We start from the raw sequence: 126,048 nt of genomic DNA, 5'->3' as shown, positions 1-126,048 counted from the left end.
ATAATTTAATGCGTATAATAAATTATTGCAGTAATGTATGTAATTTAATTAAATGTATCTAATACACCTTATTTATTTTGCACCATACGTCGGAAAATAAATTATTCATGTCATTTTGCCTTCTCCATATTTGTACGATAAAATTGTTAGTGAGTAAATATGACAATTTGGTTGTATATTGCAGTACAAAAGATTCAAAGAGTGATGATGATTTTACCCCTCCCCATATTTGATAAAATATTATTTTAATTAAAAACAAAATGTGATCCAGCATTGCTCCAAGAACGTAATGACTAGGAATTACCCTGTACAACTGGATGTAACAAACTGTATTTTTTTAGAAATTATTCTTGCAAATATTAATAAACACAAAATATTATGTAAGAAAAGAATCCAATGGGATGTTATAATTCAAATTAACAAAAAAAGGCTTTTTAGTTTCAGGTAATCACACTGAAGCAAGAAGACTCTTGGTTTACATTATTTTTCATGCTAAATTTTAAGATCTATTTAAATTGTCTGCAGTTCATAAGTAATAAAAATTAAAAAATAAGCTATTTAATGCAGTAACAAATAAGATTCTAAATTTGCTTATTTCACTACCTAATTACAAAATAATATGTATTATTTTGTATCACAAAATAATCATTAATGTATTAAAAATATTTTTCATATGCATTTGATTTTTTTTCTTGTTTTCTTTCTAAACAGGACACAGGCCAACTTTCAAGGAAACAAAGAATTCGAAGAGCTTAATTTCACAGTAGAATCTGTTGTCTCCGAGTCTTCAGATAATATTGAATATCCGACAGAACCTGAATATGTGGAGCCATCTGTTATTCACGTTATGCCCTCATGTGAATCACCTTTATCACCTGCATCAAGCTCCAGACAAATCTTAGATAACACTAATTCAAATAATAATGATGAAAATACTCCTAGAGGGAAGAAAAGAAAAAAGAAAGAAACAGTTGAAAGTTCATTGCTTTCTGTTATTGATGAAACAAATAAATATTTAAAAAATCACCATCGATGTGAAAATGATGATGACGATGATGATAAACTATTTTTATTGAGTCTCCATAGTGATTTGAAAAAAATGACCGATGAAAAAAAATTGGAAACGAAAATACAATTTTTACAAATTATGGCAAGAAATAAATGAAATTATTTGTACATAACACTAATCAGTTGTTTTATTGTTTTATTTACATATTCCATAAATATTTTCAAAAAATAAATTTACACAAGAAATGCTTTCCTTTCTTGCCATGGTACTGCTTCTTCGGCAGAAAAATATTCACAAAAATTATCTCGAACTGCAGGTGCAGCACGGGATGAATTATTGACCCCTAGACGGCCAAGAGGTTGCCATGTAAATTCTTCTGTTCTCCACATACCTTCTTTAATGGTGGCATTTGAAAGAAGAGAATCAGCAAAGTTCACTGGACAGTATTTCTTAGCTGCCTTTCCCAACTTATTTTTCATTAAGTAATTATGAAGGCAACAGCATGCCAAAACTACTTTATTAGCATGCTCTGGGTTCAGGGCAATTTCAGTACGAAGTACTCTCCACCCAGACGCCAATATGCCGAAAGCATTTTCAACGCACCTCCTTGCTCAAGAAAGTCTGTAATTAAAAATTTTTCTTTCATTCGACAGAAATTTGCCAGGATAAGGGCGTAAAATATTTTTCCTGAGTGGAAAAGCCTCATCTCCAACAAATACAAAAGGCAAAACTCGATCACTGTTTAATAATGGTGTTGGATTTGGCAATGAAAACAAAGTTTCACTAACCAAAGCTTTACCTAGTGAACAGTTACTGAAAATTCCACCATCACTGATGCGTCCATAGTTGCCTGAATCAACACAAAGGAAAGTGTAACTAGCATCTGCCACTGCCATTAGGACTATGCTGTTATAGCCCTTATAATTATAATATGTTGATCCAGCTGACGGTGGAGCTTGTATTCTGATATGCTTATCTACAAGGAAAAAAAAGCAATAATTATTAATTGCCTAAAGAAAAATAATATACACTTTAATGATAAAAATTAATATAAATACTTTTTCCAATAATAAATTCAGTTCTTAAAAAAGTTCTTAAATTAGAAACTTGCAAAAAAATTCCTTTTTATATTAAAATTTGTTTTTCATTTCACACTTTCATTTATTTATTATGAAACAATTCCAGTCTTTTGATATTTTAAGACAGCTCATATATCAAGTTAGATGATTCTGCAATATTTTATATTTATCTTTGAAAAGAATCTTCATTTGCCTAATTTTAATATAATGCAGTTTTTGTATTTCAAAAGTACTCACTGACAAATAAATATGGAATGCAAGACATAATACATACCATCGATTGCACAAATTCCATTTATATTCAAAACCTTCTGCTATTACAGCCCATTCGTCTGATGATGCTGGTATAGCCATAACCAGTGGCTGTAAGACTTGCCATATGACATCACAGGTCTCTCGAATAATATGTGAAACTGAAGATTTAGAAACACGGAAAGTGTATGCCAGGTCTGTATAATTAGTTCCAGATGCTAGAAATCTACGAAAACATTCTGAATCAATAATTAAATTTTTGCAGTTTTAAAAACATGTTGTTTAAAAATGAACAAAGGGCAATCTGTAGCAGTATACCAGTTTTTAAAAAGGTTCTTTTTTTTGGGGGGGGGGTCAGTTTCAAAGAGATTGCAATTTTCTTTCTTATTATTAAACCATAGAAAATAAATGCTTTATTTATGTAACTTATTTTGATAAAATTATTTTGATAAACTTATTCATAATTTTTTAAATGCATTACAAATTTTAAAAAAAATATGAATTTTAAAAAGTTCAATTAGACAGAAGTATAAAATGTTCTGACAAGAATATTAATTTTCAATTATATATACTACACAAAACTGGAATTAGATGTATCCCCCATAGCACAAAACATCCTCAGGATGTCCTATTTAAGTCGCAATATCCCGGGACATACTTAGGATGTCCTAAGGATGTTGATTCTCAGATGTCCTGAGGAGATCGTAATTTAACATCCTGAGGATGTCTTATTTAAGTCGCTATGTCCCGGGATATGACAGGATGTCCTGAAGATGTTGATTCTCAGATGTCCTGAGGAGTTCACCAATTTCACATCCTGAGGACATTCATTCTGCATTGTCCGGAGGACTTTCCTTGTCAAACATTTTTAGGATATTTGTTCTCAAATTTACCAGTTTTAATTTTTTGACATTGCACATCTGAAACTTGCACATTATTTTATTTTTCATATGTATTTTACTAAGTTGTTTCTAAATGCTGTACATTAAAAATATTGATATGATTGATGATTTATTCTTGTTATTTTGTTATTAATTTTAACTGCTATTTTTTCTGACGTTTTTAAAAATTTATTTAGTCATGGAAAAGATTTTTTTCAATGGATTAGCATTTTCTAGAATATTTGCAAAATTCTAAATAACATATATTTTTTTTATAAAAAATGTGTAAATTACATGTATAATTACTTACAGATTACAAACCCTACTACAAATATAGGTAAAATTAGATATAGATATATTTAATTACGGAAACGAATTTTTTTTTTTTTTTTTTTAAATTTGGATATAGAGACATTAGGTATTTTTTTGGGAAGCAGGAAACATGAAAAATTAGCAACTGCCTTCGCCGGGAATCGAAGGACGGACCTCTGGAATACCGGCCCAGTGTGCAGAACCACTACACCACGAAGACACGCTAGGTGTGGTGGTGGTGTATTTAATAATGGCAAAGCACACTAGGGCTATCTGCCTGAGGGGAGGGATGTCTTCGTGGAGGACTTTCTAAGGGAAACTGGCTCGTATACACGTTACACGTGGGGAAAACCACGAAAACACCCATGCAGCCAGCCCGTTCGCGGGATTCGAACCTCGGATCGCACTACCAGGGTTCAGCGACTTTACCGCTCGGCCGCTGGTGGGCCGAAGACACGTTAGGAAAGCGGGAGAAATACCTTATATTACTTCTCTTTTTAAAGGCCGACTTTTTTTTAAGGGGATCCAATCACTAAATCCTGGGTGTGGATATACCTCATCCAACACCTTTTTAGTTCGGGCGCCACTGTAGAGACATTAGGATTTTTTTGGGAAGCCGTAGAGATGAAAAATTAGCAACCGCCTTCGCCGTGAATCGAACCACGGACCTCTAAAATACCGGCCCAGCGTGCAGAACTATTACACCACGAAGGCACGCTAGGAAAGCGGGAGAAATACCTCATAAGGAAAATTTTTTCCTCTAATTACAGGACAGAAAATGTTTTTCAATCGCGTGATCTGTTATTGATATTCGAGCATATTGTTTTAGAAACCAATGCGCCATTATTATATGCTGGCTTATTTTATAGTTATATGCAGTTTAATTTTATGTTCATGTTACTGTAGTATTGTCATTATAATAAAAGTATATTGATATTGAATTACAGTCGTGCGATAATTTCGCAGTAAAGATACATCTCTGATGACTATCCAAGATTCTAGAAACTTTGGTCTTATATAGAGATGGTCGTCTTATAGAAATAATGCTTAATATTAATATTTATTTATAATCTCAGAACTATTGGTCACTTTCAGAAGTGGTCGTTTGAGAGGCGATATTCTATATATTTATTTACTGATACTCTCAGATTCCAAAATTTGTTTATATTCTCAGAAATATTGGATGGAAGGTGGTCGTCCCATACATGCAAAATTTTACATTTCATTAAAAATGAACTCGGCATTATTTAACTATTTCCCTATTAATTAATTAATTAGATAAAGAAAAAATTAGAAATAGTACTGTTTATTACGGAATAATGTAGGAAGTTCTACAGAACTATATTCTTTCGCGTCATTGCACATTGTATCCGGCAAACTACTAGTTCCTCGTATTCTTCCGCAAATCCGTAAACATCTGTCTGATTTGAAACGAAATCCAAAATGGCTGCGCCATGAGGTTAACTTGTATGGATAATTTTTGTTGCATGAAAGGTAAGTTCAGTTGCAATACTTGTATGTTTACTTTTTTTGCTTTTCGAATTTATGTCATTTTGACAGTTAAGTATTTCACAGCTTTATGAATTGTTACCATTCTGTCGTGAATTACGTGTATCTCAATGGCTGGCTGTCTTTTCAAATATCTAATTTGCCCTGCTATCCAAATGTTTATGACTGAATTTTTTTTAGTCTAGTTTATGCATTCAGTTTCAAAATAATATGTCTGATCAGATTGCTTATTATTTTCCTGCAGCAATCAATTTATGTTAAATAGTTTGAACAATTGTATAAAAATAAGAGTTTGCATTGTTTTGTCCAAAATATGTATGGTTGAAACATTATCTTAATCTAGTTTGTAATTCAAGTTTTTTTTGGGGGTATTGTTCTGTTATTGGGGGAACCAGAATCGGAAATGTATGAACCTGTGTTCGTAAGTATGTGCATAGATGTGTATATGTAGACATACAAATATACAAGCATACATAAATACAATTCTGAACCCGGTCCTGATAACAGAACAGTACCTTTTTTAAATCTTTTTTGAATATTTTATAAAAGGATTAAGCATTTTTCAAACTGCATATCATTTTAAGATTCGACTTGCAGGAAGACAAAATATGGTCACTCAATCAAATGCTTATGATTGCTTTTAACATTTTCTCATAAATATTGTTTGCATTTTTATTGTATTTTAGATACTTTAGTTATGTAAAGTGAACATGAGAATATTAGAAAAGCTGAAGAATATGAATAGCTACCATAATACATGTATTTTTTCATCGAGTCCATTGTTTTAGAAACCAATGCACCATTATTATATGCTGGCTTATTTTATAGTTATATGCAGTTTAATTTCATGTTCATGTTACTGTAGTATTGTCATTATAATAAAAGTATTGATAATTTTTGTTGAATCTTGCAAGTTGCCTAACATTCAGAATTATTACTACCGAATTTTACTGATAGGTTTTTTCGAGTTGACATAATCTATCTGATAAATAAAATAAACTGGTGTTTAAATTATATGCATTTCTCTTAATGTTTCATTGAAAGTGAGATGGAAATATAAATGCTATCCAGAAAAGTGAATTCTTTTTGCCTGAAATAACAAACTGTACTAAATGATTAATGTTTATATCATTTTAGAAATGTCAATATTAAAGTTTCTCCCCCTTCTCTTCTTTGATTTTGAAATAATTTATAATAAAATAAATATGCATAAGTGTAATTAATGTAAAGTGTCATTCAGTAATATAATTTATTTTTACTGATATTTTTATATTTCTTATCTGGGTTTTCTTTTGGTGTTAGAAGGAGGAAAAGACTGTAATGTTTTAATTAAGGAAATAATTAAAACATTACAGTCTTTTAAATAACACAGTTACAGTAATGTTTATTGAAGCAATCAGTACTGTGTGATTGCCAGTGATTGAATAATGTTAAAATGCATTGTTCATAAGGTGTTGGTGTATTTAATTATGGCAAAGCACACTAGGGCTATCTGCCTAAGAGGAGGGATGCCTTTCGTGGAGGACTTTCTAAGGGAAACTGGCTTGTATACACGTTACACATGGGGAAAACCATGAAAACACCCATGCAGCCAGCCCGTTCGCGGGATTCGAACCTCGGACCGAACTACCAGTGTTCAGCGACTTTACCGCTCGGCCGCTGGTGGGCCATTTGTTCATAAGGAAATTTGCTTATCTTTGTGTTATAGATTTTATTTTGACATAAGCTGAAATTTGAATTATTGGAAGCACTTTGAAAACCCGAATTATTTCCTGAATCATTAATCAGGCCAATATATAACATACAAATTTTCATACAAAATTATTTCTTTGAGCATATTATAAAGAGCTCATTTAATTTTATTATTCGTACAAATTTTAGACAAAAGTAGCATGTAACAGTTAAAGATTTATTGAAGCCTACTTGTTACTTGTGGTAACAAAGAAGTGTGAAAGATATTGCCACATTAGCGAACATGACGATCATTGATGCTTAGTTTAGTAATTTAATAATATATTGAGAAATGCTGGGAACTTTCAGAAGTAGACATTTCGGAAATGATGAGCTTGATAAGAAATTTACATGGTTTTTTTATTTATTCTTTAGTTAAGAATGGATTTTAGATGTTCATGTGAAAGAATTGTTAAAGTTTGGCATTTAAAAAAATGATTAATAATATGCAATTATCTTTTTATTATACATATATTACTATATATTTCTAATGCGCTATGTAAATGTCAGTGCTAAACAATTGAGATACTATTGTCAGGGCAATCTTTTCTTATACATGAAAAATTCTGATACTTTCTTATCATCTGCCCTCACAGCTTCAACTTATGCTACAACAGCAAGAGTATGCACATGATAATAGCAAACTATGAATATGCATACCACACACATGTATTTACATGCTTTATATTTAATCTTAATTTCTGAATAGTATTCCATTGGATGAAAAATATGTGAATATTGACCCAATGTATATATTTTTGTGTGTGTGCATCCTAAAATTTCTTGTTTCTTATAAAGTGCTTATATGAATTACTACTTGTGAACAGAGCAGTAGATATGAACCATAAACTAACCATTTTGCCAATTTTCACAGCTTTGCTGATAGTCAGAAAGCACCAAAATTTGTAATAATGTTAAGTTTAAATGATGTTCTATACTTTTGTGTTAATTTTTCTATTCTATTAATTCTATTACTGATCAAACTTTCTGCAGGAATTTCAACTGGTTAAGATGTTATTACCATGTGGAGAAGAATTTGGTTTTCAAGATAGAAAAAATTGCAGCTGAAGGATTTTGTAGAAGGTCAGTCAAACTGGTTTTAGTTAATTATAATTTAATTTTGGGTTAAGAATTCTCAAATTTATTTATCATAAGTGTCTAAAGGTCTTCTAAATTAAATTCTGCTTGTTTTTGAAATTTTTTATGACATTCATTCTTTGATTATTATTATTATTATTTTTTTTTTTTTTATTTACTAACTTATATCCAGGCACATAATGTTGCATTTAATGCCATACCTTAAATATTGTAAAATGTTAAAATAATGCATTTCACTTAAAAATGTGGTTGTGACAGTAAATTTTCTGTTACATTTAATCATATCTATAAACATTGGTATACATCATTTTTCAATAATCTGTATATTATTTTGTGCATTTCTTTTACATCCAAGATCTGGCATATTACTTGCTTTTCAAACTGATAACATGGTGTAATAATGTAAGCTAATAGTTAAAGTTTACTATGGAACAGACCAAATTTAATAAATTATTCTTTGATAGAAATTTATTCATGTGTTCAGTGTGTCTCATCTCTTTAAATTGCTAAAGTAAATTTTATGTACTTGCATTTAGGAATTTTGACTGTATCAGAGTAATTTTGTTTCAGTTATTATAACATGCAAGGGAAAAAATTCATTCATACGTTTTGTTGTTTTTAATGTCGATAGAGTTTAATTCAAAAATATGCCAGATTAAGGGTTACTTTTTAACCTAATTTAAAATTTTCATTACTTTAACACGTCCAATAATTGTTATTTTAACTCTGATATTGTAATAATATCAAAATTCCTTACTTTTTGATAGGTAATCCAAATGTAAAACAAGAAAAGAAAAAATTAAAATCTAGAAGTATATTTATTTCATACCTCTAACAAATAAAAACAACACAAGCACTTTTTACTGTCTATCTGCATAGTGTGGCATGTCCCGTAAGACTGAGATTTGTATGGTCAAATCCATGTTTCAGTTAAAGGAAAATGCATGCACAGTCTTCTGATTTTCCCTTCGATTAAGGATTCTGTATATACTAGCGTAAGAAATATATTAGTTAATGCAGTGTTATACATCAATATTTATAGACAATTATTGTGGCTATGTTTATTATAATTTTGTTCACTGTAATGGCTGGAGTGCCTAAACCATCATGCTCTGTAAACAAAACTCAAATCTTCATCTCTGCATACTGCTCCACTAGTGTTTAAACCACTGAAATGGTGATTATGGTAGAACATCTTTGGTAAAAATTTACTCTACTGTAACCCTTGGCGAATCGTTTCTTTTTTTTTATATCAAGATCGTCACCTGAGAGGATCGGCACCAATTTCAAGGTGGCCGCTACACAAAACCAAAATAAGAAGTCAGACATACACAAACTCTGTGTCCATGTACACATCGACCTATTAAAACAGAGAACTGCACAAACTGGGCATTGTGCACTGCCTTAACTTTGTCCATGTACACATTGATCTATTTTCACTTTAAGAAAATCAGAAAGTTAAAAATATCATAGTTACCAGAAAAAATTTGCCACTGTCTTAACACACAGATAACCAAAAATACACAAACAGAGAGGAATAAGTTACCAAAAATACATATTTCGTAACATAAAAAAATTGAACAAATCTTCTAACAAAAATTAACACACAGAGACAAAAAAATAAATGAAACGTCATTTTTTTAACATACCTTTTTTTTCACATGCATATGTTTAGGCTTCTCACCACCATCCTCCAGGTAAGCAATTCAATTAAATTTTTCGTCTCTTAGTCACCTCAGACATACTCAAACGATGGTACCCACACCAAAATAATAAATAGCATGTTCAAAATACAAGACCATACCACTTCCGTGCAACCAAACACAGCAATTGAAAAGAATGGTAAGAACCAAAAACCTGGGACCGTACAAAAGGTTTACTATTAAAAAAAGTAGCCCAAAACTAAATTTATCACAGCACGTTGGCAATATTTGCAGAAATAACTCCTTTTTATTGACAAAAAAAATTTTTTTTTTTTTTTTTTTTTTTCCCCAAAGGCTACTTTTGCCAACATTATCAACATTAGGGTTACCGAAAAACTTATTTGACACAATGGGCTTCCACATTTCACAAACAACCAATACCACTTTGCGATTTTTTTTTTTTTTTTCAGGCAGAAACCAAGGTGTACCATACAGTAAAGATTAGCCACATCTTCATTTACTACTGTTACAAGTACTTCTTTGGTAAATTTCTGCAGTTAAATTCAAAAGTTTAAAATTGCATTAACATGATCAGATTCAGAGTCATAGCTAGGGTTTTCAGCGCTCAGGGACAACTGAAGATTTCACACCCCCTACTGCTTGCCAAGGATGGAAAACATTTAATTCTAAAATGTTCTAACATCAGTTTGGCGCCCCTTGGATTCTGCACCCGGGGCCAAATGCCCCCCTTTCCCCCCTCTAGCTACGCCCCTGATCAGATTTTATTTTCTGCACGTAGCTAACAATTACTTATGTGTTGTCAGATAAATGTTAGCAGATGCAGTTAATTATTTTTTACTTGCCAATCTCATGAGACAAGTTTTTTTTTTTGCTCCTGCAAGACTTTACTTTATGTTGCAAAATAAATTCATTCTCACTCTTTTTGGACTTGCCTACACATTAAATTTAAAATAGTTTTATGAATAGGTAAGATGTGATTATCATAATTTTGTTTCTCTCTTTATCTTGGCAACTTTATATGTTGATTCAGTATCCAGGTTACCTACCAGTGGCTGATTGATAAAACTGCTCATATGTTCAGCTGGTGGTTTGAGTTTATTTTCTGACATAAAAAATTTTAAAAGGCATCCCCCATGTTTATTTTACTATAATCGAAAAATCAAATAATTGCTATTCTGTTTATAGGTACTAAACGTTAAAATATTTTAAATGCTTCCTTTAATTTGCATTCTAATAGTAATTTGTTTAAATTTAATTATGAATTATATTCACATATAGTAATTGTGAGTGTTTTTTTATTTTAGGTGCTGTGAAAGGCAATGACAGAGATCCAATTTATCAAGAGTTCTTATATACATAAGAATACATGGATATAATATTGTTTTTCATGAATTCAAATAAGATGTGATAAATTGGATTAATAAAAACTATTTTGAATTTTGAAAAGTGTTTTTCCTCTGTTAATCATAATATAGTGCCATAAATTTCTGAATGTGTTTATTTTTCATCCAAATAAATAGCTTTACAAAAATTTGTCATATTAATAGATATTGCATAATTTAGCATTATTATAAATATTTATTATAGCAGATTTAGCTGAACTACTTTTTTAGTCTCTTTGCAGATGAAGTTACAAAGGTAAGTGGTTAGATATTTTTCTGTATTCCCCATTAAGTAATTTTATCTGGTAAATTACCATTACTTATATACTAAAGGTGAAAGAATAAGCTTTCCTTGAAGATACAAAAATTTGCAGATATTTCAAAAAATTGGTATACGTAAAAAAGTTCTTAAATTGCCACATATGCGAAACTGAAAATGTTATATATGAAATAGTTCAGAAATATAAATATTTTCATTATTTTTTAACTATAATTTACTGCATTTGTTATATATAATCACAGTTTAAGTTATTTGTTATATATAATCACAGTTTGTTATATATAATCACAGTGCTTTTCTCACTGTGATTTCTCATGTATTTTGATTCATAAATACACATACATAAATCAACGTATTTGGATTTCTCTTTTGAGACCGAATAAAAAATGAACTAAACATTCTCGTTGACATTGAAAGTTGAATAAAAGCTCACCTCAAAATAAAATGAATTAATAAATTTATGGAAAATTTTACATTGAATATATTGAGCAGAAAGAGTAAACTGAATATACTTTATGGATTAATAATTGGTAGAGTTGATAGCAGAATAAAATGCCTTAATTGCATGGTAAACAGTAGATCTTTTGAAGTTTTTCTATGTTGCATAAAATGCAGATTTAAATTTTTTATATTGATTGTCATATAAATGGCAATTACTGTTTTATTTTGCTCTGAAATGAATGGTTAGTAATAAAATTCTGGATGAGACAACCTTTAACATGCGCTAGAATTTACAAAGTTTAATTTGGTGCTGATTTCAACGGGTAAATTTCATTTTACTGAATTTTGCGTAAAATAATACCAATGAACCATTGCAAATTATTTTCAGAACTTTTTTTTTTTAATCTAAAAGGGCTATTAGTTTTGAAATGTGACTTCATATCGTCAGTCGTAAACTTGTTTCGCTTTTCATTCAAGTCTTGCCATTTGGCAAAATTTAACATATTTACCTTTAAAATCTAATATATTATTGACTAACAAGCCAAGCTATTTAAAAGCATTACACACAGTTCTTAACAATCCTTTTTTTAATTTTTAATCCAATTGATTTAAAATGCATTTAATTCATGATATATCTAATTGAAAACATTTTAATATTTCTACATAATTACATGATATATTTCTTCATTTTTCAAATATATAGAAGATATATAACTTTCTGGTGTCAGTATCTTATAAAATGTTTTGCTATTTCCACTGCCCCATCTGTATTGATAATCTATGCATTCATAAACTTTTAGCCACTTTGAGTGAATGCTAAAATCTGAGGGCTTTTTTTTAATTGTGTGAGCAGAAAGATAGAATTTTAGAAGAGCTTCTTGAGTTACCTTTTGAATGATATAAAGAATTGTTAACATAATGTCAAATTTTTACAACTAAATATTAAATATATAAAAAAGCTTGCGGCATTCTCATGTTATGAAAACATATTTATTTATTCTGAGGCTAGGAATTGATTTAGTTTTAAAAATACAATTTATTCCTTTTAACAATTTCCCAACAGTGTCATCAAAACACTATAAATTCCTTACATGTTTTAAAGAAAGATGATTCATTTATGTAAAGATTATTAAATGGGTAATTTTATTATTCAATTTTTAATACAAATTAACTGAAATTAGAAACTGATTTTGTAAAATAATTTAATTATGAATAATTCAATTTGGGGGCTATTGGATGTTTAAAAATGATTAAAAGATTTTTAATATCTTAAAAGCAAAATTTTCAGTTTTAATATTTTGTATTAATAATTCATTTTAATTTCTTTGCTCAGTTTTAATATATTCACAAATTCAGATTTAAAAACAAAATAAGTTGTATAAATATTTTCAACATTTCTGATTTTTCCATAGTAACCATAGGAGAACGATCTGAGACTATCTGTGTAAAAAAAAGTAGGTTTTAGATCATCGCACCTTCACATACTTTCACTGGAATTTTCCTCTGTATATATACTGGGATGTGACACTAAGCAGTTGAGAGTATGTATTTAAGAGGTTAAAGGGATATTGTAACTAGTGTTTCAAATCCTGATAACATCCCATACGCTGTCGGTGGGACGTAGATAGGATGTCCTAAGGGTATACTGGGATGTGACATTAAGCGCTCAGAAGGATGGAGTTTAGGAGGAAATTGGGATATTACGGGATGTAAGTAGGACTTTAAATCCTAATAACATCCCATATGCTGTCGATGGGACATAGATAGGATGTTTTTAGGATATAATGGGATGTGCTTAGGAGGTTTGTGGGATATCCCGGGATGTCCTGAGGATGTAGTAAGTAGGAGTTCATATCCTAATAACATCCCGCACGCTGTCGATGGGACTTAGTTAGGATGTCCTGAGGATATCCCGGGATGTGACATTAAGCACTCGGGAGGAGGTTTGCGGGATATTCCGGGATGTCCTGAGGATGTGCGCATATCCCGCGAGAAACATCCTTGGGATATCCCAAGGATGTTTTTGTGCTATGTGGGTATAAAGACTTTCAAATAGAGCTGGTGCCAGAGCATATGCAACCAGTGTGACCACACCAGATGACAAAATTATTAGAATTTAGGAAGGAATCAGGTGGCAGAATTTCAGATTTGTGGAGTTTGCACCAGGCGGTAAATTGTCTAGCGTCGACACTGCTTTCAAAACAAATGTATATATTTATATTTACCTTAAACAGATGGCAAGTCTCTCAGACGCTGAAATTGATTTCCTAAAACGTGTTTCTTGCTTCTGTAGTTTATCTTGCAGTAAATGAAGAAGATGATCATATTGTTCTCCCTACATGTAAATTCAATAATATTATACTTATGAGTAAATTGAACATCAGAACTATATTTAATTATCTAATTAATATAAAAACAAATACAAAATAGTTTATATTGTGCTAAAATAATTAGCTAAAGTAAGAGAAAATAATTTTGTTGTCTTGAAAAATTGCTTGAAGTATAATCTTACTATTTCTAACAATTAACACTTTTAGCGATTACTCGCATGTTATTAACAAAAATAACATAAACTCCATAATTAGAAATTATTTTAGCCTTCTGGGAAGGTGATGACTTTCAACATGATTATTTGATTATGCACCACACACTAGGGTTACCTGCTTAAAGGTAACCCTAATGTCATCAGGAAGATTTTTTAAGGTAAACTAATTTACATTTATATCTTGGACAGATATGCACAAAATGCCTATGTTCTAAACCCTTTCATCAGGTATTGAACAATTAATGTTCAGTGTTTTTATTTATTTAGCCACCGACGGGATATTATAGCAACCTTCAGAGAATATAGTTATCTGTGATTGTCATTACCAATGTTTGTTTATATTCTCAGGAATACTTTTGACTATTGAAGGGGCTCAACATGAGGGGCATCACTATATACTTATATTGCCGAAATATATACTGTGTTGCTGCAACTATGATCAGTGAAAAATATTCAGTTATTTATCTTACAAATTTGAAAAAATAAAATATGATAATTCTGATTAAAAGGAAAATTACTCTCCATTGCAATTTCACTCTCATACTCTAACAATTGCTTAATTTTTCAGGTAGTAGAATTTCATTAAATAATCTATTTTGATACAATTATTCTTACATTCTTTTAGAGGTTAAGTGTTTTTCATCATATTACTACAATATTCTCCAAAAATGATTTTTTAAAATATTTACATGATTTAATTTTATTGCTCATTTGTCAAATATAAAACACAGGTGGAACAGGAATGCAGAAAATCTTTTAAAAGCAAGTCTTTTTATGGATCTCCCAAATTCTCTAGAATATATTATTTAAAAGCCTAATTATTTTATATTTCCGGTTCTACAAAAGTATTTTCATGACAAAGTGAAGCAATACTAATAAAATTTATGACAGTAATAATTAAAAAATCTACGGATACAGAATGCTGGGTATTTTCTAACAGAGGAACATATCCTAATACACGATAGTGCATTAAAATGTTGACTGTCCAACATCTGGCACATCTAGTAATTTTACATTATACTCAATCTGATATTACGTTTCATTAAGGTAATCGAATTATAAACAACCTTCATTAATAATGCGCTTAATAAACCAATTAAACTAATTAGTTATAACTAATGCTAGTCCATAATTATATAAAAAATCATTTTGTCGGTAATCAAATCGCAATGTAATCATTAATCCTATTTCCTTAATATAAATTACTAAGGAAAAAATTACTAATTTACTGATATATAAAAAGAAATATTTGACAGTCTTTCCTTCAATTTTTACTTTCAGGTTTTGCTAAAAAATAAAAATAACTTACCGTCATTCGAGTATAATTGAAAAATAATTCTGGGTACTTCTGCCTCAGTGACGGAAACAATGCTGCATGAGCGGAATACGTATCTCGCTCTTGAAATATTGACCGAACCCATTCCCGCCTTGTAACGCAAACGCTTTTGTACAGCAAATACATACATATTAAATTACTTCTCAAATGCATAACGCGCTTTCTTTCTTCAGCTTTTTTAACTTTAGACATTCTACCGCAAACTTTCGATATTGTACCCCAAAATAGGAAATATTGCCCATGCGCAAATCAAAGCGACTTGATTGGTTGGGGGTAGTAATTCTTAGGCTTTGAGACTTACAAGTGTAAACGGGTGGGATTCTTGGGAGTAACAACTTAACGTTAGCGTACGTTTCTTGGGACCAAGTTCCGCTAGTGTAAACGGGCCTTCAGAGTCCCCAAGTCAGGCATACTAGATGCCACATCATGCAGTAATTAAGGAATCTAGCTCTACGAGTAAAATACGTGTGGTATTTAATGCTACTAGTAAGTCTTCATCAGGACTATCTCTTAACGACATATTGATTACAGGTCCCAGAATACAACAAGAGCTGTTTCCAGTTTTGGTCAAATTCAGATGTTACCCAGTAGTTGTCACAGCTGATATCATGAAAATGTTTAGACAAATTCTAGTTAATGAAGAGGATAGAAACTTTCAAAGGATATTTTGGCGGAACAGTCCAAGTGATCCTATTCAAGAATTTCGACTTAATACTGTCACATACGGCACTGCCTCGGCTCCATATTTGGCTACTCGTGCTTTATACCAACTTGCCTACGATGAGCAGAATAACTATCCTTTAGCTTCGAAGGCTGTACTTCAAAACTTTTTTGTAGATGATTGTTTGGTAGGTGCTCAAAACACTGAAGAGTGCAAAAATCTAGTAAATCAACTCTTGCAAATGTTAGAACGTGGAGGATTTCTTCTGCGTAAATGGTCATCCAATGACTTGTCAGTGTTAGAAAATATACCCCAGGAGTTGAGAAATGATTCTGAGGCTATGAAAATTCAAGACGATAGCTCAATCAAAGTGTTAGGAATTAATTGGAACCCCCGTGAAGACTACTTTAAATTTTCCGTATCCATTTCTGATGAAACGTTTAAATACTCTAAAAGAGATATCCTTTCTGATTTAGCGAAAATATTTGACCCATTGGGTTGGCTTGCTCCTTGTATTATTTATGTCAAAATCATGATACAAGACATGTGGAAACTCCATTTATCGTGGGATGAACCTGTTAGTGATGAGATTGCTAACAAATGGAAGATTTTTCGAAATGATTTACATCTTATTCAACAATTAAAAATACCGAGATTTGTTTTGATTCCTGACGTGAACTATATTGATATCTGTGCTTTTTGTGATGCCTCTGAGAAAGGCTACTGTGCAGCAATTTATTTGCGTTCAGTGTCACGTAATTTGGAAATCAAGGTAACACTATTAACATCAAAAACAAGAGTTGCCCCTCTGAAAGTGCAATCATTACCTCGATTAGAGTTATGCGCTGCAGTTTTGTTAGTGAATTTGCTTAAATCAGTGTTAGAACATTTAGAGTTTCCTATACGTAAGGTTTTGGCCTGGACAGATTCAACTGTTGTGCTGTCCTGGATTTCTGCAGAACCATACCGTTGGGTTCCCTTTGTTGCAAACCGCGTTGCTAAAATACAGAATACAATTCCTAATGTAAGGTGGAACCATATCAATGGAAAGCGGAACCCAGCTGATTCAGGTACAAGAGGAATGTTTCCAGCAGAATTTCTGAAGTGTGAGCGATGGTTCATTGGACCTACTTGGTTATATTCACAAGATTACGAACCATGTCCTGACAGTGAACGTCTTGCTGATGTAGATTATGAAGGAGTTCGTAGAGAAGAAAGAAAAACTTGCATTTCAGTATCTTGTGCAGTAAAGGAAAATGACATTTTTAAACGGTATTCATCTTGGACAAAATTACGTCGTATAGTTGCATTATGCCTAAGATTTATTTACAACTGTCGAAACTTCTCCGAAAATCGTTTGAGAGATTTTCTGACAACCGATGAGCTTCGATTAGGTACAAAAACAGTGATAAAAAATGTTCAAGAATCATATTTTCCTCAAGAGCTCTCTTATTTTAAAACATCGAGAGAATTAAAAGGTGTGAGCAGCCGAGTAATACAAGTAACTCCCTTCCTTGATGAAGAAGGCGTCATTCGAGTAGGTAGTCGCTTAAAAAATGCAAACATTCCTGAAAATAGCAAACATCCTATTTTGCTTCCAAAGGAAGGATATGTCCCTAATCTCATCGTAACTCATTATCATGTCAATTATTTGCATGCTAGTCAAGAGTTACTAATAAGCGCTTTACGAATGCAGTTTTGGATTCTTGCGGTGAGAAGCGTAGTGAGAAAGATTATTCACAGATGTATTCCTTGTATTAAAAATCGAGGCAAGACTGTGACCCAGATAAAGGGTGATTTACCCTCGCCCAGAGTTCAACCATCAAGACCTTTTGCAGTCACCGGTGTTGATTATGCTGGTCCATATTCTATTAAGTCCCAAGTTGGGAGAAGAACAAAAACTTTCAAGTGTTACGTATCCATTTTTGTGTGTTTCTCAACAAAAGCTGTACACCTGGAGTTAGTCATTGATCTATCAACTTCAACGCTTTTAGCAGCTCTAAAAAGATTTATCGCCCGACGAGGCAAACCATCTAAAATTTCGAGTGACTGTGCTACTAACTTCAAAGGTGCTAATAAGGAACTGAAGGAAATTTATAAAAATGCAGCTCGTATTGAGAAAAGCAGTGAATTATGTGACTACATTACCTCAGAAGGTATAACTTGGTTATTTAATCCTCCGACATCTCCTCACTGCGGTGGCTTGTGGAAATCTAATGCGAAATCCATGAAATTTCATCTTAAACGAGTATTAGGATCCAAACTTCTAACTTACGAGGAATTTTTAACAGTGCTTACACAAGTGGAAGCGTATATGAATTCCCGTCATCTTTGTGCGATATCTAGTGATCCAAACGACTTTAGTGCATTGACTCCAGGTCATTTTCTGATTGGAGCCCCTTTGCTTGCCATTCCGGAATCTGACTTGAGTGATGTGAAATCTTCACGACTTAAACGTTGGTCTCTAGTCACGACTTAAACGTTGGACTGTGCAACATTTTTGGAAACGATGGTGTGCAGAATATTTAACCCTTTAACTGCTTAAGACGTGTATAAACGTTTTCAGAATTTCCTTTAAAAATGCTTTAGACGTGTTTACACGAATTTCAAATCTCTCGCAAAAATGTTTAAGACGTGTATACACGAATCCCAAATTTCGCCAAAATTGCTTAAGACGTGTTTAGACGATGCGATCTGGTCTTCTTTCCTCTACCTTTCTGCAGGCGGCTGTCAGTTGACACAAAGCTCTTAATAGGGTGTGAAGTCTGTTTAAAAAGAACACTTTACGGAAGAGTTCTGAGAGTTAAGTATCACTGTCAGACAGCAGGTGTGTGTTATCTTTCTCACGACTGCAAGCTTGTAAATGAAGATAAATTATTTTACAACAGTTTGCCTTGTGGTTATTTACGCAAATGAAAGTCAAACAGAATCGCTCGTTGTTACAATACTTTACCGAAATTTAGAAGAAACAGGAAAAAATAATAATTGTAACGTAAGACGTACTGTTTAATAAATCATATATTATACAATTAAATATTCTATTTTAACATTAAAAGTTGATTACAATTTCTGATTCGTCAAGAATAGGAAAAAATATAAAATGCTGCAAACATCTATCTTGTTTGCCCTCGTATTTCAAGTGCCGGTGTTTTCAATGGTATATTCTTCTTTTTTACACTTTGAAATAGGAAAACTGTGCTTTCAGCATGCCTGATTTTTCTACTCGTATATATGGCTGTGTGTTCCTTATAAAAATTTCTTGGATGTCGAAAAGAAGATAATCTACTCGAAAACTTCAATTAAATCAAATAAATTCATATGCCGCAGGAATTTCTAGAAATATTTGTTTTTAAAAATTTTATTATTAAGATTTGAAATACAAATTAGTTTTAAAATCTAGGGGAAAAATATGTATTTCTTGGAACTTTTTTGGAAAGAAATCTACCGGTATAAAATCACTTAAAATTAATGGAGTGTAAGTTAAGTAAAACAGTTAATGTATGAAAGGGTTACATATACTGCGGACAAAAATAAGTCAGAGGAACAATTAGCTAACGAATTAAATTAATTACATTAAAAGAATTTCGTTAGAAAATAACCTCTCCAAATGTCAGTGCTGATAGCAGCACTACGAATGAAAGTTATTAAATTCCTAACTTAATTAATCCGTTGGTACTCAATAATTGTGGCCTACCAGCGGCCGATCAATAAACGTCGCTGAACACTGGTAATTCGGTCTGAGGTTCGAATCCGCGAACGGGCTGGCTGTAAGGGCGTTTTCGTGATTTTTCCCACGTGTAACGTGCATACGAGCCAGTATCCCTTAGAAAGTCCTCCACGAAGGCATCCCTCCTCTTAGCCAGATAGCCCTCGAGGTTTTGCCGTAATCACATAAAACCAAACCAAATTAAAAACCGATAACTATGTGTTCGCGATTACTTTGCAAAGATTTTTTAAAAAGATACAACAGCTCCCGCAGCGCTGTTGTATCTTTTAAAAGCCCGCAGCGACCTAGTAGAAACTGGCAGTTTGAATCGAGTTTAAATCCCGGCGAATGGGCTAGCTACATGGCAGTTTTCGTGGACTTTTACTTCCTATATTTAACGCGATAAGCCAATCTCATTTAAAAAGTCCTTCACGAAGACGTGCTTTGACTTCACGAAGACGTCCTCGCTTGGGATTACGTTCGGACTGTTAGATTAATGACAAAGCTCGCAAAAGGCGATCTGTTTAACGAGGGTATGCTTTCGTGAAAGACCTTCTAAGGGAAACTATCTCGTACCGGTGTTACATATAGGTAAATTCACGAAAACGCAGATGTGGTGAGCCAGTTCACAAGGGTTTCAATCCAGGTCAAACTACCAAATATTCCTCGTGTATTTTTTCATGAGCTAAATAAAATAAAATATAATATCGCTTTATGCTATTGAAATGGCAATAACTTCGTATTATACAGGCTATCATTTTGCCTTTGTTATGAGATTTTGATCTTTTCCGTTATCCAAGCTAGCCCACAATGGAATATTGGTAGTTCTATCCGGGGTTCGATTCCCGGCGAAACGGATGCTTTCGTGTCTTCTCGTGTGTAACGTGTACACAACTGGCTCCCCTTAGAAAGCCCTCCACGAAGGCATCCTTCCCCTTATGTAAATAACTCTCGAGTGCTTTGCCATAATTAAATAAACCAAACGATTACAGCATAACATGCTTAAAATATTTTGTATTTAAAAGTTTATGCGTCAAATTTGGTCCCCGTTAAATGAAATATGCTGTTCCTTTTTTTTTCTTTGCTTTTATAGCAATGTTCTTGTTTTCAGAATATGAAATGTCAATGAAACTTTTTTAATAATGTCTCATTCTGTTTCGTTTTTTGTTTAATGAAAAAATGAATTTAAGTAACAAATTTCTTATGTTTAGAAAAATTTTACCATCATCGAAAGGAGTTGCTATCGAAGTGCATTTTCTTACTAGCGCATATATTTGTAAAGAGAAAATTGTTTCGCGCGTGTTATCCTATAACTGAAAAGATCAAGAGAAATTTCTATAGGGAAATAAAGTTATTAATTTTAAATAAAAAATACAGTTATTTGTAAATTAAATGTGTTTTGAGTTAAGAGTAAAAATACGAGATATGCGATGAATTTAAAATAACGATGTATATAATAAGGATTTTGCCGGCAGACAGTCCCCGCGAAATTTGCTAAAATTTTCTATATGCAGAATTAATGTATATTCCGTTTAATATTTGAATTCAGTGATATAACCCCTCACTTTATCAGTGTAATTATGTGTTATATCGAGGTTTAGTTATGTCGGATACAAGCATTTTATTTTTGTTTTATAAATCTGGTTCGTTTAGTGATATTATGTTTATTAAATACGATTTATCAGGTTTTCTAATTCTACCACAGCCCACATCAATGGCCCACTTAGCTAAGACCGCTGATTACTACTAATTCCACTCGCACTGAAACCAAAACGAACAAATTGGTTGAATGGTTGGGTTTCATAGTTTTTCCTATGGATATGAGTCACATAGATATGAGTGAGTTTTACTTAGAAAGCCTACCACGGCGACTTGTCTATCCTTAGACAGACAGATCCCGTTTGCTTTGCCATATTCAAATAATCGGACAAAATTTGACAACAAAGGCTAATCAATGCATATACCGAAATAAAATAAATTTAAACGCATATTACGAAAATAAAATAAATGCATATAACGTAAAAAGTGATATCACAACAAATTTTTAATTATTTTTAATACACTAATTCCTAAATTGCATTATTTTCAAATTTTATTTCATTTTTATGTATGTATTAATGTATATATTTTATGTTCAAAAGTGCGATTGTTTAGTAAATTGAGACAACTTAGTAAATTAGGCATTAAATAAATCTGATTTGAAAATACATGCACTTAGATGAGATTTTCATAACTTGAAAAACATTACTCGCAAAATAATCTCTAAGAAAATATAATAATATTTTATCTTCCTACTTGGTTCTGTGAAAAACAATTTAAATTAGCTTATTACTTTTTTTCTATATTGAAAACAACTTGATTTTTTTTTTAAATCTTGCTATCAGACCGAAAGAATTTAGAAGTATAAAAGTGGTCTTTTTGAATACATGTTTCTGCGGTATTTCTTTACAGACGTAGATCAACAGATAAGAGGCCAACCCTTGATGTAGGCATTGACAGATTTCACCACCAAAACGCCTTTCCTCTAACATAGCGGACGCCACTTTTATCTTCTTTGTAATGTAGTATAACTAAACCCGTTGGCCCTGTTTGTTCGAATAGCTTCTGAGAACCGTTTGCATTTGAATGCATCGGAGCTTGAGTGACTGAAAGACTACTTGTTCCCAAAGCAATCAGTCAGACACCAATAAAAATCTGTTGTCCTCTCTCTCTCTGTGAGTTCTTCAAATCCAGGAAAGGGTAATGAATGCATTTTGGTGCATGGGAGAAAAAAAAATTTCTATGCTTCATTTTGTATTACTTATATAGTGAAGCATTTCAAAGAGAGACTTTTTGAAGGAAAGAGGCTGGTAATTCGCGATACACCCCCGTGCAGCTAGCTGCTAGAATTTACCATGCTCAACTATCTTACCGCTCGCGCTCTATTGGGCTTTCAGCTTACGAAATATGTATTTTAAGTTGGTTATTTACATAACAGAAGAACAAAATAAAATGGCAAATTATAAATAGTGTATTTTACTGACAAAAATTTCTTTGGGAAAAAAGGAAAAAGTACTGCAAAGAATAAAAATGATGTAGTTAACGGCGGCCGATAAGCAGCGCTGCTGCATATGTTTTTGCAGAGAAAATCATTTTGCTCGTGTTGTCTCCCTTTCTTCCTTTCGAATTATTATTTATTTATACCTAGGGCAAATTTAATTTCTTTGAGATCGAGAAGATATTTAAAACAAATGTTTATGCTATATCCTGAAATCACCTAATTTTTTGTTTTCATAAATCAGATGAAAAAGTCACATTTGAAACCCATCCCTTTTTCGAATCAGCTAGCTATCCAGGTATAATCATGAAAATCTTGTTCTGCTCTTGAAATTAAGATATTTAGTTACCAAATCTTATCTCGCTGAGTAATTAATTAACTTTACTTAAAAGAACATATTTGGTATATATTAAGTATATATTGTTCATTCAAAAACCGAAATCTTTTAAGAAAATAACATCCGTTTTAAAAACTAAGTAAATTTCAGCATTAAATATGCCTTAAAAGTTAAAATTTTGAATCTCCTTAATATTTAATTAGAGTTTCTCTAAAAAGCAAGTTTAAAAGTCATATCAAGTTAAGTTGATTCAATTTGGCAGAAATAATAAAACAGATATTTTTTAGTAATTATTCAAATATTATGCTAAATATCTTAAACTATAGGTAATATTTAAGTAAGAAGAAATTATTTAAAATAATTATTATCTGCATGTAAATGCATTTCTAATTTATGACAAAAACATGGAAAATCAGAAATAATATCAAATGCAATCGAACTATAAACATTGCTTTTCAAATGTTTCAGCAATCTTACAGAAGGAATGAATATTGAACCAGATATTTTTTAATATGGATTTTATTAATAACAATTTAACCAATCTGCATTGAAATTCAGATGATAATCAATGACCCAGAGATTTAGGTAACTTAGATTAAACATGAATAATAATAAAAGAAGAGCGGGTAAATTTTAAAATTAAGTTATTTCAAAATAAGAGTCTTTTAGGAAAGAAAACTTTGAAGATAGTATTCGCACCTGTACCCTGCGGCATTCGGACGGTCATCACGGAGAAGCTATTATAGTCATTTGCAACTTTCTTGACAACTCACATCTACAGGTACTAATATTTATGGTAGTAATCCATCTTACTTACAGTCGGAACCCTTGATCTAGTATTTAGGGAGGGGAATGAAATAACAATAGCAGTAACTGGTATTTTTCAGAGGTTTAGGGTTATTTTCCCGACATTTTAAGGGAAGCTCGGTCCAAAATTAGTGACAGTTTTAAAGGTATTCGTAGAAAATAACTCGACAGGCTAAGGGTTAAATTAAAGAAGAAGAAGAAAAGTTGGCGCAACCAAGGCTGTTCTCCGAACCTTATCCCAGGATTGTAATCAAGCTTTTCATGCTTGAATCTTTCAATTGAAATAATCTGTATTTGTAAAAGAAATACAATGTATATTTTAATATTAAATTAATTACAAGTAAAGCGATTTGTAGATTTATAAAACGTTATACAGCTAAAAAGAATCCTGCGCTCCACTCAAAAGAAACATCACACGGGTACAATCCTACTCACTAAACATCCGTAGTGTTATTCCGCTGACGTTGCGCGAACGCAACACTCGCGTTTTCCACAGGTAAGAGCATTTTTTTTATTTTCAATGTAAATTTATGTTATAAATGCTTAATTTAATATTTGTTATTATTTTCATGAGAAAAGAAACATTCCTTAGAGTTTTGGCGGTTAATGGGTTAAAAGGCCCAAGCAAACAGTGCGTAAACCATTGCGCTATAGAGACTTTGTGTAGGACTCACAGAATTTTTTTAAAAATTATATTTCATTTTACTTTTTTTCCCTACCTATTATTATATTTTGTTGTTGTTTATTTGTCGTTTTTAATGCATGGTAAGATTTGGTTCAATTGAGGACGAATGAAAAGTCAGAATGGTCGAATGTAAGCACGATTGTAAATTATTTATTGTTATTAGACAAAGTATCTATTGAGAAGTGACAACGGCTAATTTCTGGATGTCGTTCTATTTATAATTTTAAAAATATATTCAGATGATGTACGATTGAAATGCATATCGGTACGATGCAGTAAGAACATCTGTTATGTTATGTACGTTTATGAATACATTACGTGTAGGTAATTAAGTAACGAGTACGATTTATCTCTAAATAAATGTTTATTTGTCTTTTACAATCGTTTTATGAGTCATTAATTTAAATACAAAAGGAAGTTAACACGCATAACTCAGCGGGTTAACAACACCACTGGGGCGAGCATATGGGGGATGTCTTAAAACTGCGTTTACCGGGGGAATTGAAGTGCCCTGAGCTGGAGCGCCCGGGGCAGCGTGTCGCGTGCTTTTCATGCCACGAGTCCGTTTATTTCATGGGAAACGAGGACAAGATCTATAGTTGGCTGGATGATTGCTTTCGCAGTTACAGCAAATAACAAGAATATCCATAGGCCTGGTACATTCCGAGGCACAGTGTGGTCCTCAGCAGCTCACAGAACGGATTGATAAGGTGCAGATTTCCAATGAATGGAAGAAACCTTGACATCGAATGCCTTGAGTAGGGCCCTTACGGCAGCGATAACGCTCAATTCTGACCTGTGTGTCCCACATGACAGCAGTTTGGATTACACGATAATTTCATCCAATCAGCGACTGTTCTTCTTGATCCCGTTGAAATTCTTTAAGTTCTAAAATTTTGTTTCAGTTTGACGCGCTTAAGAAATGTTACAGGAAAATAGGCCTTGAAACCACTGATGCTCATATTTGAAACAATAGTGCACATTCTGAATATAAATAATAATAATAATTGCGAGCAGGCTAGAAACGGGTTTTATGGTATTATGTGCGATCTGTTGTTAGAATAGTGATTCCATTATGTATGCAGATATTTAAAATTAATAGGGTTAAAAACATTTGGATTTAAAAACTTCTAAATATTTTAAAGTAAATCTGAAGAACACTTCCCCAAACCGTTTGTCTTGTATGGATCCTATACCTTTTCTTCTTGGTGTTTAATTTAACAGAGACAGAAGGGGAGAAATAAGCTCGTCATTGTACTTTCTATTTATTTTTATTATTAGTTTCACTATAAGCTATTATTTTGAATAAACGAAACAATTTTATTTGAACATTTTTGCTGTAAATAAAACTGTATATCATATTTGAACTTTCATATTTGTTTAACTCGACTGGAAGCAGTAATTTTTGGCGAGCACTTTCATTTGATTGGACTACCTAGCATGCATTATTTTTAACGTAGAATTGAAGTCACTATCGGTTCGTAGTTATGCAAGTGTGTAAATAACAATTGTTTTGAAATTTTGATACCTGAATAAAGTTGCAGATAAACATTAATCGACAGTTTGTCTCCACTGGCGAAGGTGTTTTGCGATTTCTTTAATTTTCTTATTTATGATTCGTTTTATCATTGATATCCGTTATTGTAATGGATAAACCTGGAGTTCCTAGTACGTCTGAAGAGCAAAACGATAGCATTAAGGACTGTAGGATAAAATGCAGAAATCATAAGAATGTGAAAAAAATTGTAAATATTGTTCAGGAACATATTACCATTTTCTGTGAAACATCTAATTCGGTGCCTGAAAAAGAAATGTTTGTCTCTCGTTTCAGTGATGTAAGTTATATTCGTTTTCTTTCTTTTTTTGTACTGTTACATTTATATAATTAAAATTGTATTTAAAAATATTGTATTTTTATTCAGTTTTTAATAGGATCAAAACAAAGTTGGCAATTCTTGAGTGCTGTTAACAGTAAGCAAAAGGTTTAAATAAGTGTTAGAATATGTTAAAATGAAAATATGGTCTGATTTTTGAAGGTTTAGCGTGTAATGCCATCTGAGAAATTTTTGTCGTTTTGGAACATCTTGCATATAGCTGTTTTTTAACCTGTTTCGAAAATAAATCAGATTTACCTGAATACAGTTTTTACGTAAATATTTTCAGATATACGAAATTGCAGTTTATAAAAATAGTCTTCATTTCTTGGAACTTGTGTTTTCTGCATTGTTCTTTTAATGTTACAAAATATGATGATAAATGCAATATTTTTCTTCTGATAGCAGTTTTTAATTTTAATGCTCGAAATATAAGTAAAATTCTATTAAAGGGCTTAAAATATATTTATTTGACCAGATATAATTTTCCAAATCTTAAATTTAACATTTAAATCAATTTTAATTCGTAATTTTATATTAGCTGATGTACCACAATTTTGTTAAGATCGGGAATTTTGTAAATATTTTTCGGTAAAAGTATTTTAGAGTACCACTTTGCGATTTTTGGCGGTGCATGGATACCGAGTTTGTACAATTCTTTGACTTGCATAGCGGCAATTTTTTTGCGAAAAATCACCACTACACAAACTCAAATTAACAAGACAAAGCAAACTCAGTATCCATGTACACATCGACCTATTTTCACTTAAAAAAAAATCTCAGAATTGCACAAAAATGGCATTGTGCATTCCCTTAACTTTATCCATGTACACATTGACCTATTTTCACTTAAAAAAAATATCAGAGATTTGCACAAACTATGCCTTATGCACTCCCTTGAGTTTGTCCATGTACACGTCGATATACTTTCATTTAAAAAGTCAAAGGAGCACCCAATTCTACTTTAGAGGCAAACAAAAAATACATAATCTCAATAAACTGCATTATAAACCAAACAATAAAATAACATGAAAAAAGGAAAAACCTGTTATGCATTTAAGCACTACACAAAGCAAATATCCACTTACCTTATTTAGAAATTTGTTCGTCTTCAGTCTGTGGCACACAAAATTCCTTAACAGCATCCAAAAACTTTCTAAAATTATCTGAACTAGAATCCGTATATCGGCGTCGCCACATAAATTCACAAAAATAAGAGTAAAAAATATACTGCGTAGTTTCGGACTGTCCAGAAAATGGCTACTAAGTAAACCTTCATTTACACACCAGTCAATTAATGCGCTTTTCCCCCTTTGTTCCAAATCGTACAGAAACTTCAAAGCCATTGTACCGTCTAAACAATGAAACAAGCCATGTACTTCCTAAGCAACACACACTACAAAAGCCCTTGGAAAACATCCCATGATTCAAAATTTCCCAGAAAAATGCAAACAATTATGTCATAATAGGATTTTCGTAACATTCAACTGCTCAGGTTACCATAAATGATATAACAACTTGGTGATAAACGAAACAATTTGGCGATAAATGAAACAACATTTTCACGATAACACAAAGGCTACCCTAAAGTCAACTCTAACCTATTTTTCTTCATGCAGTGTCTTGAATTCATCTTTTGTTGGCTTATTGATTAATTGTTCAATCTATTTTTGATTTTCTGCCTCTGAGTTCTAAAACGTGAAGCTTATTTTAGCTGTATAAATAAGAAAAATATATCTAAAAAGTATTTTTGATTGTTTAAAAGATAAATTTAATATTCCATATTTCGTATATTTTCATATACAGTCAAAAGTCGTTAATCCGGGCTCATCGGGAATTTGGTGATTCCGGATTATATATCATCACTTTAAATCTGGTAAGATGGCATGCAGAAATTATAAAATTAAAAATATGAAACTGTAATTTATAAAATAAAGAACAATTATGATCTTAAGGGTATCAAAATTTACAAAAAAAAAAAAAAAAAAAAAGCTTAATATTTATTTGTTTACTTTATTAAACATTTCGGCTAATCTTTGGAATATGGTAACAGGTAGTTTGGCTACATTTTGGTAAGGCGATAAAGGTTATTAGCTAGGACTTAAGCAGTGTACATGGATAAGTCAAAAGTGTGTGCAATGCTATTTTTGTGCTATTTTGGAATGTTTTTTTCGGAAGGTCGACAAGTACATGGATGATACCATGTATGCACAATTCTTAAAAACGTGGCAAGCAATGGGCGATTCTGCTCTTTCTCCCAATTTCGCACCTAATCTTCATCATGATTAAGCATTTTCGTTGCATACAAGTTCTAGTATAAGCGTAGTTTGGCTAGCAGATTGTTGGAAAAAATTTTGAGTAAAAAAAAAAAAAAATGCCTTTACTTCGTGACAAAAAAATGGCGTCCAAAACAAAACTAGCAGGTTGCTGTAGCAGGGTTGGTCGCCAAAAAATCGCCAAGTTACCATGATTGGTACAACTCTAATATACGCCCTAATTTCACCAAATGTGGCGATATGTGTTCTGCGCTGGTTTTTGGCGCGATTTCGTGTTCTATGGCAACCCTGTTGACGTTGAAAAAAACTTCGCTGGAGCTCATTGATTCGCCTCTGTATCTGAGAAGATGGGAGGGAAAGATAAAATGGTAGTTGTTGAATTGAAGTTCGGCAAAAGGAAATATCATTGTGGCTATCCTGTTGAGTGGTAGTGGGTATTTGGAAGTGTGGAAAGAGGGTCTGGGAGATTATTTTTAATGGCAGTGCATAATAGAAGTAGGGATTTGTGATTTTATTTATTTGTGAACCATAGTATAAATTTTCTGGATAGTGTGTCTGGCTGTCGTAAATACGATAGTGATTACGTGGCGGCATGTTAAAGGCGGTATGAAATTTATATTTCTGCTATTCGAAAACGCATTAATTCATGGTAAGTGCATTTTATTTTATCCTTGTTCTTATTTTGTAGAATGTTATGTTCTTTAGTATGAATTTCTGTCGTTATTGTTGTTTTTTTAAATTGTTTGAAATTTATTTTAGTTTATTTTGTTGTTTAGTGTCTAGACTGTGCAATTTGTAGATGTTTTTTAAAGTTGAAACAGAACGCTATGTACATGGTATTATTTGAAATTTATTATTGTTACGTTATTTTATTAAAGCGAGGAGCGCGTAGATCGTAGATTCCCTCCATGCCTAAATTGTGCAATTCGTAGAATTTTTTTAAAGTTTAAACAGGATGCTGTGTACATGGTATTCTTTGAAATTTATTGTTGTTATGTTAATTTATTAAAGCGAGGTGTGCGTAGTTTGTAGATTCGTTCGTTGCCTACATTGTGCCATTCGTAGATGTTTTTTTAAGTTAAAACATGTCGCTGTGTACATGGATTCTTGTCAAATATTTTTGGTTAGAAACTTTACGTTTTTGCTATCTAAATTTTTTGTTTTTGTTTCGGATTTTTAGCTAAATTGTGTGTTTAAAACGTAATTTTTGCATGTGCGAAAACCGCGTTTTTGGAGACATTTTAGGCTAAAAAATCGAAATGTAGACAAAAAATTTAGATAGTAATATGGCAGCGTAAAGTTTCTCGCCAAAAATATTTGGCAACTTGAGGGCGCATATCAGAGTAGTTCCCCATAATCCGAAGATTAACCAACATTTCTTTCAATGTAAGTTATTTAAGTTGCTTCGTTTTACGTGATAATACTTTCTCTTTAATTCTATAAACAGGCATAATTTCTTCTTCAGTTACAAAATTCCGCTGTTCAAGTCCTATAATTGCTGTGTCGAGAATACCGACTAATTTGTCAATCGAAATTTTTTTGTTTTCAGTAACCTCTGTGTCACTTTCTTGACTATCGGGAGCGAATTATAATGACGAGGAGTTTGATTTAAATCATATCAGAGACGGAGTACGTTGAGATGAAATAAAGGAATTATGGTTGATCTTTACATTATGGTAACTTGGTGATTTTTTGGCGAAAATTTGGCAACCAACTCTCCTACAGCAACCCTCTATTTTTTTCCCCGCCGCCATTTTGTCTTCACGAAGTAAAGACATGTTTCTTTTCTTTTTATCTATCTACTGAACACTTCTTCCAACAATCTACTAGCCTAATTACACTTATGCTAGAAATTTTATCAAACAAAACTGCTTAATCATGACAAATATTCACTGCAAAATTGGGAAAAAGTGCACAATACCATACTCCTTACGCGTTTTTCAAAATAACACATACACATAAACCATGTACACGTCGACTTATTTTTACTTAAAAAAACATCCCAGAATTGCACAAAAATGGCATTGCGCACACTCTTCACTAAATCCATGTAGACTGCTTTTTTCTCATAAATTAGAAAAATTTCACGAAAATACATGACAATTTTCTCAATCTTTAAACCCGGTAAAAAGAACATATATGAAATTACCTGATCGCGAAAAAGTATTTACCCTTTACAAATATGAACATTTCCACATATAAAATAAATAAAATATCCAAAAACTTTTACCTCTAAATCATCTATTACATTATACACGTCACCAACGAATTCATACTGCAAGCATTACAAATACTTAGTATCAAATATTTAAATTATTTCCATGTATGTTTATTTCAACTTAAACGTATACCAAATTCCTACAAACATAAAATTCACAAAATGACTATCATTTCATTAAAATATAATTAAATTCAAAAACACTACTTAAAATATAAATGAGTACATACATTAAATTAATAAAAATTACCTTACAATCCTAATTACTTTAAACTAAATCATTGCTAATAACAATTTTCCCAATAATACCAAATTCCTTTCCACCTTACATTTAGAACAATGCATAAAAATAATATCCTCAAATAATTAAAAATACTAACTTACCTAATCTTCTTCAGAATCTTGATTACGTGGTGGATACACTTTTCTAATTCATTCAATAAAATTATTGAAAGATATTTTGTGCGAATTTTTCCTCCATACTTCCTCCGCTAAATAAAAAGCAAACTTCTCTTTATCACAATGCCTAAATACCCATTTCGAATTCACTTTAGTTATGGCCATGGGATCCAAAAATTAAACAACACTGTTTCACACAACACAGAATAAAGCTAAATACAAAATTTCCACATTTTTTCCTGATTTCCCCCCTTTTCCGATTAAAGAACCGTAATTCGTCCATTAATATCACATGACATATCCCATGATCTCTCATTTCCCTCACGCAAAATAATGCGTAATCGGAACTGAGTACTGCTCACATTATTACCAAAGTCCCAGGTAGTAACCTTTATCGCCTCCAAAATGTCGCCAAACTACCAGTTACCATATTGTAAAGATCAACCGGAATTATAAGCCAAATAAAATAAAAACATCTGCCCTGAAGATAAGGATAGTGCTGACAGATGTTTACAGATGACAGATGTTATTGTTTTGATCAACTTCCAATTCATTGCCTGCTGCGGTGTCCCTCTGTAACAGCTTTAAATATTATTAAAATCTTGTGTTTAAATAATTTAAATAGATGAACATTAAGGTATTTGTGAATGACAATATTCGAAACCACACTCGAGTGCCACGTGCGACTCTCATACGAAGAATGTAATTTATTTTTAAATGTTAGTATTCTTTCTTCTTCTTGTTTTGTATGTCGCCATTTGAGTGTTCAATAAAGTTTTTTTCTGTGTTCCATCATTGGAGTTGCTTCATATTGCCAAAGAAGTATCACCCCCCCACCCGTGAAATTGATAAACAGATTTCGGAATGGTTAGAGAAACAAAGGATATGCCTTTATTCATTTTTTGCAGCAATTCCACTTTTTGTTTAATGGACTTCAAATTATACTTTCGCTTTGTAGATCCTTTACATATTAGTAAATATATATCGGAAATTCTATTTGACATAATCAAAAGTTCAAGCTTACTTTTATAAAATTGCTCTAACAGTCTGCAAAAAATAATAAGCCGGATCCAATTCAAAGATTAAGGAACAACACAATATGCAACATTAACTGAATTAGGTAATTTTAGCTTACCTTATACCGTCCGTTATACATTAAACGCGCATGCGTAAACGCATATTCGCAGTCGTAAAGGTCTTATGCGACACATGCGCAAAAAGTTTGTAGCTTTGAGGTCCGCATTATGGGTGTCCGAATTAACGACTTTTGACTGTATAATGTAAATTCAGATAATAAATATTGAAGCTGACCATGTTTAGATGTATATTTTCTTAATGTAACGATTCACATTTTATTAGTTTAATTTTTTCCCCTAATCTGGAAACATAAATTAAATTTATTTAAAAAGCTTCTCGATATTTTCTTGTTAAAAAAGCTATTGTGTTAATTTGCTCAATCTGTAACATGCAAATTCAGGTATTTTCCAAGACCTTATATGGGTATCTCTTTTAACAAGAAAGAACTGCTTTGTAAATGGCACGTAAAAAAAAAGATTGAAAATTTTATGGTAGGATTCATATAATAACCCATTTTTAACAGTAAAATCAATTCATATGCTTTATTAAATTTGAAATAGCCCTAAATTAAGTATTTCAGGGGGGGGGAAACTTTTTTTTTTACTAAAAAAGTACTTTTTATGTGTATATCACTGTGAGATAAAAAAAAAAAATTGGTCTCTTTTCTTATATTCGCCCTAAAATAACCAAATCCAAATGTGTTGATATATGTTCTACGCTGGTTTTGGGGACGATGTTGTTTGTATGGCAACCCTTTTGACGTTGAAACTTAATTCTGTTGCTGCAATGGTTTAATTGCTCGTTGGTTCGTGTCGTGCATGTTTTTAAATGGCCTATGTTGCAATGGTAGACGTGGTCGCAAGATTTCAGTCGCGTATTTTAGATTGTGTGCAAAGTAAATTTAGTATTAAAAGGTACGATATTGGAGTTGTTAACAAGTCTTTTGTTCACTGGAGTGTTTATGAGGATCAAAGTGTATTTTTAGAATTTCTGTGGGACTTTTAAAACAGAGTCCCAAATGCGAAGCTACTATGAGAACTTGGATGAAGAAGGGCGTTTCTGATAGTTCTTGTGTGGGTTTGCAGTTAAATGCTTGCCGGTAAAGTATATGGCTGTCAGCGGAGTTTAAGATTTGGATTGTGGTTTTTGTGTAGTCAGTTAACTTGGGAGGAAGTTTTTATCGTTACTTTCGAAATTTTGAGTTGCAGAAAGAGATGTGATATAGCAAAATCGTAGCACTTTTGTTCACAGACATTGTGTGACTGGCGAAATTTTATTAACGAATGTATTATGGTAAGTGCATTACTGTTTTTATTTTGTAGAATGTTATGTTCATTGTTTTTTTTTTTTTACTCTAAATTTCTGTTGTTATTGTTGTTTTTTTGAATTGTTTGTAATTTTAGTTATTTTGTTGATTTGTGCGCATTGCTTAGATTGTGCAATTCGTAAATGTTTTTTAAAGTTTAAACAGGATGCTGTGTACATGGTATTCTTTGAAATTTATTGTTGTGTTAATTTATTAAAGCGAGGTGTGCGTAGTTCATAGATTCGTTCGTTGCCTAGATTGTGCAATTTGCAAATTTTTTTCAAGTTAAAACATATCGCTGTGTACATGGATTCTTGTCAAATATTTTTGGTTAGAAACTGTACATTTTTGCTATCTAAATTTTTTGTTTTTGTTTCGGATTTTTAGCTTAAATTGTGTGTTCAAAATGTGGTTTTTGGAGACATTTTAGGCTTAAAGTTCGAAATATAGACAAAAAATTTAGATAGTAATATGGCACCATGGAGGGGGACCTGAGGGCGCATATGAAAGTAGTTAAAAAATTGTTGCAGTTTTATAAGTATATTAAAATTCAGAGAATATCAAGTTAATAGAATGGTCTGAAATAAGTAATGCACTTACCATAATACATTCGTTAATAAAATTTCGCCAGTCACACAATGTCTGTGAACAAAAGTGCTACGATTTTGCTATATCACATCTCTTTCTGCGACTCAAAATTTCGAAAGTAACGATAAAAACTTCCTCCCAAGTTAACTGACTACACAAAAACCACAATCCAAATCTTAAACTCCGCTGACAGCCATATACTTTACCGGCAAGCATTTAACTGCAAACCCACACAAGAACTATCAGAAACGCCCTTCTTCATCCAAGTTCTCATAGTAGCTTCGCATTTTGGACTCTGTTTTAAAAGTCCCACAGAAATTCTAAAAATACACTTTGATCCTCATAAACACTCCAGTGAACAAAAGACTTGTTAACAACTCCAATATCGTACCTTTTAATACTAAATTTACTTTGCACACAATCTAAAATACGCGACTGAAATCTTGCGACCACGTCTACCATTGCAACATAGGCCATTTAAAAACATGCACGACACGAACCAACGAGCAATTAAACCATTGCAGCAAAAGAATTAAGTTTCAACGTCAAAAGGGTTGCCATACAAACAACATCGTCCCCAAAACCACCGATCGAGCCCAAAACCAGCGTAGAACATATATCAACACATTTGGTGATCTTAGGGCGAACATAAGAAAAGAGACCAATTTTTTTTTTATCTCACAGTTTTTTTATCACACATAAAAAAAAAGTTTTTTTTTTTTTTTTTTTTTTTTTTTTCTGAAATACTTAATTTAGGGCTATTTCAAATTTAATAAAGCGTATGAATTGATTTTACTGTTAAAAACAGATTATTATATGAATCCTACCATAAAATTTTCAATCTTTTTTTTTACGTGCCATTTACAAAGCAGTTCTTTCTTGTTAAAAGAGATACCCATATAAGGTCTTGGAAAATACCTGAATTTGCATGTTACAGATTGAGCAAATTAACACAATAGCTATTTTAACAAGAAAATATCGAGAAGCTTTTTAAATAAATTTAATTTATGTTTCCAGATTAGGGAAAAAAAATAAACTAATAAAATGTGAATCGTTACATTAAGAAAATATGCATCTAAACATGGTCAGCTTCAATATTTATTATCTGAATTTACATTATACTGTCAAAAGTCGTTAATTCGGACACCCATAATGCGGACCTCAAAGCTACAAACTTTTTGCGCATGTGTCGCATTGACACATCATTTTTATTACATAAATTACTTTTCCTGTCATCCAGACAATGACTTTATATCTATATGATATGAAATAGTGTAGGAAAAGTAAAAAAAAAAATAGATCTAGTCGAACATGATAATCCTATTGATTGTCTTTTTTAATATGGTGAGCCCTCAGGGGGCTCACTTTTGTGAGTACGGGTGTGGCAATCCCGAGGTACCCTAGCCCTTCAGGGGATCATCTTCTTGGTGAGACGGGTGTCACGATCCTGGAGCCCCAGTGATGTATCCTCTTTTCCGTCTCCTCTCCTCTTGGCTGGTACTTTTTCCCTTCCCTTCTCCCTCGTGGTTTCTCTCTACGGAGTTTGGGGCTCGTCACGAGAGACTGGAACAGACCTTGTCTCTAGTTCTCGAGTGGCGAGAAAACTGCCCACGTGTTTGCCGTGCGTGGAGACCCGTGTCGCTGGAAAGGAGGGTCCTGGTAGTTGAGGGGCGAGGTACTGTCCCCAACACACTACTTTGGCCTCTGCTTCAGCTAAACGGGAGGCACCTTAGTCGTCCTCACGGGTGTCAATCGGCTGGTCACTAGTCCTTGTGTCAGTGGCTTGGGGTCAAGCTCTCGGGAGTACCTGCTTTCGGGAAAGCCGACTGTGGGGCTTCAGTTTGCGTATAGGTCCGGCTAGCCCTAACACAGGAATCTGTGTTCCCTTGTTGGGCTCCGTGGTGGGCGGGGCCGTCGGACCCGAATCTTTTCTATTTTCAATATGGCAAATACACATATTTTTTTATTAAAAAACTTTGAAGTCACTCCAGTCTCTCAACCTAGTTCTGAAACATCTACTACTAAACCAATCATTCAACCTAGTTCTGAAACATCTCCTACTAAACCAGTCACTCAACCTAGTTCTGAAACATCTACTAATAAACCAATCATTCAACCTAGTTCTGAAACGTCTCCTACTAAACCAGTCACTCAACCTGTCGCTCAACCTAGTTCTGAAAATTCTGCAAAAAAATTACGGACAGATGCAAATAAAAAAAATCATAACAATAGTCCCCGTTTCCTAGTAATCTCTAGTCCTTCTGGCGAAATGCATAAGATGTCTCCTTTCGTAATAAACAAATACATCCAGTCTTGTATTGGTGAGCCGAGAAACATAAAGCGTCTCCGCTCCGGAGACTTGCTTATTGATACAAACTCAGCCACCCAGTCTGCTTCTTTACTTCAGATTACTCAACTTGGGCAAGCCAATGTCACTGTAACACCCCATAAGTCACTGAATTATTGTCGTGGTGTAATCTCAGAATTCGACCTTCTGTATGTTTCTGAAGAAGAGATCGCTTCTGAGTTATCCGAACAAAATGTCTGCGGTGTAAGGCGGATCAAGATGCGTAAGGAAGGTAAGTTGATAGACACGAAACACGTGATCCTTACCTTCAACACGCCTGATCTGCCTAAGAATATTAAGGCCGGATATTTAAATATTCCTGTAAGACCTTATATTCCAAACCCTATGCGATGTTTCCAATGCCAGCGTTTCGGCCATTCTAAGACGTCTTGTCGTGGCAGCCTCACATGCGCCCGATGCTCACAGATTGGCCACGATTCTGATAATTGTACCGCTGCGCCTTTGTGTATAAATTGCAAGGGTGACCACCCAGCATTTTCTCGCTTGTGCCCAAAATGGAAATCGGAAAAAGAAATCCAGACTACAAAAGTTACTAGGAACATCTCTTACGCCGAAGCCAGAAGACTAGTCCAGAGCACACAGCTTCGACCAAATTCATCATACGCCAGTGCTGTTAAATCATATCGTACAGTTGCCACCCAAACATCAATAGGCACACAGACCCTACCAAATAAAACCCAACCGTCTACATCCAACAAGAAAAAAGAAAATGCAACCCATATAGTACAAAAGAAAGAAACAGTTATTCAAAGTAAGCCGAAAACTGCCACACAAAAAATATCAAATAAAAATAGAAGTCGCAGCAATAGCTCTCTTGATGACATGATTTCTGAATCTGCGGATTCAGACTTTATGGAAGTGGAAGAGGGTCTGGAATTTCCCAGGCATCTACTTCCACGAAAAACAAAAGAACAGCACAGGAAAAACGAAAACCATTCATAATGGCCACCCTCGTGTCATGGAACTGTCGCGGTTTCCACCGAAATTTGCTTGACATCAAATCTATAATAAATGTGTACCATCCTGTGTGCTTAGCAATACAGGAAACAAATCTGAAACCAGAACACCATGCAAAACTTAGGAGGTTTTCTTTCGTCAGGAAGGATAACCTTGCAGGTGAGCGTGCCAGTGGAGGAGTAGGTCTCCTCTCCTCACTGGATTATCCCTCAAATGTACTTCCTTTGACGACATCCCTCCAAGTTGTCGCTACTCAAGTAAATTTTGATATTGTTGTTTCATTTGTTTCTTTGTATTTGCCTCCAAATGAGCACATTTATCAGCAAGATTTAAATAATCTAATAGAGCAGCTGCCTGAGCCTTTTATCATAATAGGAGATTTTAACGGCCATAGTCCACTCTGGGGAAGTAAAGATACAAATTGCCGAGGAAGACAAATTGAGCAGATGATCGAAGATCACAGCCTTTGTCTCCTAAATAATGGGCAAGATACGTACTTCCATGAGGCTTCAAGGACATTCCATGCTCTCGATCTTGCCATCTGTTCACCATCTCTGTCGTCATTTTGCACTTTTAGTGTCGGAAATGACCTGTACAACAGCAATCATTATCCTATTTTTGTGTCTCTTGCACGAAGAGGAGCAAACCCCGTGTCGAGAGTCCCTCGTTTTATCCTGGACAGGGCAGACTGGGAACTCTTCTCTTCCTCCGCAGAGCTCACAGAGCAAATGGTAGAAGATGTGCATATCGATGACGCTGTGGAAGCTGTTACTAATACTATTATTCAGGCAGCTATGCTTTCGATTCCTAAAACATCAGGAAAAACACTAAAATATTCGAAACCGTGGTGGAATCGCGACTGTCATGAAGCACTGAAAAAACAGAAAAAAGCATGGGGTATTTTTCGTAGATATCCTACTCTGCGAAACCTCATAGCCTTTAAAAGAGCCAAAGCAAATGCACGGAAAGTAAGAAGGCAGAGCCAGAGGGATTCCTGGATTTCATATGTGTCCTCAATAACATCCTCTACGCCTAGTAAGCGGGTTTGGGAAAGAGTTCGAAAAGCATGTGGAATGTATAAAGACCACTCACTTTCCTTTCTGGAAAAAGATGGCCGAGTGATTAGCTCCATAGAAGAAATTGCAAATACAATTGGTGAGACATTTGCTGCCGTTTCTTCCAGCCGAAATTACTCACCTGCATTTCTTTCTATCAAGCAACGCTCTGAGAAAAATCCCATCGCTTTCAACTCTTCCAACTTTGAGCCGTACAATAGCGACTTTACTATGGTTGAATTAAGGAGAGCTTTTTTGCAGACACATAGGTCTTGTCCGGGTCTGGATGGCGTGTATTATGAAATGCTAAAGCATCTGTCCTATAAGTCACTGAGTGCCCTTCTCACACTTTACAATAGAGTGTGGAAGGAGCGTACATTTCCCAGTGCATGGAGGAGAGCTGTTGTCATTCCTATTGCGAAGCCAGGGAAAGACCCGAGGAATCCCTCGAACTATCGGCCAATTGCCCTTACCAGCTGTGTTTGCAAACTGTTTGAAAAGATGGTAAACAGCCGCCTAGTCTAGTTCTTGGAAAAGAATAATATTATATCGCCTTATCAGAGCGGTTTTCGAAAGGGGAGAACGACCGTAGACAATATGCTTCTATTAGAGACATCTATTCGAAAAGCCTTTGTCAGAAGAAGTCACCTTGTCTCAATATTCTTCGACATTGAGAAAGCTTATGATAAGGCATGGAGATACGGTATACTCCGGGATCTTCACGAGAGTGGCTTGCGCGGCAACCTACCAATTTTCATACAGAATTTCTTGAACGCTAGAACTTTTCAAGTAAGGATTGGCTCTGTTTTTTCGGATGTTTTTCAGCAGGAAGAGGGTGTGCCTCAAGGCTGTGTGCTTAGTGTAACGCTGTTCAATTTAAAAATAAATTCTGTATTAAAAGAACTTCCTCATACCATCTTGGGATCACTATATGTAGATGATTTACAGATTAGCTGTCGAGGAGCAGACATGAGATACATAGAGAGGCAATTGCAGATGGCTCTGAATAAGATCCAAGAATGGTCAGACAAACAGGGATTTACTTTTTCGAAACAGAAAACTGTGTGCGTGCACTTTTGTAGGAAGCGAGGTCTCCATCCTGAACCTGAGTTATATCTAAATGGTACAATTATTCCAGTTGCGCTCGAAGTAAAATTTTTAGGAGTGACGTTCGACCAAAAATTGACTTTCCTTTCTCATGTTTTAAACCTGAGAAAGAAGTGTCTCAAAACACTAAATATTTTAAAAGTGTTGGCGAACACCTCTTGGGGTGCAGAGCGTTGCTCCATGCTTCACATTTACAGAACGCTGATCCTCTCTAGACTGGACTATGGCTCAGCTGTTTATGGATCCGCTCGCTCATCTGTTTTGTTAAAACTGGATCCTGTTCACCATCAGGGTTTGCGGATTTGTTCAGGAGCTTTCAGGACTTCTCCTGTACACAGCCTATATGTTGACTCTAACGAACCATCACTTTATCTGAGGCGTGAGCAATTGTCCCTTTTACAATATTTTAATATCTTATCCCAACCTGAACATCCCAATAAGCTGTGCTTACTTGATAATGAGTGTAACACTTTATTTGAAACACGTCCATCCTGCGTTCCTACCTTTCCTTTAAGACTTCGCCCTATCATTGAGAAACTTTCCCTCTCTGATATGCGCCCCCAAGCAGTGCAGAACTTTGAAATCCCACCTTGGGAAAATTCACGGATTCAGCTTCTTGATGTTTTCAAACATCACGTGAAGACAAGCACTAACGAGATCGTTTATAGACAACTCTTTGCTGAGCACAGGCACAAATATAGCAGTTATTATCCGATATACACAGATGGATCAAAGACAAATGATCATGTTGGGATGGCTTTTGTATTTGAAAATTACATAGAGGGCAGATGCCTGCACCATGCTTTCTCAGTCCTAACATCTGAACTGACTGCTATATATTATGGTCTTTTGTATATCTCAAAGCTCTGCCACAAAAAGTTCATAGTTTACACAGACTCGTATAGTGCTCTTAAATCCTTGGAAGCTTTTCCCAACACTCAGAATCCTGTGGTAGTGGATGTTCTCAAAATTCATATAAATTTAACGATTCGAGGTTATGAAGTCCTGTACTGCTGGGTTCCTGGACATGCTGGAATAAAAGGAAATGAGCTTGCAGATATCGCAGCCAAATCTGCTGTTGAACTGTCCAGTCGCCTTATCCCTTTTAGAGATATCTGCAATGTCATCAAGGGAAAGGTCCGAAAAAAATGGCAGCAATTTTGGGATGTTCAGCATCACAACAAGTTGAGAAACGTCAAGCCTAGAATTGAGCATTGGGATATTGTTGGAAATCGTAAGGAGGACGTTCTTTTGACTCGCCTCAGAATTGGTCACACTCGAGTCACACATAACTATCTTCTCAAAGCTGAAAATGAGCCTGTTTGTTTTAATTGTAATGTTTGTTTATCTGTTCGTCATATTTTAATTGAGTGTCCATGTTTTAATAGTCTTCGCCAGAAATATTTTAATAGCTGTGACTTACCTCTCGACCGTTTAATCGGAAGAGAGGTGAATTGTAATTTATTTTATTATTTAAAAGAGATTGGCTTTTATTACCAAATGTAATTTGTTTTGAAGACTGTGTCTTGAATTTTAATATGTGCTTTTTAACTTGTGTTTATATGACTTCATCCTCTGGATTTGGTACATTTATCTACTTGTTTTTATTGATTGAATTTTAATGTCATCAATTGTAATCATCCCATCTTGTGTTTGGCGCGTCTTAACCATCTCTGGTTTTTGCGCCATAATCACTCACTCACTCACTCACTCACTCTTTTATATGACTTCATCCACTGGATTTGACACATTTGTCTACTTGTTTTTATTTATTGTATTTTAATTTCATCAATTGTACTCACCCCATCTCGCGTTTGGCGCACAATAATCAACTTTGGTTTTGCGCCATAATCTCTCACTCACTCACTCACTCACTTTTTAATATGGTGAATGGTATTGATACTGTTCTGTTCTCAGGACCAGATCCAGAAATGTATGCATGTATGTATGGATGTAAGTGTTCATGTATATATGTAAGCATGAATGGTTGTGTGTATACATATACACATATATGCACATACATATGTGGACACATTCATTACATTTGTGAATACGGTCCCAATAACAGAACAGTACATAGTATTCATTAAAAATTGACAATTTCTATATTTGGAGGGGAGATTGTTTTGTACATGTTTGTATGTGTGATACAGTCAAAAGTCGTTAATTCGGACACCCATAATCCGGACCTCAAAGCTACAAACTTTCTGCGCATGCGTCGCGTTCACGCATGCGCACAGGCGTTTACGAGAGCGCGTAAGACCCTTACGGCTGCGAATATGTTTGTGCGCATGCGCGTTTAAATTGTAACGGAGTTATACGCTAAGCTAAAGTTATCTAATTCAGTTAATGTTGCCGATTGCGTTGTTCCTTAATCTTCGAATTGGATCCGGCTTATTATTTTTTGCAGACTGTTAGAGCAATTTTATAAAAGTAAGCTTGAACTTTCGATTATGTCAAATAGAATTTCCGATATATATTTACTACAAAGCGAAAGTTTGTTTTGAAATCCGAAATCTGTTTATCAATTTCACGCTGCTCTGCGGCAGAGGGGGGGGGGCAGAAACGTCATTATTAGATTATGATAGATTAGAAAGATTATGTCAAATAGAAGTTCCGATATATATTTACTAATATGTAATTTGTATCTACAAAGCGAAAGTATGTTTTGAGATCCGAAATCTGTTTATCAATTTCACGCGGCGGATTGGAAGTTGATCTGTCAGCACTATCCTTATCTTCAGGGCAGATGTTTTTATTTTATTTGGTTTATAATTTCATACTAAGTGTAGTATTTCATTCTGTCTTTGATATGATTTAAATCAAGTTCCTCGTCATTATAATTCGCTTCCGATAGTGAAGAAAGTGACCCAGAGGTTATTGAAAACGAAAACATTTCGATTGACAAATTAGTCGGTATTCTCAACACAGCAATTATAGGACTTGAACAGCGGAACTTTGTAACTAAACAAGAAATTATGTCTGTTTAATAGAATTAAAGAGAAAGTATTATCACATGAAACGAAGCAACTTACATTGAAGGAAATGTTTAATAAAGTAAACAAATAAATATTAAGCTTTTTCTTTTTGTAAATTTTGATACCCTTTAGATCATAATTGTTCTTTATTTCATAAATTACGGTTTCATATTTTTAATTTTGTAATTTCTGCATGCCATCTTACCAGATTTAAACTGATGATCTATAATCCGGAAAAATCGATAATCCGGAATCGCCGAAGTCCCGACGAGTCCGGATTAACGACTTTTGACTGTATTATTAACATATTGATACTTCAAATCAAGCATTGGTACTCTTCTGTTATCAGGACTGGGTTCAGGAATGTATGTACATATGCATGTATATGTGTGTCTGCATATATGTGTGTGTGTACACGAACATACATATGTATGTACATATATACATGCATACATGAGCACATCCATCCGTATATATATGCATACATATATACATTTCTGAACCTGGTACCCTAATAACAGAAGAGTACCCAAGCATTACCTTTTCTAGATTGCTTTCAGATTTTTTGGTGTTAATAATTATTCATATACCTCGTTTAAAGCATATACTGCATTTGTCTTTGGCAACATATGGAATTTGCACGTTACATAGTGAACAAATAAGTTTGTAAATTTCGGCAACTAAGCACAATGGCTGCTTTAACAAAGAAGTACCTATTTATTTTACAAGCTGTTATACTTTTTTTCATTTTCTAAAATTTGTAGAAACCAAAATATTTCGGTTGCTGTTTGTATAGTGAAAAAGAAAACTGGTACATTAAAAAAATAGGCTACATCTTTGTTTATAATTCATTTGCTTCAAAATGCTATTCTAAATTGAATATTTCCTTTTCATAGCAGCCTCAAGAAGAAAAAAGAATTGACACATTTCTACCTTGGCAAAAAACAAAATTGAGAAAAGTGAAGAATCACCTACTGCTTGGGGTATTTTTCAAAATCACGGATTTAAGAAAATAAGTCAAAGAATTGCATATACTCAGTATCCATGTACACATCGACCTATTTTCACTTTAAAAAAAAAAATCAGAGAATTGTACAAACCCGGCGTTGCACTTTCTCATAACTTTGTCCATGTACACATCGAAACGCGCCAAATAAGTGGGCGATTCTGCATTTCACCCCAAACAGTCGCACAGGTAGCAGTTATGGCCATTAAAATGTGTTAAAAATTAATTTTTGAATATGCTTTTGTATGTTGTTTGTTTTAACCACTTGCGCTAAAAAGACGTGCCACGCACGTCGAGATGCTTCTGTCTCAAACTGCACGCAAAAGTGAAAATAACATGGTGTACACGTCACCTAACAACAAGATTGTTTATTTCTCGAGTTGCAGCTCTGGATTGCGCTCGCAGACACAGAGCGTCGTAAATGAGACACTTTACCCGCTTGTTATATTGTAGTGCATGGCACTGCAACCGTGAAGTTTAGTCGTAGCGCAAGTGGTTAAATAAGTTGCTTACAGAATTGTATTAAATCATCTGCAAATCCCTCCCAGCTAGCTTTTTTAGATTAGAGTAGATTTAGGTAGAGCCTCTTGTTCAGGGCTGTGGTGTCGGTAGGGAAAATGACCGACTCTGACTCCGACTCCTGAAATTTTAATGACTTCGACTTCCTCCTATGTAAACATATACGGATGGGTTACAGCTTACTTTTTTAATATAAAAGAAGTAATAGATGCTACAGAAAAAAAAAAAAAAAAAAAAAAAAAAATTGATGGCATAGCTAATTATGTATATATTATATAGCATTTATTATGAAATAGAAAAACTGGCATTAGTTATTTCTAAGAAACAGTATAGCTTCGGGAAGATCTTCATTGTTGGATACCCATAGATCCGATTTGATAAACTTCAGAGCTGAGGAGAGTCTTTCTACACTAACTTGAGTAGGAGGAAGAGCTGTTATTGTTAGGGCTACTTTTTTTAACTTTTCAGGATAGATTTTTTTAAGTTTTAAAAGAGGTGTCTGGCAAGCGTAATCATATTTATCTATTTCTTCAAAGGCCGTGCAGAAATCTTGTTTGTATTTTTTCATTTTTATATCTAAAGACTCTTGGTTCTTTATTTTCATTCGCTTTGCCTTAGCCTTTTCAATATTATCCAAAAATATTTCTTAAAATCTAATTCATCACTAGAAGAAGATGATAGAGACTCAATTGCAATGTCTGCAGTTTGACTGTCCTGATTCGAATTCTCCAATTGTTCTATAATTTCATTCTTAATGAAAGTTCATAGAAGACTTTCTTTGCCTTTTTATATTGTTCATCATCCAAGAAAATTCAATCCAAAACAAGCAAATAGTTTGCTGGACTATGAGATCCAGCAAGATGTCATTGTCTAGCAAACTAGTTTCTCTTTTCTTTATTTAAGAAATGATTCCTTCTGCAATAAACCCTCCATTTCAGAAAGAACAAACCACCCATTTTTCCATTATTGCCTCCTGTCAATTCTTCAGATTGCAGCTTTTTTGTGGCTATATACGGTGTAAAAAGAAGAGTTTCCAATTCTGCAAGATCATTCCGCAGTCTTTCTATTAGTGAAACTTTAGGATTTTCTACTACCTCTAAAAAAGTTCTCAATTCGAAAAACTTTTTGTCATCAAATATGTACTTCCTTATTGCGTTGCTTGATCGATAATTGCTCCTTTTCCTCTCGCTTCCTAAGAACGGCATCAATTTTAGGAGCTATTGCTGCTTACCTAAATTTACCAGTGAGATTTGTAACTAAATAAATTAATTTAATTGTTAATGGCAAATATCACATCCATCCTTATATTTATTTATTAATATGTCAATAAAATAGAAAATAACTATTTATTAATGTATACAATTTGTAAATAAAAATAATAACTCAGCTTGTCCTCAGTTCATTTTAATTTCATATCAAATTCAAACTGTCCAACAAAAACTGTAGTCTAAGCCTACCTGTTTTTAGCGACTTCAGCTCTGACTCCTTTTACCCTAAAATCTGCCCAACTCCACAGCCCTGCCTTGTATTATCGCGAAGTTGTTGTTTCACTTATTGTCAAGTTGTTGTTTCATTTATAGTAACCTCAGTATGTGAATGTTATGTAAATCCTATTATGACATAATTGGTTGCTTGATAGCCGTAAATTTTTAATGACAAGAAAAAGATTTGTAAGGGCTTATGAGGTACGTTGGTTAGGAAGTACATTGCTTGTTTTGTGGCTTAGACAGAAGAATGGCTGAATGTAATAAGATTAATTTGAAGTTTCTGTACGATTTGGAACGAAAGGAAGAAAAGTGCATTAATTGACTGTTGTGTAAATAAAGCTTTACCTAGTAGCCATTATAAGTGTCCTGTTTGTAAGGAGGAAATGTGTATGGTTGAACGTTGGAGGATATTTTTTACTCTTATTTTTGTCAATTTATATGGCGATGCTGATATACGGATTCTAGTTCAGATAATTTTAAGAAGTTTTTGGATGCTGTTAAGGAATTTTGACTGAAGGACTCAAATTTCCAAATAAAGTAAAGGGTATTTGCTTTGTGTAGTGCTTAGATGCATAAGATGAATTTCCTTTTTTATGCTATTTTATTGTTTATTTAAAATGTAGTTTATTGAGATTATGTATCTTTTTGTTTATCTGTACTGTAGAATTGAATGCTTCTTTGACTTTTTAAGTGAAAATAGATCAGTATGTATATGGACAAAGTCAAGAGAGTGTGCAATACCAAATTTGTGCAAGTCTCTGATTTGTTTTTAAGTAGGTCGATGTGTACTTGGATACCGAGTTTGAGCAATTCCTTTACTTGTTATTTTGGATTTGCAAAAATCGCCACTGCACAAATCCAAAATAACAAGTCAAAGGATTGCACAATCTCGCTATCCATGTACCGCCGATTTTCGCCAAGGGGCACCTGTAAATATATTTTTACCAAATAAAGATGTCATGGAGCCGAGTAACAAAGCGGCTATTACATGTATATATATTTTTATACTTTTGGTGTGGCCAATTGCAACCAAAAAGGGAGGTGCACGACTACATGTTATAGCAGTCCTATATTCAAAATTTCAAAGTTCTGAGGCTACTTGTTTTTAAGTTATATAAGATACATGCATACATTGGTACATACAGACTCATGAAAAAAATCTCTTCTGAATCCATTTTAAATACTTTTTGCAACCCGTTTTAGGAAAAAGAGTCCTTTATTCTGTTCTTATGTACAGGTATCATGCAAAAAATACATTAAATTATATTTGGTAGTAGTCAAAAAGGATTTTTTCTTTGAAGTATGATACCTGAAAATTTTTGCAATTACAATACTTCGTTTACTTCGTACAAGGAAGTAAAAATTTAAAAATAAATAAATAAAAATCACATGAAAACATTTAGATTCTTATTTAAATGAATTTAGGTAGTATCAACTTCACAAAGAGGATTTATTTGCGGTTATTTTGATAGCTAACAAAGAATTTTCGTCACTACAATGATAATGCAAAATTGCTAAGATGTGTGTCAATTTGGTACTTTTCCTTTTCGCTGGCGCGAATCTCGCCAAGCAGACTTTATTGACGACAACATACACTATACACATAAAAAATGTTAACAAATGTTAGTTCTAAGAATTTTTTATTTTGAAGGCATAAACATTTTAATATTGTTCAAAATTTTGTAAAAAGGCATTAATTTAAGAATTTATTATGCTTTCATGGTTCAACATCCTGATATGCCGTTTCGTATCACGTGACCCCAAAGTGATCTCATCTGATGTAAACTACACTATTACATTAATTTCACATTACATCTTAATTTGGAATACAAGTTTAAATGCAAGAATTATTTCGGTTCATACGAATAGATTACTTGGAAATTATGTAAAATCGCAGTGCTTTACTTCGCTAAGGCATTCTCATTAGAATTGATGAATTTAACCCTTGATTTTGCCTTTTCTATATTTTCACCTTCGGGTGAGTGGTGTGATTGCATCCTAATTGACTTAATTACCGCAAATGGCCTTAGGGAATAAAATTGAACTATCTTGTAAAAATTCTTTATAATTGTATGTGAGTATTGAAAGAAACAAACAATTTGATAAGACATGGCTGCAACTTGTTTTAAAAATGAGGCGTAAAAGGTTACCAGTGATGATATTCCGTTTGGCATCAGTTGTACCATTATTGGTGACTTTATCGCCTGCGCCGGCAAAACAAAAAAGTACCGCCAATTTCCCTGTGATATACAATAATATGAAAGTATGCTATTAACTGATATCTTTTATTTCCACAGTGGTGTTGGTGATGACTTTCCGCTAAATACTATTTCCTATTAAAATGACATGCAAGAGAGGTATGAAAAATAAACAAGTACAGTGAAACCTTGGTTCACTAATGTAATTTATTTCTAAACACTGTTCATAGTCTGGTACCTTTTTTAATGAAAGCTACTTTCTCATTAGAAATTAATTATTATTTAAGTTTTAATAAAAAGGATTACAGAACTTTTACAATAGTATTTCATATTGAAATTCAGAACACAAGACCAAGGGTAGTCCTTAGATCTAAGATAAGAGTGATGAAAATTTAATTTAATTCTACCATGATATAAAAAAGGTAGTGGTTATGATGAAGAAAAACGAGAAAGACATTATTGGTTGGATAATGAGTCCCTTTCTATAAAATCACCAGGTCTTTTTGAGCCATCTTCTTTGATCTCTCTCTTTTTGTTTCATTTGAGACTGACTTCTCTCAAAATGTGTGTAATTTTCCCCCTCCTGTGTATTGAAATGCTTCTTAAATGAAAACATGGCATTAACACTGAAAATGCTTATGTTGTCTCTTGCTGCTGCCGCTGTATAAGGGTGATATTTTTCAATGAAAATTTTCACTTTACAGTATTTTGCACAAATTCTGCAAATCTAAGAAGTATGATCCTCTCTCTTCTTCTGCAGCCACTTTTTGTTACTGTTATTTCTTCTAGAGCTGATTTTTATGGTTTGCTGATAACTCCTAGATGTTTTCATTTTCAACTTCGAAGCACATGGCTTGAGTAAAGATACTATATCATAGGTAATAAAAGAATCCTTGATATCCAAAGCCTTAAAAATTTGCCTGTAACACAATCTAACCACAGTTTCCTCAGAGCAAATTATTTTTGAAGTATTAAGCTGCATTCACACTGGTTCGTTGGAGGGAAAAGCAGCAACGGGGGAAAAAAAAAAAAAAAAAAAAAAAAAAAAAAAAAAAAAAGCTTTTCGCGTATGTCAGTTTACATTAGCACGGCAACTTTCACTTTAAAAGTTGTCATATGCTTGCACTAGATGGTGCTTCATATTGGAAACTTTAGGAAGAACATGAAATTTTTGTGTGGTATTTTGACTTTTTACGATTACATTTTTTAAATTAAAATGGATTTAATTTCTGCTCGAATATTCTTGCTTTGTGTAAGAGAAGCAGAATGCGATGGTTTATATTAATATGTGAGAGAAGACTGCAGCAAGAAGATGCAAATAATTTAACTGAAGTAATGCGCTTGAATGAAACTAAATTTCTTTTAATTACTTTCGCATGACACCTCATCAATTCGATGAATTTCTAGTGCTCATTGCACTATTTATTCAAAATCAGAACACTAATTTTTGTCAAAATATCGCAGGAAAGAATCCTTTGAAAGATAGGAATAGGATATCCCAGAAAAGGATCTTTGTATGTATCAAAATCTGTATATATCTAATTCAATTTATTTATGAATTTTGTTGAATGATAATTAATAGATCTAATTGCATGATTCCATTTGGAGAGTAAATTTTTCATGGGGTAGAATACCATAAATGTTTTTGCATGATGTATGAACTTCCCTTAAATGCTTCATTAAATAAACTTCCCTTAATTGGTTTAAATAATGCAATAAAAAAGTATATTTTGTTTAAATATATGTAGGATTTACAGCATTACTAAATTAAATATCACACTTAAAAAAAAAAAAAGCAGTTATTTTTAAGTTAATAAACATCAATTTTTTAAACAAATATTTTAGTTTCTGCCTTATGTACATATTTTTTACCTTAAATGTAACAGTAATTACTTCAATTAGTCATTCATATATTAATGAACAGCCACTATCAAAAGGTTTATTTTATAAGGTCACTTTTATCTAAAACTCATTTAAGTAACTGCATTTTATATAATACTTCTTTTTGTGTGTTAAAAATTCAATTCCACAATTAGCAAATTTGCTAATGCTCATGCAAAAGTTTTTTTTTTTTTTTTTTTTAATTAACAAAAAAATTATCATCAAGATTGAACCTGTCAAAAAGTGGTCAAGCATGTTAAGAAAAACAAACATGACACCATTAAAATGCATGGAAACATTACATGAAATCAGATATATACTAGCGAGCTTCTTTTCTGTATAAATAACAATTTTCTTAATTTTTTTAAACAAATGATTTATTCATCACCACTCGTTTAAAATTCATAACTCACTAAATTTTTTAATTAGTTGAAACAACAACTTTATACTAATACCAGTATCACTTTTGCTAGTCTTGTGTCAGCTGAAATAGAATCAGATCATTGTAGTCAGATTTCCTTATAGATTGTATCAAAGGCTCATTGTCAAAAGAAGAATGATGCACACGATGCCAAGCGAAAATTAAGGTTTATATGAATGATTAATTAAATTAAATGAAAAATAAATGCAAGCTTCTTGTGCCCCCCGCCAAAAAAGTAACAGTAGATTTTAAAAAAATGTTGTATTCGTACCGTCATCAAATGTAGGAAAAACCAAGGCTCGAACCCGCAACACAAGTCTCTAGTAAAAGCTGAATTTTCTACTTGAGCGTGTTACCTCCGTGCTAAGGTACCTTGCGGGTAAACATGGTTTTCACACTTTACCTTCAGGAAACTGAAGAAGCATCTAGGCAGCTGAAAGTAGCGATAATGTTTTCTGTAAATATTTTTTTAAAAGTACCAACTCTATTACAATACCACTTCTGGTGACGCTTCAATCCAAAATCTTTAACTCAAGAAGCCAACATTTTATTCACTAGGCAACAAGAGCAGCCTTAAATTGATGTAGTTATATTTTAAGAAAAATTTAAAATCTGGGATTTCGAAATCCATCACTATTTTCTCGCAACAATATATTGCTTTAGATTATTCTGTGAAAATTATCAACCATATATCATTTATAGTTGATTATTAAGGTTTATTACTGCTAATAAACTTGAGACTTTTCCTTTAAATAATTTAAAAAATTATTTATTCTGTTAGCATATGCATTTTTTATTATCATCTGAAATTTTTATTAAGATTAGTCCATTTGACTTTTTTTCATCAAGAAGAATTTTTGAAAGTGCAATAATTTAAAAACTGTGGTATTAACTGAACGTTTGAAACGAGATGCCTGAAACTGACGCATCAAAAAGTTGAAGTTAAGTCAACTCATGTGGTCTCCGGCCATCCGGCAAATGCCACCTCTGACTGGTTAGCACGTGACTGCATTGCTGTAAACGCAGCTTTAATCATCCAAGGCTGTTCTGCAATACTCATTAACCCGCGGGAAGGTGTGTGGGGTGTATCATACCCCAACCCTACATAAAAGTGGAATGTTACTAACTTGTGAAACTGAAATTCTGTGCTGCTTTCAGTAGCTGAGTTTCTAGTTGTGGTTGACTTTCAGAACTGCTTATTCTTTGCCTGTGTGTTTCAGAAAAAGATTTATCGGTATTTTGTTGGAACTGGGGTATGAGACACCCCACGCGCCTGTCCGTGTAAGTGTTTTTCTGAGTGAATATTTAGTTCAGAAATTTATTTCTAGAGTGTAACAGTAAATATTTCTACTCGCAAGTGATTTTAAAGTACTTGACATTAAATACTTAAAAATTTCTAACTGCATTATGGTAAAAAGAATGAGTCCCTATGAACTGGAGATGCAACGCATGTCAGATTTATTAGAAATATTTGAAAGCGATGAAGATTGCATTTCAGAAACTGAAGATGAAACTAAGAATATTTCCTACAATGTTTTGGTTTCGAAAAAGATAAAACATTAATTCCTGATGTTCCTAAAAAAGGAAAAACTGTTCTTATGCTTTCAACATTATATAAAGATCATACTATAGATGATACTATTGGAGAAAATAAAATGTCAGGAATTATAAGTTTTAATAATGTGGCTAAAGGAGCAGTGGATATGAGGGATGAAATGTCAACCAATTATTCAGTTGCCAGAATAACAAGGAGGTGGCCAATGGTAATTTTCTTTCCTGCACTGAATGTTGCTGTAAGAAATGCTTGAATTATATTACATTCAACTGCCAATCCACCAAACAGAAACAGAAGTCTTTTTTGAAGGACTTAGCATTACAATTAATGAAAAAAAAGTATTGAACAAAGAATCAGAGATTAATACTTTTCCAAGAAATTGACGTACTGCATGCAAAACAAAAGCAGAAGTTTCGACGAAGAATTAAAACGAATACATGAAATTCGAAACAACTAAGTATGAAAGATGTGATAAATTTTTTGCCCTCGCGCCAAGGACAGAAGAACGTGAATGCAATGTTTAAAATGTGAAAACATTCTGTGCCAAGAACACATGAATGTATTTCGTTCAAAGTGTGAAGAAATAAAATAAGCATGGTGTATTAGAGATGCAATGAAACTTAGAAGCATGATGTTTATTTTTTTATTATTTTCATTTATTTTAACTTTAAGATTATTTCGGAAATTAATTTTTTGAAACCCAATTATTATTCACGTATTTATAATATACGAGAACAAAAAAAAAAAAAAAAAAAAAAAAGTTTTAAAGCTAAATAACATTATTTGTATCCTATTTTAAATATTGGGGTATGTGATACGCCACGCGCCCACTCTAGTAACTTTTCTTGGTGCGACTTCCGCCGGGTTAATATGGTTCGTTTCCTTCAAATCACATCTATTTTGAGTACTTTTCTGTTATCGGAACCCGATTCAGAAATGTATGTGCGTGTATGCACGCATGCATATATACACACACACACATATGAACGCAGCACAAAAAATATATATATATAAATGGGACAGTTCTATATCTCCCGTTCTACTGGGCCGATTGACAAAATTCAAATTGCATTTTTTATGTCTCGAAAGTGCAACTTAAGATATGTATTAGATTTATATATAGCATTGTTCCAACATAGGTATTTTGATACAAAATTGGACTTTTCCTGAAATTTTATTTCAGAAATTTTTCTGGTATTTGCACGTATTGTTACACTTTTAGTGTATACTTTCTAAGCAATGAAGTTTCATTGTATGGGAATGGTCTACTGCTGATTCTTTGGTAATAAACTGTAATCTAGAGAAAAGTAGATAGCTTCTGTAATAGGATATAATCTACAAGAAAGCAAATAGCTTTTGTTTTCATTACTTGATAACCTCCCCAGACCCATAATACTCCTATTAAAAAAATAGCTACCAAAAATAAATAGAACAGAATCAGATACAGTGGGTGATCGGTTAACGAACATAATCTGTTACAAGACTATGCTCGCTATCCGAATTGTTCATTAATCAATGATCAATTTGTCATAAATTTTTTTGTGGAATCGATTAATTCATTCTGGAAACCCTAAAATTTAAATTAAAAAAAGGATGTATAATTTCTTAGTAAGTTTATTAAAAAAATAATACATACATATAGTATTGCATATTAATCAGTTCTTTCCATTTTTTGTTTATGGGGCATTAAAGAACATGTCCAATGTCGATTGCTTTTCTCTTTTTTTTTTCAGGATTTTCCGGAAGTGATTAATAGCATTGTCATTGTAAAGATCTCCAACCCTACTGACTGAGCTTGGTTTGGGCGCCATTTTAAGACCATTGCTCTGACATCATCCCACTTTTTCAAAAGATCTTTAATGGCAGATGTTGGCATTGGTACTCTTTCATTTTCCTCTTGTTCAGATACAGTGGGTTCAGAAGGAAACACATTTTACTGTGTTTCTTTGTGTTCTTCATTCAAGATTTCTTGGAGTTCTTCTATGTCATACTCATTCACCTCCAATTCCAGATCTCTAGCAGTTGTCAAAATTTCACCCATAATTTCAGGGGTGTCTCCCTGATCACCTCCATCTCCTTGAATGAAGGATGGACCAGTTTTCACCAAGCAGAAATCATTTGTTACTGCGTGACTTCTGACCATGCTGTTTGAATGATACGAATAGCTTTAAGAATGTCAAAATTCTTTTTTCCAAAACATTGTTGAAAAGAATTGGTATGCTTCAAAACACTGATGAAACAGCGTGCGAGTGTACAATTTCTTGAAACCTGCAATAGCCTCCTGATCCATTGGCTCAATCAGCGAAGTCATATTCGGAGGTAGAAACTGAACTGTCAGCCAGGAAAAGTCTGTCAGCAAATTATCTTCAAGGTCTTTTGGGTGTCCTGGTGCATTGTCCAACAGCAGCAGTAATTTCATTGGCAAGTCTTTGGTATCAAGGTAGTCCTTGATGCTCGGGGCGCAAACCAGGGTTGCTATGTTACCGGGAAAAGTCAGGGAATTTAAATATTTTAGTCAAAATCTAGAAAAGTCATGGAATTTCATATGGCGTCCCCCCCTCGAAAAAGCGCATTTTATGCTGGCGTTGGAAACGTTTACTTTCTTGGTGAATTATATAACGCGTGAGCGTTATTCAGGCAGCTGGCATAGAGCCAGTTTTTGCAGCTCTTATTAGATTGTCTTTTAGAAAGGCAAAGCAAGTTTCAAGCAACTTTTTCGGTTTCCAGTAACCTCGAGAATTGAGAGACTCGAATGTGCAGTGCATGTTGAACTAAAGAAAATGCATATTCTCGTATAAAACAAAATTGGTTTAATCCTAATATATGGTACTATAGAGGTTAGAATAGTCTCAATGTATTATATTCTAACCTTCACCTACAGTACACACGGGATTTGGTGACATTATGATGAGCACTAATTAGGTAATTTTGGTATTGGCAACAATTTTCAAAATCGTGCCAAGGGCTTAGCGTATACTACCTGAATTTTGCCGCAAAATCTTTGAAACCTTTTTTTTCCCTCTCTTTTTAATAAATGCCTTATTTGTCATTTTGCAATAAAATAAAAAATAGTAATCAGTCATTTAATATAACTATATTCGCTTAAATATCGTTGATTATTCTAATTCAATTTTTAAGTTATATATATATATATAGATAGATAGATAGATGTTACTTGTATCATTTAATGTTGATTCTTCCCTCTAAATTTATTTATTAGTATAATAAATAATACTTTCAAATTTAAGGAAATTTTCTCTGGCATAATCTTAAAACTAATACTAGCAGTATGATGACATACCATCACAAAATTTAATGCACATATTGTTTGCTTATGTTTGTTGCTGAATAATATAAAATACCTGAATTTATTTTAAAATATCATAGATTTCTTTCTTCGTTTAGCTGCAAAATGTCTGCCAAAAAAAAAGACATTTTTTAATCCAGATTGGGCATCTTCTGTGGAAAAAATAACTGTTATTATAGTTATAATAGTAATGCTTTGGGGATTATATATATATATAAAGTCATTTGTAATTGGTAAATTTTTGTGTTTTCAAGTGGTAACATAATTAATTTACCTCTTAGCACAGCTAATGTGCATAACGCGGATAGTCTGGAATTTTCTTAAAACACACCTGGAAAAGTTAGGGAATTTCATTCTCCCGCATGAGTGGCAACCCTGATAAACTTCAAACAGCCATTCTTTGAAAAGAGCACGCATGCGCTCTGATTCGATCTCCACATTACTGGTAGTCTTCTCTTGATTTCAGAATTTTTTTTTAATACTCTAGGATTCTCAGAGTGGCAAATGAGGAGTGGTTCAAGCTTCATATCACTACTAGTGTTAGCTCCCAAAAGTATGTCAATTGTTCTTTCATGGGTTTATGCCCAGGAACACTTTTCTCATCTTTTGTGATGTAGGTATGGTTCGGCATGCATTTCCAAAACAAACCAGTTTCATCACAATTAAATAGTTGTTGTGGACAATACTCCTCTGTTTCAATGAATTTTTGAAATTTGAGACAGTACTTCTCAGCTTCTTCTTTATCTGCACTAGCAGACTCACCATGCATTAATACGTGTTTAATTCCAGACCTCCTTTTAAAATTTGCAAACCCACCAGTAGTAGACTTGAATTCTAACTTTCAGTTTCTTAAGCCTTCTCTTGAATGATAGCTGTACTAGTTACATCTCTTTTCATTTTCCGTTCATTTATCCTAACTAAAAGCAACCTCTCTATTTTTTCATGGACGGCACTTCTTTGCTTCACAGATGTGATTTTTGTTACTCCTTTAGCTACTTAGTCTTCTTGATGATAATCTTTCTTAACTAAGATTGATCATACCGTAGACATGTTCAAGTCATACTGTCTCGCAACATCAGCCATCTTCTGTTCACTCTCTACTTTGCCTATAATCTCTTGCTTGGTTTTTATGGTGAGTACAGTTCTTGACACTCCACTCTTTTGGGGACCCATAACATTTTCAGATTTTCAGTTTTTTATATATATATATATAAAGGATCCAGAAAAGCACATACGAAAATTTAGAGGAACAGAAACCAATTAATATACACAACTGACAGTTTCGGTGCACACTAGCTATGCTGCAGTATGCGACAACGTGGGAAACCGAGTCGAGCGTCAGCACAAACTTCAAACAGCCATGTGTTATTACCACATTCAGGGTTGACACTGGCTACTATTTTTTACCTTTCGCGACTATGCTGAGTTTTATATGCAAAAAAAAAAGGGCCAAAAACGACTTTTAAAAAAATGGCAACTATTTCAATAATTTTTTTTTTTTTTTTTGTGTGTGTGTGTGTGTGTGTGTGTGTGTGTATGGAATAACATAGATGATAATTACAGTAGCGGTATTTTCAAATGTCACTACAGCCTCGAATGCGTGATTATGAAATATGTACTAATCATTCATTTTCTGAGTTAATGAAAATAAACTATCCTCCCGTTCGCTACTATAAATTTGCTAGATCAGCAATATGAATAAATGAAAATGGGAGGGAAACGAGATGCATATTGTTTCACCGTGAGAGGAAAGAAGTCTGCCGTCTGGAATTCGTCATTCAAGACTACTACGTATGGGACGATGAATGAACGGGGGGAAGGCGCTCAAAATGAAATCAAAACCGAAACTAATGGTCTACTTTGGCTATAAATTTTTTTTTTTTTTTTTTTTCCAATATAGAACTTTGAAGTTTTAAAAGGCAAGCAACATAATTCAAGAGAGATGAAAAACGATTTTTGGTCCCTTGGGTTTGGCAACCCTGCACATTATGCTCCGAGAGCCGAGAAGTGTTTGTTTTAGTTCATTATCCAAATTTGCTTATCTTTCGTGATTTCGGGATGAAGTGTCCGTTAACTGATCACCCATTGTATTCAGTAACTAAAGTCAGTTATCATTCAGCTATTCATTTGTAGGTTATGGTAAATTAAAATGCATGGGTGTCATTACTGGCAGTTTACCAATCACAAAAGTCAAAGTTATCAGTTAATATATAAATATTTTTTTTTTCAATTTTTATATCAAAATTTGCCATCTTTTAATGAAATATTAAGTTGGGAGAAATTGTAACTTAATTTATAATATTTATCTGTGTTATTAACTTCATGTGTTTCTGCCCTTTAGTGATTTATTATAGCAGCTTTTGTACTAGTCTTTTGTATTTTGTTTGTTTAGTTGGATAAACTATGTAATAAACTTTAATTTTTAATTGTTATTTTCAATGGTATATACAAGGTCTGGCTATTAATTTCCAGGACTGCTCTAATAACACCAGAACAGATGATGTGAAAAAACGTAACCTTTTAATATGTTTCGAAGTAATCCCCATCTGCTGTAATACACTTCTGTGCTCAGCTGTATAAGTTGTGGAAACAACTTTTAAAGTCCTCTTTCGGAAGGTTCTTCAATGTCGACGTCACATTCTTCTTGATGTCTTCAACATCCACAAAGACATCTTTTGATAACAGTTTGGGAATGTTCGATCGTACTCTCCTGACTTGGTCCCCGCAGACTTCTTTTTGTTTCCCAAACTCAAAACCGTGATCAAAGCAACACGCTTTGTGGATGTTGAAGGCATCAAGAAGAATGTGACATCGACATTGAAGAGCTTTCCTCAAAAAGGACTTTAAAAATTGTTTCCACAACTTATACAGCCGATCACAAAAGTGTTTTACGACCAATGGGGATTACTTCGAAACATATTAAAAGGTTAAGTTTTTCACATCATCTGTTCTGGTATTAGTAGAGCAGTCCTGAAAATTAATAGCCACACCTTGTAGTACATAATAATTTTCCATAGTTTTTTTTTTTTTTTAAATATGTTTCTAATTTGTTAATTTTACTTACCATCATCTTTAAGTAATATATTTAATTTTCAGGTTTTCAAGGATGTACTTCAACAAAACATAACAGTACATGGATTACCTTGGGCAAATGGAGGTAATCTGGTTACAAATGAGAAAGAACAACGTAAGCAAGAGGCAGATGAACTTCTTTCAAATCTAAGTAAAAGTATACAGACTACAGCTTGTAAGCGGAAGACTTATCCAGAAAAATTCGCAAGATTTTAAACATGAGATTAAAGCACGAACGTCATCAATTGGTTTGTATTTTAAAACTTCAGATTATACAATGCGTTATTTACAGGTATTTTACTATGTCTAAATATAACAGTATTTCTAAATACTAGCCAATGTTTGGATAGAAAATATAAAAATAATATTTAAGAGCGTTAATATAGTACAAAGTGCAATCGAAGATTCCGAATTTTGGATTTTTGTCTTTCAAGATAATAGATCAGTCTAGTTCTAACAAGATGGCATATAGAAATTAGAAAATTAAAAATATTAAATAGCGATATGTGAAATAATGAAGCATTAACGGCCAAGGGAATCAAATTTACAAAATAAATAAATAAAATAAAGCTCAGTATTTATTTGATTACTTTATTAAATATTTCTTTCAGTACAGAAACCTCTCTATCACTATCAACAGCAATATTTCTGGATTTAGACCCATACTGCCAACCTTGCCATCTGTTAGTTGATTGATGATTGGGGCATTGTCATCGCTATGAAAAATTTTTCGTATAGCTTCTTCATTTATCCCTTCTTCACAGTTCTTAAAAATTCTGTTACTTGGAAAATTTTGCTTTTTATTTCCTATATCTGAACACCTTCAAATTTGTAGCTGTAATTATAAGCTTAGTTATCATCTGCTGTACAGTATTGGCAACTTAAGACACATTTTGTCTTCCTACCTTCTATCATATGCTGACAAAAGCTTGAATTATATTAGTTATTTATTATATTTACACATGTTTCCTGCACATGATTAAGGCTCATCTGAGTTCTGAATAAATATATTTTCACCTATGAGGCTTATTCAGGGCCAGCGCGAGACATTTTGCTGTCCTGTGCAGTCACTGAAGGTTAGAAATTCTGCTGCCAAGTGTCTTCCTTAATTTTGTGTCACAGTGCTTTCTCATAATTCTAAATATTTTTCATCTCTTAATTTTGTTGCTCTAAATTCTAAAAATTTTGCCTCCTCTAAATTCTGCCACTTAGTGTGGCCATACCAGCTCTGACACCAGTTCGAGGCTTATCAGAATAACAAATCAGTTATTCTCTCAATTAATACAGTGCTTATATGATTAAAATTTTTTTACTTGCTATAAAAAATTAATAAAGTTTGACTCTCATAAAACAGAAGTTAAGATTTTTAATATCAAAATTTAGGATCACTTTGAATTTGAACTGAGTGGTCAGTTAGCAAACAAATTAGGATAATTTGAGGTTGATCCCCCCTCTTCAATGCTATTCAATGATTAGTGCTTTATTTATAACTTGTTACATTTAGTACGCCAAAAGAATTTTAATATGAGTAATTATAAGTTTTCAAAGTTTAAAAATATGTTATTAATATTCTCATGAAGTTTTACTACTTCAGAATCATAGTATGGTGATCATAAAAAATTCATTAAAGTACAAATGCTTTTTGTTTTAAATTAATGCAAGCAATATTACAAGTTGACTGCGTGTTAATACTGAAGCCTGCCAGTATTTCTACAAACCAAATTCTCTTAAGATACTGTAAATATTTTTAAAATGAGTTCAAAATTTTCCTTTGTATAAGTACAGGGCCTGGAGAAATGTGTAAAAAAGATGGATTTTTTAATCTTTACAAAATTGATTTATTTAATTTTAAAAATTCCCAAATATGAATTTTTGCATTATTTAAAACGTTTTTGTAACTGGAAGTACATATCTGTGACCAATGTTTGCAAAAATAAAGGCAGGGTAAGGACATGGTGTATATATATTTCATATACATAATACTGTTATGAATTTCGTACTTAGACAGGCAATTTTAGTAGAATTGTAAGTAAAATTGTTTTATTTCTTTTGTAACATGAAAAATTTAAAGAAAAGCTATGCCAAAAAAGTAAGAATACAGGGCCAAGTGCTTTTAACAATTGAATAAATGGGTATCTCTGTAATTTGGCGAGTTGTAGGCAAGCTGACAATGCTTTTGGCAATTTTTTGTCGCAAAATTTGGCGCTATTTTGGTCCAGCCCTCTGTGTCACTATAATATGTATTAAAAATAAGTACAGTCAAACGTCTTTAATCCAGACTCGTCGGGACTTCGGCGATTCCGGATTATTGGTTTTTCCGGATTATAGATCATCACTTTAAATCTGGTAAGACGGCATGCAGAAATTATAAAATTAAAATATGAAACTGTAATTTATGAAATAAAGAGCAATTATGATCTAAAGGTATCAAAATTTACAAAAAAAAAAAAAAAAAAAAAAAAAAAAAGCTTAATATTTATTTTTTTACTTTATTAACCCTCCAAGTGGCCGAGCCGTATATATACGTTCAACCAAAATTGTGCTCTAAGCGGCCAGCAAGCATATATACGTCCAACCAAAATCCTCTTCTAAGCGCCCAGCAAGCATATATATGTCCAACCAAAATATTGCTCTAAGCGGCCAGCAAGCATATATACGCTCGCGTTAGGATTTCTTTCCCTCAGCAATTTCGACGGGAGTGATTGCACTAATAGGCTCCCTGCTGGGAAGGGTTTCACTTTTCTTAAATTTAGCTTGTTATTTTGGGGTTGCTGCACATAACTGTTGAGTCGCCAAACATCTATGTTTTGTTCGAATTTTTAATACTGCTATCGAATTAGCTAAGACAGCAGAAATACTTTCAACACGTACTGAAAGTAAAAATGGAAATTATTTCTTCATCTAATATCTGAAATGGAGAATAAAAATAATTGAATAATAACCGCTCTTCAACTAAAATCTGGTTTGACAGTTTGAAGCTAATATATAAATCCAGAGTATTTAATCAAAGTTCCTATTTTTCAATTAGAATCGAATATCCGCAACACAATAAGTTGAACAGAATCATTAAAATAAATTTTAAAAATGTTAATGATTTAACGTACCCTAACATTTAATGAAGATTTGTTTTAATAGAAGCATATCGGTATAGTATCGAAAATTTAAATATACAAGAGATGTTTTAATCACAGACTTTTGACAGCATAAGACTGATATTAACGTTATAAACATAGAAACATCTTTATTTCCAGAAATACTAGAATAATAAACATGTTACAAGAATTTTAAATAATCGTAAGCTTTAAACTGATACTCGTTGAAACCAGGACTGACGTCACAGCAGGAGCGGTAGAATAAAAAGGCGGGAAAATTTTTAGAATTTAGAAAAACATTGAGCAGCAAAATTTAGGGATGGCAAAAATTTTGGACTTTAGGTAATACAGAAGGGAGAGGCATTTAGAAGCTGAAAATGTTTTTTTAATTTAGTAATGCACCGGAAAGCAAAATTTAAAATTTTCAAAAGTTACGCCGATCGGCAAAATGCCTAGCGCCGGCCATGGTTGCAACGCCTCGACGTATGCTATCATATGTTAGAGGTTCTGAACTTTATTAAGTAAGCACAGTAATGAACAGAGTGATTTTTATTAAATATAGAAGTAAACGAGTAATAAAATAAATATTATCATTCTTTTCTATACAACTTTTCCTTAACTTCATTTATTATTAAAATTATTGCTATTATTATACCAATACCAGCTACTTATGGATCTTTCACTACATATTTTAAAGGCGATAGCTGAATTCATCTCCCGCAGTAATCTATAGTATAATAAACATATATTTAAATAACTTATTGTTTCGTATATGTTTGGGAAAATGGACTAATATTCATAACAGCAATCTTACAAATAATAAGCAATTTAAATCCGAATAAAAATATTTTATTATTCCAAAGGGCGTTAGCCCAGAAGGGCTATTAATTTCGTTTTGACATTTTGCGTCGATTCACTTTCTGCGTTGATTCACTTTTCAAACTGTTGCCATCAAATATTACATCCTGTATTATATTTAAAGAAATTAAATAATGAAGAATCTTCATAAATGTATGTATGTTTCTCGCATCGTGATAAAACAATGGTACTTAGAGACATCAGATTTTGAATAACGTAATCTTCCACCAAATATGGTCATCTGGAAGCCCTAATTTGGAATTTGTTTTATTATCGATTTCATATTTTGGAACACTGTAAGGAATTCTTGATAAACACACTCAACGATTTCAAAGTGAGCAATGACAATATTGTACGGGGGGGGGGATTATCTCCAACGCTCGAGACTGTGTTTCGGAAATTCTAATGATACGCTCATTTTCAAATTATTTTGTGATATTGCTGTTGAATTGAATTCTATGGTTTAAGTGCGAAGAACATGATATTTAATAAAAGAAAGTAACACACAAAACCTTAAAATTGGGCGTAATGTAAAATCTGAAAACGTTTTCAGATTTTATTTATTTTTTCTTCTCATTAAAACTGCAGTTGTGACGTGAATACCAGCAATTTTTCCTACAAAGTCTCTCTATAAAGATGTCTACCTCAAGGTAAATAGCTTTTCCGTGCATTTCCATTTAACTTTATCAAATCTGTCTACAAGCACAGACGTCTAGTGATTATCTAAACAGTATAAAAACGTAGTCGTTTAATACGTATGCGTAAAAAAATGTTATACATATTTTATTACAGTGTATTGTAAAAAGTGTTGCTTAAACACTGTCATAAAGCAGTGAATGAGAAGGAAAAAAAAAAAAGAGCTTCTCACTTTTCGTACAGCTGTTAACAGGATCATTATTTTGTTTTCAAACATAGAACGAAATTTTCAGAATAGAGAATTTTCAGAGGATGAAATATGTCGAAAGAAATTAATGGTGTTACCGCAATTTCGGTTTGCAAATTTTAAAAAATCCATACAATATGCACAAATCTATAACAATCACTTGAATGATTTTTAATACCCAATTTAGAAGACAGACCTGATATTTGATCAATATGCTTTCAGTTTTATCTTCTCGGTATTAATAGATTGAATACGTAATTCAATTAAACTTTTCCTTGAAAGCATCAATTTCATTTTTAAATGTTTTGCAATACTAAATACTAATATTATTAAAATTCCCAGTCTTAGTGAAAGGCCAACCACTGGCAGAGTGAATAAGAGTACTATAATTGTGTTAAGCCGGCGTTAAAATCCCAGAGAATGAGGTGGTTACTTAGTCGTTTTTGTATTTTTTTTTTTTTTTTTTTTCCCATGAGCAATGCGAACACGAGCTAGTTGCCCTTGAAAAATCCTCCTCGTATGCGTCCTTTGCCTTAGGGTAATAGCCCTCGTATGCTATATCAGGTGCGCTGCAAACTCGGGAAAGTTTATGTTCTTTCATTATAGTTAATTAAAAAAGCAATCAAACCCAATAATACTGTTTATGGATGTTTCAGAAGTTATTCATGACTTAAACATACTACTAGTGCCTTTTGTAAGTGTTACTAGAACAAAATTTTTGATAGGATTAAATTAGATCAAAATTGCAATCTATTGGCTATGCATTAAAGAGAAACAATTAATTCCAAATTATCATTCATTTCAACATGTTATGGACAAATCTTTAATTAAAAAATACGTATTTATAACAAAAACAAGATCAAAAGAGGAAAATATTTCAATTTGATTGTGAAGAAGTAGAAAAATGCAGTAAATTTTTCGTATGCTTTAAGAATTCTTCAATTTCATAGTATCGACCTAGCTGTAATGTCGCTGAACTGGTAGTTTGACCTAGGTTGAAATCCTAGTGAACGGGTGGACTGCATGGGAGTTTTAATGGTTTCCTTTTCTGTAGCGTGAATACGAGATATTTTGCCTTCAGAAGTCTTCACGAAAGCATCCTTGTTCATAGGCAGATAGTTTTATTCTCTTAGTTAAGAAGAATCGTAGGTTACCTCACTTGCGTAAACAAACGAAAGTGAGTTCTCGCTCTATATTAGCTCTTATAGACTTTTGCATTGATTTAAGTTTAATGTAAATTTGAATGTGACTGTAAAATTAATTTTTTTATATCATAAATATTATTAAATTTATATAGCATAATCATTGGTACGCAAGTGAGCTAACCTGTTCTTCTTCGGACTTTCAGTCATTACGGCTTTTGATGCTGCAGACGTGAAAAATGTACATTGGCCTTTGCCGGGATTCGAACCCTGGAGCTCACGAATACGCGTCGAGTATGCTTCTAATTACACCGCGATGGATTACGTAAAGGAGGGGGAAAATACCTTATTAATTAAACTAACTATCATAGTGTCCAAACTCTGCTATTCTATTCTAAGCAAGGCATTGAAGAAAGTTGCTCTGCAGTAACTCTTATTCTCGAAGTAAAGGAAAACAAACTACTGAAATATAATGTCTTTTGATTGTAATCAATTTTGAGTTTTCCTCGTTTGAAAATATAGTTATTTTAAAGAATTTTTTTTTTCCTTTTATGAAAATAAACGATCTACTGTTTACTGAGATCAATGTACTAGGAAAAAGAAACATAATTTATCATATCAAATATACATGAAAACAATGAACAAATTAGAACTCACTTCAGTTATCTGCAATCAATGCATATGTTCTCTAGGAATACATCAAAGATGAATGCGTTGATTATATAATGGAATTCACGGATTTATATAAGATTAAAAGCACTTCCTTCATTAGGGACTTGAAAACGATATCTAACGACGCAGGTGTGGAATTGCAATTAAAAAGCGCATAGGATAAGCGATTTTGTAGAAGAATAACAAATATCATAAGCTTGAATTATTTTGCCAGTTATGGAACTTAGAATTTCAAAATTGTGAAAATTACTGATAAAATAATAATAATAATAAAATAATATTTAAATAATAAATAATAAATTATAAAATATTATATATATTATTAATAATTATTTAATAATATATATTATTAAATACTTATTAATAATATATATTATTAAATACTTATTAATAATATATATTATTAAATACTTATTAATAATATATATTATTAAATACTTATTAATAATATATATTATTAAAATAATAAATTATTCAATAAGGGGCGTTTTTTTTAATGTTTTGTGCGTTACCTTTATTTATTAAATATCATGCTCTTCGCACTTAACCATAAAATTCAATTCAACAGCAATATCACAAAATAATTTTAAAATAAACAGATCTTTAGAATTTCCGATTCAGAGTCTCGCGCGCTGAAGGTAGTTTTATTTTTTTTTTAAATCCCTTACAATGTTGTCATTTCTCGCTTTGAAATTGTTGAGTTTGTTAACCAAAAATTCTTTAATGTCTGACAAAATATGAAATAAATTGTAAACCAAACTCCAAATTAGGGCTTCCAGAAAAGTGAATCAACACAGAAAGTGAATGGACGCAAAATGCGAAAACGAAATTAATATCCTTTCTGGGCTAAAATGAAACTACACAAAATGATTTTTTTTTTTTTTTTTATTATTTATCCAAGTTATTTACATTTGCAGAATAAAAGAAAAATCTGAAAAGTTTCAGATTTTAAATTACGTCCAAAGGGACTTTTTTAACATTTTGTGTGTTACCTTTATTTATTAAATATCACGTTTTTTGCACTTAAACAATAAAATTCAGTTCAAGAGCAATATCGCAATGTAGTTTTAAATTGAGCATATCTTTAGAATTTCCGATACACAGTTCCGCGTGCTGGAGATAAAAAGGTTTTTTCTGTACAACATTGCCATTGCTCACCTTTAAATCGTTTAGTTTGCTACTCAAAAATTCGTTAAAGTTTTACAAAATATCAAATCGATCACGAAACAAATTCCAAATTTCAAATTTGGGCTTCCACATACCCATATCCGCAGTAGGATTACGTCGTTCAAAATTCGATGGCTGCATGTACCAATGTTTTATCACAATGCGAGAAATATACATACATTTATGAACATTTTTCATCATTTAATTTTTAAAAATATAATGCAGGACTCTAACATTGGATGGCAACAGTTTGAAAATTGAAACGGATATTTATAGTGAACCAACGCAAAATCGCAAAACGAAAACAATAGCCTCCAAGGACAAAGCCACTTTTGGACTAAAAAGAATATTAGTTAAAAGACTTAGACATTATTCTTTAAATTGTTAAGCATTATTCGTTAGATTAACCTTTGAGAGAATTTAGGGAATAATGTAAGAGTTTCACTTATCATACAGTGTTAAAAAATCTTTACTGTCCTTTTTTTGTTTGTTTTGTTTTTAGTTTTTTGTTTTGTTTCTAAAAATTGTTGCAACAAACTGTAGTTTTATTCTTGAAATGTAATTCTAACTTGAAACAGGAATGAAAGCTTGAAAAAAATCTTCAAATGAAATGACAGATACTTTCTCACGATTCTGAAAATCAAAGATATATATCGTCTGCATCTTTCCTTTTGGATACAGGGCCAAGTCAAAATTGCTTGAACGCGGCGGGGCCGGGGGGGGGGAACAGAAGAAAAGGCAGGGACAACCTTGTCCCTACCTTTTCTTCTTTCCCATTCTGTCTGTTTCATTGTGATTGAGGGTAATAAAATTTCCCGCGCTGCTAGAGAAGTTGTCCCTTCATCTAAATTAGGTTGCAATAATTGTAACGTTTTGGTCCCCCTTTTTTTTTCCTTTTGAAGGATTTTCTAAGCTTTCACATTAAAGAAAAATTCTGATATTTTGTATTTCCTATCTGTTGTCTAAAAGTGTGTAATACAGAAGATGTAAATCCTTAGTTCAATTTCAATCAAATTTAATCATTTTAAAATTATTATTTTCTTAAATCACTGAATAATAATTTACGATAAAATATCAATCATTCGTATAATGGCATATTTTAAAATTTTTACGTCGTTCGTTTTAGAGTTTCGGATGACCTCTTGTTGTCCATCCATTAAAAGTATTATCCACTGAACGATGAATGCGCATTCAAAACATAAAAATTTTAAAAAGTAGATGAATAAAGATTTTAATTAATTTTGGAAATAGGTATAGTCTACACTAAAAATGGATAAAAAATATTTGAGCTATCTTATTCCAAAAGCGTTAAATTTCTAAAAGCATTTCAAAACATTTTTGATTGTTGCTATGATAAAATAATACGAAATACCAAAAGCAGATTTTGGTTTTTGAAATAAATTACTATCATGAAACTACATTTATAATATTCTGTTGCATTCTGATGACCATACTTTAGATACTCCTTCCAGTTTTTAAATTAAATGTTGAATAGAATTGCAGATATAAATTTATGCACAATGAGAATGAAATTTACGTATGGTGGAAATAATCATACAATACTTGCCACCAAGAATAATTCTATGTAACAGAACAGTACTTCAGGTTCTGCATATAAAACTGTACAATGTTAGTTATATTATAAAATGTTCAGGAAACATCAAGAATTTCACTTTATTTGTAATCATTCTCATTCAGCATTGCAAGTAAATTCATGGTAATCATGAACTCCATGTGTGCAATTTTCGCTCAATCAATCGAGCATTTTCAATTATTAAATATCCATTCATTATATATATCATTTCCATAGTAAAGTTCTCGTTTTCTTCTTTACTTACTCAAAAAGAAAGCTAGAAAAGTACATTGTTCGAGAGTCCTCCCTTTTTGAGGTATATTTATCGAATTCCATTAAATTATTTGTCTAATGTGTAGTTAAGAGCTGAAGGTTAAGAATTATGCAGTTAAGAACTTTTTTGACTGAGTCAAATTTTGAAATAAATTTCTGATTTGCTTTGCCAATTTCAGTTGCTTCTGCAGAGTCGTTTCTGCAACGCTAGTACAATATTTCACCGAATACGAGTTTTCCCATTTGGTATTTTTATTCTGACAGAAAATTCAGTGTGGGTCCATAAGGTTCAAATTTTTCTTTGTGTTTCTAACCACATTATTAGATTTAAAAAGACATGGAAGTGCTTCAAATTACAAAACGAACAAAAGTGTAGGAAATTAAAAGATGCAAAATGAAACGTATTAAAAAATCTTTTTAATTACTCAGTTTTCAGAACGTCATTGGACGCCTCGGATTAAAATGTAGCTAGTGGGTTATCAGGTCAGGGTATTTGGATATGACAAAGCACACGACGGCTGTCCTAAGGGAAGGTATATTTTCGAGGACGACTTGCTCAGCGAAACTAGGTCGTATTCACATTACACAAGCAGAAAGCCACAAAATGGTCTATATAATAACAACCCGCTCTTCTGCGCAATAACCTAGATCGAACTACCAGTATACAACTGTTTACTTCTCGACCACAAGTGGAGCCCCTACTCCACAGATCACGTGATTTAACGAAACAGAAAATTTTTTTTCATTCTTGATTGTTCGCTTGATTGGATTTGATGCACACAAAGGCTACATACCTAAGGGAAGGGATGCCTTCATGGAGGACCTTTTAAGGAAAATTAACTCCCATTCATGCTATACAGTGGAAAAAGCACTTTTCTTGTTGAATTGAAATTTTAAGCTATAGCTATCCTGGGTAAGGAAACGAAATTAAATAAAAGAACTTACATAAAGTTCAAAATATATACGTTAAAGTATATGTGTTTTAACCTCCTCAGACCCGAGACAAAAATAAAAGCTTGATATTTTGTAAGAGGTATTTAAATAGTTGTTTCGATCACTTTGATGTAGAAAAGTGCAATAAATTTTTTTTTTTAGTTAATGAAAGCTAGGGGGGGATGTATCACATGTGATACATCAGGAACAAGGCACTACAATCAGAATTTTCTTAAGTATTAAGCAAGATTGAAGTAATTAATTTAATCTTAGTCTTTAATCACACAATACATACAATTCATAAATTCAACACGAAAATTAAGTTTTATTGGAGTTGTAGGTACATATTATTATTATTTATATTCGTGAAATGCCTTGAAACAATTTCTACTAGTTGTAAAGCATAGAAAAACCTTGCAGTCTGTACATTGTACATTTTTTAAGGCCGAGCAGTTCTCATTCCTGCACCTACTTCGATGAGTTCTATCCCCAGCCATTTCAGGCATGTGCCTAGCTTCATTGTTACGAGCTGCTTGATGTGGAATGCAAGTTGTAACTCTGCGTTTTGTAGGGGGTTCATCATTTTCATCTTCGGCTAGCGAAGGAGTGGGAGATGGCTTCTTCAGTAAGCCGTGGATGAGTGTATTTGCAATACTGAGTCTAAACGCAAAATAGTCCAGAATGTTCTTCTTCGGTTCCTCTAATTCTGTCATAGTATTTCTCCTGAAAATCAAATGAAACTGGATTGAACTTATCTGTATGTATTCCCCATTGATTTGGAGCAGAAAAGTCAAAAGTTACATCCTGATCTTCATCAACATCATTCACCTCACATCCATTATCGCTTTGATAATCATCTTCATCTGACAGTGAACTCAAATCAGGATCATCGCGATTCATCAGCTCTAAAATTTCATCTGGTGTCAAATATTTCACTGAAAAAAAATACTTATTAAATAAACAATTATCAGGAAAAAATGGGCAAAATGGAATGCAAACACCTCAACTAAAGATTTGAATTCAAGAAATACTTCTATCAATCTTCAAATCCCCCCAAAATATAACTAAAAATTAAAACAAAATTGACTTAAAAAGTGTGTTCATAAGTGATTGGGTCCCATTGTATCACAAGTGATACAAACAAATTTCACAAGTCATTATGCTTTAATATATCAGTAAAAATTTCTTTTTTTGCTGTCAACTAGTAAAACGTACATATACAAAGAGAAAGCATATTTTAAAAATAGTTTAATATTTGTATATAAATAAGAAAAAAATACTTACTTCGACGACGTGCAGACATTTTGTTTTGATTCAGAGATGCTAATAGAAATCGCTATCATGGACAAGTACTGCCATCTGTTGACTAAACGAGGAAAATATATGAGGTATTTCACTTTGTATCTTATGTGATACAACCGGTTCCAAATTTGTTTTTGCAGCTCAGCCTTCACAAAAAATTATGAAACTTTTGTATCACATGTGATACAAGGGAACCGAGGAGGTTAATTATAAGTGTTTAAAAATAATGAAAACAAGGATCCTTTGAAAAGTGTTGTATGATTTTGACTTTAGTATCATATGATCAGAACTGTTGGGATAATTTAAGAATTATTTTTTATTTTTCAATGCATTCTGATAAAACTTGCATATTAAAGATTTTATATATATATACATATGCATGTATATATATATATATAAATATGCATGTATGTGTAAATTTCCACACAGAGCATGATTTCAAGTATCATATTTTTGAATTTTCAATATAGCAAATTAATAAGAAGAGAAGCATGCCAATATAATAGTTAAAATTTGTAAAAAAGTAAACTTTAAATTCGCGTAGATTTTTAAATAAACATTTATCAATTTCAAGAGCGAACTGGCATAAGTCCTTCTTCAGACGCGAAACAGATTTACTGCAATTTGCCTGCTCAAGATTGCTCTAGAAATCGATAGTGTATTATATCCTTACGTATTTTTCCCATATCGTTTTAGCTGCAGGCTCCGTAAGTTAAAAAATATTCCTGTAACTTTCCCCTTCCTCAATGCGTTCAGAGGACGCAGTCCTCTAAATTTTAAATTGGATTCGTCCAAGTCGTGATTGTTTTCATCTTATTGACAAAAACAAATCCCTGCAAACTACCTGTGAAGGTAACGCCGAACCTTTCCCTTCTAACTCTTGAAATTTATGCCTAATACAAGAACCAACGAATAACAGCGAAGTAAAACCGAACTGACATTCACTCTATGATTTATCTAAGTCAGCTACACATTCCTCTTCTCTAATTATTTACGGATGTCTTGGAGCCTAGGAGTAGCAGCGACAACTTTAAAAACGAGAAAGCATCAGCTTTAACACTGTACAGAGAAAAAAAACATTTCTTATTTAATGTCATGACACGATTCAAGACACACTTATTTCAAGGCATTTTAATTTAATTCTGAAACTATATTTCCGTTCAAGAATGTGTTTCTAGAATTTATAACAAAAAAAGGCGCTTCTTCAGGGAAATGTTTAAAAACAGTTTTAACTTTGAAAATACAGCATCTTAAAACTGAATTTTAGATTTTTTCAGTGCACTAAATTAGGCAAAATTCTTCTCAGTTCTACGTTTATTCGCACGACAGTTTTAGTCTTAATTTTCATTTTAAGTTAGAAATACTTAAAGCATTAATAAAAGAAAGTGAAAAAAATTATATTTTGGAAGTTTTCTGTGCGTATGTACGAATTTAGAAAAATTTCAAGTAATTTATCGTTTTTCAGTACATGATTTAAAATCATCATTATAAACTTTTAATATGGAAAAGGAATTTTTAATAAATAAAATCATTCAAAAATCTAGACAGTAATATAGTTTATCTGAAAGGAGTTCATTTATGTGCCGGCTTTTCACTTTAGACGATCTTTTATCATTGCACTCTACTTCATGACACAGTTTTCTTTCCGCAAATATCTCCAGCGACGGGGGGAAGGCATTGAGGAGGGTCTTAATGTAGCAAAGAATATTTTATTTTTATCTAAAACAAAGTATTTATAATAACGATGAATAGGAAGCTGAGAATTAAAGTTAAGATTTTGGTAGGAGAAAAAGAAAAATGCAGAACTTGTAAAAACTGAATGGTATAGGAAAATTTTTAATTTAATATTCTATCATATAAATTTGTTGTGATCAACGTTCAAAGTTACCACGTAAAGAAACATTTTTGAAATTCAAATTCATCTCAAATAGATTTAGGAATAATTCAAGTCAATGTCGTTGGAAAATATTCACGTTAACGTCATTCAGAAAAGATTATTGATTAGAATATAAATTGAAGTAATTAAAAGATAAAATAAGTAAAATTAGTTGTTTATTAAACTATAGGCTAACGTAATGCATTTTATTTAGTACATAAATTGTGTACGTTTTTATTTGTATAATGCGATGAGTAGAAAATTTTGATGACCGTATCTTTTCTCTGGGCCTAATTATTAGTTCTATTCTTCTTCTTGCTACGTAATACAAATAAGTAATGGTACAAAGTTATGGTGGAATCAAAACGTAATTTTCTATAAATTTTTGCGTGAGGAATGACTACAATTTTTATGCAGATTTTGTGAAATATTTTAGTAAAACACGAAGAAATAAAAGTAAATAATTTTCCAAATAAAAAACTAAAAACGCAAAGCAATATCAATTTCAAACACATATTCATAAAGTACGTACGCTGTTTAAAATCTGCTTAGTTATGCAGCCAACACGGCGATAACCACTAAAATCTGGTATACATTCAATTAAATCTTTCTTGCCATAACGGGAGCCTGCTGGACAAAAGGACATGGACACGTCAATACGCCTCGCTGAACGACGGTCATTTGAGTGGGGGGGAAAGCAACTAAAGACAGCGAAACGTCTGCCGCTTTTAGCTTTAATCTGGATACAGAATGGGCAGAAGAAATAGTAGAATCTGGTTTCTTTTCAAGACTGAGATGAAGAGATTTTAGTTGAGGGTCTCGGCCACTAGGAAGGTTAAACATTTCTTTTAATGCACGCATGCGTAAAGCATACATTACGCATAGTCGAAATTAGAAAATTGCAACCGGAAAACTATTTGATGTGTATTCGTGATAGTGAGGAATTATAAGCCGAATAAAATAAAAACATCTGGCTTGAAGATGAAGATAGTGCTGACAGATCAACTTCCAATTCATTGCGTACCGCGCCGTGCTCCCCCCCATCCCCCGCAGAGCAGCGTGAAATTGATAAACAGATTTTGGAATGGTTAGAGAAACAAATCACCTCTCTGTCACTTTCTTCATGCCTTTATCCATTTTTTGCAGCATTTCCACTTTTTGTTTAATGGACATCGAAACATGCTTTCGCTTTGTAGATCCTTTGGCAGCTCCGGAATCGGAAATTCTTTTTGACATAATCGAAAGTTCAAACTTACTTTTTATAAAATTGCTCTAACAGTCTGCAAAAAATAATAAGCTGAATCCAATTCAAAGGTTAAGGAACTATGCAATCTGCAACATTAACTGAAATAGATAATTAGATAATTTTAGCTTAGCTTATACCGTCCGTTATAAATGAAACGTGCATGCGTAAACGTATTATGCGCATGCATAAACACTTATGCGCATGCGCAGAAAGTTTGTAGCTTTGAGGTCCGGATTATAGATCATTCCGGATTATGAACGTCCGGATTAAAGACTTTTGACTGTATATACTCTCTTACATATACAGGCAAAAAAAGTGCTCTTTGCATTTATGTAGATAATCATACTATATATATATATATATGTTGTTAAACGTATTTTAGATGTATCAATATGCTATATATTTACCTTTATGTTCTGTATTTACCATTGTGTTCTATATTTACCATTGTGTTCTATATTTACCATTATGTATTCAAGTATGAAAGGCACCATATGTCAGAACTATATTGTAATCATATGTAAAAAACTGTAAATATGTCAAAATTCTTCAAAAAAAATAATGTCCAAATAAAGAGATAGTGCAGTTGGACAATACCCACATTACCAATGGTTAAACAATGGGTGACCTCTGCACTACAACCTGAACCTGAATGTCCACATTTTAACAGACTTCGATTGAAATATTTTAATGACTCTGACTTGCCTCTGGACCTTGTACTCGGGAAAGAGGCCAATAGAAATTTATTTGACTACCTGAAAGAGACAGGTCTTTATAATTTAATTTGATTTTGTCTTGATGTTACACCTTAGAATGAAAGGTATTTAAAATTATTTCAAGTTTTAGAATTTTACACCCAACTTCATCAGTTTTGGATTTTATACTTTTCATGTGATTTCAACTCTGTCTGTCGATTTGTATATATGTCTGTTTTATCTATCAGCTGTGTTTTAAGTGTCTGACATGTGGTTCAGCACATATAACCTCTAAGGTTTTGTGCCAGAATATGCACAGACCAACCAACCATATTGGTGTGGGCTTATATCTATGTGGGCATTAATCAATGTGTTCTTTCATCGGTGTGGATATTTGTCGTGTTGGCAATTATCATAGTCGGGTCTTTTTGGTGTGCTTTTGTCTGGTCACCAATTATTTTACCTATTTTTTATTTGTTTCAAATTCAGAGAAATTTATATTTTTGGCTGTCGTAGAATTATGTAACATTAATGTAATCTCGTGTAATGCAATCTTATAAGCATTCAACTTCAACCTTAAAGAACGTTAAAAGTTCTTAACATTAAATTCTTCTTTGATGATCATTTTAGATTAAAATCTAACTTCATATTTTCAGAAATTAATTTTAAAAGACTTGAGTATAACTGTCCATAAGTTTCAGATTGTATTTTTAAATGTATGAGTGACCTAATATTTGTTTGAAGGTCACTGGACAGATTCGTTAACATTTTTAAATTCTTAAAATTTTTTACTGATTCTAAATTTAGTAACTTAGTCATGTTATAAGGTATTTCTCCTTTCCTAGCATGCCTTCATGATGTAGTGGGTCAACACGCTGGGCTGGTATTCTCCTGAGGTCCGTGGTTCAATTCCCGGCAAAGGCGGTTGCTAATTTTTCATCTCTCTGTCCTCCAAAATAATCCTAATGTTTCTACAGAGGAGCCCGAACTAAAAGGGTGTTGGATGAGAATTCTCCACACCCAGGATTTGGCAATTGGGTCCCTCAAAAACCCCCAGTTGCCCTTTAAAAAAGGGGAGTATATAAGATATTTCTCCTGCTTTTCTAGTGTGCCTTCGTGGTGTAGTGGCTCTGCATGCTGGGCCGGTATTCCAGACGTCCGTGGTTCGATTCCCGGCGAAAGCAGTTGCTAAATTTTCATCTCTCTGGCCTCCCCCCCCCAAAAAAAAATCCTAATGTCTCTGCAATGTGATTGTTTATAATTATTTCCCTTCTCCCAAATCTTTCAGTCAACAGTTTAACATAATGGTTATAATATTTATCAGTTAAAGTAAAACCCTTAATAAAATTTAATGTAGGTCCACCTGACATTCTTGATTTTATTTAAATTACCATTGTTATGAGTAGCATTTTCAAATTGGTTCCAAAATTCAAAACTGTTACTACGTTCACTGTAAATTTTGATACTAACAATTCAGTAATTTAAGCATATTCAAATTATTTGCAAAACTAAAATCATTACTAGTTTGTGATTGATTCAACAGACATTTTATTTTGTTTACTTTTGGTTTCAATATTAAAATGTGAAATTTTCCCTATGTATTTAATTATTTTTTCAGAGTATTCTTCGGTTGTTACAACTTCATTTTCTATATCCTTTACATCGGTTAACTTAAATATTTCTTTATCTAATTATCTAAAACTAATCTCTTTTTCTAGTTGTTGATCTCTTAAATATTTAATCTCATTGAATTTTACACAAATATTAATTGCTCCAACTTTCAGTAAATTATCAATTTTACTGATGTGTTTCATAATTGCAGAACTAGTAAATGTTCTTGATCTTTTACCGTATTTGACGGCGTATAAGACGCACCCTTATTTAGATGGCCACACACAAGGAAAAAAAGTTTCAATAGCGTGGTTTCTTTTAGTTCTCACGTTTCGTAAAAGCCAAATAAACAATTATTGAATGCAATTACCTTCGTGTATAAGACTGTGTTCTTCACGTATCCTTCACGCAGGTAACTTTTTTTAGACCAAATTTAGGGGGAAAAGTGCGTCTTACATGCCGTCAAATACGGTAATTTTTCTAATTCTGCAATTTTAAATTGGCAATTCAAGCAAAATGTTTCTTTAGTAAATTAAAATTAAAACTCTATGAAAACACTGTTCTTTAATCAAAATGCATAAATGCTCTTTTGTTAATTATACCATCAATAATTGGTATTTTTCAAGTCCTAAAATTCCTTTCTCCTTAAGCTAAAAACATAATTGACTTACCTCTTTGATGAAGTATTGAAGCCACACATTGTTGCACCAAGTAATGAATTAATCTCATGATTCAAAAATGGAGTTTTCATAATCCTTTTATTCTTTGTTGTATGAAGTTATGTACAATATATAGAATCCTTAAACATGACTCTAAAATGAAAACATTCACATAAAAAATTTTATGTGCCAAAATAATATGCCTAGAGCATTCATATTCTATTAGCAGTCTTCCTCGCTGCTGTCAAAAGGAGTTTTGAGCAACCATAAGGGTCGTCATAACATTTGGCTCTCTTCGAGCGTCTTTATGAATTTCAAATATTCCACACCCTAGTACTTAAAGGCGTTCAATATTATGGACAAAATCGCTTCACTATTGTACTTTTACTAGTGACTGATGAAACAGAAGGTGACACCTTTACTCATAAGAATGTCACAGAAAACAAGCTGTTTCAAAAGTGAGTATGATATATAGAAAATAACAAAGGAGGAGGATTGCAGATGTATTTGCAGAATGCCTGAGGAAAATCATTAAGGCACTAAGAGAATAAAATATTTAGTTATTTATTTTTATTAAATATTTTTATTTTATTTGCATAAAATTTAGTCTTTCCATGTTATGCTATTGAATTTATGTGATTTAAAAAATGAAAAATTGAACTTATTTGGAATTAAGAAACTAAATGTAGGATGATGAAATTGTGTAAAGTAATGGCTGAGTAAGAAAACCATGGAAAATTATTTGTATGCATCTGATTCTAAATTAAAATGTAAGTAATACAACTTTCTCATGTGTATATTTTTCTGAACGGCCCACTGAAAGATTTAGTAACTGTTCATATACATTTTTTCTCTTCGATATTTTAATGCAGAATGCAGCTTGGGTCATCGTGATAAATGGAAAGGCATCATGATAAATACTGGTTGACAAAGCTTCCTTTCTAAAGAAATATTATTCAGATAAATGAAATCAATTTTAAAAAATAGCATTAAAACATTTGAAATTAACATTTAAAAAAATAACATCAGCTAGCATTTTATTTACCTGTTAAGTATTTAGTTTTATTTCATGAATATAAAAAACTATTTTTTTTTTTTGGTATTTATCAACAATTTTTTATACTTTTGTTGTTTAATTTATAAAACATATTAAAAATAATATATACCTAAATAAATATATATGCGTATTTTTTAAGTTTTGGAAGAAGGGGATGATCTAGCGATGGTGAAAGGAATGCATTGGGCAAAAAGGGTCGAGAACCATTGCTGTAACTTATTCTTGTGAATTGTATATTATTTTTTAGTACTGTATTACAGCAGCCTTGGTAAGAAATGAGAATAAGTGCAATTCATCTTTGACAAGAACTAGACAGTTACCATGGGTGTACCCAGGACCGGAGCTAGGGAAGTGCAAACAATCTTAGACCGAGAAAACAAAACTATGATAAGACACGAATTCATCAGTGGTAGAGTAGACAAAATTGCTCAGCACCAATAATTAGATTTGAAAGCGAATTAATTAGTTGGCTGCATGAATGTTTTTCCTCCCCCCTCTCCTTGTGTATTATAAATTGAATACGAGTGAGTTTACCTCAGAAAATTCTCCTTTAAGACAGCTTTTCTTCAGAATAGCAGTTATATGCTTTCCTACAGTTGAATAAACGAGCAAATAAATACCGGAACTGGAATATATGAGTTTAAACAGATCGTTGAAATATAGAAGATAGGAATAATGATACTTCTGAGCATTTTTTACTTGGTCTTTAATTTTTATTACAGCAATTTTTTTGGTATCTGAACTAAAATCGTTCTAAAACTTCTTTTCCTATTTCTATTCCCGTTTCTTGAACAAACTTTCGATGCGCACTTAACATGCACAGCCCATTTAAGCAATTCTCTGTCATTGTAGAGCGCAATCAAGTTTAGCGCAACCCGCAGGGTACTAAATGAGCGTTCAGTAGTACATGGTTGAGACAAAGATTTAAGAAGAGCATGTTTCGTTTCTGGGGGGAAAAATTGTGGCTTCTTTTATCAAATCTTCCATAGTCAACTCCTTCACGTTGTCAATCTCTAGTTTCTTTGTTTTCCAGAAGTTATACTAGAGTTATCTCTGTCAAAATTTCAAATTGTAGAAATCGTGAAAGCACTCTGCCTTTTTGGTACATTCTTCCACTGCCATCTTTTGCTTAACCACAGGATGTAATAACAACAAAGAAATTGCTGGTAAATTGTTGCTGGAAAATCTTTCTTCCAGCAATAGTATTAAGGAATCCAAATAAGGGATAATGAGGCTGCGTTCAGACAGCGATGTAAATGCCACAAAGGCATAGTCACAAGGAATAACATGCAGGAATTCCATTCACACCTGCGACACAGGGTCTAAGCCACACCCAGTCAGAGAAGCTAAATTCGTGCATGCGTGGATGTGTCTACAGCTTTCTTGCTTCCCATTCAGGTTTCGCACATTAGCTTCGATTGGTTGACATTTATCCCAAGTCGGCATAAAGTTGAAAACTTCGAAATTTATGCCAAGACCCCTAAACTAGATTTTGTGACATAGCACAGACTGGTTGCCTGGCAACGCAGCTCGGCTTAAACCGCTTATGCCCTGTATACCGTCGTCTGAACGCAGCTTGAGAGACTTTTCAGAATTTATCGGTTGCAGTTGCTGGAGCATTTGAGCTATTTTTTTCCAGTTTTACAATTCTTGGTGCTTGCAATTCAGTGTCAATGCTCTTAGCCATACCACTTGCGAGAGGCAGAATTTCCTGGCGTAAAACATCTGTTGCTCTGCTATGTTCTTTTACAAGCATTAAAATTCTGTTTATATTGTGTACACATTGTAGCATATTTAAATTTTTGAACTGTAAAATATTAGCCACAAGTTCTAGCAGAGTTGATTATTTTGCAATTAGTCCTACGTGCACGATAAATTCAGATTTTGTCTAAGCACAATGTAATTGGAAAGCAGTTTTCCTGGTAGATGCATTACCTTCTTTTGATAACTTTTCCAGTCCCTTTGCTATGTTTATAAAATGCTCTTTAAATATGCTAATACTTCTGTATTTCTGAGACCAGCCTGTGTCAGATAAGTATGTAATACTTACTGTATATCTTCTTCGTAGAATAGATTCACGAAAAAGTTTATCTCATCCTTTACAATAGCAATAGTATTTCTGATTTCCGATACTCAATTCAAATCGTTCACAAGTAAATTTAGTTTGTGACTGGCACAATGGGAAAACAAAGCTTTTTTTATACTTCTGTTGCAAGATGTGCATGCTACTAATATTCCCTGCCACGGTTGAACATCTATCGTAACCCTGTCCCAACACATTTGTTTGGATCAAAACCTTCTCTTTTCAAACAATTGTCTAATTCATTTGCTACAGTACAAGCATCCATTGTATTTAGTTCAATAAATGCTAGGAATTCTTCCTGGACAGCCATCCTTTCTTTGTGAAAAAATCGAACACCAATTGACCCTTCCCAGATATATCGCTTGTCTCGTCTATCATTATGCTGTAAGTAGAAGCTTTTCTTGCATCTTGTATTATAGTCTTTCACCACCAGTCCACACAAATTGATCAATTCGTTTTAGATTTGAGGTGACATATAAGTAGCATTTTTACTACCTTTTTCGAAACGTCTTTGCAAACTTTTATCTCCTGTTTTGATTCTTAGATGAATCAGGTCCTGATAATTCCCTTCCTGTTTCGTCTTACTCCTTAGAGAGTTCACAAAATATGATTGTGAAAATTATTGACGCTATTGCATTTTGATTTTCTTCCATTACTTTTTTGTGCCCAGAAACTAGTCTAATATTTACAGGTTCATTTTCTAGAAAAATTTGGCAGTGATTATTGATGTTTTGTGCCACTGATTTGAAAAGCGATTTTTACAACCTTCATGCATGACATGATAAAACGTGAATGGCTTAATGATGAATAATCGCAAAACACCTTTCACTGATGCAGAAGCAGGAGTGAAAAGGACACAGTACGAGCATAATGCTTCTTTTACACTTTTTGAATATGCATGCCAAGGAGCATAAGTCTTCAGCCTCTCATGTCTAAACTTTCTCGAAATAGATAGCATCTGCTGCAAAATCGTAATTTTCATCAGATGTCCAATATTATTTTAATATTTCCAACTTTAGATGTGTAGCCATTGATAACGAAAACCCTCCCTATCTTCCCAAACCATGATTGCAACATTTCTCGATGGTGTCACTACTACGTGATGTAGTTAGAAGCATGTCTTTATCTAAAGTGGTAGGAAAAGCAAACATATTCGTTAATTCTTCACTTTCGCTTTCACTAATGTCTTCTATTTTCTTCCTTTTCACTACTGAAATATAATACCAAAATTAATTACCTGTTTGGAAATCAATGTCAAAAATCATATCATGGTACTTAGGCTTGTCCAGTGTTAAGAGTTGACGAGCATTTATATCAAATTGGGTTAATACAACTAAAAGTATTCAGAGGTTATCATAGGAGTATAATATCCATACACAGTCACTTTTTTAATCAATAACATTCACAAAAGAATTTTTGATTTCTGCCGCCTTACTAAAATTTGGATCTAAATAAAATTTTATAAGAATGGCCTATATAAGTTGTCTCCCACATTTAAGAGAATGCTACTTAGCCAACTTTCAATCAAAATGTTTAAAAAGCACTTTTATACATTCCAAAATTAATACTTTTTTCATTATACGAGGGTTAGAACTTTAATAGTGGCAACACAGCTGAAAAAAAGCTACGCAACAAAACCAAAGAATATCGTGTATACCACACGTAAACTACATACCTACCTTACCTCTCAGCAAAAAGACTCGTCCTGCCTACGTCACGCGCATGCGGAGTGACGTGAAGAATTTATCCTCGTATTAGCTCGTTGTCAGGATGTTTTCAAAACAAGAACAATGATGTTGGATAAAAATTGAATGTGCCAGAGGTCGTACAGCACGACAGTGTCATCAAGGGCTTCAAGAGGCTTGCGGGGAATCTGCATTGCCTTATAGAACCGTAGCAAGATGGGTGAAAGCATTCAATGAAGGACGCCAAAACGTGGCAGACATGCTGCGGCCAGGTCGTCCGAGTGTCAGCGATGCAGATGTGCAAGCTGTTGCCGCACTAATGCACAGTGATCGCCGCCAAACGATTCATCAGCTGGCCGGGCAAACAGAATTAGTGCATATGACTGTACTGCACATTCTGAAGGAACGGCTGTCCATGAGAAAAGTTCCTTCACGATGGGTTCCACATCAATTGACGGAAATGCAGAAATGGCTATGATACGATGCTGCCCGAACCCACCTGGAGCGCTATGAGCGCGAAGGAGATGCTTTTTTATGCCTAATCATTACGCTGGATGAGACTTGGGCCCGATCGTACTAGCCAGAACTGAAACGCCACACGAGTCACCACGGCGTTCGAAATTTCGTCAGAACACCAGCAATGTGAAAGTTATGGTGATTCTCATGTACGACTGTGATGGTGTTATCCTAACGCATATTGTTCCCCCACAGCGGACCATCGCTGTGCAGTATTACTTACTGCTCATTTTTGGAGCACAATCTCCGACCAGCTTTGAGAAAAAAACGGCGACACTTTCTGCAGAACGCTCCTCTTATTTTGCATGACAATGCTCGGCCGCAAGCTGTGACTGATTTGTTCAAGCGATGGGGCTGGGAAGTGCTTTACCATCCACCATACTCCCCAGATCTAAGCCCTTGTGACTATGACTTAATTCCTAAGATGAAGGAACCACTTCGTGGCACTCGCTTCCAAACTGTTCCTGAGATTCTTGCGGTCCATTGTAGACCGGTCCATTCAAACTATCAACAAAACAGGCGCTGCTACAGGTATTCTGTGACTTCCACATCGTTGGAAACGGTTTGTACACAATGCTGGCGACTATATTGAAGGACTGTAAAACATGGTGACATGAATCACTTTTGTATTCCTTGCAAATAAATAGTTGCCACTATTAAAGTTCCAACCCTTGTAATACTGTTGCAAATACATACAAATTCTAGCTATGAATAAAAGAGATAGCGTATAAAGCATATAAAGAAATAGAAGTGCAAAATGGCCATGATATATGGATTTAAACTCTTTCAATAGTTATTTATATTCAAATGATTGATGAAGATCACTATGATATTTAGAAAATTTAAGGAAATGCAAATGAGTTTTCTATTTTAAGGTAAATTAAGAAAAAGAGGGAATACTTGCTTATAAAAACTCTTGGAATTACAACCAGACATCTGTTACTTATTTGTATTAAGGTGAATGTAAGCAAAAGGATGTCCCGATACTAAGTGGCCCTTATTTGTATGACTGGCTGTGAAAAGATTCAAGCCATTCGGCTAAGAGATTCTACAGAAAATGGGGGGGGGGTGCCTTAAAGAATAATATAAGAAACAGAGAAAGTGTTTCACTAACTTGTTAGTTGAAATAAAAAAAAAAAAAAAAAAAAAAAGAGTTGCATTCATTAGGGGGTGCGAGTTCACCTCCCTGCACACCGCTGCCTACGCCCATGTATTACACACAGTGTTTATAGCACATAATTAATTTAATATACACATGTAGAAGCAACCTAATATAAATTTTTATTTATTATTTTGTATAATAATATGATTTTGCAAACTATTTATTTAAATAAACAACATGCTTATTCAAAATTTGTTTTACGCAGACCTTTTCTGATGGCCACAGTTCATAAGTTGCTGCTAGTAATGCATCAACCACATAATGACAAACTGTACCTCTATGCTTTTTGTTCGTTCATTCTGCTGATATCTATAAAATAGATTGAAAATAGTAAGCATATTAAATATTTAGCAACTGAAAACAAAAAAAATTTCACTAGCTGGAGAAATATAAAATACATGCACATGTCCAGATGCTAACTGTAGATATTAAATGAATTGCTCATGCATATCATTAACCATCTGTGTCTCGCCAAGACCAAAACATATCAATTTTGTTTCTTACTGAGACCATTGTAGCAGAGAAGTACTTACTATAATAATTAACTGTTTGTATTGCTCAAAACTTTTGTTTCTTGATTAACATGGAATTTAAATAATATAAACAGTAACTATTAGATATGGTAATTAACTAAATCTTTTTACAGAAAAGGGCAAAAATAGAACATTCTTTAGAGTTCCCAGAAATGACAGCTTTGCCAGCTGCTTCAAAAGTGGATTGGGAGCTGTCAAATCAAAAATTTTCTGAAATGACAAAGCAGTTTGCTCATTTACAACATGTAAGTAGTAATATTTTAAATTTCATGCTATTTTTGGTTTTATATAGGAAATAAAAAATATATTCATTGTTGGAAAATAATAATAATTTTTTTAACATTTATGCAAATCTCATGCTTATGTGATGAATTAGTCATTTTTTAACTTATTTTTCATAATTACAGATTCTCATAAGTGTATGTATTCGTGTGTATATATAATATATCTTATGGCGAAAGGCTGAAATTATAGAATATCAATATTCTCTGAATGTTGACACATACCAAATGTGTCGGTGAAAGATGGAATATTTGGTTACATTCTTATACATTCGGACCATCACCAGTATATATTGACATGCACATATAAGCTCTAGCAGGGGGGGGGGAAACAAGTTTAGAGAAAAGCAACAAAAACACCAAATCCTTTCTTTATTCTGCTGCAATTACATTAAATCATGTGGCATCTATTTGTTATAAAGTCTTGAACATTCTGCTCTTTGTCAGGCTTATGCAAGGTTTGCTGGTGCTTGCAACATTTATTTAATTTGTATTTTTTTATCCAGTGTCCTAATTTATATTGAATGGCTACTGCAGTGAACCATATTTTTTTTTTTTTTTTTTTTTTTTTTTGGGGGAAAGTTATGTGCACTAATTGGGAGTATGCAACAAGACAATTGTTTTTATTTTTCTCATGGAAAGTACTTAAATACTTTCTAAAGTGTTTTCTGATAAACTAAGTTCAATACTTTTTGGAATTACAGATGATAAAATATTTTAACATTTTAAAAATTAATGATGAAGATAAGTTAAATGTTTCATTAAAACTAGGAGAAATGAATATAGAGTCTTATGTTATCAATAATGAATTGTTCTGTGTACCATCTGAAACTTTATCAGCATAGTCCATGAAGGAAGAAGAACACATATGCTAAAAGAATTACAAGTTAAATACAAAAATACAGTGGATGATTACACATTTTTAAAAAAGTTTCGATAAAGATTTTGTTTAATTAATACATATTTTTGTCATTAGCTTACTATTTGAAATGAGGAATATTGTCTGCTACTTCTAAATTTATTCTTCTTTCAAAATGTCACATGTAAGCAAGCTAAAGATAAGGGATACTAGTGGGCAAGTCGGTTAAATTAGTGAGCTGCAGCCAAAGCAAAATTTATAAGTTATATGCACCTATGAAAAGCAAATGTATAAAAACATTTCAGTATGAATGAAATCAGTTCGTTCTTTCCAAGCAACAGCCAATTCATAAATAGTTTTTTTATTGCCAAACCAGGAGGCAAAAACGTTTGACACTTCAGGTTAATACATATGACGTCATGATTTAAATTTTAATGTAATATTTTCTTAATATCAATAACAGAATTAATGTGACATTAATATATCCTGTCATTAATACTAACCTGAAACAAAAAAGTTGCAAACAGCAGCTATTTATTTAAAATGCTGACATTAAGGAAAAATTTTCAACATACAATGATGTCACATGCAATTGCATGCATTCTTCAATGTCAGAATATGACCTTATATAATAATAATAAATTTGGCAATGTTATGTTATTTTTAGCCCAAATGGCTATTAGTCTCAAAACGGCATTTTGTGTTGTTTCACTTTCTGCGTTGGTTCACTTTTCAAACTTTTGCCACCAAATATTATTGCCTTGTATTAAACTAAATAATGAAGGATATGCGTGAATGTTTCTTGCATTGTAAAAAAGCATCAGTACCTAGAGCCATAAAATTTCGAAAAGCGTAATCCTCCAGCCAAACGTGGGCACTTGGAAGCCTGAATTTTGAATTTGTTTTATCGTCTATTTAAAATTTTGTAAAACTTTAACAAACTCAAGGATTTCGAAGCAAGCAGTAGCAACACTGTACTTAAAGAAACATTTATATCTCCAGCACACGAGACTGCCTACCAGAAATTTTATGCTGTTTTTAAATATTTTGTGATTTTGCTTTAAATTGAATTTTATGTGGTTTAAGTGCGAAGAACATGATATTTAATAAATAAAGGTAGCGTACAAAACTTAAAAAATGCCCTTCTGGGTGTAATATAAAAATCTGAAAGCCTTCAGATTTTCTTTTCTTTTTTATTTCTTTTGTTTCTTATTTTGTAAAACTTTTTTGTTTGTTTGTACTATGACATCCACTTTTGGGGTCCACAAATTTGTAGTTGTGGTTGACAGTAAAATGTTCAAAGCCAGCATCTAGCTGTTCTTCCGACTTATAGGATTTCCAGCAGTCGGTGTAAATAATGCTTCCTGCTGCTAAATTTTCCTTTATGATGCTCAGTAAGATTTCACTGATCAATCTGGAGCAGCAATTAAGAAACATTCTTTTGGTTCGCTGCCCAATTCGCCGAAAACCCACTGTAGCGGAAGAACATGTCCAGCATTATTCTTTCTTCTACTGAAAAGGCTTTTGTCTGCTTGAATAATTTTGCTACATCTGCTGATTTTCAACTTAGGCCAAGCAATTAAAGCTGCGGTATACACCTCATGCGTGTAACTGTTCCAGTTTACAGTTGCACTGCCGTTTATCTTCACTTGGAGTTCACAAAATTCAATAGATGTCATCTCTTGATACCAGAAATAGATGAACCTAATGGCTGTAAGGAAGAGGATTTTTGATCCTTCAAACAATTTTGAGTTTTGCTTTCCTGCACCACCATTTTGCTATTGAATTACCGCTAAATCACAATTTCATGTCGTGGTTTTTGGAATATAATTTTATATCATGAATGGTGCCTTTTTATTGAAAAAATTCTATTGCAGACTTTTTGTCATTGAACAGTTTCCTTAGATCTATAGCATTATCAAAAAAGAATAAAAAAATTAAACCAGTGCTTCACTGAGGACTGTAGAACTGTCTAAATTTACGCGCTCCGAAATCAGCGGTTCGCTAGATTTGGCGCGCAGTTAAATGGCTGCATTTGCTAGATTTGGCGCTTTTGCACATATATTTTGTTGCAATTTCATACAGCCCCTATAATGGAACTGTACCAATTTTTTTAATATAAAGGCTGCTTCAGTACCTCATTAAAATGCATAATAGCTATATTATTTTTATAGACCTCTTTTAACTTTTTTCAGAGACTTATTTCCTTAGAAAGATTTAGCTCAAAGAATAATTTTATATAATTTGTTTCTGTGAGCAAGTTCAGTCCTCATATTGTCGCAAGTAATATTCAAAAATCAAAAATGAAATTTTTGCATGGAAAGAAAGAAAAGCTTTCCTGTTTTATGGCTTACTGAACTTGATTTTCCTCGTCATATATTAAAGATAGCACATAATTTGCTTCTCTCGTTTTACTGAAAATTTCATGATGAAACTGTGTTAATGAAAATTTTCAGTGATTTTATAAATAACATTCTTTAAATAAAAATCGATTGATTGATTTCCATTGTATTAATTAGGTGTAAAATAATTTCCCAAATTACTGTTATGAGCAGTGTTTCATATTTGCTAATTATCTAAACAAAAATAAACTTGTACTACTATTGTTTTCTTTCTAAACTTTGTAAGATTTATTTTCTTTCTAAACTAAGCGCAGATTTGTATAAGGCTTCTTTGATATGGTTGTAGTGTAATCCTAATGTCACTAGGGTATCTGCTGTTGCTGATCATCTTGGACCAGTTAGAGTATTTTTGTATTTCTCAACTGTCTAACAAAATTTTCAGAGTTAAGGGGTGCATAAAGAAGAGGGAAAACAAATAATTTTTACTAACTATAAAATTCTAAAAAGAAGCTGTTCATTTTTTCTGAAGCAAAATTATATAAATTTTAATTTACAAAACACATGTTTATCTTTTGTATTATTCAGCAGTACATGCTTACAACAAATATGAATTGATTCACAATACTGTAATAATCTGCAGTTATATTTTTTCTTTCTTGTGAAGTCTGATATCCTACTGTAAATGGAGAAATCATTTTGTAGCAAATTTATTTCTTCAAGAGCGGTCTTTCCATAAGAAAGGAAGTCCTTAATATTTGTGAAACCTTGTAATTAATTGATAGGTTGTGAGAGACAATTGTGGAAAATTATTTTAAAATAATGTAAAAGATTTTAAAAATATTCTATGACTTAAATTTGTCTAAGGAAATAAGTTTCTGGAAAAGTTAAAAGAGGTCTTTAAAGATAATATAGTTATTATGCATTTTAACAATCGTTTGTAAATAAAATCTAATTTGTTGTTCCAATAAATAGGAAGGTTTGTAATATTAAATTTTTGATTACTGTATGGATTAAGTGTGGTTTAAAAAATAAATCATCCAGATTAACTTAGGTATTACATGCATGGCAAATTTATTTTGTTTAAATTTTAACATTCATCATGATCTCTAATGCTGCCCTATCAGTGGCCAAGTTGAATACTGATAGTTCAGCCTGGGTTCGAGCATAGGCCTAAGGCCGTAGGTTTAAGCTGGCTGCATGATTTCCTGGGAATTTTCCTGTGCAACATTAATAGGATCCAGTTTTTCTTAGAACCCTCCATGAAGCCATTCCCTTCCTTAGGCAGACAGTCCTTGGGTGCTTTGCCATATTTAAATAGCATAACCTCAGAATGCTAGTCTTAACTGATATAAATTTTAGTTCATATTATTTTTTTCAAATAAAAAATAACTTTTTCACTCTGTTGAAGTAAATCAGTATCAGTTATGTTTCAACCACTTGCGCTAAAAAGACGTGCCACACACGTCGAGATGCTTTTGTCTCAAAACGCAAGCCACGTGAACACCACGTCGATGGGCATTTATCGCAAAAATGAAAATAACATGGTGCACACGTCGCCTAACGAGTTTGTTTATTTCTCGAGTTACAGCTCTGGATTGCACTCGCAGATGCGGAGCAGCGTAAATGAGATACTTTACCGCTTGCTATATTGTAGCACACGGCACTGCAACTGTGAAGTTTAGTCGTAGTGCAAGTGTTTAAATTGAGGATCTTTTATGTAAAATTGTTCTTTCAAAAGTTCATGATTAATAAAAAAAAAAAAAGAAAAAAGAAAAGAAAAAAAGAAAAAAAAGAAAGAAAGAAAAGAAAAGTTGCTATTTATATAGACTTATGTTGAAAAATTGTGCAATGGAGGCATTTTACAAAATGCCAATCTGTTTCTATGTTTATTCCATTTGTTTTCATGTAGTTATGCATATTTGATCTCTATTCTTATACACCGATCTTGAAGTATCTATGGTTTAAATACTTTTTAGTTTTTTCATGATTCTAAATTATATAATTCTTGGAATGTATTAATTAGGAAATTGTGTTTAAACTTTTATAATCTGCATTAACATGAATAATCATGTTTTTTAAAGCAATGGTATTCAAACTTTTTAACAGTTACTTGGGGCATTGATGTAAAATTCTGACCCAAATGTTAAAACAATCATTGATCTAATTCTAACTGCTCAGAAATTAGCACTAGGTAATGTTAAAATAAAGAAGATATTTATTTATTTAGTTTCATACAAAATAAATGTTGTGTTAAAGAAGTACAATAAACTGAAAATCAGCTTTGTCATTACCACGTTTTTAGTTGATAAATCAACTAACATTAATCATTTGTAAATTAAAATTGAAACATGGCATTAATTCATATGAATTTTTAAAAAATTTGATTAAAAAAAGCTGCAAATGACATTTTGTACTATATTAAATGAAACGTGAGAGCCTGTTTTTTGTAACCAAGTGCTGATATTTCTGACTCTGTTTTTTCCAATTTAAGTCTTAAAGTGGATCTACTGCTAATCTGTTTCAGTATTTAAATTTTAGATGGAGAAATTGGAAAATTTTCATCTCATGTGTGTACCTCTAAAGTTGCATCAGATAGTTTTGGATATTCCTTTCAATCTTTAAACAAAAATTTGATGATTTCAAACTCTTTGAAGACATATTTTAACTCTCTATCGCATTGTTACGGATTTTGTATTTAGTTAGCTATTTTTAGAAGAATTGTAATTAAAATTGTTTTATTTCCCCGTGCAATACAGTGCATGCTGAGTTTTAAGAGAAAGCTGAAAAAGTAAAAATACTGGAGCATGTGCATTTAATAAATAGATGTCTTGTAACTTATATTTAAACTGAATAAATGTAATTGACTACTGTGTTAGCTGAGACCATAATTCTACTTTTTGCTTTCTAGAAATTGCTAGAACTGCCTTACATGGCCGATTTTAAAAGCTATAAACGCCAGAGACAGAACATCCCAGCTCGGTTGTTTGCTAAGTTGTTGTTTACTTAGCTGCTGTAATTTTGAGATCGGATTAGCTCGTTCTGCGCTTTGAATTCTACTTAACGTTTTAGTAGTTTAAAATATAACTACTGTGTGGTATTGTACAAATATCTGTGAGGAAAAATGTCTGCATTTTTTTTTATTTCTTGTGATAAGAATAAACTTAATTAACTTTTTATCAGACTTGTACATTCAATCTATTACGAACCCATACGCACATAACACTTTTTGGTATCAGGAGTGGGGTTTGAATGCCAGTAACAAGAGCGATGGAAGAATAATTAAGGCAGCTTGTCTCTGCTTTTGCTGCAATCCAAGAAAAGATGGAAGCTCGCCAAGCATTCTTTAAAGAAGAGATTAAAGGGGGACAAGAATCCATTAAAGAAAAGATGGCAGCTGGTCATGAATCAATTAAAAGAAGGGATGAATCTTGTTCAGGAATCTGTTAAAAAAAATATGAAGGTTGTCCAAGAAAAGATTGAAGCAACTCAAGAGGAAATAAAAAGAGAAATTACCTGCGTAATAGAAAACAAATTCGAGGCTATCAGAAGTGGAAAGTAAGGTTGCAGAAATTAAAGAAAGTGTATCTTCTGTCAAAGAACAAATAGAAGAGAGAGTTTCTGCTGTGGAGCAATGAATAAAAGGAAGAGTTTCTGCAATCTGACACATCAAACAACAAATTGATGACAGGTGAATGCAGGGCCCGGACACCCGGGCGACTTAATGTGACAAATCGGGTGTCCCGCACCTATTTAGAACAACACAACCCTGGCGACTTCCTGAGAGGGCTGCATCGGGAATATATTAATGGAGAATATGAGGTATTGATGTGGCCAAACAAGGGCATGTGCATATATTTGCTTCAGTATACAATTAATAAAAAGTTTCATACACAGGTGCATTGGTGGTATAGGTACATTGGATACATATGTATATTGGTCTAAGTGGTTAATGAGATAGGCAAACAATAAACACTTATACATTAAAAGAAATGAAACACTGATAATGCAACTGACGCATTAATGCAGAAGATGACAATTAATGAATACGCGTAATCGTGTGTCATCCTGTATGACTATACATAAACTACTAGAAATTATATGCATAAACACATACGAATGATGGCGATAAATGAAAACACATAATCATGCATTATTCTACTGGGTTATGCACACATCAATAAAAATGATACATACACACCTGTACGTTGACAGAAATGATACACTGAGAATGAAAATTGTGTATCAGTGTGAACAATGACAATTAATGGTTACACATATTCGTGTATTACCTTACTTGGCTGTACATATATATTAGTGCAAATGATACACTTAAACACTTATACATGAATGGAAATAAAATACTGAAAATGGCACTTGTACATTATACGATAGATGAAGAATAATGGTAACACATAATCGTGTATCATCCTAATAAAACTGATACACTGAATTGTGTATTAATGCGAAATATGACAATTAATGATTATACATACTCGTATGTTATCCTACATGGCAATATAGACACTAGTAGAAATGATACGCTTAAACACATACATTACTACAGAAGATGCACTGAAAATGGTACTTGTACAGTAAAACATTATATGACGATTAGTGATAACACATAATCCTGTGTTATTCTACATGGCTTTACATACATAGACAGAGACAGTACACTTAAATGAATGATGTGCGTTGGATACAAAAGTGCATTGATCTAGATAGTTAAAACTAAAGTTATTGATTATTATTATTATTGATGATGCACTGGTGATTAATGAAATAATGAATGACAATTAATGACATAGGTAAGAATGAGTGACAATTATTGAAAGCACGATACATAAGCACATTGCCATAGGTACATTGGATATAAAGGTTGCTTATGTGGAAAGGATAGAGTTGTGGTTAAGCCGAATCACACAAGTCCTGGCCTAATGCTTGCAGTCTGTTCATAATACTTTTGAGTTTTTTAAGTACTGCTAGTTGGCGAATAAAGAATCTTTTATAGGCTGGATCTGTGTTGTAAAACGGCATGTGCCACTCTCGTGTTAGTGGGCAGGAGGTGACATAATGGTCCGGGCTACCTGGCTGGCCCCCCACACACAGATGTTGGTGTTTGTTATTCTTTGTTCTAGAAAATATTCTGGGAATGGACCATGACCCGTTATAAATCTGGTGATGTGTGTCTGAGATATCTGTTCGTCAAGGCTGACTTTGTGAGCGAATTCATAGGTTCTTCTTCCTTGTGTAATAGAATTCCACTCTTCTTGCCATTGTTTGAGTGGGGTGTTTACATAGGATTTTGGTAACTTTATTGCCAATTTTTCCGCATCGAGATTGCTCACGGCTTCTTTGGCTAGTAAATCTGCCTCCTCATTCCCCTGGTGTCCAGCGTGTGCTTTAATCCAGGAGATGAGGATGTGTCCTTCGTACTGGTGCAGGGTTTGCTGAACGACCTGTGAAAAGTATTACGAATTGCATAAATTGCTGACAGGCTGTCGGTGTGTATTTGTGCGGGTGAGTGGCTAAATTAACTCGCTGGTAGGATTGCCTGGCGTATGGCTTCGGCTTCCACCTGAAAGACTGAGTTGCCTGCGCCCAGAAAGCCTTTCCAAGACCTTAAGGTGCTTCCATTTCGTTTGATGGTATAGTTACAGCCTTACGTTTCATTCACCTGTGAGCCATCTGTATAAATCTTAAGGGCATTAGAGTGATCGTTGTTGTCTTCAAACATCGTTGTATAAGCATGGACATTCTTGCAGAAAAGGGCCGGGTGTACTTCCGCAACTTGTAGATTGTTCTCAAAGTCCTCCGGTGAGAAATGGAGGTTCTGGTTTTAGGCAGGTTGCCTAAGGAGAGTGACTTTTGCAATGATTGCTTACAAATTGATGACAGGGTTTCTGCTGTTGCCAAAGAAGTTGATAATTTAAAGAAATTCGTAGCAACAGCAGGGAGCAATTCGAATGGTTTTAAATTTTTGGCCATGCCTGGTTGTCTCTCAGTGAAACTATCCGTGTATGATAGGAAGATCTCCTGGCAAGTATATAAGACACAATTTTCTATAGTGGTGCATGTGAATGGATGGGATTCAGATAATATGAGAAAAAAAAACATGCTTCATACTATGATACGAAGAATCGCCCCCCCCCTCTCCACGCACACACACCACACTTTAGATCATCGAGGACCATAAAGCCTCCCCCTCTTTTTTTTTTATTTTTTGTAAATATAGGTTGTTATATATCTTTCTGTTCAGGAAGAAACGTCATTAAACAATTTTATTATTTGATACACCTCAAAGCTCTTATTCTGATTTTCAACCCCTTTGGCTTCCTAGGGTCTCTTTTTCAACTTTTGGATAAATTTTAGTTTGCATCTAAAACGGGCCTTAGAAATATTTTTCCTCTTTTCACCAACTGTGAAAATTTATTTCGGAAACAACCTATTTGTATCAACCAGAGGGCAAATTTCTCTTGTGTTCTCTAGTCTTTCATCTAAAATTAACAAAGAATTAAAAAGAATTTCCCTAAAGAATAAAAGCATGCTTTCAAATCAGCAGTTTTTGTGATTACACTATGAGATGGACCTTAAGTACATTTCCATTTTAAGTGAGCTTTTCCTTTGTGTGATCTTATCACACCTCACAAAGGGGAGAAGGCGTGACTCCCAAATGACAAATTAGTTGTCAATCACCTCTTTCATTTTTCTTGCATTCTAGGAATTTGGAAAACACGAAGCAACGGGTGTCTTTTGGGGGCTAACATGCCACATTTAACCCCCAGAATTGTGTAAAGTTTTGACCCCAGATGGCAATTTTGAAATCGATGAGTCTTTCTCTTGGGAAAGGGATAAGTGCTGAAATAAAAATTTTAGCTAAACACATGCGAATGAAACTCGAGCTGAGTACACAAAGAATACATGACTAATATGCTTGTATTCAGTCCTAGCGCAGAGTCATTCCTCCATGAACATAATATTGAATCCTAAACAACTTAATAATTAATCATGAAATATTATTACATCATAAACTGTTATAATAATAAAGAAATTCTGTCATGTCACAGAGTAGAAAAGGAGAAGACTGGTGCTGCCATCTATTATTGTGGTACCCTCAGTCTGGGTGCCGGTATATACTATATACCGGTTTAAAATCGTATAAATAATCTTCTGTTAATTATCATTTCTGACAAAAATGAAGTAAATATATAAGATTCAACATGTGTACGTCATATATTTGCAGATTTTGAATTTTTTCTTTCCCTCCAATAGAATTTATCAATCTTCCAGCATGATACCTTGCAAAGAGGTATATTAATTTCATAACTGCAAAATGTTGAGCATTCATAGGGTGATGTTACCATTTAGAATCAAAAGAAAACCTAGACACTTACGGTTATAGCTTTTGGTGTAGAAAATTAGCATTTTTTCGGAGGTTAAAAAATTGACAAACATATACCGGTGCCCTTCAAAGGGTTAAACAGTACCCCTACTGCTGCATTAGAATTTTTATTGTAAATTCCACTCTTGAAATTATCCTTGAGCGGAGAAGCAATTAAAGCCATGTACAGGTTGAATAAAAATGGCACATGGTGCCAAAAGACAGGTTTCATTCATAAAAGCCACCTGAAAAGCCACATTGACATATGCCTGGACTTGGGCAATGAGATCCCTATAATCTATATGCCCAAAGATGCAATTACTAAAACAATGGTTCCATATAAACTATTCTCAACTTATGTACCAAAAAGGAATGAGATAGAATCTCTAATTGATCTAATTCCAACAGGATCAATTGAATGTTACACAGATGGATCAAAATCCAACTTCACTGGAGCTATTGTAAGAACCAAGGGATCTGGAGAAGATTTCATCTATACCTTGGTAAACTAACAACTGTTTTCCAAGCCGAGGTTCTAGCGATCAATATGGTCGCCAGGGAGCTCTTAGCTAAAAATACAGTTATTAAGAATATATATTCTCTCTGACAGCCTTGCCCTGGCTGATCGTGTCAAGTTATAAAACTGTTTTTTGAACTGTACTTAAGATCTCAATTATCTGGCTCAGGCCCATAACACTATTAGTTTAGTCTGGGTCCCAGGTCATTGTGATTTTGCTGGAAATGAACTAGCTGATAAAGTAGCTAAAGATGCTTCGCAACTACCCATGTCTGGCCCAGAACCATTTTACTCAGTTTCATATCAAACTGTTAAAAAAAAAAGTAAGAAGCTGGATAAAGAACAAACATGATGATATATGGTCTAAACTACCAGACTATGCTCATTCTAAATTGGTGCTCAGTACACTTAACTTATCAGGTAAACTCATACACCTCAGTAGAACTAACTTACGCCAGGTAATTCAAATTGTTACCGGACATGCTTATCTGGCCAAGCATCTCCACAAATGTGGTCTTGTCGAATCTTCTCTCTGCCCAGCTTGTGGAGAAGAAGAGAAAACAACTTTTCACTTCCTGGAACAATGTCCGGTGTTTTCTGTCCCTAAAAACAAATTCCTTGGGGTTCCCTATATTAGCTTTGATCAAGCCCTTCTATACAAAGGGCTCTCTGGCATAATAGGGTTTCTGATGTATACTAAACACCTGAAGGTAAGGTGAATTTGAAACCACAAGAAACAAGCATTGAGACGCCCTGTTGTGAGGGTTTTTTTTTTTTTTTTTTTTTTGTGTGTGTGTGTGTGTGTGTAAAAGAAACTATGCAGGGATTTCCCTCTCATAGCTGTGTTTTGGAATATAATTTGGAAATAGATGTCAAATCTTTATACACCACCTGGCCATTTGGCTTGAGAAAGCACCTCTGCCCTCCTTATTTAATTAATTAATTTATTTATTTTTCCTTATTTATTTTAGACTCGCCATCGCACCCTTGTTTAGTCAAGAGTTTGCGTTTGGTGGTTTGGGAGGGTTTCATTTGGCTCTTCATCCAGTTGGGAAGTTTTCATGATTTAACCGACACCCTGAATTCAGAAATGGGATCTTTTGCTGATACTATATATTTGATGTCAGTTTCGGATCTTATCTATTTATTTATTATTTACCTTTCACGGGAATTACCATTTAAAACCTTTGATTTAAATGGGCAACATTACCTAAGCTCTTTTCCTTCTTTTCATAAGAAGGAAGAGCCACTAATGTTATGTTATATTTTATGTTCTAAGGAAATGCAATTTTTCCTTGGACTTTAAAAATAACAAACTTCATTCTACCTCTGATGTCATGCCCTATTCAGAATTAATGATGAAGGAGTGAAATCTATCCACAAAATTATAGCTCGAGACGATATCACAATACCCATAAGAACAGAATTTTTACTTCCTGGATCCATAGCTGAAAATAGAAATTTCCACTACGTCATCACAGGATATACCAAGAACTGTAACAGCTCAAAAGGGGTACTAGTTGCCACAACACTCATCGACCTATCACGAACCATTATCCCAGTGAGAGTTGCTGAGTAAACTGAAAAGATGAGAGTGTTTAAGAAAGGTGAAGTGGTTGCAGCATGTACTCCAGTAACGAGGTTAAACAAAACATTAACACTCCAGATTCCGTGTCTTCAGAGAGCATTATTGCAGAATGTGCAATTAAACAATGAAGAGAAGAATGCTGCCGAACATGTCATTCAAGATCTTCAAGATGTTTTCTCCTGCTCATCTTCTGACATAGGTAGAACCAGTTTGACGCAACATAGAATTGATATTGGTGATCATACATCAATAAAGCAACATCCAAGATGTCTACCAATTGCTAAACAGAAAGAGGTGTGAACACTTTTAAAGGAGATGCAAGAAAGCGATGTCATCTCAAGCCTTTAGCAAGTCCATGGGCATCTCCCATCGTCCTTGTCAGAAAGAAAGACGGTTTGATTAGATTTTGTATTGACTATTGCCGAATGAATGAAGTTACAAAAAGAGACAGCTACCCTCTTCCTAGAATTTATGACATTTTGGACACTTTCGGAAAGCAAGTGGTTTTCGATGCTTGATCTAAATGGATATTGGCAGGTAGAAATACATCCTTATGACTGACAAAAAAGACAGCATCTACTACAGGACAAGGACTTTGGCAGTTCAAGATGATGCCTTTTGGACTCTGTAATGCACCAGCAACATTCGAACGCCTCATAGTTGCCTTGAACTAAAAAGCATCAGCTTTGTATAATAACTTTATTGCTATTCTAAAAGATGAAATATTTAAGAGAAAAATTGCCTGCAGCGCAGTGCGGCTAAGAACGCTATTCTACTGAGACATAAACATGAACAACTGTTGCCACTCACACAAATGGAACTGAATTGGAATTAAATAGAACTGAAAGTTTTTTTTTTTTTTTTTTTTTTTTTTTTTTTTTTTTTTTTTTTTTTTAAATGTGAAATGCCTTTAGAAAATAATGATGTCATCGAAAGTTTTATATATGTATATAATTTTACCTTCAGAAAAATAGAAAATGTGATTTTCTGGCAAAAAGTGTTAGGCAACAGTTTATTTATGTGTTTCTTTTTTTCTATCTATGTAAATAAAATAGCATTGGCAAAGAATCCAGCATCCTCAGAAATTCATATCCAGGAGCAGGTCCTTAACACATTCACTGCCAGTGAAAATGATATTTTTATTCTTAGAACAGGGTTGCCATTCAAATAGGATAGTGAAATTCCCTGACTTTTCTAGGTGTATTTTAAGAAAATTTCAGTCTATCCGTGTAGTGTGTGTTGGCTGTGCTGAAAGGTAGATTAATTATACATTCAAAAGTCTTTAATCCGGGCTCGTCAGGACTTCGGCGATTCCGGATTATAGATCATCAGTTTAAATCTTGTAAGATGGCATGCAGAAGTTATACAATTAAAAGTATGAAATCGTAATTTATGAAATAAAGAGCAATTGTGATCTAAAAGGTGTCAAAATTTACAAAAAAAAAAAAAAAAAAGCTTAATATTTATTTGTTTATTAAACATTTATCTCAACGTGCACATGCGTAAAGCATACATTACACATAGTCGAAATTAGAAAATTGCAATTAGAAAACTATTTTATGCGGAATCGTGATATTTATAATGACAAGGAAATTGATTTAAATCATATCGGAGTACATTGAGATGAAACACTACATTTAGTAAGGAATTATAAGCCGAATAAAATAAAAACATCTGCCCTGAAGATGAGGATAGTGCTGACAGATCAACTTCCAGTTCATTGCGGGCCGCGTCTTCCCCCCTCTCGCAGAGCAGCGCGAAATTGATAAACAGGTTTCGGAATGGTTAGAGAAACAAATCACCTCTCTGTCACTTTCTTCATGACTTTATCCATTTTTTGCACCAATTCCACTTTTTGTTTAATGGCTATCGAAACATGCTTTCACTTTGTAGATCCTTTGGCAGCTCCAGAATTGGAAACTCTTTTTGACATAATCTAAAGTTCAAGCTTACTTTTTATAAAATTGCTCTAACAGTCTGCAAAAAATAATAAGCTGAATCCAATTCGAAGATTAAGGAATAATGTAATATGCAACATTAACTGAAATAGATCATTTTAGCTTAGCTTATACCGTCCGTTATACATTAAAGGCGCATGCGTAAATGCATATATGCATGCATAAAGGTATTATGCGCAGAAAGTTTGTAGCTTTGAGGTCCAGATTAAAGACTTTGACTGTAGTACCACTTGAAAACACAAAAATTTGCCAGTTACATATGACTTATCTCCAAAGCATTACTATCATAACTATAATAGGAGTTGTTTTCTCCACTGAAGATTGAGATTAGAATCAGCACAATCTGAATTAAAAAATGTCTTTTTTTGCAGCTAAACGGAAAAAAAAAAACTATTTAATGATATTTTTAAATAAATTCAGGTATTTTATAGTTATTTAGCAGCATACATAAGCAAAAAATACAGTTAAGTACCGAAAATCCGCTGACCTGAAATCCGCGTTGCCTCTCGGAATATAAACATTCAGTTTATAGGTTCTTGAAACCGCAACATTGAGTACGAAATATCGAAGAAAAAAATACTTACCGAATAATGACGTCATAATTATCGACTAATAATGAGTCAAAACGGATATACCAAATTATCAATATAAAAAAATAAGAAGTTTTTTCCCCCCTAATCTGCATCGAGGTAAAAAAGCAGACGATTCACTCAACTCTGTTCAAGTTCACGATTCACGTTGTATTTTCTGAGCTTTGTTATTTCATTTCACGAGATTGTTTAATGCTGCCTTTTTTTTATCCAGATATTTTGTGGATAAATTAAGAATATTTTTAATTTCAGCCCCTTTTAATACAATGACAGATAAGAAACACACTCGTGATTTTACTGCTTGCAACGTTGAAAAACGTAAACACGTTGCATTGATGGTAATGCAAATTCTGCAAAAGAGGGAAGCAGGTGCTACTCCTCGATTTATAGCAGAATGGTATGGAACTGCTACACAATTGTGTATGATATACCGAAAAATAAAGAAAAGCTGTTGAAATTTTACAGCAAGAGTTATTCTAACATCGGAATCTGAAACCAGAAATCTTTGTATGAGGCAAAATCGGCAAACCTCGATGCTGTGTACATATAATACAATGAATAATATAATAAATTTATACAGTCAAAAGTCGTTAATCCGGACTCGTCGGGACTTCGGTGATTCCGGATTATAGATCATCAGTTTAAATCGGGTAAGATGGCATGCATAAATTCTAAAATTAAAAATATGAAATGGTAATTTATGAAATAAAGAACAATTATGATCTAAAGGGTATCAAAATTTACAAAAAAAAAAAAAAAAAAAGCTTAATATTTATTTGTTTACTTTATTAAACATTTCTTTCAATGTAAGTTGTTTAAGTTGCTTCGTTTTATGTGATAATACTTTCTCTTTAATTCTATAAACAGGCATAATTTCTTGTTCAGTTACAAAGTTCTGTTGTTCAAGTGCTATCATTGCTATGTCGAGAATATCGACTAACTTGTCAATCAAAATTTTTTCGTTTTCACTAACCTCTCTGTCACATTCTTCATGTCTTTATCCATTTTTTGCAGCAATTCCACTTTTTGTTTGATGGACATCGAAACATACTTTCGTTTTGTACGATTCTTTGGGAGCTCCAGATTCGGAAATTCTATTTTACGTAATCGAAAGTTCAAGTTTACTTTTATAGTATTGCTCTTACAGTCTGCAAAAAATAATAAGCCGGATCCAATTCGAAAATTAAGGAACAACGCAATCATCAACATTAACTGAAATAGATAATTAGATAATTTTAGCTTATACTGTTCGTTATACAAAAAACGCGCACGCGAAAACGTATTCTGCGCTTGCGCACACGCAAATGCGCATTCGTAAGAGGTAAACGCCTATGCACATGTGTCAACGCGGCGCATGCGCAGAAAGTTTTTAGCTTTGAGGTCCGAATTAACGACTTTTGACTGTATATGTAATAATACTTTAATGCATATAATAAATTATTGCAATAATGTATACAATAATTTAATTAAATGTATCTAATACGCCTTATTCATTCTGCACTTTTAGTCCGAATATTATGCTTTATCTTTTCTGTCCTGAAATCTGCGAAATCCTAAAATCTGCACAACCTCTGGTCCCAAGCTTTGCAGATTTCTGGAATTCTGCTGTATATGCATTAAATTTTGTGATGGTGTGTCATCATACTGCTAGAATTAGTTTCAGAAGTATGCCAGTGAAAATTGCCTGAAATTTAAAAGTTTTGTTAACTAATAATAAATAAATTTAAAATGAAGCCACATTAAATGATCCAAATAACATTAAAATAAAGTTAATTAATTAAAGATTAAAAACTGAATTACAATATTCAGCAATATTTTGGCTAATATAATTATATTAAATGGTTAGCCTTGATGACTGACTGCTATTTTTTTTATTATTATTATTATTTTACTGCAAAATGACAAATAAGGAATATAGGAGGGGAGGTTTAAAAGATTTTGTGGTAAAATCCTTATATACGGTACAGCCTTAGCACGATTTTGAAAATTGTCACTAATTCCAAAACGACCCGTTTACTGCTCATCATTATGTCACCAAACCCCGTGTGTAACATATATTACAGGGTTCGTAGCGGTCCTTATAAGTGCTTATAAGTCCTTATATTTGAAAATAAAATATAAAGGCCCTTATAGGTGCTTACTTTTTCTTTAAAGACCTTTTTTTTTTTTTTTTTTTTTTTTTGAGTGCTTTTTTTTTTAAATGAACGCGCAATTTTTCTCCGTACCAAAGCCGAAACTAAATAAACAACTTTTCTTCCTTATATGGAATGTCAGATTGTGAATCATACTCCCCGAAATAGCTTTTCCCCCTTTCTCTGCATTAACATAACCTCTGGTGTGCGCGGAGAGTACAGACAGGTGCCGGTCATTCTGTTGGTACCAAAGCCGAAACTAAATAAACAACTTTTCTTCCTAATATGGAATGTCAGATTGTGAATCATACTCCCGGAAATAGCTTTTCCCCCTTTCTCTGTATTAACATAACCTCTGTTGTGCGCGGAGAATATAGACAGGTGCCCGTCGTTCTGTTGGTCAAAGAATTGCGAAAGCAGTAGAAAATTCCGGTACATTTGGCATTCCTCCCACCCAAATATTACACACGTTTGAATTTCTATCAAATCTTAATAATTTGCATTCTCGTTCCGCTTGGACAGTTCATATTCGTGTTTATTATGATATTATGCTTATATTATGAGCATATGTATGAATGTTTATAATAACATAGTTGCAGTAACTGCTGAAGTATAGTAAACTTCCAAAAATGGTTGTGTTTTAACACAGATTAGCTTTCTAATTAATAATATTCGGAATGGCGTAAATAAAGGGAAAGTAATCGAATAGTCAAAATAATTTCATTTTTTTGGCCAATGTATTATACAGTACGAAGGGTGAGAGGTTCTCCCCTTTCTCCGCAAAATCTCGAATATTGAAACTGTTACAGTTCGTTGCAAAATAAGCAACGGACTTTTTTTTTTTTTTTTTCTTTGTCAGTCACTTTCCAATCTGGATTGAATAGGACTAAAAGTTTTGCGGTCTACCAACCCAAGCGAAGAATTATTCTATTCCGGAAATTTTAACGCAGTCTGTTGAAAATTAGAATGAAAAACACCCGAAGTCTCTTTCTTTTCTTTGATTTAGTTCTTTATTCTCCCAATATCGGCAGCTGTTGAATCCGATTGCGTAATATCATGTAGGGAAGAATTACGGCACACATATTGCGCAATAACGTTTGCGATATTTTGCAGAGATAATTAATTTTGATGTTCGGTCCGAGATTTGTTTATGAACACTTAAAAGAGTTTTACTGTGCTTGCTAAGCAAAATATTCTGTTCCGTTGGTTTGTTTTTATATTATGCACGTATCGAAATGTCAGAAGCATTTATTTAGCGGAAAAATCTAAAGAACGGCTACAGTCTATTCCCTCCCCCGCTCCTCTTTTTCAAGTTACGCTCGACTGTCCCAATATTCGCCAATTTTCAAGTATGCGGGTAGTTAAGCTTTTACTGTTAAAGGATGACTGCATGAAGCAAATTTCTGTCTTCTAATTTCAGAAATGTTCCTCTTTTTTTACTTAAATTACTTTACTTGCAATATCTGTTAAAGGAAAACTGATATATGATGAAAATTTAGAAAATGTTCAGAATTTAGATTTAAATTAGTTAAATATCAATATGAGTGGAAAAATAAATTGCATTTATTATTAAGTTTCAAGCGAATGGAATAAATATGCCTTATTATTATTTATTTCTTCTATTTTGAACTGAAATTTCATCATTAAATCTTGAAATATAGTTTAATTGTGCATAGTTTTTTTTTCTCTTATTGTAAACTAGTTCTGTAAATTGAACTGTTATTTAAAATTTTAAAAAAGTAATTATTTTCTATGGTTGAGGTTCCCCCTTTCTCTGATTATGCTTATTCTCTTGTCCCCCATGATTATTCTCTCTTAATAAATACTGCATTTCTCATATTTTAAATTACAAGTCTAATTTTTGAAGTTATGCAGTTGTGTATAATGTAATTAGACAGGTGCTTATTTTTTTCCTTAAAATGTGCTTGAAAGTGCTTATAGGTGCTTATTTTTTTAACTAAAATGTGGCTATGAACCCTGTATTAGGATTAAACCGATTTTGTTTTATACGAAAAGGGGAAGGTATTTTCTTTTGTTCAACATTCACTGCACATGCGTATGCGAATCTCTTCCGGGGTTACTGGTTATCAGAAGTTGCTGGACACCTGCTTTGCCTTTTTAAAAGACAATCTGATTGGAACTGCGAAAATTGGCTCTATGCCATCTGCCCAAATGAAGCTCATGCGATACATAATTCATTAAGAACGTGACTGCTTCCAGCATTGACTTAAAAATCATATTTTTGGGAATTGCCATATGAAATACCCTGATTTTTTTCAAATCTTGACTAAAATATTTAAATTTCCTGACTATTTTAGTCAGTTTTCGAATTCCCTGACTTTTCCTGGTTTTTCAGGTTTCCCAGGTAGAGTGGCAGCCCTGTTAGAAACCAGGTTATAAAATAGTGTTGTAATGGTTAAAGATGTTCTTTATATTTTACTAGTAAAAACAGAAAAACATTTTATTTTCATGTTTAGTGTAATACAGTCAAAAGTCGTTAATCCGGACTCGTCGGGACTTCGGCGATTCCGGATTATCGATTTTTCCGGATTATAGATCATCAGTTTAAATCTCGTAAGATGGCATGCAGAAATTCTAAAATTAAAAATATGAAACCGTAATTTATGAAATAAAGAACAATTATGATCTAAAGGGTATCAAAATTTGCAAAAAGAAAAAGCTTAATATTTATTTGTTTACTTTATTAAACATTTCTTTCAATGTAAGTTGTTTAAGTTTTGCTTCATTTCATGTGATAATACTTTCTCTTTAATTCTATTAAACAGACATAATTTCTTGTTCAGTTACAAAGTTCCGCCGTTCAAGTCCTATAATTGCTGTGTCAAGAACACCGACTAATTTGTCAATCGAAATTTTTTTGTTTTCAATAACCTCTGTCACTTTTCTTCGCTATCGGAAGCGAATTATAATGACGAGGAACTTGTTTTAAATCATATCAAAGACGGAGCATATCGAGATGAAATACTACATTTGGTAAGGAATTATAAGCCAAATAAAATAAAAACATCTGCGCTGAAGATAAGGATAGTGCTGACAAATCAACTTCCAATTCATTAGGCGCCCGCCGCCGAGCAGCGTGAAATTGATAAACAGACTTCGGATTTCAAAACATACTTTCGCTTTAGATCCTTTACATATTAACAAATATATATCGGAAATTCCATTTGATATAATCGAAAGTTTAAGCTTACTTTTATAAAATTGCTCTTACAGTCTGCAAAAAATAATAAGCCGGATGCAATTCGAAAATTAAAGAACAATGCAATCATCAACATTAACTGAAATAGATAATTAGATAATTTTAGCTTATACGTCCATTATACATAAAATGCGCACGCGAAAACGTATTCTGCACTTGCGCACACTCATATGCGCAGTCGTAAAAGGTCTTACGCGCACGCGTGAACGCCTCTGCGCATGTGTCAACGTGGCGCATGCGCAGAAAGTTTTTAGTTTTGATGTCCGGATTATAGATCATTCCGAATTATGGGTGTCCGAATTAACGACTTTTGACTGTATTCTTTTTCATCCAGCATTGCACCATTCTGACATACAACCATGTTGGTGCACTGAATGTATTAAATGTGGAACTGTGAATTTTATTCATTGAAAGAAAAAACAACCCAAAACTTGAATTTCTGTAAAAAAAAACGTGAAATTTTATACCTAATTGATGGAAAGAAAGCATGACAACAGAATTTTTATTATCTTCGAAAATGAGAGGGTGCTTTTTAATGGTAATAAAGATAATTTATATAAATTTCTTTCTACTCGGTTCACTTTTGAACTTGAGACATCCACTTCTCTTTCATTCCTTGACATCTTGGTCAAACGCAACGTATCCAAATTGTAAACCAGACAATAATAATGTTAACCAGACTGTTTGCCTTCCAGCATACTTCAAATCAGCTCTTCATGAAAATCTAAATTACTTGAAAGCCATTGCTAAAGGCTTCTCACCCCATCACTCCACATTATTGACCAAGCTTTTAAAAAAATTCTCATCTTGACACATCAAAAAGCACCCTCTTGTTTTAAGAGATTATAAAAATTCTGTAGTCATTCCTTTTTCCCCATCGATTAAAGTATCAGATTGCACATATTTTACAGAATTAATCCTTTTCTCTTCTGTCAATAAAATTCACACTTAAGGACCCCATTCCGGATATGAATTCCTGGGGTATATACAGGATTCCTTACCAGTATGGTTTTATTTACATTGGTCAAACTAAGAAAACCGTAATACTTCACACTAAGGAACATGAGGCATATCCTAGAGAAAATGGTAAATCCTCTGTTACCCCACACTGTAGGTCAGAAAATCACATTTTCCTTTTTTCTGCAGCCAGAATTATACAAAAAAACATCTTCCATTGGCGAATTAGATTTGCTAGAGGCGTTTCACATTAAAAAAAAAAAATTCAGTTTTAGTTAACAATTCTAGTTTTAATGTCTTTACCCTCATCTTTTATGCAAATTATTACATGGTTACTTTTATTTTTCATCAGTAGATGGCATGAGTGGCTTGACATCCTCCCTCTTATTATTATCGCCTGAGCACTGGCTTTTCTTTCATGATTTGCACTTCTGCAGCTGAAGAAGGGTCTATATTTAAAATCAGTCCTGAAAATTTATGAATATTATGGTGATGCTTGTTGTTAACTCTAGTCTCTTGCAACGTTCTTTTTGTAATAATTTAAATGGCAAAACGAAGGAAAGAATCAATTTTTCGTGTTATAACATTTTTATTATTCTTTCTCGCACTCGATAATTCCTTGTTGATTTCAGTCCTTACAGCACTTCAAGCTAAGCAATAGGTGAAGTGAAAGTTGTAGTAGTTATTAGCTAATAGAAGTAGTATTAGTTATTATGATCAGTAATAATTGTTGCCTACATGACTTCCCTACCAGTAACAAAGTTACGTTACTCTGAAAACGTGATGGGAGAGAAGATACAAATATCTATACAATATATAAATTGGAATTATGTACATGAACAAAAACATATTTAAGTTTTAAATGAATATGAAAGAGTTAAAATTTCAAGAAGAGTCAATAACGTCACTGAAACAAACAGTAAGTTTCACTTGTCTTCCACAGCATGTTGATTTTTTATGTTGTTTTAGTTACTGACTTGGCAGAAATGTATGATCATTTTTTGAAGTTGGAGACAAAAGTTCATTAGGTTGTAACACATAAGCTGGTTTTAACCTATCCTCAGAGATATTGACTTGTTTTTTTTTAATTGATAGGAGAAAAAATTTCGGGGTTCTTTGCAGTACCAAAAAGGCTCCTTCTTGTGGGGGCTCCAAAGGTTTTTTTTTTTACTCTGTCAACCCACAGAAACGCATGCGAGCATGTGTACAAATCTTTTGATTACATTTGGATTTGTATTGGTAGGGCTTTAAGACAGCCATTTGATTTTGAAGATTACTTACAAAATTATGATTAGATATTAGCAAGTTTAATTCTTCAAAAAATTCGCCCATTAATTTAATAGATTTGCCATAATAGTATACTTACAGTCCTCATGTAGAGTAGCTCGCAAACCCATAAGAACTGTTGGTAATATTTCTGCCCAATGAAGAGAGCTGTGACATCTAATAACTGTTTTTAAAGTATGGTGTAGATGCTCAATTTTGCCATTACTTTGAGGATGGTAAGAGATTGTATGGTTTACTTTTACACCGCATAGTGAGGCCGAATTTCAAAGTAGTTCTGAAATAAATGGAGTTCCTCTGTCAATAATAACACAAGAAGGGACACCAAATCTGGTTATCCACTGCTCATAAAAGGCTCTTGCTATATTTTCTGCAGTGATATTTGATTACAGTACCACTTCCATCCAAGAGCTAAACCAATCAATACACATCAAACAGCATGTGTATCCATTAGAAGGTGAATAAAGCCCAATTAAATCAATATTCTTGTCTGGTGCTAGATTTTGAGAATATTCTGATTTTGTATGTTTAGTTACTTAATTTTTCTGACAATCAATAAAAGTTTAGGCCCACTGTTTAACATCTCTTTTTATATCTGGCCAAATGAATATTTTGGTAATTTCTTTTACAGTACTTTGGATTCCCAGATGAGCTAAGCCATGAACTGTATTAAATATTTTCATCCAAAAATATTTAGGTATGAATGGTCTGATATTGGAAGTAGAGTTATCGCAATATAAGAGTTTTCCTTATGCTAATTGGTGCTGTTAATATGCAGTGATTTGGAATGTATTTTCAACTGTTGCAGTTCAACATCATTAATTTGTGCGTCTGCTATCAAGTCAAAATCAACAACGGGTGAATCGATGTCCTCAATTCTAGATAGCCTGTCTGCAACCACATTGTATTGACCACTTGTATGGTGTAGGTTAGTAGAGAATTGTGAGATATATTGTAGTAGTTGTCTGGGAGAGGCTTTGTTATTATTTTGTTTAAAAGCAAATGCTAAGGGCTTGTGGTCCGTATAAATAGTAAAATCGCAGCCTTCAAGTAAATGGTTAATGGATAAATATATACTCAAACGTTTGCGATCGTAAGTGCTATAATTTTTCTGGGCATCAGTAAGCTTTTTGGAAAAAAATGCAATAGGCTTCCATACATTTGGTTCTTTTTGTTGAATAACTGATCCAATAGCCAAATCGGATGCATCTGTGAGAAGTGACAGAGGGTAGTCCGAATTGGGGTCAGCCATCAATGGTACTTGAGCAATATCTTGTTATGTTTCAAAACTTTTCCTGGTTTCATTGGTCCATGGTATTTTGCTTCGATTTTTTTTTTGGGGGTAGATCCTTTCAAAAGTTTATGAAGAGAAGCTTGAGTTTCTGCGGCATTTCTTATGTAATTACGATAGAAATTGATCATTCCTAAGAAGGAACAAAGTTCGTGTATAGTTTCTGGCAATGGATATTCTATGATAGTATGGTGATTCCTATCATATTGTTACCTATATGTTTTACCCCCAATCCTCACATTCCATATCACAGATTATGTTCTTACTGCATTTATATAAATATTAACAAGACATAGTGCACAATAAAAATTAAGCTTTATTTCGGAACTTCGCGCACACTCTCCAATAGTCGGTCTGTTTCGCTCTGCTTGCTACTCGTAAGAAACTTCTCTTCTAGGGTTGCCACACTTATCGGAGAGCGCAAAGTGCGCTCCTTATCGCCATCACCACAGAGTTTCCCCCAGCTCCTTTGATGGCTATTCAAAGGAACGACATCAGGTTATGAAATTATCTCAGAGGATCTGTACTGTCGAGTATTTTTTTTATGATTACAAATTTAGAATATAGAATTAGAAAAGATCAAAATGCAGTTCAATATATAACAAGGTAATGACACATATAATAAACTTGAAATAACAAAAAATATGATATGAATTTTAAAAAAAAAAGGGTTTTAAATTGTTATGTAAGAAGCAAGTTTCTTAGGGAAGTGAACATGTCTTCCCGATCTGGTGACAGTTTGTGTCTTAGAGAGTTCATTTGCAGATTTATTCTGCTGAACTGTCTTTAAGTCTTTATTTGTTTTCAGTTCAGGCAAATTGGGGTCCAAAAGCAAATAGGCTGGTTTCACACGGTCTATAGACTCAGTAGATTTCAGACCATTAATATCAATTGTGAAAGTTTTGTCCGTTCTAGAAAGGACTTTATGCGGACCTGTATAAGGTTGGCACAGACATGGCTTTACTCGATTGACATGTAAGTATACATGCGTACACGACTTTAAGGTAGCACTTACGTAACACTTTTCTTGGCAATGTGCAGATGTTACTATTGGATTTGATTGTTGCATACTATGCTGAAGATTCGTTATAAATTGAGTGTCATGCAGAGATATCTTAGATGACGTTATCATATCACTAGGCAGCTTGAGAGTTGTGTCATACACCAGTTCAGCACAAGATGACTGCAGATCCTCCTTTACGGCTGTCTGAATACCAAGCATAACAACTGGTAGTGTTTCAGTCCAGTTATTGGTCTCGTGAGCCTTGAGAGAAGATTTTAAATGTCGATGAAATCGTTCAACAATGCCGTTGGACATTGGATGATAGGCTGTTGTTGTGATTCGGTTCGTACGCAAAATGCACGTAAATTCTGCAAAAATTGCGGATCTCATTTTAGAACCTTGGTCTGTTGTTATGATCGATGGGCAGCCAAAACGAGATATCCAACAGTTAAAGATGGCTCTGCAAATGGTTTCCGTTTTCATATCCGGGATGGGAATGGCTTCAGGCCATCTGGAGAATCTATCTATTAGAGTCAAAAGGTATACGTTGCCTTCTGATGGAGGTAACGGTCCAATGATATCCATATGGATTTCTGAAAAACGTGCATCAGGAAGAGAGAATGTGCCCAGTGGTGCTTTAGTACGCCTAGTAATTTTCGCTTTTTGGCAAGATTCACAGGATTTCACCTAATTTTTGATATGACGTTTCATATCGGGCCATACATAACGAGAACATTCGCAGTAGCTGCAATTCCTGGATGTTACAGATTATGCAGATGATTAAAGATGAGTCTGCCAAAGGAATTCGGAACAAATGGACGAGGAATGTCCATTGATATGTCACAAAGAATATTACCATCAGAATACCGGCACGGTTTAAATTCCAGTTTCAAAGATGATGTGTTGTTTTTGAGAATGCCTTGTACCTCCAGATCATGCCGTTGAGCTTCCGAAAATTTTTTTAAATCCAAAAATGGAGATTTTTGTTATGGAATCAATTTCAATTCTTGAAAAAGCATCAGCAGTGACATTTTTTGAACCTTGCACATGCCTAATGTCAGTAGACTACTGAGCTAAATGAAGCAATTGTCGAGGTGAACATTTAGGAGGGTTCTGTTTAAAAGCGTATATTAACGGTTTATGATCCGTATAAATGATAAAATTTCTGCCCTCTAGCATGTGTCGGAATTTCTTAATTGCAGAATAAATTGAAAATAATTCCCTATTGTACGTGGACCATTTGGACCATTTCTGTTGACTTTTATTGAGTTTCATAGAGAAAAATGCTATAGGTTCTCATGTTTGTTGAGACAACTGCATAAGTGTGCTGCCTATTGCGACGTCTGAGGCATCTACACAGATGCCTAGCTGGGTTCCGGGAATACGGTGTCTCAAAAGGGTAGCCTGAGCAATGGCACTCTTGGCAGCAATAAAGGCTTGTTCAACATTCTCGTTTCAATTTAATTGTGGGGATGAATCCTGAACACGAGAACGAGACTTATTTTTATTAATATAGCCTTCTAACAATTTTATTAAAGGAGAAAGAATATGTGCTGCTTTAGGTATGAAACATCTGTAAAAGTTAAACATGCCTAAAAATCGGCAAAGCTGAGTAAGAGTGCTAGGTTGAGGAAAATCTAAAATACATTTGACTTTGTTAGGAAGAGGTTCAATTCCATTTTCACTAAGGTGAAAACCTAAGAAATAAATAGACGTTTGACCAAAGGTGCATTTTGAAACATTTATGCAAAGTCCATATTCCTGAAGTTTGGAAAATAAAGCTTTCAAATGCCTGCAATGTTCCTCAGAATCTTTTGAGGCTATGAGCAAGTCATCGATGAAAGCATAAACACCTTCTAAATCCCGCATGACTTCATCTATAAAATGTTGAAAAGTTGTGGATGCATTGCATACAGGTACTGTCGAATAAACCAAATGGTCTGCATATGGCGGTTTTCTGGATGTCGGCTGGGTTAATTGGTATTTGATGGTATGCCTTAATCAGGTCAACATGACTTAAAATTTTAGTACCGTGCAATGCAGCAGTAAAATCAGCCAAGCATGGAATAGGGTATTTGTCTTTTATTGTTTGAGCGTTGAATGCTCGATAATCTCCTACAGGTCTCCATTCCAGACTTCCCTTTTTTGGAACCATGTGAAGTGGGGATGCATAATTGCTGCTTGAAGGTCTCAAATGCCCCAATTGCATCATAATTTGAAATTCTTGTTTTGCTATTTTTAAGCGATCTGGAGCTAACCGACGAGGTTTTTCAACCACAGGTGGACCTTTAGTTATGATATAATAAACGGTGTTGTGTTTAACAGGTTGGTTAGGATATAGTAATTGAAGGAAATTCTTTTAAAATTTTGTGATATGGTGTGTCACTAAATACAGTTTTTACTGAATAAATGCTTGCATCTTTCATGCAGCCGACGGTTTTAAGCTGTGTTTTAAAATCTTTGAGACATTTGTTTCTAAGATCAGGCACCAATTCAAAGAAATGGAGAAAATCTGCTCCAAGAATGGGTGTACTAACATTTGCTATAAGAAAAGTCCATGTAAACTGTCGTCTTAATTTGAAATCCATATAGAAAGTGTTTTTTGACCATAAACATGAATAGTGGAAGAATTAGCAGTGAAAATTGTTTGTTGGGGGGAATTCAGTTTTTGAGAATTATTTGCTGGAAGTAAGGACACGTCAGAGCTGGTATTGACCAAGAATGAAAGGTTTGTTCTACGGTCACAAACGAACAGGCGATGTGAAACTTGAGGCAAAGAATAAGTCGCCTCTATTCTTTGCTGGTTTCTTTTCCCTGCCATGAACAAGGTTTTGTACATTTGTCTTGTCTACACTTTTTCCCGAAACGTCTATGATACCAGCAAACAGAATAATCTCTCCTTTTGGAATTGTTCATTTCCTTATTGCGATCTCCGCGATTTGGTGAGCGACCACGAGAAAGAGTAATGAGATCAATACGTTTGTTTAATTTTTCTACTTGTTTAAATAATTTATCCTCAAAAGACTGATCGACTGTGCGAGAAACGGCACAAGTCCCTGGGGTTGGATATACTTCTAAAATTCTGTTGGCAATTTCTGCAGCTTTATCTACAATTAAATTGGAAACCGCTGCGAAAATAGACTGAACAGTCGAAGGCAAACGTTGAAGGAATAATTCTAGCATTAAGTTATCGGGAACATTTAAAGATTCTGCTCGACGTTTCATATTTCTAAGCAAATTGGAAATGTTTCCGAGAACCTAATTCCTCTCCAGATAATAATTGGCAAATTTCTTGCTGAGAAGTTTCTCCTGAACGATTTTTTAACTCAGTTTTGAGCTTTGTATATGGATCAATAGGGTCTGGTTTCATAAGTAAATCCCGTACTATTGATGCAATATCTGGAGGAAGATGAGAAACTACATAATTATGTTTAGTAATGGATTCTGTGATAGGTTTGGGGGTGGCAAGAGCAAAGGTACTTTCACACATAATAAACCATAAAGATGGGTCTGATCGGTTATAAACCGGAATTTGGACGGCATGAACATCAGACATTGTGCAAGGTTTTTAAGCCAAAATAAAAGCAAAAATGCAACTAAAGAAAATGAAATTAAATGATAAGTAGAAAAGAGAATTATAAAATTATCTATAATTACTACTCATCTTTGATTCAGAGGATGAAAACCGATGTAATCCATTACTTCTGGTTTGGAGATCTTGAGTGATGACTTGTAGTCAAAACCGAAAGTGCTTGAGAACTGTTCATACGGTCTGATTTAACACAGTCCAGGTCACCATTATAGTCGTTCCTGTCATATTGTTACCTATATGTTTTACCACCAATCCTCGCATTCCGTATCACAGATTATGTTCTTACTGCATTTATATAAATATTAACAAGACATAGTACACAATAAAAATTAAGCTTTATTTCGGAACTTCGCGCACACTCCCCTACAGCCGGTCTGTTTCGCTCTGCTGGCTACTCATAAGAAACTTCTCCTCTAGGGTTGCCACACTTATCGAAGGGCGCAAGGCGCGCTCCTTATCGCCATCACCACAATAGCTGTAATTTTTTTTTAAGTAGAGGTTTAAAAAAAGTCTATTACAGGTACTCTCAAAACTTATTTGCTAATATTAATTCGGAGACTATATTTATCTAAATGCTGGAAAACTGTTTTAAGATGTAAACGATGTTCTTCCTCACAAGAAGCAATCAACACCTCATCCAAATTTGGAAACACGAAGTCTAGGCCATAAAAAACTTCATTGATAATTTCTGAAAAGTTATGGGGGCATTCTTGAGACCAAAACTCATGACATTGAATTGGTAAAGACCAAAAGGTGTGATGATGGTAGTTTTTCTTTATCTTCATCTGCTACTTAAATGTGAAAACACGCCTTAAAAAGGTCAGCTTTATAAAATATAATCTTATGAGTTAAGATATGTTGAAAATCTTGAATTCGAGGAATGGGATAACGATCAGGTATAGTTAAATCATTTAGTCTTCTGTAATCACTACATGAGCAAAAAGAACCATCTTTCTGTGTCACTATTTATAGGGGACTTGCCCGTTCTAAACTAGATGGACTAATGATGTTATTGTCTAGCATATATTTAAATTCTCGTTTAGCTATTTCCAACTGTTTAGGGTTTAATTGTCTTGCTTTACAATTTACCGGTTGTCCTTAGTTACAATATGATGTTTTACAGTAGAAATAAGAAAATTTAGTTTTGTTATACTGGGATACATAGCAAATAAATCAGAATTACACTTTCATCAATAAATAGAGATGGGTGCGATGTCACCATAAACTGCAAGGTTCGTTACACCATCAATTAATCTTTTATGCTTTATATCAATAAATAAATTGAACTTATTCAAAAAAATCTGCGCCTAATATGGGTTTACTAATTTTTATTACAATAAATGGGAATTGAAATTCTCGGTGCAAACCAAGATCAAGAATTAAAACTTCTGTACCAAAAGTATCGATTTCTGTATTATTTGGAGTATATAATTTTTAGTCACTAATTATTTGTGTTTAGATGTACGAGGAATAAGGTTACCTCTGGCTCCATTGTCAACCAGAAAATGTAAACCCATTTTCTGTCTATGATAAATAAGTGGAATTTACATAAATTTTCTTTATTTACAGCAGCAGAGCCTGCCACTAATTCTACTACTGATTTTGGTTTTCTGGCAAGTTGTTTTTTCATTAGCGAGGGCGGGGGGCTTTGCATCTGTCAGGAGAACACTTCCCGAAAATGAAAATAATAGTATTTGCCATTAGGATTATAACAGTTGTGAGACTTACTTTGATCATCAGAAGATCGACCGCCATTTTTTGAGCAAGGACGAGAATTCCTTGTGACACTCAATTTTTCGAGTTTATTATCCAAAGCTACAACTTGTTGTCATAATTCAGTAATGGCATATATGCTCCTGGAGAAACAATATACAGTCAAAAGTCGTTAATTCGGACACCCATAATCCGGACCTCAAAGCTAAAAACTTTCTGCACATGCGCACAGGCGTTTTATGCGTGCGCGTAAGACCTTGACTACTGCGCATATGCGTGTGCACAACTGCAGAATATGTTTTCGCCTGCGCGTTTAATGTATAACGGATGGTGTAAGCTAAAATTATCTAATTATCTATTTCAGTTAATGTTAATGATTGCATTGTTCCTTAATCTTCGAATTGGATCCCGCTTATTATTTTTTGCAGACTGTAACAGCAATTTTATAAAAGTAAACTTGAACTTTCGATTATGTCAAATAGAATTTCCGATGCTGGAACTTCCAAAGGATCTACAAAACGAAAGTATGTTTCGATGTCCAACAAACAAAAAGTGGAATTGCTGCAAAAAATGGATAAAGACATGAAGAATGTGAGAGAGAGTTTAGTGAAAACGAAAAAATTTCGATTGAAAAAGTTAGTCGGTATTCTCGGCACAGCAATTAACGGGACTTGAACAGCGGAACTTTGTAACTGAACAAGAAATTATGTCTTTTTATAGAATTAAAGAGAAAGTATTATCACATAAAATGAAGCAACTTAAACAACTTACATTGAAAGAAATGTTTAATAAAGTAAACAAATAAATATTAAGCTTTTTTTTTTTTTTTTTTTGTTTTGTTTTGTAAATTTTGATACCCTTTAGATCATAATTTTTCTTTATTTCATAAATTACGGTTTCATATTTTTTATTTTAGAATTTCTGTATGCCATCTTAAGAGATTTAAACTGATGATCTATAATCCGGAATCTCCGAAGTCCCGACGAGTCCGGATTAACGACTTTTGACTGTAGTTTTTGTTTCGGTTGCATTTCGATGATATGATCGGCCATTAGCGCCAGTTTTTCGATATCTTCTTCACTAACGATTAAAATATTGTGCACAGAATCTGGCATTTTTTGAAGAAATAGTATTTTAAGAACTTTATTCAAAATGTCATCATCAAGATTTTGCATTTTTTGTAAAAGTTGAGTAGGTTTACTATCTCTCAAGTTTATGCCTGTAAGCAGTTTCTATAGATGATTATTATTGCTTTCTTTAAAAGTGTTCAAGAGACGTTCTTTAGCAGCAGTATATTTGGTTTTGCCATTGTCACTTATAATATCCCACAAACTTTCAACAAATTTTGCTTCCAATTGCGAAACTAAATAGCTGAATTTGTTTCCTCGGCAGTTATTCCACAAATAGAAAACTGCGCTTCTACTTGGTAAAACCATATCTTTGGCTTTTCAGCCGAAAAGGGAGGTATTTTCAGACTAACCCATGCTATTTCTTCTTTAGTTGCCAATTCTTCAGTTTCTGACATCTTTGTTAATAATTCCGAGGTCAACAAGAATATAGTCGCTTGCAACGTTCTTTTTGTAATAATTTAAACAGCAAAACCAAAGCAAGAATCAATTTTTCATATTATAACATCTTTCTAGTGCTGGATAATTCCTTGTTGATTTCAGTAATGACAACACTTCAAGCTAAGCGATAGGTGAAGTGAAAGTAGTAGTAGTTATTAGCCAGAAGTAGTTGTAGTTATTATGACCAATAATAATTGTTGCCTACAACTCCTTCAATAATTGTTATCTGGCATGTTATTTTAACTCAAATATTAAACTGATATTTAAGCTCTTTCAAGTGAGTTATTATATCTTTTATAGTTGATCGAACAACTTTTAGTTTGTTTTCTGTAATAATACTTTCTAAAGTAAAAAATGCTGTAAAAATTATCATCTTGCATTATGAGCACCACAAATAATTTCCTTTGTATTTGCTTTAATTTTACCATTAGCCATAAATATATTTAACTGCTCTTTTTGAAGTCTTAAATTCAGCTCGTTTATCTGAGAAAAATATCACTTAAGTAAGCTAACTTACATAGACATTCTTCATCACTTAAAAAGTCTAAAAATATTTTATCAGTGTCTTTAAAAAAAAACACAAGCAAGATACTCTCATTAGGACTACCTCTCAAAAGCCAATGCACCTGTATGTGTAAAAGAAGCTACTTATGTTCACTGCCCATTTCTGTCCATATTTGCAAAAAAAAAAAAAAAAAAAAAAAAAATCCTTATGTTCAGAGGATGTGCCTTTACAAAATGTATTTAAACTCCAGTATCTGAGATAAACTTTAAGTTCGGTGGAATGTTTTTTGATACAAACACTTCTCTATGAATCATACGGGAAACCTATGTTACATTGGGAGAAATTTCCAATGCATATCCGGACCAAACTAGATGTTAGAACAACGATTTAACCCTCTGAGCAGCACGGGTTTTTGGATCTGTCATGAAGACCTGTATTCAAAGACACTTTTTTAGCTAAATTTGTATATTTACTTACTTTAGGCTTTATTTTCATAAACTTACATTTATTAAGATATTTATATTATTAAAGAAAGTAAGAAAGCAAAATATCATAAATTATAAGCTATTATATAACAAATGACAAAAAATATCATGACCGGATAAAGCCGGCCATAATGCTCAGAGGGTTAAAAACATACTTCTTTGAAAACATTGTTCTTAAGATAGAATAATATATCTAGAATTTAATAAAATTTCACATTTTAAAAGCCAAAAGTGTTTGTGAAAAAATTTTGTCAATTAGTTATTTGTATTCAGTTAAATATTCAGTTACAGTATTTTCATCTACATTGCGACCCACATGTAACTGGCCCATAGCTTGAATACCACTGTTCTAGAGTCAACTGGCCCATAGCTTGAATACCACTGTTCTAGAGTCAACTTTCACTGAAACTTAAAATGGTCTGGAACCAAGAAAGGAAAAGTTTCAGTTGATAATTCCTAAAGAGGAAAATATAAAGAAAAGAGAAAAGGCTGAACATTTTTTTAAATATCATAATTTTCTCAGTTTGTTATTTATAAGCTAAGTAGATAATTGAATTTATTACTTATTGGAGCTGATTTTAAGAAATAATTTATTTTATTACTCTATTTACAAAATCTCGAATCTTCATTTGATTATGCAGCCACAGGGCTCTCGACAGTCGCCAACTGCTTAACTAGCCTTTATGTGTATTAATATCAAATCTAAATCTTACATGTTATAGTGGACATGGCAGGTGAAGAAAAGAAAAATTAAAATGGAGTAAATTATTTTTTTTAAGTGTAAGAAAAGTATGGAGTGCAGTGTTCAAATTTGTCTCAGCTTTCATGTTAAAATCTGATAATAGCTCAAATAATATTCCTTTCAGTAATAATATACTACTTTATTTTCATGCTTTCTGTTTTTCAGGAATTTCAAACAAAGATAGATGAAATTAAAAGGACTGTTGATAATATAAAATTTGCAGATGATATGGTCAGACGGCAAAAATCTATTCAAGAAACTTTAAATTCTGATGAAATGATGGACATTTCTTTTTAATTTTTTTTAAAGTGTTGGAGTGAAATCTGTGATCATTCATGGAATTTTTTAGCTGAATTTTATTTTTTCATGCTTTAAAAATATGTATCAATTTATTTAATACTACGGTAAATGTACAGCATGAAATAATGCAAAATTTTATTTTCACTGGGGGGGGGGGAAAGAGTTTCAGAAAGAGACACCAGCACCTAAATTATTTTATGCATTGTGACCTTTCTGTAATATTTTAGTATTTGTAATAAAAATATATTTGTTTAATTGTGATGAAATATATTTGGCTCTTATCATTTCAAAAGTAAAAATATATATATAAACTATATGAGATGAAAGATTTTTACATACAGATGAGAATCTCTATATATACAAATTGTTATTTTATGAAAACATTTTTTGTAGTTTCTGGGTTGTATTTTTTTAAACAAAATATTATGCATTATGGCTTGAATTCTTTCATATAATTTGTTACATTGCTAAAATTTGTTAATCATTCTGAAACATTACTAAATTGTATGTCATTAAACATGAAAATATGAACTGATCAGAAAATGTATATTTGTGTAAAAATATATATGATTTAAAACATTTTATGTATAATATTAAAATAACATTCTAGTAATATAAAAGTGTAAATATTTATTATTATTATTTTCAGTGTATATAATACAAAAATGCATATAAAAATAAAAATTAGTCTGAGGTAAAAAAAAATTTCAAAAAAATTTCAGAAAGTGATTGTCAAGAATATAACTCCAATATGTGTTCACTGTGAAATCTCATAAATAGGCATTTTGTGTCATATCAAGTTGGCTGTTTATGTTTACTTTATATTTATTTATAGTTATTACTTTTCATGAATTATCATTAAGAAGATGAATCCTTAGTACAGATAACATCCGCTGCAAAAATACATAGAATGGCAATTTTACTTGTATTAAATTGAAATAGCAAGTCTTAAAAATTAAAAATAAAAAATGCTTAAAGTAAAATGCATTAAGTCTGTCATGGTGATCTGAAAGTGATTAGTATTTCTAAGAGTATAAACATTGGTATTTAAACATGTCCTCTTCAAGACCAAAATAACCATCTGGAAACATGGATAGTCAACTTAGCATAAATAATTATATTTATATAAAATAACATCAAAAGCTCATGCAAACTAACACGATCTAGAAATTCATCTTAGTATTTAGTTCACTTTACATTAAGATTAGTGCTTTTCTAGTTTTACCCCTAAATGTACGTTTAACCTATTTAAACTTTTTGAGATTTCTCATCAGAATTAGAATTAAAATATGCTCATGTTCAAAATTATCTTCAGGTGCATGAAATCATGAAATGAATGAATGATTGCATGAATCATGAAATTGAACTATAATTTTATGAATTTGTGTGGAATGATCTGTAACACATAAATACAGATGAAGAGCACGAAACAATAAAAATAATAATAATATGTTATAAGGAGAGCTCAGAAAAAAATTAAAGCATATAAATTTACCATAATTTCCGGAAGAAATGCCACAGTGTTTACGTGTTTAATCTTCCAGTAGGCGCATCTTCTGCACCAACAAGAAAAGTCGCACGTATTTCCTATATACGCTATTGTAAAAAATAATTTTCCAAAGCAAAAATATTAAAATTATTTTCTTAATAAGTACAATTGAGTTAAACAATATTAACTTTAAATTAAGGAAAATAAAATAAGTATAAAAAATAAAAAAAAAAGGACTAAAGACTTACCAAACTAACTTGAAAGTAAAACAAAATTAAACTGCCAATATTTCAACTGAAGTTTTATATTTTTAATCAGTAAGTGGAAAAATACATTAAATATTACATAAAAAATAAATTTCATAATCACTTCATTGCATCGTTGCAGTCTGAACAAATATGTTTTCAGTGCTCTAGACAAATGAATTTTAAACAAATCTCACAGCTGAACCTCGTAATTCTAGTGCGCTTGTCATTTTGGCAGGGTTTGCATCTTTTTTCCCTGAAGTCATTTCTTCAACAACACCTAATTCTGCTTTTCGTTTCAACAATTTTAATTTCAGCTCACTTTGAAGAGAGGTTGGGATTCTTCTTTCAACGTTTTCCTTCACAAGAGCATTTGCTAGCTTTCGCAAATATTGCCTTCTAAGTAATTTTTCACTATTAGTCGTTGAATGAATTATGTAGCTGTTGATTGCTGCTATACTCAGCATAGAGAAGAAAACTACAAGATGCCAACGCCAGGTGTTTCTGGCAACAGTGTAGGAAGCACAGAATTTGTCCACTGTATCCACACCTCCTTTGATACGATTTTAAAATATGATAATCTCAGGCTTTTTTGGGGGGGGGGGATCCTGGGTATCTTCATCTATTGCTATGTCATCATGAAGACTTGAAATCAATATGACGTTTTGATACATAGGAGAGAAGTTTCTTTTTTCTTTTTTTTTTTTTTTTTCCCCTTCCCCTAAATCCAAAAAGAATCGTATTGGATTCCTGAGTTTTCGTCAGCTTGAACTGATCCAGAATTTTAGGTTTATGTTTTTTCAAAGTACCTACAAATAACACTTTTTTTTTTCATCTAGATCTCTTACTAACTCAAAACTTGAAAACCACTTGTCTGTGGTTGCATTTCTTTCCCTGTTCTGTCAACCTTTTTACAACATCTTGTGGTTTGTTGCTTTCGTTTGCGCGTATTTCTGGAACATTTGAGTGTATTTCTGGAATACAAATAGTAAATCTGCAGACTCGCATTAACCCCTCGAAATCCAGCAGACGACTGAAAGGAGAGTGAATGAAGATGAGAGAATAGCCAAGGACACGCAGTCATAGCGCCCTCTGGCCTACGAAACAAATGCGAAATTAATATCTAGTGTATCTCAAACATAGGCGTGCCCGCTGGAAGGTTAAAACTTAAATTTTCAGCGGGTGCGGCATTTAGGTGCACTAAAAATAAAATATTTCCTTTGTTAGTCATTGTGCATAGTTTGAATAACTTTGTCATTGTACATAGTTTGGATGGCCTTGTCATTGTACATAGATCACTCAGTTGTTCCCACACAAAAGACCACTCATTTGCTTTTTGCGAATGTTATTTTGTTTACATTCTTTCCCTTGAACGGACCTACATGCCTTATTCACCCTAAACGAGATCTCAGAACATTAACATTCTTGCCCCTTTCAAATCAGCACTCTGACGTATTTCCTCTTCAGCATGAATCAATTTTTCTTGGCATTCTGCCAGATACAGATCCCATCAGTTTGGGTACAAGTTTATGTTGGATAGTTTTTAAGTAAGAAGGGAGTGGAAAATTTTTGAAAATGGCACCTAAACGGCACAGAAGCTATACTGCTGGTTGTAAGCTTAATGTAATTTTACGTGCTGAACAAATTGGAAATAGAGCAGCAGCTCGAGAGTTTGAAGTGGACGAGTTCAACGTTGTATTCGACATTGTAGAACTGAAAAAGAACTTTAAAATATGCCACAACAGAAACGAGCCGAAAGAAGTGGTACTGTAAGGTGGCCGAATCTAGAGGACGACCTTGCAAACTGGATAAAGGAGCAACGAGAAAAGGGAATGCAATTTCGACTGTAAAAATTCACTTACAAGCAAAATTTATAGCAAAACAAATGAACATAAATGATTTCAAAGGAGGGCCTTGCTGGTGTAGCAGATTTATGAAAAGAAAAAAATATTTCTGGGCGTACTAGAACAACAGTCGGGCAACAATTACCAATGGACTGTCAGAATAAAAAGGCATCTTTTCTAAAATATAGGACAGATATTATTGACAACAAACCAAAAAAAAAACTTCTTCGGTCACAGATAATAAATATGGATGAAACGTCGTTAGCTGTTGACTCTCCTGCAAACAGAACTGTTGATGAAACTGGTGCAAAAACTGTATCTGTGCTTACAACAGGGCATGAAAGAACGTCATTTACATGTTTGTTAGCTTGTGCCACAAACGGCGACAAGCTAAAGCCGATGATCATTTTTAAACGAAAGAATATTCCGAAGAGAGATTTTCCTAATGACGTAATTATTTGTGCAAACGAGAACGGCTGGATATGTGAAACAATCATGCATGAGTGGCTACAAAAAGTTTGGCAGTGTCGTATGGGATCTTTTTTCCAACCAAAAGGGTTATTGATAATGAATTCCATGCGTGCTCATTTACTTGAGTCAGTGAAAACCAAATGTCAAAAATTATCTACGACCGAAGCAATAATTCCTGGTGGTTTGACAAAAATCTTACATTTGTTAGATTTGTCTGGTAATAAATCCTTCAAAGCTGAAGTCCGAAAGCGGTGGGAGTGTTGGATGAGTGAAGGATTGCATACATATACCAAAAGTGGTAAAATGCGTAGAGCATCTTATGAAGAAGTTGCGAAGTGGGTAGGAAGTGCGTGGAAATCGGTAAAAACATCGTCAATAATAGCAGGGTTCAAAGAAGCTGAAATTATATCCTTAGATAAAGAGACTGTAAACCAAGAGGATGAATGTGACGATCTGGAAGACTTGGACTTAGATCAGGATTTACTAAATCTTTTTAATTTAGATAGTGAAGAATCAGATTTTGATGGCTTCATATGATGTATAGTTTGCTGTAATTCCTTTTGTAAGTAAAATTTAAAATTTCCTTTTGTCATCCAAATTTAATATTTCGTTGTTGCAACATTTTTTATAATATAGTCTGAGTATTACAAATATGGATTTTTTTAGTGGGTCTTTAGTCTTTAGTTTTCTTTAGTCTTACTTTTAAAAAATTGCCTTACTAAAATTCAATCAACATCAAATGCAGATCAAACTATTGCAAAAGCAACAGGAATTTTAAAATATCTAAATGATGATAATTTCAAGTTATAGTTAGCGATTTTTTATCAGATGCCTCATGTTGAAATAATATACAACTAAATGCAATCCAGAGAAATTAGTGTGTTTAAAGTTAATGAATATATAACAAATTTCAAAACTGCTATTTTAGAATTAAGAAACTCAAAGTACTGTGAGAATTTTTCAAAGACACATAGCAGAAGCTATGGAAATATATGACTTTATACTATGATATAATGCATAGATGTTCTTCCACTAAACACTTGGCAGCTGCTAATTTCTTTAACAAGAAATGCTTAGTTTTAGGAATGAACATTCTACAGAACAGGGTTCGTACGGTCCTTAAAAGTCCTTAATTTTTCAAAAATGATTTTTGGTCCTTAAAAGTCCTTAATTTTGGCCAAAATGAATAAACGGTCCTTAATTTTGCTCATTTGACATTTCTAATGATTGCCATTCTATGTGTGAATTGCGATTTCTCGTGAATATGGAATTAGAATTGCACGGCTCTTAACCAATCTGTTGACGGATTTGCGTTGCAAACGATTAAAAAAAAAATATATATATATATATATATATATATTAGCTACCCGAATGAAAGTATCGGTGTCCGATTGGCTATTCACCCAATCTTTCGAAACAGGTGTTATCCATAAATTTAGGCAGATTGTAACGAAAGCGTGAAGCCGGAAGTTCTTTAAGAGGCGAAAGTGATGATGAAGGTGCTCGAGAAAAAAAGGGGGGGGATTCTGAAAATATTTGTCAAAATTAGAGCAATTCCAACCTGGAAGGCCACAACCTTTCCGACGCCAATAGGAACGAGATGCCTGGAAAGTGCATTTTCAATAAACTGGGGCTTCATCAAGCTGACTACAAAGACTGGACATTGATGGATGACAATCCTTAGAGAGCTAAATGTGGTCTTTGTCTGAAACAAATTGAAATTTCTATAATGGGAGAGTCAGCGCTGAAAATTAAGTTTCGTTTTATCATTTCAATTTGTTTTTACACGGTTTTGCTTAACTTAATTTCTGTGTTTGTTTCAATTAAACCCTAAATTAATTTTTTATCACCTTCTACGGAGTTTATTCTCTTTTGCACGTACTATATGTATGGGATATTGGGATTATGAGTTTATTTCTGCAGAGGGTGTGTTATCGATTTCGCGGGAAATCTGTTGGCTCCATTTCGATTTTAGGTCGCCAACGGCAAATTCGGTAACGCTAAACAAGAAAAAGTGAAGTTCGGAAATACGTTTTGAAGCTTCAATAGACAATTAAGTATTTGGTTTAATCCTATGCTGTTGATAGTAATGCATTATTTTTGCTAATGGCGATACAATTATTAGTTGAAAACAACTAATTAAAAAATGTTTAATATTTTTAAAGCTGAAAACAACTAATTGAAACTAATTTTTCTGAATTAACTAGACGCAAAATTAACTTTCATGAATTAGTAAAGTTATTGGGTAGAAGTTTAACTGAAAATATACATTCCGTATTATATATATATATTTATACAGTACAAAGTCCGAGGTCGGGACTTCGGCGATCCCAGATTTGAGATTTTTCCGGATATTAGATCATTTAAATCTACAAAGATGGCACGTAGAAATTATAAAATTGAAAATATGAAATCGTGATTTATGAAATAATGAAGCATTTATGATTTAAAGGGTATCAAAATTTACAAAAGAAAAGAGCTTAATATTTATATGTTTACTTTATTAAACATTTCTTTCAATGTGAGTTCTTTGATTTGTTTTCTCTGCTGATACTTTAGACTAATACTATAGACATATAATTTCTTGTTGAGTTATATTAAGTCCATTGTTCAAGTCCTGTAATTGCTGTGTCGAGAATTCCGAATTGTCAATCAAAATTTTTTCTCGTTCAGTAACCTCTCTGTTACTTTTTTCACTATCGGTAGCTGTATTTTCTGGATTTAGAACCATACTACAGATTTCACCCTCCCTTAATTGATTGATGATTGGGGCATTATCATCGCAATGAAAAACTTCTGTTTAACTTCCCTAAATTCTGCGGCCATGTGAGCTCTGGCGCAGGTGCTGGCTTTATGTGAATAACAAATCAGTTAAAATCGTAAAACAACCTTCTATTTTGCGTAAGTATATAGATACAAGTTGTTACTAATTACAAGGTTCTTTTTACGATTTTGATTGTCACATTAGCGTGTTTCTCTTCTAGTCTAACAAATCAGTTATTCTTGATTCAAATAGCACTAAATATAATCGTTTGTCCTATGAGTATCATTAACAAAATCTATTTTTAGCATAAGGAAAGAAATTTCTGTTAAATCTCGCCTTGTCAACATTTTAGCGCATTAAACTTAAATCTGTAATCGGATAATACTCTGTTATTTGGCGTCGCTGCATGAGTCATCACTCAAGTTGTCATCCGTTGATAAACATGCGGTGATGAAAGCAAAATACAATAAATAATGATTCGCGATTTCGGCATCAAGGATATAAAATATTAGTTGGTGTAAAATTAACAAATGTTTCGGTTTGAGATTATGCCAAGCAGATACGCAGCTATGTAGTCAAGTTACTAATCACACAAATTTATGCTAAAATAATTATTTCTTCAAATATGAGATATTTTATTTAGCGCCAAACTGAGATTAAGAATCGGGATTTCCGACATGTTTTTTTATGATGAGGAAAAAAATCTAATGCGCATGCGTCAAGCATACCCCTTCCCTCCAAAAAAGCCCTAAAAAATTGGTTGGTGGTGGCTTTGAGGTCCGGATTTTAGATCATTCCGGATATTGGATGTCCGAATCTCGGAATTTGTACTGTATATATATACTATACTCTCTCTCTCTATATATAGTAAAAAATGTATATTTTCAGTATACATTTCTTATTATATATATAGATGTCTTATTATTATATATATATATATATACATTTTGCGATACTTAATTTTACTAATGCCTTGCATATAATGCCCCTTTTAGCTGCAAAACATCTTTCCCTTCTCAACTGCAGAGTTTCTTCTAACAGTATCATGAATTTTGTCAAGTTAGAAGAAGCATCTACTTCAGGAAGAGATGTAACTGCTAATTCGACATCAATAAGTGTAGAAAATAATAAAATCAATTCTTTTCTTTTCAAATCTGAAGTTGCAGATGCAGAAATATTGTGGTCTTTTAAGTGCATCAAAAGCCACTATTCTTTTAAATCGTGCGATGATATTAGGCCGTTATTCACTAAAATGTTCCCGGATAGTTTCCATTGCAAAATAGTTTTCATGTGGTGAAAAGAAATGTACTTATATCTGTTATTTTGGTCTTGGCCCTTATTTTAAAATTTTGTTACTAAAGCATTGTAAAAATGCTGAGTTTTTTACATTACTATTTGATGAGACTTTTAATCTGACAAATCAAAAGAAGCAACTAGATATTTATGTAAGGTACTGGCATCACGAAAATAAGGTCAGAACTCAGTACCTTACTTCTGCATTTATAGGG

The 126,048-nt window shown here is 33.1% G+C and overlaps 1 protein-coding gene and 1 long non-coding RNA gene across 4 annotated transcripts; both read left to right on the top strand.

Moving 5' to 3' along the window:
* Positions 1-4,756: 4,756 nt before the first annotated feature.
* Positions 4,757-10,981, top strand: LOC146997186 (uncharacterized). The gene is made up of 3 exons (XR_015041184.1): positions 4,757-5,027; positions 7,767-7,856; positions 10,840-10,981. It is a non-coding gene; the product is annotated as an uncharacterized LOC146997186 (long non-coding RNA).
* A 15,186-nt stretch (positions 10,982-26,167) lies between these two features.
* LOC146997185 (uncharacterized) lies at positions 26,168-117,993 on the top strand. Of its 3 annotated transcripts, none has more exons than XR_015041183.1 (4): positions 26,168-26,587; positions 58,426-58,649; positions 83,533-83,664; positions 117,593-117,993. XR_015041183.1 is itself a non-coding variant. In XM_085816930.1 (4 exons), exons 2-4 carry the CDS (start codon positions 58,620-58,622, stop codon positions 117,722-117,724), a joined length of 294 nt encoding a protein of 97 aa, XP_085673056.1. In that variant the 5' UTR covers positions 26,176-26,587; positions 58,426-58,619; the 3' UTR covers positions 117,725-117,993. The 3 variants fall into 3 exon arrangements, 2 of the variants coding, with proteins under 2 accessions (XP_085673056.1, XP_085673057.1); XM_085816930.1 differs by having other exon boundaries at positions 26,176-26,587; XM_085816931.1 differs by lacking the exon at positions 26,168-26,587 and adding an exon at positions 42,207-42,410.
* The last annotated feature ends 8,055 nt before the right edge of the window (positions 117,994-126,048 follow it).

Source organism: Stegodyphus dumicola, chromosome 5, assembly GCF_044657685.1.
Source record: "Stegodyphus dumicola isolate Sdum_Otavi_A_Nest chromosome 5, ASM4465768v1".
Taxonomy (NCBI): Eukaryota; Metazoa; Arthropoda; class Arachnida; order Araneae; family Eresidae; genus Stegodyphus; species Stegodyphus dumicola.
This window is presented reverse-complemented; position numbering and strand designations above follow the sequence as displayed.

Bases quoted from the DNA above. Each gene is read 5' to 3' on its own strand.
- LOC146997185 (XM_085816930.1), top strand. From the start codon at position 58,620: ATGAGATTAAAGCACGAACGTCATCAATTG. The intron at 58,650-83,532 runs GTTTGTATTTTA...ATCTTTTTACAG, and splicing joins AGCACGAACGTCATCAATTG to AAAAGGGCAAAAATAGAACA. The intron at 83,665-117,592 runs GTAAGTAGTAAT...TCTGTTTTTCAG, and splicing joins AGTTTGCTCATTTACAACAT to GAATTTCAAACAAAGATAGA.